Source organism: Peromyscus maniculatus, chromosome X (genome assembly GCF_049852395.1).
Source record: "Peromyscus maniculatus bairdii isolate BWxNUB_F1_BW_parent chromosome X, HU_Pman_BW_mat_3.1, whole genome shotgun sequence".
Classification (NCBI taxonomy): domain Eukaryota; kingdom Metazoa; phylum Chordata; class Mammalia; order Rodentia; family Cricetidae; genus Peromyscus; species Peromyscus maniculatus.
The window spans coordinates 78,860,617-79,004,795 of NC_134875.1; the positions used below are offsets into that span (position 1 = coordinate 78,860,617).

The 144,179-nt window shown below is 37.1% G+C and overlaps 2 protein-coding genes across 15 annotated transcripts; both read right to left on the bottom strand.

Moving 5' to 3' along the window:
* Nucleotides 1–16,983: 16,983 nt before the first annotated feature.
* LOC102906763 (putative P2Y purinoceptor 10) lies at nucleotides 16,984–103,488 on the bottom strand. 12 transcript variants are annotated; one of them, XM_076562707.1, is made up of 6 exons: nucleotides 34,758–36,379; nucleotides 32,403–32,445; nucleotides 31,020–31,074; nucleotides 30,642–30,738; nucleotides 28,670–28,785; nucleotides 16,984–19,549 (listed from the first exon to the last, which is right to left on the bottom strand). In XM_076562707.1, the coding sequence occupies exon 6, from the start codon at nucleotides 19,498–19,500 to the stop codon at nucleotides 18,514–18,516; it is 987 nt and encodes a 328-aa protein (XP_076418822.1). In that variant the 5' UTR covers nucleotides 19,501–19,549; nucleotides 28,670–28,785; nucleotides 30,642–30,738; nucleotides 31,020–31,074; nucleotides 32,403–32,445; nucleotides 34,758–36,379; the 3' UTR covers nucleotides 16,984–18,513. The 12 variants fall into 12 exon arrangements, 11 of the variants coding, with proteins under 11 accessions (XP_076418822.1, XP_076418821.1, XP_076418819.1 ...); XM_076562706.1 differs by lacking the exons at nucleotides 28,670–28,785; nucleotides 34,758–36,379 and adding an exon at nucleotides 102,578–103,488; XM_076562704.1 differs by lacking the exons at nucleotides 28,670–28,785; nucleotides 34,758–36,379 and adding an exon at nucleotides 57,204–57,693.
* A 25,274-nt stretch (nucleotides 103,489–128,762) lies between these two features.
* Nucleotides 128,763–142,271, bottom strand: LOC102906458 (lysophosphatidic acid receptor 4). 3 transcript variants are annotated; one of them, XM_015986262.3, is made up of 3 exons: nucleotides 141,718–142,271; nucleotides 138,536–138,633; nucleotides 128,763–132,529 (listed from the first exon to the last, which is right to left on the bottom strand). In XM_015986262.3, exon 3 carries the CDS (start codon nucleotides 132,447–132,449, stop codon nucleotides 131,337–131,339), a length of 1,113 nt encoding a protein of 370 aa, XP_015841748.1. In that variant the 5' UTR covers nucleotides 132,450–132,529; nucleotides 138,536–138,633; nucleotides 141,718–142,271; the 3' UTR covers nucleotides 128,763–131,336. The 3 variants fall into 3 exon arrangements, with proteins under 3 accessions (XP_015841748.1, XP_076419106.1, XP_042125262.1); XM_076562991.1 differs by lacking the exon at nucleotides 141,718–142,271 and adding an exon at nucleotides 140,569–141,661; XM_042269328.2 differs by lacking the exon at nucleotides 141,718–142,271 and adding an exon at nucleotides 141,567–141,647.
* Nucleotides 142,272–144,179: the final 1,908 nt, after the last annotated feature.

Here is a 144,179-nt window from a genome sequence, read left to right on the forward strand (position 1 = left end):
TTCCCCAATGTATATGCCATATTTTATTTAGCATAATTCATCTATGTTATCACAAATGTCAAAATTTCCTCATTTTCTAAAGGTGAACTGCATTCCTCAATAATATGTATACATTAAATTTTCTTTTTATATTCATCCCCCACTGGAGATTTCTGTAACTTCTGTGTCTTGGCTCTTTTAAACAATATGACAATGGACATGGGATTAGGGTATTTGATCATGATTTGAATATATTTAGATATAGAGCCCCCAAATGAGATTGCTACGTCACACGGAAGATTTAATTTTAATCTACAGAGAAACCTCCATGGTCTTTTAAAAATATTTTCATTAGAAATTTGTTGTCAGAGGCCACACTGAACAGAGAAGCAGATAGGCTAACAGTAGATCTTCACCTTTCCTTCCTCTCCTCCAATTCCAAATCCCCAGTCTCACCTCCAGCTCTATAGGAGACCACCTGCTGCAAACTACCATCCCGTCCTGCTCCAATTTCCAATAGATTACACAGTTCTTCTCCTCCAACCTCCTTTCCCCAATGTATCCCTTTATCCAAGCCTCCAACTCCAGCAGGTATTTCCTGAGAACACTCCAGCCAAACCTGTGCAAGAAGCAAGTGGGCAAGTGAAGCGGCTAGGCAAGAAATCTTCACTCCTCCCTCCTCTCTCCTCCAAGCACAATCCCCCCAGTCACATATCCAGCTCTGGAGCAGACTGCCTGCTGCTGCCTCTCCTCACTCTCTGCCCCCATTCCTGGGGGACTAAGCAGATCCTGGTGGAACATCCTGCTTCCTCCCTTTTGTGAACAACCTCAGCACCCCCTTCTCCCCCATCCCCATTCCGAAGTGTCAGCTCTCAATACCTAGACGTATTCTACTAGAATTCTCACACCAGTGGCCACACCTGGCAGGATACCAGAATGATTTCCTACCAGACAACACACAGCCACAACAAACTCCCAAGAATCAGAGAGGGCAACAGAAACCAAGGAACAAAACACCCACCCAAAAAAGACAAGACCAGATTGCAACACCTAGAATTAAAATTATCCCAAACCCAGATTTCTAGACACCAGTATAAAAACACAACCAATAACATCCAGGACAATATATCTCCACAACAGCCCAGCAACCCTACTACAGCATGCTCTGAGTGTTGCAACATAGTTGAAGCACAAGACAATAACCTTAAAATATCTTTTCTGAATTAGATATAAGTCCTGAAAAGGAAATGATTAAGTCCCTTATGGAAATCTATGAAAACGCAAACATGCAGTGGAAGGAAATGACTAAAACAATTCAAGACCTGAAAGTGGAAATGGAATATATATATATATATATATATATATATATATATATATATATATATATATATATACATACTGAGGGAAATCTGTAAATGAAAAATTAGGGAATTGAAACAGGAACATTAGAGGCAAGCCTCACCAACAGAGTATAAGAAGATGGAAGAAAGATCTCAGACATTGAAGACAAAATAGAAGAAATGGAAACCTCTGTCAAAGAAATGCTAAATATAAAAAAAACCTCCAGACACAAAACATCTAGGAAATCTGGGACACTATAAAAAAACCAAATCTATGAATATGAATAGATGAAGAAGAAATTTAGATCAAAGGCACAGAAAGTGTTTTCAACAAAATCATTGAAGCAAATTTTCCTAACAAAGAGATGGAGATGCCCATAAAGGTATATGAAGCATACAGAACACCAAATAGAACAGACCAAAAAAGAAAGACACCTCATCACATAATAATCAATACAATAAACATACAGAATAAAGAAAGAATATTAAAAGCTGCAAGGAAAAAGAATAAGTAACATGATTGCCAGAGGATGCACCAGTGCTTGGCTGTGGATCTCTACATTTGTTTCCATCAGTTACTGGATGGTGGCCCTCTGATGACAATTAGGGTAGTCATCAATCTGGTTCAACCTCCAGGAGTCCTATTGAAGAGAGGGAGGAAGAATTATATGAGCCAGTGGGGTCAAGGACATCACAAGAGAACCCACAGAAACAACTAACCTGGGCTCATAAGAGCTCACAGACTCTGGACTGACAGCTAGGGAGTCTGCATGAGACCAACTTAGGCCCTCTGCATATGTGCGACGGTTTTGTAGCTTGGTCTATTTGCGGGAATCTGAGCAGTGGGATTAGGGCCTGTCCCTACCACTTGAGCTGGCTTTTGGGAACCTATTCCTCATACTGGGTTGCCTCGCCTAGCCTTAATACAAAGGGAGGAGCTTAGTCCTACTTCAACTTAATATGCCATGCTTTGTTGACACCCATGGTGGGCCTACCCATTTCTGAACAGAAACAAAGGAGGAGTGGATGGGGGGGGACACAGAGGGAAGGCACAGGGAGGAGAAGAGGGAGGGAAATATAAAATAAATGAAAATTTTCATTAATAAAAAAGGGTGCATCTAAGTTACTTGGAGGAAGACACCAGATAGGAATTGTTTTCTTTTCTCCACCCTCTCTTTGTGTGTTTACTTGCTTGCATGCTTTATTTCTAGCTCATTTTTTCATTTGTATATGAAGGCCAGCTTTAAATTGAAAGTAAATAACTTTTGTTATTAGAAAGTAGTTATTTTCAAGTAGAGAAAAGCAGTTTTAGTAGAGAAAATAGATTAAACGAAAATGAGAAGTAATGCTAATGAAAGATTATATTGAAGAACATACTTGAAATTTCTTAATCACTTTTCCCTTTCTTATGTTTAAAAGCTGTTCACCAGGAGTATCCTGCTTGCCAGTCTAATAAGAGGAACTTAGCAACAGAAATCTTTCAAGATGATCCTTTGTATCCTCTTCACACACAAGCACTTTATAATTAGTAGTTTGTTTCATTTTACCAACATCTGCATAATCTAATGTAATTTACAATGTGTCTTCATTTTTTGTTCTTGACAACTATTAAGAATAGAACAAATTTGCTTTATGTCTACATTCAACAGTGATTAAATTAAATAACATCCATAAGTTTAATATAAAGCATATTTGATATAAAGTCTTTCTTCCTCCATCTCTATTGAATATGAAAGCTTTTGTTCACCTTCAGGTATTAAGCAAATCCTAAAGGATGCTGTCTTTTATATGTTACTATTTCCATATCCAAAAATTATAGAATGAGATTTTTCAGATATATTTCTGTTATCAGATGCTGGATAGTTTGACAATATCTTAAATGTCTGAAAACTGAACAGCTAGGGAAACCAGTGTCTGTCTGTTTAGTCCAAGAAGCTGGAGTCTTGAAAAAGAAAAAAGTAGATGTGGTGGTGGGTAAGGGGGGATCGCTGATGTTGCAACTGTAGTCGAAACCTGAAAGTCTATTTAAAAAAACCCTGGAGCCTGTGCATATGTGGACTGCAATAATTAGACTCAGTGTGCTAAAAATATAATGATAAAAGGAAGAGATGAAATCGGGATGGTGATATGATATAAGTCCTGGGGACAATTGGAGAGGAGGAGTGAAAGGTAAATAGAACCAAAATGCATTGTATAAGTGTATGCAATTTTCAAAGGTTAAAAATATAAAAGAATTCTGGATTACTTCTTGTGTGAGTCTATGGTCAAAGGTAAAGCAGATAGAATCTGATGTCTATAAGCAATGGTAGCAGCAGAAACATTGCACCTGTCATAAAGGCTCAATCTTGAACACAGTGGCAAACTTTGGCTTTCTGTGTGTTGTTACATATGGTCTGGGGGTTTTCCTTTTTTTTCTGACAGTGCCTCTCACATTCAAAATTCATTTCCTTTATTCAGTTTACTAATCTATATTACAAATGTCTCTGGAAACACCTTCACAGACACAAACAGAATTGTGAAATTTTATTGTAACTATGTGAAGGTGTGTTACATTTGTTTATGCTGCAGAATATTACTTTAACTGTGTAAAGGTGTGTTACATTTTTATGCTGCATTTGTTTAATTATGTAAAGATGTGTTACATTTGTTTTTGTTGCGTTTGTTTCGCCTTGCCTGTCAAAGGCACCTGATTGGTCTAATAAAAAGCTAAATGACCAGTACCTAGACAGGAGAGGGATAGGTGGCTGGCCAGTAAAGAGAATAGTAGGAGGAATCTAAGCTCAAGAGAGAAGAGAATGAAGGAGAAAAAGAGGGAAAAGCCCAGGACCAGAAGCCAGGCAGCCGCCAGCTAGCCATGGCAACTGCAGAAAAGTAAGATATACAGAAAGAAAGTAAGGTTAAAAAGCCCCAGGGAAAATGTAGACGAAGGGAAACAGATTAAAATAAGAACTAAGATAAGGCCAAACATTCATAACTAATAAGAAGGGTCCATGTCTTCATTTGGGAGCTGGTTGGTGGACCTAAGAGAAAAAGCCTGCTACACAGAAATGTGTTCTTAGCATTTTTCTAGCTGTTTCTTAATGTAGCCCAGTTGACATGGAAAATTAATCATCACAATAGGAAAAGAAACAAACCGGTATCTATGGAATGCATCACTGTATCCACTTGATCATTAAAATTCTTCTCTATTGAAATTCCTTTTGGGAGTTTTTTATGATATACAAATACTTTCATTGTTTTTATTTGTTCAAAGCAGATATAACTCTTTATATACTTCTTTCTCATTGATTTTGCCAACAATTTTCCAACTATGTTCCTTCCAAGACCTTGAGCATTTGCTCAAACTAATTGGTTTACAAATCATGTGTGACTATTTTTAAACTATTAATCCAATTCTACTGTCTGTACCTCCTAGGTGCTGGGATTGCAAGCATGCACCACCACAGCTGAATATGTGTCTATATACACATACACAGGGGTATTACACAAATGTTTTAAAGATTTCCATTCATTATCATACTTCAGTCACAGTACTTCAGCTGTCAAGTTTTTAAAAATACTGTATGTGATACTCACAGCCATGTGTGTTTTGACAAAATCCAACCCCTATTCTCAGCTTTTCAATTCCTTCCTGATCCTCCCCACTGCATTTTCCTACCAACTTCATGTGGTCTCACTTTTTAAATATACTCACTGAGCCCATTTAGTCTGTATACGCCTGCAGTTGCATGGATGTGTGACCATCCACTAGAGTATGGGTAGCTTTTCCGGGCCCAAATCCTTGAAGGAAAATTTACTCACCTCCCGTCAGCCATCAGTTACCCATAGCTCCTCTTCTAGGTGTGGAACTTAATGAGCTCTCCCATCTATGCTGGGATTTGGGTTGGCTTGATCTTATGCAGGTCTTGTACATGTTGTCACAGCAGCTGTGAATTTATGTGTAAAGCATACTGTCATGTCTGGCAAATAGTGTTTTACTGTAGTCATTCACTACCTCTGGCTCTTAAAATATTTTGTCCCTTCTTCTTTTTTTTTTTTTTTTTTTTTTTTTTTTTGGTTTTTCGAGACAGGGTTTCTCTGTGTAGCTTTGCGCCTTTCCTGGGACTCACTTGGTAGTCCAGGCTGGCCTCGAACTCACAGAGATCCACCTGGCTCTGCCTCCCGAGTGCTGGGATTAAAGGCGTGCGCCACCACCGCCCGGCCCCTTCTTCTTATAGGGCCTCTGAGCCTCGGTATGTGTATGTGTGTGTGAGTGTGTGTGTGTGTGTGTGTGTGTGTGTGTGTGTGTGTGTGTGTGTGACATCGATGTCCTATTTATTCCATAGCACTCCACAGTCTTTTTGTTCTTTGTACATTGAGTGGTTGAGGGTCTTTGCATTAATTGCCATCTATTGCTAAAAGAAGCATCTCTGTTGAGGGTTGAGAGGCAGTATTCTATAGCTATGAAGATAAGCACTTAAGGGCAGTTTATTACTACATCCATTAAAAAGAATAATACTACTAAGTTCCTTGTTAGGGTCAATATCCTAGCCAGACATGGGATTTTTGAGTGATATCTGCATATCATGTAGAAAAACATATAAATCATGTCTGAGTGTTCTCTTTTTATGAAAAATGATGGTAAGAAACCCACAATGATTGAAATTCCAGAGAAAACAAAGATGGTAGAGACCACTGGCACCTGCCACAAAGCTCTGAGGAGTTTGAGAAACCCACGGAGGCTCTGACAGTGACTAGTGATGAGGAGATAGAAAAGGAGTCTGCAGGGCCTGGAGTAACTCTAGAACAACTTTTTTTTTAAAGGGTAGTCTTTATTTTATTTTATTTTACAATACCATTCAGTTCTACATAACAGCCACAGATTCCCTTGTTCTCCCCCTTCCTGTCCCCCTCCCCTTCCTCCCAGCCCACCCCCCATTGACCTGGAGGAGGTGGGAAGGGTAGTCTTATGGGAAGATGCTTTTAAAAAGTGTACTCACAAAATTGGAAAGAAAGATGGCAGAACAGAATTGTCCACCGTGGAGATGATTCTATAACCTTCCCAGATGCATCTCATCTAGCAGGATACAAGCACAAAGGTCACTCCTGTTCAGAAAGGAGAAGGCCTCCCCTGGGTATCAACAAAGCAGGGCACATCAAGTTGAGGTAGGACTAAGCTCCTCCCCTTGTATAAAGGCTGGGGAAAGCAACCCATTATGAGGGAAAGGTTCCCAAAAGCCAGTCAAAGCATTAGGGACAGGCCCTGATTCCACTGCTAGGATTTCCACAAATATACCAAGCTACACAACTGTCATACACATGCAGAGGGTCTAGGTCAGTCCCACGCAGGCTGCCTAGCTGTCGGTCCAGAGTCTGTGTGCTCCTAGGAGATCAGGTCAGCTGTCTCTGTGAGTTTCCCCCACCATGACCTTGACCCTCCCCCCTTCCAGCTCATACAATCTTTCCTCTCTCTCTTCAGCAGGATTTCTGCAACTTGGCCCAATGTTTGGCTGTGGATCTCAGCATCTGCTTCCACTAGTTGCGGGACAGATACATTCTTTTTTAAAATCACTCTTTAAAACTGGTCTTTCATTTTTTTTGTCATTTCACAAACTTCAATGTATTTAGATTAAGTTATTGAAGAATTATGGAATTATCAACTTTTGAATGAATCATGATTTCCTACAGTATTATATTTCTTTACTCACTATGCTGAGGTTTGTACCTCTGTTGAGATCTGTATCTGTTACATGATTTTTTTTCCTTGAAATACAAAAGCAAACATCTATTCATCCCATTAGGATACTGATGACAGACCAAAGAGACTATTCCTTCCAAGTCTAGTTTAGTGAATTAGTGAGCCTATTGGGATTATTTCCATGAAAATGGGTGAAGGGTTTTATAGCCTTGCTCCTTTTCTCTGTTCCTTTTGCTTCCTGTGATCAGTCAGCTTCCTGCTCTTGTCACCTGCCACCATAACTCCCCCACCATTATGGACTCTAGCTCTCTGGAGACAGAAGCTACAATACAATTTCTTCTATAAGTTGCTTTCGACCATGCTACTGTATTACAACAATGAAAAAGTAATTAAATACAGGTGGATATCGTACAATTTACTTAAATACCCTTCCTCCACTACTGACCATTCATTCTATTTGCAATTATTTTCTGATAAAGTGAACTCTCATTTTTACCTTTTATTTATATATTGTGTGTGAGTGTACATGTACACGGGCTATGGTGCATGTGTACAGATCAGAAGACAACTTGCAGGAGCCAGTTCTCTCCTTCTATCATGTGGATGATGGGGCTTGAACTTAAGCCGTCAGGCTTAGTGGCAAATGTATTTACCCACTGAGCGATTTCAACGGCTCCGAAATGAACTTCTGTCATAGCACTTTTTCAACTTTAATTTACTAAGAATCCTCAAAATATCATTGCTAATTCAAAATGTATGAATATTTTCAAGTATTGATAACATTTTGCCAAATTACTTTTAATAAAATGAGTCATATTTTTACATTTCAAGAAAGCATTAGCAAGACTGGTCTCCCACACGTTGTCAGTACACAAAACCACTTCCACATGTGATCTACAGAAAGCTGAACTTCAGGAGGGTGGAGCACTTGAAATTCCTTCTATTAGTCATCCCCCTGTTTGCCATATAATCTTCTAGAGCTCTGTTTTAAATGTTCATATGTCCTGATGGATAATCTATAGTGCTCCCATGAGGCAAAAACACATCATCATAGGTTGGCTTATTAATTTGAAAAACTTGAAAGAGAGCACTGTGGTAACATGACATAAATCAGATTAGATTGTGAAATGTGTGTGTACATGAAATGATGTAAAGTAGATGTGCCCAGATTTTAGTGAAAAACTTCAAATACAGAGATTGTCTTATTTCTCTGGATACCCTAAAAATTTGGAAAAATTTCTTCCATTGTAGTATGAGCAGTAATGAAAACTATTACTATAACAATTTATGGAGCCCATTTACTGTTATTATTTAATCTTCACATTACTATTAGCATGCAACTATTGGTAGTCAATTTCTTTTAGAAAACTGGGGCTTGGAAATTCTCATTTAAATGAGGTAAAATGACTTACCTATGATCAAACAATCAGTAAGTAGAAGGAACAGGACTTAAAAACCAGTCTATTCTACCCCAAATCCACACTTCCCTAATTCGTCTTTCTAATTATCTGAAAGAGTGGACAGAAGAACAAGAGGACACAGAGTGTTGACAGAGGAGAAGCCAGTATGGCAGTTTCGGCAAAACCTGATTAGGGAATTGAAACAAAGATATAGAAGCCAGGGGAAAGCAGCACGTTGAAAGCTAAACCTAATTTCTCCCCACACTTTGCTGTTCCCTCTTCTCTAACATCATGTTTAAAATTAGCATTATTCTGGTGTGCTTCTGCTATGGTTTGTATATGTGTTAGTCATTACAAAGGGTACATGGGCATCCTGCTTCAGTCCGTGGTTGGAAGGAATCTGTGTCTATGGCATCTTTAGATACATATCAAAAATCCAAATGTAGCCACACTGTGTATCAGGAACTGGTGATTCAGTGTTGTGGCTTGCAGACTACATAGAATGAAGTTCAGTAATTCTTGGTTAAAGTTTGATTTTCCAAAGAAAAACAAAGACTAAATTCCTCTCTCTCTCAGACACTTCATGTTTCTTGAATAGCTAGGAAAAAAACATTTTTTTAAATGCAATAAAATGAGAGCTTGTCTTTCTTTATGCCCTACTCATTGTATTATGAAAATCTTTATAGTTATTCTCCCAGAAAATACAGTTCTTCATTAAAAAATTTTTGCAGATGCCCCCAAACGCAATTTGGCTCATTTTTAAATGTCTTACCTATATTTTGCCTGTACATAATTTTCTTGCCTTTGGACAGATACTGTCCATAGAGATGGTTAGCAAACATTTCTTCTTTCTCAAGCATAGGTAAGACAGACCATATGCTTTCTAAACTGTGTTCTATTGTTAATGAGTCAAACAAGTGCCTAGAAATATTCTAAACTTCAGGTTACTCTAGAACTTAAATAGTCAAACTCACGAGCAAATTTCTGTTTTGAACAAATGTTAATAATCAAATGGCTTACATGTGCTATTTAATAGCTGTCAATTAGACAGCTTTACTGATCCATTCCTCACAGACTGAAGGCAATTTTTAAACTCAATTTCACTTTTGGGGATGGGGGGAGAAAAGGAAGAGCAAATTGATTTGTTAGGTTTATTTGTAATAGAATGGATTTTGTTTTTTGTTTTTTGTTTTGTTTTTTTGTTTTTGGGGGTTTTTTTTTTTTTTTTTTGGTTTTTCGAGACAGGGTTTCTCTGTGTAGCTTTGCGCCTTTCCTGGAACTCACTTGATAGCCCAGGCTGGCCTCGAACTCACAGAGATCCTCCTGCCTCTGCCTCCCAAGTGCTGGGATTAAAGGCGTGCGCCACCACCGCCCAGCTTTGAGTGGATTTTTATTGAGCTTTTTATAGTCTGAACAGTATGCTAATATTATAGTCAAATAAGCTTTGTCCTAAGATTCTACCTAAATGTAATAATATTCAGATTTTAATGTATTGAATTGTATTTATCAATATTTTATCTAGAATTTTTACTATATTTTCTGTAGAGAACTGTGATTTATTTTTGGGACACCTCTGCTTCTGCACTTAAGGAACCACACAAAAAATTAAAAATAAAATTAAGAGGTGGAGCTCAGGGAATACCTCGGAAGAGAGAGGAAGGATTATAGGAGCCAGAGGGGTCAAGGACACCCAGAGAACACAGTCCACAGAATCAACTAAGCAGGGCTCATGGAGGTTCACAGAGACTGAAGCAGCAATAACAGAGCCTCTATGGATCTGCATTAGGTCTTTCACATTCTTGCTGTGGTTGTTTAGCTTGGGGTTTTTATGGGACTCATACAGTGGGAGTGGAGGTGTCTCTGACACTTTTGCCTCCTCCTGGGTTGCCTCGTCCAGCCTTGATATGAGGTTTTGTGTCTAGTCTTATTGCATCTTGTTATGCTGACTTCAGCTGATATCAATTGAGAGACCTGCTCTTTTCTGAAAGGAAACAGAGGAGTAGTCGATCCAGGGAAGAGGGGAGGGGAAGCAGACTGGGAGAAGTGAAGGGAGGGGAGGTTGAAGTCAGGGTGTATTGTATGGGAGAAGAATAAAAAAAGTTTAAGTGAGCAGAAAATGAGAAAAAGTTTTGTAAATTATAAAAAATATTAACAGTATGGGCTAATTGGAAATTTAAGAAAATACATCAGGTATAGCCAGTTGCCCTTGGTGGGAATGTACTAAATATTCATAATTTTATGTAATTAATTTTAATCTATTCTTGATTCAGCTTGGTAGGGTTTTTTTTGGGGGGGGGTCGTTGAGACAGGGTTTCTCTGTGTGTAGTCCTAGCTGTCCTGGAACTCACTTTATAGACTAGGCTGGCCTCAAACTCACAGAGATCTCCTGCCTCTGCCTCCCAAGAGCTGGGATTAAAGGCATGTGCCACCACTGCCCGGTTTCATTTTGGTAATTTTTCCATATAACGTCTGTACCAATAAGATTTTCAGCAGTGTATGACTATAAGAAAGCAGTGGTCTGTAGATACAGCAGGGCAGTTGTACATGTATGACAGCAGTTATGACAGATTACACAAGACCTTCACAAGATCAAGGGCAACAAAATTCCAGCCTGGAGACTGGAGTTTGTTATGAAATCCCAGCACTAGCCATGGAGCTCTTGACAATTAGTAGCTTCTAGGAGAGGGAGAGTTAGTTTTCCTTGAGGGTGTAGCCCTTAGTGGATTGGCCACACTGCAATGAAAGCCACAAGCCAAAGAGAATATGATCATCACAAACTGTATTTGACGGGTTAAAAAAAAAGAGGACATAAGTTGGGTGGGCAAGGAATGGCGGATGCATTTGGGAGGAGTACAGGAGATGACAATGTGATTAAAATACATTGTACAACATTCTCAAAAAAAACTAATGAAAAGTGAGAAAAGATTTTTCATATTTTTGCATTGGATATATAATTATGAATCTGGTTTCTTTGTTTTGTTTTTCAGCAGCAGGGAATTAAATTGTACCCAGCATCATTCACATATTCCAAAACTACTCTACCACTAAGCTATTACACAACATTGTTTTCTACATTTATTTTTGAGGCAGAGTATCAAATATTCTTACCTAGGATAGCCTCAAACTCACTGCATAGCCCAGGTTGGCCTTGAGTCTGTGATTTCTTGCCAAAATCTCCTGAGTAGCCAGGATTGAAGCAGTATGCTAACCTAAATGACTTACCAGAGCATTTTAAACCTACTTTCATTATTCTGTCATTTTTTTTCTATTTATGTTCTTGATAATTCTAATTTTAGTCACACAATATCAAATGAATAATTGCTACAGTTTGGGTTTGGTGTTTTCTTTATAATCTAGTGCATAATAGACTATTAACAACAGTCCATAGAAACTTCAAAACTCACAATCACATTTTATGTAATTTAACGTTCACCAATCTGGTTTGAACTTTATAGTGCTTCACTCTGCTCCTAAACATTGTGCTTTAAAACACTTGTTTTTCCCTTTATGTACGTAATTTCCCATATTAATTACTATTTTCTACCAACATGGCACAGTCCCCCTAAGGGTTCAATAATAGCACACGCACATACCTTGGTGTTAATCAGAAGGGCTCTAACTGGATGTAAGACCCACTCAACAAGAAAGAAACCATGCCTGGTCCTGGAAACCTGGTCAACTACACAAGGCTAGTGACGTCATGGATCTTAGAGGAGAATCTACACCTATCCTTTTAGTTAACCAGAATAATCCCTAACTACATTCTAAATATTTGTCCTTATACACAGAGATAAGTGTAGTTTTAACCCCTCATTCAGAAAACTCTTTGCAACAGACAGAGATCACTACAGAAAAATACAACTATTCAAAATGCAGAGTTATTGAGCACAGTCCCAAGGGATACATCTATAATACAACTCTTGAACCAAAGGTTCAGAGATCATTGTAGAAGAAGCAGCAGAAAGATTGTAAGAGCCAGAAGAACAGAGTTTGTTGGGAGATTATGTCTCCTAGGTATGTCTAAAGCTACACCCTTACAGTCTCACCAAACTGACTGCCAAACGTAAGCTGCATAATGACAACAATAGACATACTAATGTGGACTTGGGGAGGTGGGGGGCCTCACCCTTACACAAAGAACTACAGACACCTAAGGAACACTAAGAGAGGAAGAAATAGTCTTCCCCAGGAAAGAAAATACCAATTGATTATCCAGTACCAAATTATCAGCAATGAAAACACATAGGAGTAACATTATACAGACTGAACAGGTTAAATTTGTTTATTTAAGAGAATACACATATACAAAATAAAATACTTGTAATAATATGTAATCTCAGCAATGGGAATACTAAATGCAGGAGGATCTTGAGTTTGAAGTCAGTCTGTGCTGCACAGTAAAATCCTGATCAAAAATAAATAAATATAATATTTTCATTAAATAAATTCTGAAAATTTTGGAAACATTATATCAAAAATAATTATAATTATAAACAGATCCTCCCAATAAGTAACATGTCAATATTTGAGAATGGCAGCCCACAAAATGAGAAATGATTTTTATCAACTACATATCCAATAGAGGGCTAAGACCCAATATATATATATAAAGAACTCAAAAACTAGATATCAAGAAACCAAATTAACCCAATTAAATGACTCAATTAAAAACTGAGTACAGACCTAAATAGGGAATTCTTAAAAGAGGAAACTCAAATGGCTGAAAACACTTAAAGAAATTTCAACACTCTTAGTCATCAGGGAAATGCAAGTCAAAACTGCTTTGAGATTTCATCTTTTACCCACCAGAATGGCTAATATCAATAAAACAAATGATGGCTCATTCTAACAAGGATGTGGTATAAGGGGACCACTTATCCATTGCTGGTGGAAGTGGAAACTTGTACAGCCACTATAGAAATCAGTGTGGCAATCAGTGTGATGGTTCCTCAGGAAGATGGAAATTGATTTGCCTCAATATCCAGCCATACCACTCTTGGTCATATACCCAAAGGATGCTTCATGCAACCATAAATAATGTTTTCTCCATCATGTTCATAGCTACTCTATTCATAATATTCATAAACTGGAAACAACGTAGATGTCCCTCAACAGATGAATGAATAAAGAAAATGTGGTACATTTACATAATGGAATATTTTTTAGCCATTTAAAAAATGAAATCACAAAATTTGCAAGTAAATGGATAGAACTCAGAGTCAAAAACGTAAATACGGTATGTATCTGCTTATATGTGGAGATTAGCTGTTAAGTCAAGGATAACCAAACTACAATCTATAGAACCATAGAGATTAAGTACAGAGTAAGGGATTGAGATGGCAGATAGATCTACCTGGGAAGAGGACATAGAATAGATAGTTATGGATGGATGGAGATGGCCATTTGAGGTGTAATATGAAAGCCTTATACAGTAGAGACTTCCTAAAATAAATGATGGTGACCTAAATGAAATCACCAAATAGCAGGGAAGACAGATCCCCAACTGGCCATCTCTTGTCACCAGACAAAGCTTCCAGTACTGGGATTGGGTTACATGTAATTGAGTTGTTGGCCAAAAGGGTCCCATGGGAACTCCCAAGTAACCCAAACTATTACCAAGACTGTAAATTGCTCTTCACAAACTGGCAGCAAGGTCTAGTTGCTGAAGACAACATCTATACAAATCATTGAGCATGGAGAAGCTGAACTGGCACCTTTATAGGGCCTTCACCCTTACATGCTATGATTTGGTACAGGAAAATACTCTTCATGCTACCAAAGGAGAAATATGAACTTCAGCCCAGCCGTAAACCTTTTGATCTACAATGGTGTCCTGCCTGCAAGATGTACTAGTGCGAGGGTGGCACAAAGCTTGTCATAGTAATCAACCAATATCTGATTTGGCTGAAGGCCTACTCCATGAGATCAAACCCATACCTGACACTGTTTAGATGACCAAGAATCTAAAACTAGATAGCCCAGAGACCTAAGATAAAACCAAATACTACTGTTCTAAAAAAATATTATTAATTGCATCACAATAGAATGATTCCAATGACATTTTCGTGTACTTATAGATCAGTGCCTTGCCCAGTCATCATCAGAAAGCTTCCTCCTGCAGCAGATGGAAACAAACATTGAGACCCACAGCCAGACATTAGGCAGAGAGAGAGATCTTGGAACACTTTGCCCTAAGTAGGACATCTCTGTCAATTACCTCCCCTCAGAGCTCAGGAAACCCTACAGAGGAGGAGGCAGAAATAGTGTAAGATCCAGAAGGGAAGGAGATCACCATGAAAACAAGGTCCTCTAAATAAACGTGATCATGCACAAATGAACTCACAGAGACCAAGGCAGCATGCACTGGGCCTGTGCAGGTCTTCATAAGATGGGGTCTTAGAGCTTAAAGAAGTGGACACATGCCTCTCTAACCTAGGAGCAATCTCCAATTGATAACCACTTGCAAACGAAAACTTTGTTTCCTCCAAGGGAGTCTCCCAGGGGATGCAAACTACTCTTAAGGGTAGGCTGCATGCCCAGCAATAGATGGCCAACAGAAAATGAACTCAACAGTATCCTTGAAAGTTCCTTGTCCCATAATGCCATGTCAGCGATTTTTCCTTTTATTTCTAATTTTATTTTATTTTTATTTTTGTTTAATTTAATTTATAGTTTTTACTCTCTTTTTGTCCTACAGGTCCTTTGCTCATATGCTGTGGCTTCAAGTTTTGTGTTTTATGGTATTTCTGAGTGTTTGGAGGGAGTCTACTGGAAGATCCACCTCAACTCCCCTCCCCATCTCTTTCCCTAAACCCGCCCCTTCAAAACCTGCCAAACACAGCTCCTCCCCCAGAGAGCCTCAAGACCCCTCCCACAGGGTATATAAGGGGCATCCTGAAAACAGATAAGTGGTTCTTCAGGTCTCTCATCCCCATCTCCTCTCTAAGGCCAGGAATCGCCGGGGAATGTTTTAACCATTAAACCTGGGCTTTATAATTCAATCTGATTTGGTTTGTTGCGAATGCAGAGAAGCCTTCAGGATGCAGAAAACTTATGATCGAGTGAGCTAACAAGTGGGTCTCTGCTTCTATAACTGTTTCTTGTGCCTTTTGAGGGGCTTTTTCCCTTCCATTCATTTGTTTTTTTTTTTCCTATTTCAATGTGTTAGTTTTTGTTGTACCTTACTTTATTCTATTATTATCCCATAGAAGCCTGTTTGTTTTCTAATGAAAGACAGAATGAAGAAGAACTTTAATGATTTTGTAAAGAAGCTGCAACAAAAGTATAACATTCTAATTGTGTGGCTTTTCGAATAAAATCAAAATTACTTTTAAAATATGAACACTTGCCAGGTGTGGTGGTTCCAATCATTTTTCATACTTCCACAGTTCTAATTATCAACCTTGTGTCGCTCTATCACTTAAAATTCCAAATCCTATGCCTAGCATTTGAGGCCTCCTTATTCTAAATCTTTAATTTTAAAACTTATTAATTACTCCTTTTATAATTTCTAACCAAACTATAATATTCTGTGTTAGTTACTTTTTTCAACATTGGAATAGGAGGACACTGACAAAAATGTTGTTCTTGCATACTGAAGTGAAAAATATTATACCTGTATGCTTTTGTTGCATTTACTATTCCATAAAGAAAATAAAAGTAAACAATGCTCCAAACAAATAAAATCCCTTTCTCCTGAAAAAGTAAACAGTATACCTAATTGTATATAAACTGCGTTTAAATATATATAAATTGTTATGAGTTATAATTTTGTTTTATTTTTTCAAAAACTATCAGAAGTAGTCAGTATTATAGGATTCAGTGTGGTTTGTAAGTGGATTTTAAGTTATCTTACAGAGATTTGGGGGTACTGTAAGGCAGTTACAGCTAGAATTGAGCTTTTGGAGGGCCAATTCCAGGCTGTATGACTTGCTGTGCCCTTCTTCTGGCCTCACATCTCTCTGAAAAACATAATTGTAACTATCATAGTTACTATACACTCTGAGGCCTTAAAATAACCTTGCTAATTGCTTTTTATTTGAACTTGGAAAGGTGAATAGGATTCCTAACTATAAGCATCTTGTTTTGGGTTTCAGGCTCCTCAGGTAAAACAGTCTCGTCATTACAATCACCATCACCTTCCTCCTTGACATTATGTGAGGTTGCCCAGCCTTTGAAATTTAAAACCAACCATCACTTGCTTAGACATCCTCATTTTTTCTCTATGACCACATTAGAGATTCACAACTGAAAAAAAAAGTCCAAAAATTCCTTTTCAATGAAGGCCAAAATGGAAGCTATGTAGTTTAACTTATATGCTATTCAACTAACTGTGCAGAAAGCACTACTGTTCTCCCAAACACTTGCAAGGAGACATACAAAATGCAAACTATGAAGAGCTGATGTTTCATTTCTCCACAAGACTATAGTAGGATATGTGGTTCCAAGTGAATTTCTTGAAAAGTCATCTCTTCAAACTGAGATGGTGGATGCAGTGATTGTGATGATGCTACCATTAATCCCAAACACACTGAAAACCCTCTTTGTAAGCAGTGTCTACAGACTCTTGTTAATAAAACACACGTAGTTACAAATTAAAAAAAAACACTTTATTACTTTATAATTACAGAACTATCACATGCCCAAGAAACCAAGAAATGTTCTTTTTAATTCCTCCTTTTGGTGGTCCCTTCCTCTTCCTTAGTTAGTCTACACAAAAGCATGTTATAAGAACTACCACTTCCTTCTTTTGCATGTACACCAACTGTATATGTAAATTTCAAACCTAAAATATCAGTGAAATGTCAATCTGAGAAGCTGAGGAGTCCCATACATTTAAATTCTCTACAAGAATACTTAAACTAATATCATAACATTCAGAAAAAATAAAAGAAATTCACATATTCCTGTCATATTTATTCACAATGTGATGATATTTCTCTCTTTCTAATGCAATTCTGTGAGTTATGATATCTGAAAACACCTTGAGATTTTGTTTGGCAACGTGTAGTAATATTTAAGAATTAAAAAATGGGTGAATTTTTTAAAAGGCACCTACATTTCCTAAAATGTGGCTCAGTTTTTATAGTTTTCTACTTATGGGATTTGCATGGCTTGCATTAAGCAATAAAATTGGCTTTGAAATAATGAACTGTTGAACTTCTTCTCATCAAGATTATGCAGATCCTTACAGTATTAGGACAATATATTTTTCATAGAAGACTCTGTAGTCAGAATCATGCTAATTTCAAACCTATGGCTTTTTCCATGAGTCTAAGAAAATTGTGTTCAAATGATCTTTATCTCCTGTTCTTATCTTCAGTTTGTATCTCCAGCATTCAACTCAAACTTAATATTGACCTAATACATATAAAAATATAAGCAGAGGGAATAAATAAAATAGTCACATGCCATGTACACTTAACTGTTAATCCTGAGGCAAGTTAATTAACCTCTCTGATATTACATTTAGGTCTTTGTATTTGCATTTCCACATTTTTGTCACTTCTATTAAAAAGTAAGATGATATATGTAAAAATACATAGGAAAGTACCAGCTCAGAAAATGATAGACATCTATAAATGTTCAAGGAGTAGCTTTTCATGCCCTAATTCAGTAGCAGGCTTCCAGTGTTGACTGAATGCTTTGATTTTTGTGTCACTTCGTCTGTGTTTTATGTCTTAGAAAGACTTGAAATTTTTACTCCACACAGAAATAAAATTATTCCATGGAAGACATTTACTTTTCTGTAAAGATTAATCTGTATCTTGCATCTCAATACTTTTCTATTTACAGAAGACAATTTTAAATACACACATTCAATTTCTGGTTGGAAACATCTGTAAAAACTTGAGCTGGGACTTTTAACTAATAAAATGCCATGAATTTTAAATTAGAAGCAGATGGATCCCCTTTTCATTTCTTTTCCCACATTTTTTCATGTTGTACCTCCATCATCTGTGGAGGCACAATACTGAGACTACAACTATCACACAATAAAATTTATTTCTGCTATTTCCAATGTTCAATTAAAGAATTTTTTGCCTGGCAATTCCTACCTTTGGAGCAGTTCAAACAGCAAAGGTAAAGAAAATAATAACTGAAGAATTATTTCATTTTAACTAACCATGGATGAGCCACTCTCCCTGCTCATGAGACGAGAACGGGTAACGGAGCTGCTATGGCGTGATAGCTGGTCACGAAACTCTGAAGCCATGAAATAATAAAGAATTGGGTCCAAAAGGCAGCAGAAACTTGCAAGGCACAAGCAAAAAGGATGGAAATACTGTGTACTTTTGACAATGGGACAACTAGTAATGATGTTTTCCTTTGCCATGGTGTAAAAAATGAAGTTAATGTGATAAGGAGTGAAGCAAATAATAAAGACAGCAGCACACATGAAAACCATCCGCAGTGCTTTCTTCTTCTCACTAATCCCTTGAAAAGCAATTGGTGGCTGTTTCAAGGATATAGTTGTTTTCCAGGTACAACATGCGATGGTGATCACTGGAATCACAAATCCAGCCAGCTCCGCAATTGTAACCATGGTGACCATAACCACTGCATTCATCTGTTTGTACCCAAGATCAGCAAAGCAGGATTCACTGTTGTTGGCTATGCCAGCGCTTCTCATGATGGGAAATGGCAAACAGGCAGTCCCCACGATGACCCAGATGGCAGCACTGATGCCCACGTCGTACCTACGTTTCCAGTTTCTGGCTCTGAATGGCTTCAGGAGAAAAAAGCACCGCTGAAGACTGATGCACGTCAAGAAGAAAATGCTGGCATACATGTTGAGATATTTCAGATAGAAGCAGAGCAGGCAAAGGGCCCTCTGGAATGGCCAGTGATGGTTGATGTAATAGTAAATCCGGAGAGGTAAGGACAGGACATGAGCGAGATCCGCCACTGAGAGGTTGATCATGAAAATGATGGCCTTATTCTTCTTGCTGATGAAGCGGCACAGAACCCACAGGGCTGCACTGTTAGCCAGGAGACCAGGGATGAATATTAAGATATAGGTGGTTGCATACAGAGAGTGCTGAAATGGCGGATGTGTATCATTGCAATTACTCTCAGCAGTGCTGGTACTATTGCTGCCCATCTTGAATATCTCAGTATGTTCATCAAGGTAAATTGTGGAATTATGGTTCCTGTCAAAAGAAAAATTAAAAAGCACAGTGGATTAAGTAATATTTTTAGTGCATATTTAGGGCTCTCTTTTACACTGAGATATAGAATATTCCAATTAGAGACAACTCACAGATATGTAAGTGGAGGCTCAAAGATGATGCATCACTGACCCTACATCGAACAGTAAATCAGTTAAGAAGTAATGGAAAAGTGCCTTGATATGTTTATTATATTGTTCTTACCATAGCAGAGACATTGTGGCAATCAATATATTCCTTAAATTGGTTCTTTAGCACTAAAAAAATGGCCTTGCATCCTTGAATTTGCATTGCCACTGATATGGCTGACTTTGGAGAATCTGGGAATATAAAGTTCTCATTATTTTATCACCTTGCTACTCTGGGGTCCTGATGAAGTTGGTCTCTCTCTGGGCTTGTATTCCATTCTCAGTTTACATGAAACACTTCAATACCATTTGATTTTAGATATTAAATTATGATTACTTCCTAGTAACCTTGGAAATATAATGTTCAAGTCTCCCTCTCTGAAGAATCCTGTACCATTATACTTGTAAGCTGTATACATATACATATATACTTTCAATGAAATGTTCCTATCCAGGTTGAAAATACTACCCCCAAGAGCCATAGCCTTTCTAGCAAAACTCCAATGCCAGGCATGAGAAGCCTCTTTTGAGGTTGTTGGTCGGGGTTGTCCAATAGACTTCCAAAACATAGAGTATTGCTGTTGTCCTTGCTTAACAGAGGGGGAAGGTAAGTCCACATTACTGAAGGCACCATGCACTCTGGACACAGGACCTAGAAAACACGAGCTGTATTTGATCTGAATTCCTTCTCCTTCAGGACTAGCTTTCATGGTACCAAAAGGCACCATGCAAACTTCTAAAGGAAGAGAGCAACTGATTGCTATGATGACTATGAATCCCAGCAACAACCAGCATGACATGACAATCCCAAGGGTACAATACTGGCATGCACACCTTGCCAGTAACCAACAGCTCTCTAACTTGGACTTAAGGCCCATTCAACAAGAGGGAAATCTTACCTGGTACTGGAAACCTAGTCAACTAACCCCAGGCTAGTAAAGTCACAAATCTAAGAGGAGAACCTATAGCTGACATTTCACTAAACCAGCATAATCCCTAACTGCATTTTAAATATTCATTCCACCTACAGAATCAAGGAAACATCTCTTTGCAATAGACAGAGCCTGTAAAAAGCACAACCAACAAAAATATAGAGTTGTGGACCCAATTCTAAGGGATACATCTACAATACAACTCCTGCTCCTAAAGCTCAGAGATTATTGATAAACAGGATGAAAAGATTATAAGAGCCATAGGAACAGGAAGTGTGCTGTGAGATTGTATCTCTTAGAAACGTCAGAGAATCTATATATACCCATGAAGTATCATCAACATGACTACCTAAATATGAGCTGAAAAAATACACCACCAATAGACATGCTAATGTGGATGGGGACAAACTCATAAGGCCTTGATACCAGACAAAGAACTATAGGCAACTAAGGAATTCTGAGAGTGGGAGAAATAGTCCTCTTTCAGGGAAGAACAATACTAATTGATTATCCAATGCCAAATGGTTAGTCCTGAAAACATACACACACACACACACACACACACACACACACACACACACACACACACACACACACAAGTATCGTTACATGGACTGAAAAGGTTAAATTTGTATATTTAGGAGTACACACACACACACACACACACACCGAACAACAGAAAGATCATGAATTTGAGAGAAAGTAAGGTGGGTATATAGGAGGGGTTGAAGGAAAGAAAGGTAAAGGGGGAAATGATATAATCATATTATAATCTCAATTTTTTTAATTTAAAAGACTCCTATACTAGCACAACATCAGCAGTGGACATATTATCCAACAGTTTCAGTGAACATTGCCCTAGCAACAGTAAAACAGGCCATCCGAACTACCTTTGGAAAAGAACTTAAAATTAAATTTTGTATTCATTAAAGTAATTATCATAAGAAAGAAGGAAATCAAGTAAGCATGCCCCGGGCTTGTTTTTGACATAATGTAGCTTGCTACATTTTTATTTTTATTCTGTTGTGTGTTGAGTATATTTACTACAATGGAATGATGTAGTTTTAAGTTCTCTTTATTTGTGAAGGAATAACATCTGATACCATTTTCAGTCCCATTGCAATACACAGAGATGGAATAAAACAACAGAACCCGAAGTGATGATTTCACAGACAGAAAATAATTCAAGTACTTTCACTTTGCTACCTCTTCTCTTTCACATATAAATCTAAGTGGTTTATCATCTGTGATGTGTCATAAAGACTAATGTAGTCATCCTGTGTGTGAATGGATGATTTAGAGTAGAAAGGAATTCAAGCGTGAAAGGGAAGAAGTCATATTTCAACCATCAAAGATGTACATCAAAATCAGCAAAAAAGTAGCCATATGTTTGATCTAATTTACTTGTATAAACTACTGTTATTGATTATTATTATTATTATTATTATTATTATAAAATTAGTAGTAGTACAGATGGGGAGACTGATGTTTAGAGTGATTTAGTGAATTTAGAGGTTTTGTTAGTGTTCTATTTCTGTGAAGCGACACCATTATTAAGGCAACTCTTGTAAAAGAAATCATTTAATTGGAGAATTGGAGGCTTGCTTACAGTTTTAGAGGCTTAGTAAATGGTCATCATAATGGGAAATAGACAGGCATAGAACTGGAGCAGTAGCTGTTGCTGGAGGGCTTCTCTCCAGGTTCCCCAAGCCCCGCAGTCCCACAATCCACTTATAAAATAATCACTCAGACGCTTATATCACTTATAAACTGTATGGCTGTGGCAGGCTTCTTGCTAACTGTTCTTTTATCTTAAATTAACCCATTTTTATAAATCTATACCTTGCCACGTGGCTGGTGGCTTACCAGAGTCTTTACATGCTGCTTGTCCTGGCGGTGGCTGCAGTGTCTCTCCCTCCTTCTTCCTGTTTCCCCAATTCTCCTCTCTCTTTGTCCCGCCTATACTTCCTGCCTGGTCACTGGCCATCAGTGTTTTATTTATATAGAGTGATATCCACAGCAGTAGCTGAGAGTCTTACATCCTGATCCACAAGTAACCAGTTGGGGTGGGGAGGGGAGGAGGGAGAGAGAGGGAAATTGGGTCTGGTATAGGCTTTTGAAATCTTAATGCTCACTTCCAGTGACACACCACCTCCAACAAGGTCACACCTACTCCAACAACTCCTTCCCAAACACTTCCACACTTTGTGACTAAATGGAGGTGGCCATTCTCATTCAAACCACCACAGAGGTAACAAAGCTAATCATACCATTTTACAGGGTTATTCTAAGTCTTAAGGTACTTTCAATTTTTTACTTGCCTCCCTGTAACTAGGTGTGACTTTAAAATGTAGCTAGCTTATCCACCATTTCACAGATTCAATAGGAAATGCTCCTGATTGGTTCTTAGCTGGTGGTGCTCCAGAAATTTTAGGAGGTGAGGCCTAACTTAACGATGTGGTGGTTCACTAGTGATGAGCTGTGTCTCTTTTCCATCCACCATGGTAAAAGCCCTCTGCCATGGTGAAATAAGTAAAAATAAATCCTTCCCAATAACCACTCTGACTTCAACGTTGGCATTGCTTCTGTTACCACCAGGTACCCATGCAGAGGCTGTCAGAGAGCAAAGGAAGTTACCAGCACACAATTTCAAGAACTCAGAACAGCTCACGCCCAGTCGAGTGCCACTTCTGCTTTTGCAAGAAACAAACGTGGCTCTTTGTTTTTGCTTCACTGGTGCAGTTGGTCGCACTTCCTAACAACAAGTTCTCCCCACACCTCTGAGTTAAACAACAGAGCTCACAGGTTTCTGTGCCTCCGAATCTGGCACGATTAGTCACAAATTTAGTCAATCTCATGACCCGGTTACCGAACTTCTTCTCTTCTCCAAACAGAGGAGTAAATAGGAAGAGTTTTCCCTCAATCTCAGTGAAAATTAAGTGTAAAATCTCCATGCTGGGAGACATGGGGAACTCATTTTTGGGTTCAAAAGAAATATAATACCTTGGAACAGGAACACTTAGCTTGTTCTGAAGAATTTGTTTCACTCTGAAATTTAAGAAATAAAAGCAATCTAAAAATCTACTAAGATGAAAATGTTGAGTGTTCGAATGTGTTCCCTCCTTGGCTGTCTTGACTACTCTTCTCTATCACGGCAGTTTCCCTAGCTTTTTCTGTGCCTCTCTAGCCCTGGGTCTCTCATTGTCTTTTGCTCTCTCTATTTCTGGGTAGTTTTTCTTACTTAAGTTGCCAACATTGACCTAGATATATTTTTGGTTCCTGTCTCATGAAGAGATGTGAAATGCATGATTCATTCCTGAATGTGTGCTTCCCTTTTTGCATCTGTTGCTCCTCCTGTAGAATGCCCTGCCCCCCCCTCCCCCCCCCCCCGTCTTTATACATCTAGCTGGTCTTGGTTTGCAAGTTAGCAAAGCTTTCACCAGTTGATCTTTCAAGGTAATCCTATTTACCATTACATGTTCTTTATTCTTAATCTTTGTAGCATCAACACAGGAAATGTAAAGGCTCACTTAATCATTTATTCACCACATAGTTCACTGTTATTAACTTCATTTGTACCATAAAAAAAAGATGTTTTGTTCATCGCTATGTAGCTACTAAGCATTCAAAAAATTTGTATGTGAATCGTTCAAAGCTCCCATCTCCGTGCATTTTGCAAAAATGAAAACCTTGAGGTATCAACTAGTACACTTTTGTTACCTATTGCTTCCCTAAAACCCGTCTTCTCATTTGGATTATTAGACTGTCCAGTATGTACCCTTTACTGCTCAGGAATGTCATGGTTGTAGAGGCTTAGAAGAGGAGGAAACAAAACAATTTAGAAATCACAGGTGATCACACACATCCTTTAGTAAAAGTTAGTATATCCCAAGGTCTCAGACTATTCACTGTCAGCAAGATCTCAAGAAAAAGACAGTCCTTGTAAAATGCTTCTCACGGTGTCTTATACTTTTATTTTATTAATTGTCATTGAACATTATAAAGGTATCATAGATAAGTATATCTACCTCATTTTATTAGCAAATGGCTTCTTCTCTGCACTTAGACTCTGAATGGCAGTGAGGAGACTGGATCTGCAGATCCTGAAGCTCTTGACACTTAGAAAGTATAAAAGGGAAATGATCTTATGTATTTAACTTTTCCCCCAATGGACTTTTGAGGACTATGGCAGAATCCAATCCTATGAATCCTGTGATACATTTGTGTAAAATACAGAAACTTCACAAATTTTATTCCGATAAAGCTCATTAGAGGACTCTTTTAAAGAAATCATGAAAAAAACGAATCTATCTAAACTATCAATAAAATCAGTGTATCACAGGACTCAGTGAAGTGCATGGTGACAAGGACTCTTTTTTCCTATCAGGTAAGTACCATAGTTTTAGCTGATGTATAAAAAAAAAAAAAAAAACTAGTGCCTTGTTCAAGGTCATAAGGTTATTTTATGCTAGAACTAGAATCAGAAATCAGGTATATAGGCCTCTTACTGATCTGTGTGCCATGTTACCCTGGTTCTATGAAAATTCTGTAATACACAGTATCTTAACTTAGGGAAGATGGTACTTGTACCAAGATGTTTACACTCTCATATTGGTCTCTATAAGGACAGGGTTGGGGAGAAAAATTGAGGTTGTAACTGCAGAAAGTTAAACTTAGTTTGCCTGAATTGTTGACTATTCTATTTATATTGTGGCAACCTTTCAAAACTGAGGTTCTATTTCTATCTTTTCAACAAAGACTTCCATAAGCATGCTGGTATGCACTAATTATTATTAATGACATTCATCTGGGAATTAATTTGCAATTTAATCTAGCAAGCATATATTTCTTTATGTGTATATTGTTTTTATATAAGCTAATTACTGAGGATATAGGAGTTTAATAATAAATTCTGGAGAAGAATTTACTTGGCTGATATCCTCAAGAAGTTTGCATCATTGGACTGGAGAGAAGGCTCAATGGTTAAGAGCACTTGCTCTTGCAGAGATCCTGAGTTTGATGCCCAGTACCCACATGGAGGCTAACAATCATACATTACTTCCATTCCAGGGGATCTAATGTTCTTCTTCTGATCTCCACATGTACCAGGAATGCATATGATACACAGACATGCATGTGCAAAAAAACAATAAATAAATCTTTAAAAAAAAAGAAGTTTGTAGTCATGTGGGAGAGAACATAGAGTAATTCACCATAATAAATTTTAAAAACATGCCATGAAAGATGTACTGAAGGTATTTCTGTATAAAGAGACGAAAGCCTGGATAGAAGAGATCTATAATGGAAACATAAAAATGAGGCAATTTCAACAATCAGTTTTGAAAGTAAGCATGATGTAAGAGAAGAGAGGACTTGAAGGGGATTTAGTGAGAATGAATAATATTCATAATTCCCAAGGTATGAAAATGAGATAATAGCCATTCTACCCAAGCTGGTGGATGGGATAAGATTGTGAAAAGTATGGAATAGGAGAAGCTAGTTTAAGGGAAAGATGATTGAGGCAGATGGTACCATACCATGAAAAGTTTTGAAGGCATTTGAGGGGAAGATAGAATCCTTGAAATATTCTGGTAAGAATTTTGATATAATTTTACTTGAAGTTCAGAGTGATCCCTCTAGCAACAGTGTGGAAATTAGTTTGGAAAGATGGTCCACAGGAAGTCCAAGTCATTTTGGTGTAAGTAGGTTGATCAACAGTTCAGGCTTGCCAGCAATGTATGGAATGTTCTATATTCAGTACTCAAACCACAAAAGACCAAGTCAACAACAGAACTGTTCCTCCTGACTACTACAGCAGTTGAGGTGATAAAGAAAAAGCTCTAAACTTGGTAAGAAATGAAATTTATAATTTCAAGTCAAAGCCAGATAAGATATTGGTTAGGTCCTGAAAGTCAAAGACAATTTTTATTATAAAATGTTACAAAATTTACCTTTCTTATACTGGTTAATCAATTCCTCTTTTCCAGGGACTTTTCTCTCCAACACAAACACTAAACTCCACTTTAAAATGTGCCATGCTAACTTGTGCAAGATATATCAAAAATATATACTCCCCATGATTAAAACCTTTCTTTAGATCTCATCTTGGAGGTCAATCGTTTCCTCTGTCTCAGGGGACTACTTCAACCCTCATTTTTTCTGACACCTGTACTTTGGCTTTCTTCTTCTTCAAACTCTTACTATATTTACAGATTTAACTAAGAAAATGCATTTTCTGTATGGGAAGATTCTGTATCTTAGGCCTTTATATACAATTTAGTCTATTTAGCAAAGGTCTAGACAAGCAGTAGGAATTTATACAGGCAGAGTATGTAGTGTAGGCATATGTTAGCAAACACTTAAGTGACTTCTTGCTTCTATCCCAGGAGCTACTTTCCCAGTCAACAGCCATAGTTTGCCCTCTGCTCCTGAGATAAATGAGGTCAGACTTTCAGAAATCAGGACACTTAAGAAATTCAAAGTCTATAATTCCAGCTTCCTATTTCCAACCAGAATCTCACATGCTTAAGTAGAATTTGATCATCTAGCATTGTATTTTGGTAGAAATAAGTCTTGTTTCAAAATACATATTTGTATCAGGCTTTTGAGTCTGATTCACTAATGTTGAGTCCAAGATTTTAATAGGTACCAAAAAAGCAGCTTCCCTTCCTAACAAACTACATTAATGTCCAGTTTTCACAAAGAGACAACTTATGCGTGCCTATATAATGATTCAGGTTTTGTCCTTAACTCAAAGTAAAATACTAAATCCAATTCCCTATGTTTTCTATCAGTTACTCAATGCTATTCTTATGCATATCAATCTATCTTGTAGGAATTTAGAGGTTTTTTTTATCATAACTTTCACCGATCGGGAAATTAACTCTCAGCAGGATTAAGTTTCTTTCCAAAAGTCCAAGAGGTATTGCAATTTTATTTGTAATAAGATTCTTTATAAAACTAGAGAAAGATGAAACTCTCCATTTCCAAACAAGTTCTTGCATGGAAGAAAAATATTTTAAGATGGTATTTATATGGAATATACTCTCCTTAAAGATAAAGACACTGCCATTCTTGGATCTAGTTCTAGCACTTTTATCTATATGCACTATGGCTATATGGCAAATGACTTCCCACCAGGTGTCAGAGTAGTCCCTCCAGGTGTCAGGGTAGTGTCGTATCAGAATCAAGGATCTTTATGAAGTTTGACTTTTGGACTCAAATCATAGTAGATTGCAGATAGAAAATCTGGGACATTTTAATTTCAGTTTTGATAACAGAAGTGCTGAGTTGAGCAAGACTTGTAGGTTAGGGAAGACTCAAAACAGTAGACCATATTTTTAAAAATACTAGATTTGGATCAAAGAGACATGGATTCTACTAGTCAAATAACAACTCTTTATGTTGCTGAAATAAGACCCTTCCTTTCTGCCACTTTCGTTTTCTTTGTTATTAAAATAAGACAATTGAACTCAATGATCCTTACCTCTTTTCTAGCTCTAGCTTAGTTTGTCTGTATGGGCACTACCCCTAACACTAGTCCTCCCTGCCTGGAGGGAGGCACTTATCAGCCACTACCCCTGAATATACTTAGAGCATTTTGTGTGTGTGTGTGTGTGTGTGTGTGTGTGTGTGTGTGTGTGTGTGTGTGTGTGTGAAAAATCATTATTGAATGATATATTACAAATGATTGTATCATAGAATATAATTTAACTGAAAGTTGGAGATATTAGCACTCAAATAAGTAATTCCATTTCCCTGAAGTTTAAGCTCTGGACTCAAGAGTATGGAAATTCAGTTCTAGGATTAAGATGACAGTTCGTTCCCTAAGTCCCAGCTCTATGAGTCTCCACCATCTCAGTTCTCCTTCTCTTTTTAAGCTCTTTTCATTAAGTAACCAGCACAATTGAAGAGACATGCTTATCAAAATTATTTCTATTTTCCTTGATAGTGCGGGTAGTCTGTAGGCTTGTCGTCTTGGAGGAAGAGAATTTTAAAAAGAAAAAGAACTAGATACAGGTGAAGAAACAAAATCACTGTACCTCTAATAAAACTGCTATAAGTACATCTCTCCACATTCTTCTTGGTGACTGCATACACAATAGTTGGAAAGTACCAGTGCAATGAGGTAGATTGATCTGGGTCTAAGATTTGGTTCCTATAATCAACAGCAACCCTACATTAAATTTTTTTAATGTTTCATGAAGGAAACAATGGCTTTAAAATTCTAATCTGAACCATAAGTAAACTTTTTGAATTATTTAATTAAAATAAAATGTAGAGGGGCTGGAGAGATGACTTAGTGAGTAAGAGAAGAGCACTGACTGCTCTTCCAGAGGACCCAGGTTCAATTCCCAGCACCTACATGGCAGCTCACTAGTGTCTGTGACTTCCGTTCCAGGGGATCCAACACCCTCACACAGATATATGTGCAAGCAAAGCAACAATTTACAGAAAAAATAAAAATAAGTAAATAATTTAAAAATAAAATAAAATGTAGAACTCTCCACCCAACCATTGCCCTGATGATGAAAAATTGTCCATAGCGTGGTTTCACAGCAAACATTTCTATGTTCTGTTTTAGAACCATGACACAGGGCTTCATGGGATGCCAACTCACTTATCTCAAACACAAAGAGCCACCAAGCACCACCCAAAACTTCTCAAAAAAAATGTGCTCAGTCACTTGGAGTTCTTTGCTTCTCCACTACTAGGATTTAGTAGTCCATATTATTTGAACTAAATAACTTATCAGTTAGGCCCTAAAAAGAACTGTGTTTGACCAAAGAAGGGACTGTATTCAATAGGAACCATTACAAAAAGCAACTGTCTTAAATCTATGACTTGATTATCAGTATAGTTTAGACAATCAGCATTCTAGGTATATCTGCATATCACCTAGCTGTGTACCATATTTTAGTTGCAGAAATTCCCTAATAGAAATAACAATGACTCTCTGCATCTATTTATACAAGGAAAATAACAATATCCTCATTTGAGAATTCAAAGAATTGAGACTATCACGTCCCAAAGAAACCAGTGCAAAGTCATTATCATTGTACCTAGACTACTTCTGGAATCAGCTAAGCACACAATCTGTCTTGAAGGACTCCCCAGATAGGTTGCTTTTGACTCACTAGTGCCAGCTCCACTCCTAAGAGTGATCACTGAAAAGATAAATGTCCTGCATTTGGACTCTGCTGTCTAGAAGGACTGAAGTTAGGACAATAATTTCCTCTTACAGAATCAAGGAATACCTCTGAATAAACTCAAAAATCATCTTCTGATATATTATTTTTCCAATATGAAACTCAAAAGGGCCATAGGTAGATTTATAGTATTTCTGAAAGTCACAGTCTTCTGGAGGGAAATAACATGAGTTTTAAGGCTGAGTCCCTAGCTGTAGTTCTGCCACTAATTATCTGAATGGTCTTAAGTGATTTCATCTCACTGACTCTCGGATAATCCGACTATATTATGAGTGACTTATATTTAGACAGGCTTCTTAGTTCTGAAACATGTCATTTGTCATTCTTCTTTTATCCTAGAAGAATATACTACTTGTCTCAGTATCTATCCAAGCTAAGCTTACCATTAGGAGCCTTAAATATATATATCCTATGTAACTAGATAAATTATATACAGCAGAAGTTCATATCCTCTTTTTTGGTTAAATATGTTGAATTGTTCTAAATGAGACAAAATACAACACTGTACTTACCTTTTATGTCCTTGCCCACTCTACAGAAAGCCCCTTTAGCAAGCAGTGAGTTATAACATATACGACAATACTGCTGTTGTAACAGTAGAGGCTGACAGCATTCAACTTGACTTTGAACTCTGGCTAGACTCAAAGGCAATCACATTTGTTTCTCCGGTAAGAATCCTGAGGAGAAACCAGTGACCATTTCATTCAAAACACTGGCTTCACATCCGTCCCTGTCCTGATCTTCCTGTCTCCACCAATCCCCCCAAGTGGAAAAACAAACTTACAGGTGCTGGACTAAAACTTACCCTGATGCTGAGCCGGGATAAGCACTCTTGTATCTTTGCAAGGAGATGAGAGTAGAAAAGCACAACTCTGGGCAGCACGCACATATCCTGCTGATAACTGAAAAAATTAGTGTTGAAAGAGGAAGTTGAGCACATTGATGTCTCACCACAGAAACCTTACTTGCACAGAACGAAGGTAAGTCCCTTTAGCAGATGACGCTAGTCAAGTTTGATTTCTTCTTTCTGTCATTGGTGCTGAACAAACAACAAATACATCCTTGCCTTCTTAACTGTTACCCACCTTATTTCCTTCCACCACAACCCAGATGTTTTTCTTACTATATTCCAGTAGGTTTTGTGTCAAGATAAGATTTCTAAGCCAAATATGAAGAAGTTTACCTAAGAACTGGAAAGCTGCTGCTCTTTCAATTCCAGGAGGCACAGACCGAGGAAACTTCAAAAAACATGTGAAAAATAACAACAGGACAATCTTTGTTTAAACTTTCCACTAAATCTAGATTCTCCTCATCTCGATCCATCAGTTCACACTTTAATATGTAGTTTGCTTTGTGTATTTATTGCACCTTTACTATACTGAAAGCTGTACTATACTGAGAGCAAAGTCTAGATTCAGATTATTTCTGTGTTCCAAACAAAGCATTTTCAAGAATGTTGTTTGAATGAAAACTGAGGAAAGGGGTAAATAAATGAATGCCCAAAGGATGCACAAGTAAATCAATGAAAAGCACTATTGATTGCAGAGTCTGCAATGAATCTGTGTATGAGTGTAATGAGTGTAATGAGTCTGATGATTCTGCACAGTGTCTATGGGATCTTCAGAAATATGCAAGTAAATACCACACACTTAGAAACAAAACTTTCAGCTAAGTTTCAGAATAATTCTGAAAAACAAGGCTTACAAAGTAGTTCAAACCTCTACAGGCATGTAAAAGAGCCACACTCAGAATTTGCAGCCCAGAGCTGCAAAGAACTTTCTGGGTAATAACCATAGTAAAGAAGAAAAACAATAATACTTGTGGGCTAGGTCAAAGTGTAGCGTTTTGATTCACAGATAAGACTGATTAAAGAAGGAAATTGAAGACCATATTTTTGTAGGAGGGCAACCTGGATCTGCAGCAGCTCATTTTGCAACGAACACATCTTATAAAACCAAAACCGTTAGAGACTTAGGTGGAACTAGGCCCAGCACTCAGGGATGTCCAATAAAAATCACAGGGGCATCAAGCTATGGAAAAGCAATGGATTTAACTTTGGAAACTAAGAGCCTGGCCTGATTGATGATAGGACCATGACTTGTGAGGACTGGCAAAGGGATGGAGTATTCTTCCTGGCTGAACTATGTAAATGAAACAAGCTTGACCTTACAGTCCTCTTCTTAATTCTGATTTCATAGATTTATCCAGCTCCAATCTGTTGTTAATTTAGTTTTTTGACTTGGCATCCCTACTGAAAAGAGACTAAGCTGACAGGCCAACACACATCTCAGTCCATTTGGCAGTTCTCTTCTTTACTATAAATTATTAAATTGGCGTCATGATACAAATTTGTCCCTTGTGAATTTGAGCAGTGTGAGCCAGTTTTCTAGGTTATTATCCTTCTCTGAAAAAAAAACATAGTTCCAGACCTGTTGAACTTAGAAGCTGAAGCCTGGGCTAGAGGGAGAAAGAAACCCTTTCCTGACAAGTGACCAGTGTCCCCACATACTACATTCATTTCCCATACAACTTCTACATGTTGCTAGAAGAAATCCTGGCTACTTACCTCAGGTCTCTCTTGTATTCAGTAGCCTCACCTGTCATTGGCTCTAACAAGGGGAAGAACAGATCAGAAGTTAGTGACCCAATTCAGGTAAAAACAATTTAATTCCAGTAAATCTGTAGGCCATCTAGAAGGAACAAAGCTGTGGAGAAACAAAAAGAGCTTGATAACTTAACAATCTTTTCTACCTAAGATTCATATTGAAGTTTTCTAGTTGCTGAGTGCAGTTGGTGGTTGGGATGTTGATATCTCAACCATAATAGCCTAAATTTAGTGTAGTTGTTTCATCTTATCCATCAATATGTATGCTTCTTTTTTTCTTGCTTAGCATTTCATCTATTTCCTAGGCTGGAGAAAGTTTACAATATAGTGTTTCAAAAAAAGTAGCAATTAGATGAGTAATAATAGCTATGATTGAGGATATAATCATTAACTTCTTATTTATTTTCTAGGAGAATCTACCTGAAATTAGGATTAGGAAAACTCCATTTGTCTTAAGCAACCAGCATGATTGAATTATTAAGGATATATATATTCTTTTTTTTTTCATAGTTTACTGAAAAAGGTGGGGCCAGTTTTAACTCTATTGGTAGTGAATGGAAGAAATCTTTTTACAATGTGTCATTTTAAATTAATGATTTTTGTGACTCAATTTTTTATGTCTTTGCCTAACCTTCTAGTTATTTTACATTTATTTGTAGTTTGTAGTAACATACCATAGTACACATCCTAAACCTAACATCAATATTTTCTCAACTAATAAGCAAAAATTACAACACAAGGTGAACTGTGACTTCAAATATTTTTGTATTAGAACCAGTCAACACAAACTGTTTTGGATAAGTCATTTTAAGCCCTCTGATTTCTATCTCTATATCCATAGAATATCACTGTGAACTATTTTAAAATTAATTAACCAACAAATACTTAATGAACTATAATAATGATCAGCTTTTTGCAGTTCTGAGTGAAGGTGATGGGATTCAGAAGCATAAAATATAACTTTGGTTATCCAGGAGTCAGGTTATGACAGGTTAATCATTCATAAAATAACTAAAAAGCATAGCATAGTATATAATTTGCTATTAAGTTGTGTGGGAGATAAGATTATTAATTGACAATAGCATGAATGTGTTTGGGAAAGTATGTAAGTCCTGGATGCTCAATAGACCAATTTACACTAAGTTGTGTTTTCCAAAGAGTAGAACATGTATTTCTAGAAGATTTTAAATGTAACAAAATAAATTAGTGAATACATGAGAACTATTTCTTTACATAAAGTTATGGTAGGTAGCTAAGTTGTTTTCTGTTTAACTTGAAATTTTATTATTATTTTTAAATTAATATATGAACACATAATTTGCCCCTTTCCCTTTTCTCTCTCTAACCCCTTCCACGTGACAACCCTTGCTCTCTCTCTCAAATTCATGGCCTCAGAACTCTATTTCTTTAATTGTTCATATATATACACATGCATGGGAAGATTTGGAGGGAGGAAAGAGAAAGAGAAAATTATACAATTATATTATAATCTCAAAAAACAATGTTTGAAAACTGTGATTATATAAACATACTGAAATACAAACACAAATGTATTGAGTGTAAGCAGATATAGCAAAACTTCAGCATTGCTGAAGTGTAGCAAATTTAATAAGAAGGAAATGGGCAAGTAATTCTAGGAAAGAAAAATTATTATCAAGTACACAAGTGGAAAGTAGACTTACCTGTATTTGAGGGATATTGAGTATAAAACTTTTCTGAAGCACAGTCCATGTTGAAAAACAGGGTGATATTTTTCAGTAGATGCATGCAAACAAACTCTTAGAGCAGGCAAGCAATTAGATTTAGGAAGCTATGACATGGGTTTTAAACAGAAGCAAGGCAGAGGAATAAAAATTATTTATGAATACTTTTTGTGTACTGTCAATATTGTAGACAATTTGTACTCAAAATCTCATTGAATCCTTCCTGTCTCGTCCAATGCTGAATTGAAGCAGAAAAGTAATTAACTTCTTAAGATGGAAAAGCAAGTGAATAGGAGAGGCAAGATTCTCATCCAACAATATTTGCCTATACACCTCCCTAAAAGATTACTTAGAAGGCAAAACTGGATGATGAAAACCCTTTTGGAGGATATATTAGTAACTTAAGTATGAAGTAATAAGAATGTGGATTAGGGCAACAACAGTATAAATGAAGATGGAAGAGTAATTTCAAAAGAATTATATCTCTCTAAAGGGCTCTTAAAGCTGTAATCAGTAAAATGAAAGAGGAAATGAACCTTCATGAATAGGAATAAATCAGTCTTTGAAGGGAGCCAATTTTGCATATTTTCCATTAAAAGTTTTTGAATTGTACCTTGAAGTATCTTCTTTCAGGAAGAAAAACATAATTTATAGCTAGAAGAGAGATTCATTTTCCTGAATCCCAGAGGCTTAGTTTGAAGACATTTATCAGCCCAGGGCCACTTCTTGAGACCCTCTATGAGGAACCTCCTGTCATAAGAAGTGAAGTAGTTTCACTGGATATGAAATCTTAAAAAATCTATTTCATTAAGACAAACAACTGACCAGTTCAGTATATGCTTTATAAATCACCCAGAATGATGCAGTTTCACTAGATTCTTGATGATATCTTTGGTTTCCAATCATCCAATGTCATGGACAATGACTAAAATGCCAAGGGATAAGGAAAATAAGACTATATTTTGTCCCACTTTCTTATTTTATAGAAAAGCATTTGTTTGGCAATAAAACTGATAGTTGGGAAGATTACAATAAAGACTGTATTTGTTCATCACCTTCAATTATGAATAGTTTGGTTTAGTTTCCTTTTAGATGATTCGACGTTTTTCCCCTTTGTTCCTGTTATTTTAAAAGAATATTATTTTACATGCAAAGACAGAGAGCATGCTTTGCCTTTTTTGTGACATCTATATTTTTAAAATGCTTTGTTATTTCATAAGAACAAACCACATGTATGAAAATGTGAAATTCATTATTTTGGGGTAATTAATATATGGTATTAGAATAATAAAAATATAAATGGCCTCAGTAGATCTTTCATACTAAAAGAAGGAGTTTTAGAAATGGCATCAACATCACATGGGTGTAGATTCCAAGTGTCCAGAATTTCAGTTACCTAGAAGTGGCAGAAAATTCCTCAAATCAGCATTTCTTGATTTATTTATGCCAGTAAACTTTTTTGAATTTACATTATTTTGTACTCTTAAAAATTATTTAGGATCCAAGGCTGGGTGGTGCCACCGACCTTTAATCCCAGCATGTGGGAGGCAGAGGCAAATAGATATCTGTGAGTCTGAGGCCAGCCTGGTCTACATAGTAAGTTTCAGCACAGCTAGGGTTACAAATAGAGACCCCCATTTCAAAACAAACAAAAATATTTGGGATCTAAATAAGTCATTCAGTTGTTTGTATTCTATCTTTTGGTATTTATAATATTCAGCATTAAAACAGTCATTAATCCACTCAAAATAATAAATACATCATGCTAATAACATATTTTTTGAAATGAGATATGGCCAATATTTCTTAAGTTTACAGCAAAAACAGCAGGCTGAAGGCAAAAACATGATAATCTGTCTTCTGTTAAGTGAGACATTAGAGAGGCTTACAAAGATGTGAAAGAATATTCCTTATTATTCTGTAAAGGAATTTCATTTCATGAGCTCTCTTTGTAACAGAAAAGTAATTAATCTGCTACTCCCTTTTTCTGTGAAATGTAAAGATTCTGACACATGAAATTTTGGAGGACACAATGTATACTTTCTTAAGCAATAATTTCCTGTAGATAAATTCAGTTTATTAATGTGCCACTAAGAGATCCATCCACAGAACAAGATACAACAATAAATGTTAAAAATTGTATATAAAATAGAAAAGGCTCTGTGGTATTTTTTCAGAATCCACGTCATAATTGCCCTATAAAGATACATTAAAGTTCAAAAGTAGATGAATAAAATCATTTTATATAATAATTGTAAGAAGTGTCCTAAAAATACCAGAGGAACATTTCTACTGTGTTTCTTTAAAATCCACTGGTGTAGCTCTTCTTTGAATGACTCTCTAGTGACACATTAATAATATGAATTAGTCTCCAGAAGATTATTGGCTAAAGAAGTGGATAAATTGTATCCTCCAAAAGTTCATCTGTCAGGACCTGAATTTTCTTTCCCATGAGGCAGTGTGTGTGTGAAGTGCAGCTTAGTGTAAGGTGCTTTTTTCATGAGGGCAGAGCCCTCATTATTGGACCAATGCCTTTTTAATTAAATAACTTATAGCCTCCCTCTTTTTTCTTCCAAGCATTGTGTTTGTTTTTCTTCTTTCTTCCACAAGTTGAAGCAGCACATAGCTCTCACTGGAAGTTGAACAGATGTTCTTGTACTTTCAAGCAAATCATGAACCAAAGTTTACTTCTTTTCTTTATAAATTACCAGCCTCATATATTTTGTTATGCTAAGAGAAGGCAGATTAAGAAACTGAGTTAAGGGCACCCTGCGACTTGATGAGGACTCAGGGTCCCCCTAGTTCTTCCTAATGGCCCCTTTCAGCCTTTCCAAGCTTCTGTATGAGGCTAGGATTCAGGTAGGGGACGTTTTTTCTCCCTTCCTTTCCTTCATTCCTGTCTCTCCAGACTTAACTACCTGCAGTAAGCTTTCCTTCCATCTCACACCCATGCCCTAGAGACTAAGCCTTTTGGTGTGGGCCCAGGGTCGCCTAGTTCTTCCTGGAGGCACCTTTCAGTCTTTCCTTCTGGCCTATACCCATTTCTTTGTGGCTCTCTGATGCATTTATTTAATTATTCTTTATCCATAAAAAATCAGCAGTCAGATATGCAGTAAGTACTGGAATGATCAGAGAAGCAGCCAAGTCACAAATGATCTTCTATCTCTTCTGTTCCTCCATCCAAAAGGACTTAGATCCTCTCTAAACTCTGCCTTACTACTCCCTATCTGTCCTCAGTCCTCCAAAGCCTCTATGGTTAATTTTGGTCAGGTAGTGGTTAGCCCTGCCCTCTGATTCAAAGCAAGCTTTATTGTCAGAATGTGATCAAAATATCACACATTTCTCCCTTTTTGCCTAACTAGAAAAGGAAAGTTTTAACTATGACATATTAAAACTATGTACACTAAGAACAATTATCAGGTAAGAATTACATTCACTATGTCCAATCCATTTTCCTTTGGCAAATTCAGAGAAAATACTCCATTATCTATCCTATCTTGGTGACTCCAAAGTTTTGTACCTAATTCACTTTTTATTGTAACTTGTATTACCAATCCAAAACTATCCTTTTTGGTCTCTCCACCTTATACACTTTAGACCTCTTTTGTGAGTTTCATTTTTAACAAGAAAAACTGTAACTATAACTATCTAGTCTTCAACTTCATCAGAGACCTGAGATAGATACAATATTACCTGAGTAAACAGAAAATGCAGAGCAAACAACTTCTAAAACAAAGAAATGAGAGAAACTGCTGGCTGCCTGGACTCAAGGTTCCTCTGCAACATTGGGACATTCCTTTTTGGCCTACAGGCCTAGAATATTTGACGGACTTTTCTGTGAAGGAGGAATTTTGAAGGACTGTCCTAACTTGTCTTGGCAAAGTTTGGCAGTCACCTTCTTTTGTGTCCTATTTGTTCAATTTGGGCAGCGTACTATCAGCAGTTGAGGCAAGGGCAGTTTCTTGCCCAATGGCTAAATTTGCCACAATGAAAGCAAACTCCATATGGAGTTTCTTCAATGTCCGTCATCTTTTTTTGAAGTAGATTGGTGCTGCCAAGAGCAGACATATCTCACTGTCATGAAAAGCCTTATGTTATATAACATCTTAAATTGCATATTCTATAGATACCTGAAGTATTTGAAGACAACCTGTCTACATAAAATATATCTATTTAACCTTTAAAACATACCTCACATGACTACATATTTGATTATTATGCATAAATAACTACTAACCTGTGTTTCTTAATTATACATTACATTTTTAAATGAGCTTCATAGGTACAATACATTAAACCAGAGTAGAAACATATATACAATATGTTGCAGTAAAAATAACCTTAAATTTATACCAATATACAAAAATCTATACCAATGTAAAATATTTGAGATTAATTTGTGCTCTTTAAATTAAAGTAGATTCAATAATCTACCCTTTTATCCTATCATTCCTATATATCCACTTTTTCTGTTCAGAAAGAGATCCTTAAATCCAACCACACTTGCTTAGTTACCTCCCTTACCATGACCAGTAACAACTTGCAACCAAAACCAACTCCCCTAAACAATGATAAACATCCATAACTCACTGAACAACAAAAAGCAATCCACCCCACCTCTTGGGAATGTAGGTATCAAGTCAGTAGAGCATGAGACTCTTAATCTCAAGGTTGTTTGCTTGAGCCCCATGTTGGCATTTATCTAATTATTCTTTATCAATAAAAAATTGGGAGTCAGATATCGGGATAAGAACCTAAATGATCAGAGAAGTGATGGAGAACACACAAGTGACCTTCTATCACTTCCATTTTCTCGATCCAAAAGGACTAAGATCCTCTCTAAGCCACACCCTACTACTTCCTGTCTCTCTCTCTCTCTGTTCTCAGTCCTCTAAAACCTCCATGGTTAATTTTGGCCAGCTAGTGGCTAGCTTTACCCTCTGATTTAAAGAAAAATTTATTGTCAGAACGTGATCAAAATATGACACAATAGTGCCCCACTGACAAGCAAAATAACTCTCATCAGGAGCTCCACAACCACCAGGACCCAGAGTAGGCAAGAGCCACCAAATAATAAAGTACTTTACCAAGACAAGACCAAATATTTACACCTAGAAACACCTCAAATATCATAACTCCAAATGTCTAGACACCAGTACAAAAACACAGAAAATAGGCAAAATAGTGCAAAAAAAATTAAGACAATAGGCCTCCTCCAGAAGCCAGCAACCCCACTGTTAGGCCCTGAGAAAAGCAATTTAGTCAAAGCACAAGATAAGAACTTCAAAACAGAAATTATGAATATGTTTAAAAAAAACCTTAAAGAGGATATTAATAAATGCCTTAATCAAAACACAAATGGTTGAATGAAATAATGAAAATAATTCAAATATGAAAGTAAAAATTAACAGAGAAATAGAATCAATAAAGAAAATACAAACTGATATAAGAACTGGAAATGAAAAACTTAGGATATCAAACAAATACCTCAGAAGTAAGCCTCATCAAAAGATTAAAAGACACAGAAGAGAAAGTTTCAGGTCTTGAAGACAAGGAATCCACAAGGATGACCCCACCTTAGACTTCTAGCAATAGTGGAGAGGGTGCCTGAACTGACTTACACTAGTAATGAGATCGGTGAATACCCTGTCATCATAGAGCCTTTATCCAGTAACTGATGGAAGCAGATGCAGAGATACACAGTCAAACACCAGGCTGAGCTCCAGGAGTCCAGTAGAAGAGAGAGAAGAGGGATTCTATGACCAAAGGGCATCAAGATCATTATGGGGAAACCTATAAAGACAACCAAACCAAACTAGTGAGAACTCATGAAATTTAGACAACACCTGTGGAGCCTCTACAGGACTGGACTAGGCCCTCTGCATAAGTGAAACAGTTGTGTAGCTTGATTTGCTTAAGAGGCCCCCAGTCAGTAAGATCAGAATTCATCCTGGTGCATGAGTGGGCTTTTTGGAGCCCACTACCTATGGTGGGATGCATCCTAGAGCCTTGAGGCAGGGAGAGGGGCTTAGACATGCCTTTACTGAATGTACCAGGCTCTGCTGACTCCCCATAGGAGGCCTTGCCTTTTTGTAGGAGGGAAGAGGGGAATCTGTGATTGGTATGTAAAATGAATAAAAAATTTCTTAATAAAAAAAAGAAAAAATAGATAACTCTATCAAGTAAAATTTTAAATTAAAAAAAAAATCCAGACACAAAACATCCATGAAATATGGACACTATGAAAAGACCAAACCTATAAATAATGTATTTAGAGGAAGAAGAAGTAGAAAACCATGTCAAAGACATGGAAAATATTTTTTAAAAATTATAGAAGAAAATTTTCTCAATCTAAAAAAAGAAATCCTATCAAGGTACAAGAGATACAATAAATGCCAAGTAAACTCGACCAGAAAAGGAATTATCCATGACAGGTAATGATCAAAACAAAATAAACAGAACAAACAAAGGGTATTAAAAGTTAGATGTGTAAAACACTATGACACATACAAGGGCAGGCCAGTTAGAATAACACCAGAAATTTCTATGAAACTCTGAAAGTCAGAAGTGCCTGGATAGGTGTTCTTCTACACAAGCTCTAAGAGATTATAGCTGCCAGTGCAAACTACTATACCCAGCAAAACTATCAATCACAATTGACAGAAAAAGAAAAGCATTTCATGGTAAAACAAATTTAAACAATTTCTATTCACCAATTCAGCTTTATAGAAGGCACTAACTAGAAGGAAATTTTCAATCTGAAGGGCAGGTTAACTACATCAAAGAGTAATCTCAGATCAGTTACTCAAAAGAAGTGAAATACACAGTACAACAAAATAATGTAAATTAATAAATGCTGCTCATTAATATCCCTCAATATTACTGGTCTCAATTCCCCAATAAAATTAGAAAACAAATCCATCTCACTGTTGCATCTAAGAAATACACATCATCATCTAAGAGTACAAGGATGGAAAGGGTATGAGGATGGAATATCAGTGGGGCCTTTTGTGAAATCTTTGTCATTGCTTCATTTCTGTCAATGAATTTCAGCCAATGACTACCAAGAACATATTTTTCATTTGCCAGTTCAGATTTGGTACTAGGTTCTGAGAAGGAAAACACCTATTTTGGGAGTATCATAAACATTTCACTAAACAGCTGTTAGAAGAGATACATGATATTTAAGGTTCTGTTAGAAGGTCTAATGAAAAATTTAAGGAAATACCTTTGCTCTAGATTGAATGATGTTGAAAAGTAAAACATTCATTGCTTCTATTATTGGGTGTCTGAATTTGTTTAATTTTGTGGATTTTGAAAAAGTTTAACCCACTTTTTTTCCAGGTATTAATGTATTTGAAGTACATATTTATTTTTAAATGACATATAATATAATAATATATAATATATTCATTCACACATAAAGTACATCATTTTAATGATATAATGGAATTATTTTGAGTCCTCACACCTAAGACAAGAAGTAATTCATGACAAGTCTATGCTTTTAATTGTTATTTTGGCTCCAATAAATAAAGATAAAAGCAACATGAAAATGTGGAGATATTGTTCTCACTCCCGTGATCAATAATCATTATTAAAGAATGACTGAAAGATCCTTATTCTTACATAAAATAATTTTAATAAAACACATTACATGAGAAGCCCATGGCAGTGCAGAGGAGGAAATTGTTATATCATACATTAGAAGAGCTTCTTTTTGTTGTTTGTGTGTGCTATGTATTTCTTTTGAGAGTTTGTTTTTTGTTTTAATTTGTTTTGTTTTTGAGGTTAAGGTTGATGGTTGTTGGTTGTTTTCACTCTTTACTCTTTTGACTCTTACTCTATTGGGGGCCCCTAATCCAGCTCCCAAATAAATACACACACTGACTCTTACTCTTTCTTATGAATGCCCTGCCTTAGCTTGTCTTATTTCTAATCAGCTTTTCTTAAATTATCCCATTTATCTTTTGCCTCTGGGCTTTTATCTTTACCTTATGTAACTTTCTTCTTACTCCATGGCTTGCTGTGCAGCTGGGTGGCTGGCCCCTGGAGTCCTCTACCTTCTCTTGCTCCTAGACTTTTTTCTCCCATAGTTCTCCTCCTATTTATTCTCTCTGCCTGCCAGCCCCACTTATCCTTTCTCCTACCCAGCCATTGGCCATTCAGCACATTATTAGACCAATCAGGTATTTTAGACAAGCAAAGTAACACAGCTTCACAGAGTTAAACAAATGCTGCTGTGGAATAATCCTTCTGTATACTGTATAAATATATGTTGCTATGACTGGTTTAATAAACAAGCTGACTGGCCAGTACCTGAACAGGATGAAGTTAGGCAGGAAAGCCAAACTGAGAATGATGGGATAAGGAAGGGCAGAGTCAGGGGAGATACCAACCAGACGGAGAACGAGTCAGATACACAAAATGGGATAGTGGTAAAAGCCAAGAGCCTCGGGACAGCACACAGATGAACAGAAATAGTTTAAGTTGTAAGTTAGTTAGGAATAAGTCTGAGCTATCGGTCAAGCATTTATAGTTTATATTAAGTGATTATATGAGAGTAGCTATGGGACAGGAAACAACACCTATAAAATGCAACATAAAAGAATGCAACACATCTTTGCATCATTAAGCAAATGTTCCACAGCATAAACAAATGTAACACATCTTAAAATAATATTCTATAACAGTGGATGTTTGAGGCTTTGGTGGGGATTTTGTACATTTAAGACATTTTAAATATTTATTGTTATTTATTTATTTTATGTTCATGGGTGTTTTGCCAGCATGCATGTCTGTGTACTGTATATGTGTCTAGTGTCTATGGAGATACCAGAAGAGGGCATTGGATTTCCTGAAACTAGAGCTACAAATTGTTGTCATCTACCATGTAGATCATAAGAACTGAATCCTGGTACTCTGCAAGAATAGCCAGAACTCAACCACTGAACCATCTCTCCAGAACAGTTTTTAGATACTTTGATCAAAATTTTTATTTGGGACATTTCTTTCAATTCACATGTAAGAACAAGTACTACAAAGATACTTATGTCATACCTTATTATCCAAATGGAAGCATCTTTTAAATATGTAAACCATTACAAACACGATATTTATATCATCAAGGTACAGAATGTTTCCACCTATAAAGATTTTTGTTTTGACCTTTTATAGACACAAATCTTTCCCACTATGCACTCTCTATTAAACAATTGTCCCCTTAATATATTAACCATATTTGTAATTTGGTCATTGTAAAAATATCATACAAATAGAGCTACATATTATGTAGTCTTTGGAGTTTAGGTTTTTCATTCAGAATATTTTCCCAGAAGTTTGTGAGGAGCTGTATATGTCAATAGGTCATTTATTTTATTTTCAAACAATAGTCTACTCTATAACATATTATATATAGTAAGACTGAAGGATCTCTGGTTTCATTTTAAGTTCTACAGAGGTGTAAAAAATAAATAAAAATTTTACATTTGAGAGATACAATGTCACAGTTTAATGTCTATTTACATTTTAAAATAATAATCTCGCTTATTATACAGCTATGACATCTCATAGTCACCATTCTTGTGAGAAAGATACATATATATGAATTATTATAATCTAATTTGAAATTAAAAAATAGTTTTGTACTTGTTTTGTACTAAGGATCAAATAGAGGGCTTTCCACATGCTAAATATGAGTACTATCACTTCATTGTACTCATAGTCTATAATAAATTAATATTAGTACAGTTATGATGTTGTACATTACATTTCAAGGATATAGTCATCTTATAACTGAATTGGTACTCTTCTATGACTATCTTTTTACTTTCTCTATCCTCAGCTTCTGCCCATCATCATTCTATGTGAAGGGTTCACAACACGCCCCCCCCACCGGTCGCATTTACCAGGCGGACACTTCCGCCTAGCCAATTCCGGTCAGGCCGGACACCTCCGTCTAGCAAGTTCCAGCCAAGGCATCTCGCGTGACCAGAATCCGTGACGTTACATGGCTACGTAAGCGCGCAACGTGACCATGTGATCTACGCACACACATGGAGTAGTGACGTGACCTGGCCACGCCCCCAGCCGGTTTTTAAAGCGGAGCGCCATATTCCTGGTTCTCTCTCTCTCTCTCTTCTCTCTCACTCTTCTCCATGCACGTGTCTCTCCCACAGGCCTGCACACTCTGTCCCTTTAACTCTAATAAACTCTTATTAGCGGATTCTGTCGTGTTTTGTGACACTTCCTTGCAGGGTAAGAACACAACGCAGCTAAATAACTAACACTATGCCCTGGTTTCTGAGTCTGATTTTTAGATGCTGTACTTAAGTGAGACAATGAAACACTTGTCTTTGGCTTATTTCACCTAGCATAATATCCTCCATGTTAATCCATTTTGTTGCAAAACTACATCCTAAGCCTTATTGAGGAAACTCTGAATCATTTTCCAGCACAGTTGGGAGAAAAGTGATGCAATGATTTGTGCCTGTTGTAGAAGATCATTTATTTTAAAGGATAAATAATATTTCATTATATACACAAACATACCAATTACATTTTCTCCATCCATGTAGGGCCTTGGTCTCCTCCCATATTGAGTAAAGCCGTTGCCTGCTTGCCGACCTTGACCAGATGTCCTCCCTATGATAATTCCCTGCCAGTATCCACCCTTCTGAATGCTTAAGGGAAGTTCCTTGTTTGTGTATCCTGCATATTGGGCGTTAACAGCTTAGATGCAAGAATGTTCGGTAGCGAACTTCTGCCCTCCGGGGATCCTCCATTTGTGCCGTAAGCCTGTATTTAAGGTTTCCTCCCTCTTTCAATAAATGGCATTTGGCATTCGGCATTTAGCCGTGGCAAATGACCCGCTGTCTCTTGTCTCTTATTTTTTAATCCGCAGCCCCTCACTCGGACATGGTGAACAGGTATCTGTAACGCGGGCATTACCGCAACACATCCATTCTTCTGTCAACAGATACTTAGGTTGTTTTCACACCATGGTTGTGTTTAATTAATTTGAACCACTCCAGAAATTATTCTATTTTTATTTTCCTGATTTAGTTTGAACTCAGGACTTCTTGGCTGAAAAGTAAAGTGGCCTTTCCATTCTATGTTGAAAATGAAGAGAAAATTACAGTAGTGTCTGGATTCACACAGCTCAGATAACCCAAAGTGTTTTATTGGGAGTGTATGTGTGATATTTCAAAATTAATTCTCTAGATGCATCACTCTGCAGACCACAAAAAGTTTGAAATTTAAATGTAAGGAGTAAACTCAGCCCTCAAACTAGTAGTCAGTGAAAAATTACTGGTTGTATCAGTTACATAAAGAAGATTCTGTACTACCTGGTCAGCAAGGTTTTGTTTGTTTGTTTGTTTGTTTATTCTTTTTATTTTTATTTTTATTTTGAGACAAGATTTCTCCATTTAGCTTTGCGCCTTTCCTGAAACTCACTCTGTAGTCCTCAAACTCACAGAGATCCACCTGCCTCTGCCCACCCTGCCCCCACCCCCAGTGCTGGGATTAAAGGCATGCACCACCGCCTGGCCAGAAAATGTTTTTATAAAGAGACAGAGAGCAAGGTAGGGTTTTAGTTTATTTTATTGTTTATTTTGTTGGTATTGTTGTTGTTGTTGTTTGGTTTTTTGTTTGGTTTTTACTTTATGGGTCACAGTCTCTGTTGCAACTCATCAGCTGTTCAATTATAGCAGCAAAATAGAGATAGACATCACTCAAGAATATTCAGTAAATTTTTATTTTGTGCCATTTTCACATCACAGTTCAAGTACTGCAATAGTATCTCCATTAATCACATGGGTACATTTCCTAAATGTAGCTATCAGCTTCATCTGCTTAATGGTCTGCTCTAATCATGTCGATTATCTTGCTTGAAATTTTCAGTAACCCATGATAATGCACTATTTCTGTGGTACACCCTTACATGGATCTCAAAGCCCTACAAATTTCATTTTCATTTTCTCCTAGTTTTCTATTTTCTTCTCTGCCCTCAACTAGTACACAGTGCTTCAAGCAAACTACTTACATCAATCTCCAAACACAGTAGACTTTCTTATCTCCAAGCCTTTGTATGGATTTATTTATCTCTATGGTCTCTAGTTCTACCTTCTGCCAGTTAAATTTTTACCCAGATTTCTGTCAACGTTTTGTTCAAATTTCACATCTTTCTTACTATGTTGGAGAAGATCTTTATACTTTTTGAACATCCAAGAATGTGTAATCATTTACATTTTATTTGGGATTTTAGTTCTGTGTCTACTTGTCTCTTCTAGTATGTCCCTTCAACCTCTAGATTGCAAGTACAAGTCATATGTATGTATTCATGTATTTATGTGTGTATATATGTGTAAGATATAATATATATATATTGTGTAAGAGAGAGAGAGAAATGCTCAGTCATTTTATTGAAATAAACTAAGCTCAGTTGAATTGAATCTTGTGATCAAGTTAGGAACCACATAAACATAAATATTCTTGATCTCATTAAATCATCTTAGAAATCAAAAACTAGTATGTATATATATATATATATATTATACATCTTTATCTCTAATAAGGATATTTTACTTGTCAAATTAAATACTCACATATGTTGCTACAATCAGTCCAATTTATTGGAAAATTTTGGTATGAATTGAACACAACTGGTATCATTGAAATGTCCAAGTTCTCAAAATCATCTTTAAAAATTCTGTGATTCTTTTCTACTTTTTAGTCAAATTATCTTAAGCTTGTTTTTACATTCTTAAAGTAATTGTCATACCTCTCTATTCATGAGAGATTTCCTCTATCTGTCAAGAGGAAAGAACAAGAGATAAATAAGCTGGCCTTCAGTTCCGGCTCTGCTGTAAAATGTAGATAAAAATCCTTGCCTCAGAGAATTTTTGCAAGAACTAAGGGCAAGAATACATGTGAAGTAAATGCTTTTGAAATAGAGAAAAATAAGACAATGAAGTCAGGTATTGTTACATGCTTAACTGATCTTTAATGAAAATATTAGATCAGCACAATGCATTAAAAACATAACTAGATTAAGTCGTATGAAAGTCTTACTTTTTTTCCTTGGTTGAAGAAAAATGTATAGATCCCAGAACAGTTGATTTGATCAAGTCATCTTAGCAACCAAAAATAAACAAGGCTAAACAATTCAATTGCTAAGTGAATAACCTTCCAAAAATCAGCCTGGCTTGTCAAATCTGGATTCAGATTTATTCCAAGTGTTTTCCCTTGCTCTTTGCATTTCAGTCTAATGATATTTTAGAGTATACAGAAACAGGAAGCCAGTAATGCTTTTGCTGAAGTCATCCTTGGTCCTTTTCCTTGATCAGATCTCTTGCAGCTGTGTGGTAACTTATACCAGATTCTCATGGGGGAAAATGTGCGTGCTGATTCAAGAAGTTACCATAGAATCTGGCAACATCTTAGTGTTTTTCTCTAATTCAATCATTTATCTCATCACCCTTATAAGAGAAGTTTTGTGTACAAAATATGGAGCATTCCACATTTATCCAGAACCTTTGAAAGTAACGGGGAGGGTAAGGACATTTTGTGAGGGTTTGAAAGTGACATTCAACAGAGAAGCACTTTTTCTAACCCTATGTAGGTTTCAGAACACAAGCATTATCTAGTCACATTTTTAACAGAGTCATCATAATCTCCTGTCTGTTGTGGAACAATTTTTTTGTACACTGTGAAGGTGTGTTGCTCTCATTGATTTAATAAGAGCTAAATGGCCAATAGCTAGGCATCAAGAGGCTAGGTAGGACTTTCAGATGGGGAGAGAGCTTGCTGGGATGAAGAAGGGCAGAGTCACCAGCCAGACACAGCCAAAGCAGGACATGTATAAGATGAGGTAACAAGCCATGAGTCAAGTGGCAGGAAGTAAATTAATAGAAATGGGTTAATTTAAATTATAAGAGCTAGTTAGAAACAAGCCTAAGCTTGGCCAAGCATTTATAATTAGTAATAAGTCTCTGTGTGGTTATGTGGGAGCTGGCTGGTGGGACAGAATATTCTGCCTACAGCTGTCTTCCTAGAAAAGTTGTTGTATTTTGTGAAGCAGAAAACAACTTATAAAATGAACAAAGATTCTACCACTAATATTTAATATTCACAAGGAATATAGGGAATCATCTATACTCAATGTTTTAAAGAATAATTAGACAATGTCTAGAAACAATTTAAACCCATACAGCCACTGACACAGCAATTCAAATTTTGTAAAATTCTCATGGAAGTGTTCATAAGCACAGCAATGAGCAGATAATGAGATGGTGTCCCATTATTTTGAACTTATTCTGAGACAACTGCAGTAACGTTAAATCACACAGTATATAAGTAGTGGGAATCCAATTTATTGAAACTACTAGTACAGCACAGCAAGAGTTTTACACACTTTACAACTATTAATATATTTAAATCTAGCAACTACCTAATTATACAGGAAGAGGAATTAGGAAAGGAAAAGATAGCTTCCTGGAGCTGGAGAGATGTCTCAGCATTTAGGAGCATGGGTTGCTCTTCCAGACAACGCAGATTTGATTCCAGGACCCACATGGCAGCTAAAAACCATCTGTAACTCCAGTTCCAGGGAACCCTACACCCTCTTCTTGCCTCCAAAGCACTGTATGCACATAATACCCAGACATACATGCAGGCAAAACACTTGTATAAATAAAATAAAAAAAAATCTCAAAAGAGAAAACATTTCCTTTTTTCTGTTTGATGAAAAAAACAGATAATCAGAGTTCTGATTTCTCCATTATAACACAGAACATTTCATGAAAGATCTAGTTCCCTTTTTACTCCACCATACATAACACTATTTTTGACTATGTAAACTGGTCCTATTTGAGTATCTCAAATATGATCAAATATGTTCAGGAAACTGGACATGCCAAGAACCCTGAAATTGTTGTAATAAGAAAGATTCATTACAGGGTAAGTGCTCTTAAATTTGTATCTCCAGAAAAGAATATTTTTCTAATACCAAAACTGTTATTCCACAGTCTCGCTGACTGTCTTCTTTATTGTTTCAGACACACACTCAAATGCCATATATCTGAAATTGAAGTTAACAGCTTCCCCTTAAACACTCTTCCTTCTCTTGTGTTTAAAGACACTTCTGTATCAGGAATTTAAATGTCACTATTCCTCTCCTAATTTTAGTCCAATATTTAATCTATTTCTAATAATTTCTGTGTGTATGTGTATGCATGTACATGTGAGTAAGTGAGTGTGTGTGTGTGTGTGTGTGTGTGTGTGTGTGTGTGTGTGTGTGTGTGTGTGTTGTATTCATGTGAGGTCACAGAAGAACACTGAATATCTTCTATCACTATACTTTCTTTCTCTTCCTCCCTCCCTCCCTCTCTCCTCCCCTCCCTCCACTACTGCTTTGTAACAGGGTCTCTCACTGAATCATAAGTTCACTATCAGAACACTGGTGTTGGGGCTTCAGGAGTCAGCAGCTATGTCTGGCTTTGTACATGGTTGCTAGGGCTTCAACCTCAGGTTCTTGTGGTTGTAGAACAAGCACTCTTACCCACTGAGCCATCTCCCTAGTCCCTCCCTTGACTATTTTATCTCTGAACATTCTCTTTAATTTACTGATTATTCTCTGTGTTCACTAATATCAATCTACTTTGGATCATCATTCAGGCTGTATGATAACATTTTGGCTATCACCAGAGTGAATCCAAGCAAATTCATGAGTGACACTTCATTGGTTACCATTTTGTATAAATTAAGCCTATGTTTATTAGCATTGCTTAAAATTTAGACCTACATTGCCTGTTCAGTTTTAACTCCTACCTTAGTGTTTCATCTCCGGCTACAATGAGGACCTATATTGTAGTATATATGGCCATATCAAACAACAAATATCCTCCCCTAAACTTTGGTATTGATCTAGCAGTCTTGAGCCATGGGTACACTGTGTGAGGAGAGAAAAACTGATTTTAACATGCATTTCATAGAAACTCAAAAGAAGCCATTAATTTGATTAATTTGGATTGACCAATTGGCACACTTATTCCACATGAATCCAAACTGCCTACTCCTTCCCAGTGATTCAGCTTAGACAATCATGCTTTTCTTTCTGAATTGGTTGAAACTTAGGAGACACTTGTTTCCTAGAATAAAACCATATGTCTCTTCTCAGGGTAACCCATTATTTTCAGAACAGCCACCATAATTTTTGATTGAGATAAGGCTTTACGGAGCTTTAAATGCAAATTACTTTTGGCCAAGAGCTGAGAGTTTTTTATATAAGCATTTAAGGCGATATATTTTCATTAGTCTTGATGGATATGGACCAACTGATCCTAAAAGTCATTTATGCATTGATATTTGTTTCCTCTTGGATTTTATAATGAGAAGCTTTATATGTACTGCCATTTCACACACAAAATAATGTATTAGCTAATAGCAATCCCTGTTGTTTTAGGCAGATTACTTAACTTCATTGAGGCTATTTTCTTTTTATATGATATGGAGATTAAGAATAAACATTTAATTTAGAAGACTGAAAATAGAGCCAACACACTAGGCTGGGAGTCAGATCAGTGCATCACTCAACCCACAGCAGAGAAGCTTCTTCTTGTAGCAGATGATAATTAACATAGAGACCCACCACTGCACAATGTAGAGTGAGAGACTTTGAAGCATTTAGCTCTAAATGGGATGTCTTTATCAGTCCCCTCCAAATGAGGCTCAGAGATCTATGCAGAAAGAATATAAGAGCCAGAGGTGGTAGATGACTCCAAAGAGACTGTATTCCAGACACAACGGGACTGATAAACACATAAACTCACAGACACTATGACAGTACACAAGACCTGTTGGTTCAAACCAGAAAAAAATCCCAGAACTGAGAAGGAGAAGTAGACATGGATTCCCACCACTAGCCAAAAGCTATCTGCCATTAATATTGACTGGCAAAGGAAAATCAGTTTTTTCTAATAGAGAGTCCATTGGTATATCAACAACACTCCAGGGTAGACCCCCCCCCATGTCCAGGGGTAGTTAGCCAATACAAAATAGACTCAGTGTTATTTTGTTTGCTTGCTCACTTGCTTTTTGTTTTGTTTTGGGCATCTTTTGTTTTATTGGGTTTTTTGTTTCTTTGTTTCTTTGGGGGGCATGATGTTGGATGGGAGAAAGGGAAAGAATATGGTCAAAATATATTGTATGAAAAACAATTTTTAAATAAGGAAAAATTGTGAAAATTAAATAAAGCAAAGAAATAAAATAAAATGAAACACAGTAGGTAACCAATAGAGAATCATACCATTATCACTCCCCTTCCACTCTGAATGTATGTATGTGTAAAATCAGAACTTTAGAATTGTACTTTAATGATGTTATCTTCTTCACCCACCAAATCAAAACAACCTCTTACATTTTGGTGACTCTGATTTTAAAATGTCTCTCACATTCATCTTTTCTTCTACTCTAACTGTTATATTTTCACTTTTTCTTTATTTTTCCATAGCTTCCTTAATATTTGTGTCCCCTCCAATGCTAAAAAATAAAGCTACTCTTCTCATTAGAAATACTTTAGTAGTTTGCCTTTTGATTTTTTCTCAGATATAAGTTCTCTAAGCTGACTTTGAATTTTCTTACTATTCTAACTTTGTCCTTACTTTCCAGTTTAATTCTTGCCTTTCCCCAATTATGCCAAAGAACTCAGTTTTCAAGCATGCCTTTGGATGGGATTTTAAAGGGCTTACACTATGAGCTCAATAATTAAGATAAAGAGAAGATATTCTGAAGGATATGAATTTTATTTCAGTAATTAAGACTGTTTTTCAGCCGGGCGGTGGTGGCACACGCCTTTAATCCCAGCACTCGGGAGGCAGAGCCAGGCGGATCTCTGTGAGTTCGAGGCCAGCCTGGGCTACCAAGTGAGTCCCAGGAAAGGTGCAAAGTTACACAGAGAAACCCTGTCTCGAAAAAAAAAAAAAAAAGACTGTTTTTCATTTTATTTACTTTGAGCTTTTGGAAATCTCATATTTAAAAAAGAAGGGATGCTTAGCCTTACTGCAACACCATGTTTTATTGATACTCATGGGAGACCTGCCCTTTCCTGAACAGAAACAGAGGGGGAATGGATTTGGGGGTGGGAACAGAGGGGAGTGAGGGAGGGACTAGGAGGAATGGAGGGAGGGGAAACTTCAGCCAGGATGTATGTAAAATAAATAAATAAATAAATAAATAAATAAATAAATAAATAAATAAATAAATAAATAAATAAATAAATTCATTGTTAAAAAAGAAAAGGGAAAATTCAACTTTTTCTAGGTAAATTTATTAATAAATCTAAAAGACTTAGAACACCACGGGTTTGTGCAAGTACACTTTGCATTTAAGCTTTGTGTATATTGAATCTTAAATCATGTGGAATACACATAAAAATTTGATTTGATCTATGTGCACTAGTTGTAGAAGCAAACTTCTTTACCCACATGAATGCATGACTAACAGGTATATGAATGAATTAATGAATGCAATAACTCTTGTTGCTTGGAAATCTGGGGATGGAGAAGTATTTGTGCAGGGCATTTTCAGGGATACCAGTCAGAGGACCCCAGTGCTGTAGCATCTTTGGAAAGACAAAAGAAAACATCAATATCTGTGCATAAAATTTACCTCAGAGTTTCCTGTTAACCCCACCAGATGCCATATTGTTACATGATTTCTGGTATGGTTTCATAATGATACTTGGATTCACAAGTGTATGGTATCCCCAAGAAAAGAGCCCATAGTTTTTGAAGTCTATATTGAACTATCATGTTTTTTATGGGGGGTGGGGAGGTTGGGTTTTTTTTGTTGTTGTTTTTGTTGTTGTTGTTTTGTATTTTCTCTGTGTCTATCAAATACTTACCAATTCCAAACAGGCTCTGAAGAGTCAGATTAAGAAAACAAAATTTAATGGTAAAAGATTTATAGAATCATGGGAGAAAAAGTGGTCATCCCTGAAATCATATATACACAAGCAACACAAAACAGACTCATCAGGCTAAATATGTATATTTATGTACATACATGTGTGCACGTGTGTATTTCTGTATGTGTAACAATAATAATCAATGAAAAAAGAGGCCATCAATTTGAAAGGAAGTGGGGGTCATGGGAGGATCTGTAGTAGGAGGGGTTGGGAAGTGATGTAATTATATTTTAATTAAAATTATAAAGCCAGAAAACAAAAGTTCCTAAGCATTTGTTTCTTTCCTTTTTGGACTAGAATCACTAAATATCCTTTCTTTGTGGAACTAGTTGCAAGTTGTACTAGCTGCCAGACTTAGAGAATTTACAAGTTGAAAGTCAAGCAATTCTGTACTGCTATGAATCAGTGGCTAGGAATCAGAGAAGTAGTTCACTGGAAAATGAAGAAGCAGTTCACAGATTTTCCTTTTAATACTGAGCTCTAAGAAGATCATCTCCCAGAGTTAAGTCTTTGGGTGCTTTCCAAAGTATAAACAAAGTTCATGCCAATGTGGGGGAGTTCCACAGCATGGTCTCCAGACAGAAATGGCTGCCTAATGAGGGTCAGGTGCTGGGACAGGCAGCTAGTAGAATCAATGCTCCAAAAGGATCAAAGCCAAGTGGCCAGTCCAATGTTAACATGAAGAGTTTGGGTGAAAGTCAGAAGGAGGTCATCAGTCTCCTATCAAAAGCCACAGTAGGCCAGGAAAAGAAATGTTAGGGCAGAGTATTGCTTGGTCAGCACTTACCAAAATAAGCTTATAAACTGTACTTTGATTTCATGCTGGGGTCTTTTATTTTAAATCTCTTCAGAATAGAAAAAGCAATGAGGTCTGTCCCTTCAGGATGACCTCTTTAATCATAAAATATTGTCCCTTAATCTGAGCAACCACAGTGAACTAGCTACCATAGACCATAAATTGAAAGAGGTTTTAGTGGCTTTAAACCAGCCTTACTGTTTCAGACACCATTTTTCACTTCCTTTATTAGACACACTAGGATTTTATTCACTGAAGTGACAGAAAAGTCCTGTGTTTGGAATATTTGTCTTATAGATAATTCTTTTTCAAAAAAAACTAATACTTCTGAAGCTCCCATCCACCCAATCATTGAATAATAGACTTGTTCTTCATATTCTCCACTACTGGGCTAACGTTTGTATTCAGCATGACACTGAGATCCTATGAAATTCTCTTCTACTGCAACTTATTTACATATGGGATAAAAGGGGTGAGTAATAGCCATCCCTTAAATGAAATTTGGTCTATGAAACTCTAGCACAAAATGACGATGAATTGATTCACCTTTAGGGTTAGGGCTGCCTGCTACTGTGTTCTCAAGGGCATAGTTATCGGTACCACTTAGTCGAAGAATATGGTGGAGGATCCCATGCTAGTTGTCATAAAGGAAAGATAGAAAGAGAGTGGAAGGGAGAGAAACCGTTTTACAAATATAATAATGAAGAGAAGAGGAGAAAGTAAAGAAGGGAACAACGAAAGGATAGACTCGGTAACTCTGCCTACCTGTGTCTTGCTTGACTAGTTTCTTCAGACCACTTCTAGGTAAGGGAGTTAGATGGCTCAGAACTCACATGCACTACAACACGGATACCTAAGCATATATCACTGGACCATAACCATAACCATGGGCAGCTGTCCAGGGTTTTCACTGTGATAGTGGAAAGTCTTCCAGTGTCCCTCAAATTAACCTTCTTTAGAGCTAAGAGCTGGGTACTATTTTATCTCAGATCTATAGAAAAGTCCTCAGGGCTTTTGCCAGATATCATCTAAGAGACCAAAGCCTCATAAACTGGCAAGGTGGTTTCTGACCTTGCCTTAACTATAAAAGAAGAATATGAAGACCCCCCCCCAAACAATTCTCCAGTGCTCTGTTAACATGAATGTATTGTAATGGTTAATCTTGACAGTCAATCTTACTGGATTAAGAGATGCTTAGGTGATTAGAAAAATGTTCTTCTGCATGTTTCTGTGAGGGTGGTTTCTGAAGGGACTGACATATAGGAAAGCCCTAAAGGCAGCTGGCAATATCCAATACACTGGGGTATGCCAAATAAAGACATACCTTTTCCCCAGCCTGTTTTTGTCACTTCTCACTGCTTCCTGACAGCCATGAGGTGAGAAAATTTGCAGAGGAAAGAGCAATGGAGCAAGCCAATCATGTACTAAAATGTCTGAAATTGGGAGTCATTTTTTTTCTCTACAGTATTAGTCACAGTACTGAAAAATTTGACTGACTAATATGTATACTGTAAGACAGAAAGCACCTTCAGTGAATATTAACTGTTAAAATTACCAAGAAAGAAGTGGAATCCCCCTTCTTTGAATAATTTGACTGTGTAAGGGCTCTGGTTATTACAATAACAAAATTGAATTGAACTATATCGTTAGAGAATTCTTTAATTTTTAGTATGGCTGACAAAATCACTTTATTTGCACTAGGACGAATTTCTAGTTCAAGTTTTTATAACACTTCATTTTGTAGGAAAGAAATTAGTGGAGTTTGTGGCATGTACTGTCCAAGAGAAGTATTGCTCTAAGAAAGAAACGAAGTAACACAGAGACCTGTTACTAAGTGTCTCTGTACACATGGTCTTTTCAAAGCTATAGCTCATGCTTCCAAGAACTACAATAATATAGCCAATAAATAGTAACTGGAATACTTGGGTCCATAACAGAGTCATCTGTCCAGAGGAAAGGATGTAAATCATCTCATGAATTTCTGAAGAGCAATAATAAGCCAAATGCAAGCTAGAAATAACTTCCATCTGCCTTCTGCGAGGTAAGTTGTAGTCTTCAACTCACTAGACCTCTTCTCATTTTAAATATCCAGTTCTTTGCTATTCTTTGTCACATAAGATTTTACTGAGGATCTGTCATCTTCCCCACTCTGTATATCATAGGGAAAGAGCATAAACTTGTGAACTTGTAGCCTTCCTTTATCTCAGAATTACTCCATTAGCTAAAGAATTCTAGATAATTGGCTGAGTCCTTTCTCCATACACTGTATGCCAATCATCTACCTCAAAGGCCTACAGGGACCTAACGTCCAGACAGTAAAATTGAAAGATAATAGTAACAAGGGATTTTATCTCAGGTGTAATGACAGAAATCTTTATCTAACCACATGTAATACATATTAGCAAGCAATTGACTACATTAACTGAAATAATGATACTTAAACCAGTAAATTAGAAAAATGGAACTAACATAGACTAATTCCTCTGTTTTAATCACACCAAAAAATGTACAAAGAGAGCATAACAAAGTGAAGTCTAACTGATATTTAGACTATGTTTCATTTTGTATCATGCTATCTCTTTTCCCATCAACAGGAACTGAATAAGATCAGCCAAAATATTTTATATACCCTCCCTTCTTTGAGGCAAGCGTCATCCTGAGATCCTTTATGGAAAATGCTTTGAATACAACTCTTCTTGTACCAACATGCTCTCCAAAAAAGACTTAAGGATCATTGAGATGGTTCAGTTAGTAAAAGTATTTGTTTTGAAACCTGATGGTCTGAGTTCAATACTTGGTTTCCACATAGTAGAAGAAAAAGAAATAACTCTCCTAGGTTGTCCCCTGACGTCCACACATCTGCTGTGATGTGCACACACACACACACACACACACACACACACACACACACACACACACAATCACTCACTCACTCACTCACAAGCACATACAAATGCATAGAAAATTTAACAAATTAATTTAAATAATTTTAAAGCAATTATACATGCACAATATGCATACATAATGCTGAAATTTGTATATAGTGAATTATGAAACACTGCTCAGTATCCATAACTGTTAGAAATATGCAAATGAAAATTACAATGTGATGGAGTGAGGCAAGGTGATGAGTAAGATCCCACAGACACAGGAAGTTAGTTGAACAGCTAGTTCACACACGAAAATACTAACACAAGATGTAAAGAAATCAAATGAGAGACCCTAGTATCTGCTTTTAGTATAGCAAAATGAAAAGACAAATTGAACGAGACAGAAAAGAAAAAAAAAACACATACCTCTTCTCCCCTAGTTTCAAATATCCCAGCATGGAGAGAGGTGCCTCCCACTTCGGGGATCGTGAGAGAATTAAGTTCATGCTTGATGCCTAATACCAAGTCAGCCATGTGAAACCCTGTTCTAATCAGAGTCATAGGGTCCCAGCCACCAAGCCAATACCTGGGAACTGATCAGAAAAGTAGCATTAGGCCAGATGGCTAACTGCTTCCACCATCCCTTCTCCAACTTCAGGCAGTGCAGAAGGAAACAGGAAGCAAGACACTGGCTGCTAGAGAGAAGGCCATAAAAGCTAGCAGAAGGAACTTAAATTCAGTCTAGTTACAGGCATGCTGTATAAAGACCAAGAACATGGAAAAAACGGAAGCCCCGGTATGAAAACCAGGTGTGGGGCAATCTTTAGATCAACACTATTATCAGATGAGAACTGTGTGCCTGTAAGATAGCCCTTTAGGCCACACCTATTCCAGCCTTGGAGTGGGCCTGGAGAACACTTGCATTCCTCCAGAGATCGAGCTCATCATACCTTCAAAGTACAGGGCCATCCACCAGAGCATGCTTGACCTTTAAAAAAAAGTGTCTCTCTACCCAGAATCCACTAACTATCAATAGTTTCATTTGAGAGGTGGGGTCTTGAGGCCCTTTGTTTCCATGTTAGAATATTAATTAGCTTAATCTTGTACAGCCACAGCTGCTATGATTTCATGAGTGCAGCTGCTATGTCCAGAAGACACTATTTTGCTCCTATCCTCTTGGGCCTCTGGCTATTAACAATCTTTCCACCCCTTCTTCCGTAATAGTCCCTGAGCCAGGGCAGTGAGGCAGGATACAGATGTCCCATTAAGGATGAGCACTCCACTGACATTCTCTTTACTTGGATCACTTGAGAGTTTCTGAATTAACCGTCATCCACAGTGCTATATTTTTGACAGTATTTTGACTATCTTGTTGAGTTTTCTCCTCCTTTTTTATTTTTTCCTTTGCACTGCTTCATTTTTAAAAACCTTATTATTTTTATTCTCCTTCATACATTTACCTAATTTTGTTTCCAGACTTCTAATTATTGGGAAATATATTTTGCTTTTTCTTCCTCTTTTTTTTTCTTTTTTTATCTTTTCTAAGCTCTTGATCTTTTCTCTTTCTGTCCATAACAAATCATTTCCACTTTTTTCTTTTGCTTTTAGTTTATTTAATCTTGTCTCTATTTTTCTTTTACCCTTCTTTCTATCCTTTATATCATTGATTTATTGTTTCTTCATTTATCCTAAATCATTTTTAACATTCTATATTAGTTTTCATATTTGCTAGCTTATGGTCAATTGGTGATATGTTAATGGCTCTATTTAAGTTTATTTCTGTATCTGTATAGTTTGATGATTGTGCTGTTACTGCAGTTTGTTTTGAATTCTTTGAATGGACAGCAAAGGCTACACAGAGAAACCTTGTCTTGAAAAACCACACACGCACATACCTACACACACACACACACACACACACACACACACATGCGAGTGAATGCATGTGCACAAAATAGACATTTATCAAGCAAATATCAGCAATGGAGGGCAAGGTGAAGAATCTACCCCATGCAAACACAAATAAGGAAAGCAACTGATCATGACCACAAATAATTCTAGCAGTTAAACACACACAGAAAAAAAAATCAATCAATCAATGTGATTATGAATTGAATAGTTAGTTCTCAAAGGAAGAAATGCAAATGGCCAATGATATTTGAAAAAATGTCCAATATCTTTAACTAAATTTAGAATCCACCATGAAATAGAATTTGCTTTACTCAAAATCCACTTTCATAGAAATATCCAGAATAACATTCACTAAATATCTGATTACTGAAGCCTAGCCAAATTGCTACCTAAAAGGAACCATCATAACTGGATAAATACTTAAGACATCAGATGGAGTTTTTAAGAATGATAGTGAAAAATTCAGCCATACTCCAAGTAACAACCCACACTGAATAGTAATATGATCTCAAGTCAGATTACTTACCTACTATCAATTCACCTTCTTGCAAATGGAAAACCTCAATGTCCCTATTAGCTTGGGTATATAATCAGTACACACAAAACCTGATGTTAAAATGGAGTATTCTCAACATTTTTAAGCTTTGAAAGGAGAATTATTGTTCTGAAGAAAGAATTGGCTTTCAAGCTGTTTAACCATCTAGGCAAGTAGAAACTTATCAGAGTGTGCTGTGCCTTCTTTCCAAAGGAGGATCTAATCCTGTCACCAGCCTTCAATGAACTGCATTCCTCTTGGGTGACAGACTTAGAGAAAAGCTAATATAAGGCTCAAAGAGAGAGTATTGAAGAAGAGAAAGTCAAGCTATGTAGTTTTTTTCCTGTGGGTGCAGACTGTGATCTGTTAGGACAGTGATTCTCAACCTTCCTAATGCTGCAACCCTTTAATATATACAGTTCCTTAGGTTGTGGTGACCCCCCCAACTATAAAATTATTTTGTTGCTACATAAGAACTGTAATTTTGCTGCTGGTATGAATCGTAATGTAAAATAGCTGATATGCAGGATATCTGATAATGTGATCCCAAAGGGGTCGTGACCCACAGGTTAGAGGTCCACTGTTTTGGGAACTCATTGACTGAATCTGATATTTGTACAGCCAAGTAAACTTTTAAAAAATGAATCTTTGTTCATTTTTACAACTATCATGTTACTAGCAATAAAAATCTCTGCTTTATTGCTAATGGGGCAATTTGTAAGGATCCTTGCACTAGAAATGTATGTAAAAACTGCAGATCATCAACCTCATTTTAGCCCAATTTGCAGAAAGTCCGTAGTGAAGTGGATTGCTACTTTCCAATGGCTCTCACTGATTGTTCTATTCCCTGAAGTTTCATCATTTGGCTTTGTTGTTGGGGATTAAAGTACTGTTTGTTTTTGCAAGGTGTCTGAATACTAAAATATCCCTACCAATGTATGACCCTCCTTTCTCTGGTACCTTCCATCTTTCTTCCTATGCTTTTTGTTTTAAACAGTTTTATGGTCCCATTGTCTAATATATAGTTATCTAACAACAATTCTCTGCTGGAATTTTTAATCAGTTTCTCACTTCTTCTCCCAGTAAAATTCATTCAATAGGATTCACAATTCACAAACATTTTGCTATCTAATCATCACTTTCCTTTCTCATTTCCCACAATCTGACATTTTCTCCACAATTCCACCCCAATTTCTAACCTATTCTCGTCAAAGTTTCTAATATCTCTTTACCAGAGCCTATCCAGTCCTTTTTTGTTTTCTTTTTAACATTATTCATTGGTAGATAAGCATTAAGAATTCTCTTCCCTTCTGAAAAAAGGATACAAAATCAATTCACTCTGATAAAATTGGGCTCTTCTTGACTAGAATCGGTGCCCAAGGAAAGCAAGACAGTATTCAAGAAAGGAAAATTACACCTTGGGTAGAAAGGCAGTCTGGACAATCTAAGTTACTATCAAGTTGTCACTGCACTTTGTTTCCACAGCCACGTTTGTCAGCAAAAATTTGTTCTATAAACTGGTTGCTCTGTATTGCTTCTTGGTAGCTGCACCTCTGTGTCCTTTATATGCACTAGGTGGCAGTGCAATGATAAAAGAAGAGAAAATAAAACTCAGAATCTAAGGTCTGTACAGAGAACACACCTTTCAGCCTCTTTATTGGGGAGGTGACCTTTCCAAAGTCAGAAGCTGTTTAATGCAATTGCCTGTCCAGCTATCTGTCCATGCACTTCAGCTTCCTATTCTCCTACTTCTCAGCTGTTCTAATTTTACATACTTGGACTTTTATTTCCTTTCCTGGCCATCCCAAGCCTTCTTTTTACCAATACCCCTTCACCCTTCTCCCTTCATTCTTCTGCTCACAAACCATCTGCGCTCACAGAAACTCCCTAAATCACTGGACTGTATCAGAGTACTTACAGTATCTAAAAGTACAAAAAATGCCTTTGAAACCGTATAGTCTCCAGATTTACCTAGAAAGTCAGTGCCAAATGGGGTTCTTCACTGTTTTTCTTCTTCATTCGGATGGGAGTCAGTAAAGACATCCTACATCCCAAGGAGTCTTCTTTCTATAGAAAATCTGACGTATTTCATGGATAAAAGACATTCTATCATGAAGGAATGTTTTACCATCAAAACTCTTCTGGTAAGCTGTGGCTGAATCTGCAGACATTTTCTTTTTATTCATCTCTTGATTGTTGAGATAATATTATTGATCATTTCCTTCCTAGAGCTCCATTTTCTAGTGTGTAGTGCAGTCACACTATACCTTATTTAGTAAGACTTAGGAGTTTGAAGCACTAACATCCAAAGATCCTTTCACAATACTTAAATAAATGATTTCTTCATAAGGATGTGCCTTACTTGAGTACAACTACTGTTATGAAGAAACAAGAACTGAGATTCATACCCAGTTGAAAACAAGAGTTAGTTTTAATGTTCCTTAGCTTCGATGTGTATGCATGGGATGTCTCCGGTGTGATATGTATTACAGGCCTGGAGACAGAGTGAGTAGATTTGGAACAAAGAAAACTGCATGTGATCCTAAACCTTTAGAACCAAAATCAGAGGGAGCTATCATTTTTGTGTTAATTCTTGTTACTATTTCTATTACTCAGACGAGAAAACAAGGCCTCAATAAGTGATCTTCCTAAGATCAAATAAGCAGGAAATGACAGGTACACAATTCCAATTCATGTATGTTTGAACTCTAAGCTGCACTATCTGGGCTAAGAGCTCTTTTTCCCCAATTTTCCATATTCAATGGGCATTCAATGGCACCTTCTCTATGGCATTTCTAGCCTTGGCCATACTATTCCCTAGAGGTGCATACTGTTGTTCTGATGACCTTATTTTTGCTTCCCCCATCTTCATTTACCTTGTTTTGGATAAGTCTCTGCTAAAAAGCCTAGCTGCCTGGGACATCCTTACTCATACATCCACTTTAGCTATAAAGAGTTGCTTAGCCAAACCATTAATTTTCAAGGGTAAGAAACAAACCCCATTCACAATGTGGATCATTGATGACCTCAGCTAGCCACACTGGCCACACATGAAAATCACTGGTTTGTACCACACTGTCACAGAAAATGAAATGGCACCCACAGAGTGCTAGACTTCCCCTGTTAAGTGACCAAATGTATTCTCACAGCACAGAGAACGAAGGTTTCATTCCTCGTCCACATTCAGCTATTTTACATAAAAAATATAAAAAGGAGTCTTGAGCATCTGGCAGAACCATTGAAAATGCCTGGGAATGTTATGTTTTGTGTTCAAAACTAGAAACAAAACCCAGATGGCTTTCACTACAAACAGTTCTCTCATCTTCACTTCTCCAGGCCATAATTAGGCTCATGGTTGTCAGAGATACTACCTCTGACTGACAAAGCAGAGGCGTTTGGATAATTTCTCTGGCTGGTCTTTTGCTGGCTGTTCTTGTCATGGGCTTTATGGCTGATGTAAGACAGAGAGTCACCTCCACAAGTCATGGTGACCTCTGCTGATTATGATCATGCTACCTTCATCTCTCAAAAATTCTGTTTCCTAAAAGTCAGTTAAGCTCTTTTCCTGGCTTTGAGAATGAGCAGTTAAATGCACAGACAATCATGCTGAGTCTTGCCTTGAAAGTTATATTGGTAGAATGATTGGAGGGTTGACGGTAGCTGTTAATGTATAGACTATACCCAGGAAACAAATTGTTTCATGTGGTAAATGGCCCTTTTGACCTTGTCCTCATTAACTCCATACTTTAAATTCTGGCCCACAAGAACCAGAATGCCTTCGAAAGTAGTAAAGAAACTCCTAATCTCTAAAAAATGCAGCAGATTATCCCTATCATTTGTGTGCATTTTGTCACCATGGAAAACTGATATACAGCGACGCCAAGCCAAGCCAGATTCTATCACTGATCCATCTCACTAGAATCCTGGAATGCTAAATTGGAAAGGAGATGGAAGGAATAGCTTGTTCAAACCCCTTATTTTATAGTTGAGGGATTAAGGCCACAAAAAGGAAGTAGTTTATCCAAATTATACATCTAGTTAGTGGCAGCATCAGGAACAGACTCGTGTCTAAGTTCATACTTGAACACATCTACTACATTGCATTTCAGTACAATATTCCATTATGAGATGAGGACACAGAGTGAGTTAGAAGCATGTAGTCTATCTAAATGTCCTTGGAAAAGAAGTATTAATAGGGGCCAGTGAGGATCTTGGAGTGAGCAGGCTGTCTCAAGCATCCTGAGATATTTATATTTCATTGTTCTGTAACTCATTTATAAGTAACTTCATAAGACTTAGGGACAAAAGTCTGGGGCTAACTGCAAGTTTAGAATTGTTTTAAAAGAGAAAGTAAACAAGATTAAGAGGAGAAGCAAAAGTTATTAAAAAACAGAATGTAACCAATGTCATAACTTTCCCTAGAAGTGGCCAAAGCTATGAGCACTGCCCATGTGCTCTTTCTCTCAGATGCCATCAAACAATAATGGCAGCCTTATTTAGCATTTTTAAAAATTCCTTCATCTGGTCTGTTGTTATAGATTGATAAATATAAACAACATAAGGCTATCTATTGCACATTCACTCCCAATAAATTAAGAGAGGTTTAAACAACAAAAGAAATGCATTTTATTTCATAGTTATATCCTATCTGAATCCACTGGTGTTCCCTCTTAGTGTAGCACTAATTAGTTACCCAATGTTATTGCTGTTTTCTATAGCTAGTTGTTGGATGTTTTTATAATGGAAAAAATAAAAATTGAATGGCAGACAATGGGAAAGATGTATAACCCCACTATAAGTACCTTGAAGGATAAGGCTTTTTCAATTTTGTTCAGAGCTATATCACCTAAATCACCATGTGGCACACAGAAAATGTTCAATTAATATTTATTAAAGACTAATTCATGAAAGAAGAATGGTCTATATAAACCACAGTATTAATTAACATAATTTTGAGAGCATGGAATGCAGTTACTCTTGAAACCACTGTAACTTGAAAAGGGGTGTCGGTAAAGAGCCAACCACATAATGTTAAGTAAAGTTTAAGCTTTATGAATATACAAAATCATGATACTGGTTGTATCCTCAATGCTTAGCACAAAGCCTGCTACATAGTAGATGTTGACTGAATCCCTACCAAGTGTTTACTGTCTGACCAAATCTCTAAGAATTGAGAAGCACGATACGTTAGAGAATTGTTTCAAACTTTGAGTTTTAATGAAAACAAATACCATCGTCCAAACCATAGAAATCATGAGAAGGGAATCAGAAGCATGGAAAAAGTAACTAGTCCCTCTTTCAAAATGTTGATCTGCGAGTGCAGTAGTGTCTTCAGAGTTCCTGGTGGTTGTTTCAATGATACTTGAGATAGTCTTTCCAGCAGTGATTGTTGCTGACTTTATAAAGGATAAGACACATACATTTGAGGATTCTTCACATGGTACTCAAACTGTGAAAGTTTATTTGCATGCAAATATAATGAGAAAATAGTTTTCAAACTAGACCCAAAAAAATAGAAGAAGAATCTATACAAAAGATTAAGAAAGGGCAATAATATAAATATATATAAACAGATTTCCAGAACAGGTCATGGAAACATGGTCAGAAACTGATTTCTAAAGTTTCAGGAAGAGACAAAGAAAAACTAAATAGTCCTTGATGGATTTCAGTGGAAGATCACTGATCTCAAAGGTGGTCATGGGAGATGGGGTAGCATGGTGGTAAATGGACCCAACTCTGGAAACAGTGCCTACATTTGAATCCAGCCTTTACTGTTGACTGCCTATATGACCTTGGACAAGGTTCCTGACCTTCATGGCTGTTTCTTCATTCTAAAATCATGGTAACAATAAACAGTGCTTACTCCATGAGGTTATTCTAAGAATTCATAGAGTTAAATTATATAAGGTACTCAGTAAACATTAGCTAAGATTACTGCATAGGCTGTGAGGAAATGGAATCAATAAGACAGAGTGAAGAAAACAAACGAGCAAAGGAAAATAAAACTTTTGCAAGCAATGAATATATTTCTTACCTTGATAAGAAAGTGTTATAATTACTATCCAAATTTACCCAATTATATGCATTAACTATGTGCAATTTATTTGCATATTAGTCACACCTCAATAAATCTGCAAAATATAATGAATCTATCAAGAGAGGAGACAGAAGTAAGAAAAGCAAAAACAAGTTTAGAAGGTAGAATAACTAAACACACATGGAGACTAGAGGCCAAGAAAATTGCATCTAGGTGAGCAATAGGGTTAAATAGCAGATGAGATTTAAAATGTACAGCAGATGATCCTTGAAGAAAAGGAGCTGTATAGAAAGGAAAGAGAAATTTTTAGGGTTATTTTCAAAGCCAGTTTCCATCCAAAGGGCAGCCAATGAAGACGCTCATAGCAGATGGCTTCGGTTTTCCCAGAGAAAAACATAGTCAAATATCAAAGGAAAGCAGCTAGAACTGGATGCCCAGAGGCTCAGAATCAGTCTCCAGTCACAGAAAAGCAGGTGTACATAAGAGAAGTAAAGGACATTATTGGTGCCCCATCTTAAAATAAGCAGATGCTCGCCCACTCATTTTTTTGGCTTAAGTGGAGCACTGGGTTTGCATGCCCAGAAAAAAAAAAAAAGACTATCCAACTTCTGGGAATTCATATGAAAGGACACTCTTTATAATGTTTCTCAGTATAGTAATTCATTGCATATGTCAAAGAGAATCGCAAGTCAGTCCAAGAAGACTCAATTAGAACCATATGGCTCAGGCAGTAAGGAACACTTGGCACATTTTCTAAGTGAAATGCAGGTGTGTTAATTACCCTTCTTGGATCTTTGCCATTGTGGGCAATTCCTGGAGGAATACTTCGGAGGACATTTCAAAAGCTCACTGTTTAAAAGGAGGTCTACTTTATTTTTTTTTTAAGTTTCCTGATTGCTAGCTGATTGTTGCTATTCTCCCCTGTTTCCTAAATCAGATTTTTCCACCTGGGTCATCTCCTTCCACTCAACCCTTGACAAAACTACACAACAAATATGCATTTCTACGGCAACGATTTTATGGAAATCAATATGATATGCTTGGGTGAGTGTGGGAATACATTGCAAATATTTCTTCCAGGGAAAGGTTTTCATTCAACCGCACTAACATGTAATGGCAGGATGAGATTATGGCTTGTGTATACTCCAAGGTCCGCTTTATAAAGCACAGAATTGTTCCTCATGCAGTTGAATTTCTCATTATGAATGTAATTTCTCTAGTCAATGTCACTCTTCTGCTCAAAACTATTCAGTGTCCTTGTGCATCATTGTCTTAAGTCTTGAAACTGAGTACCTTCACAATCTTCTCCCACATCTTGCCTCCTGCTGCATCTTCCAATCTTGTACACAAACAGAAATATAAAATGTGTTCTACGGCTCAGTGGTAGTGGTACATGTCTTTAATCCCAGCACTTGGGAGGCAGAGGCAGATGGATCTCTGTGAGATGGAGGCCAGCCTAGTCTACAGAGTGAGATCCAGGACAGGTACCAAAACTACACAGAGAAACCCTGTCTTGAAAACAAACAAAAAAAAAGTTCTACACATTCTCCAAAGTTATTCCACTATTTTTTAAATTAGGCTGTTCCCTCTGTCCAAAATCTCAACTACCCTTCCAGCTCCGTTTCTGTGCATGCAGATTCTGTGCTTATTGATGTCAAACGAGCTCTGCTGTCATCATCTACATAACATCTTCTCAAGTTCTGTTTTCATACATCCTATATAAGCTAGATGTGAAATGAGATCCCCCCTTTTCTCCTTCTGTTGCTTTCCTCCTTCCCTCAGGGACTCCCCCAGTAAGGTATCTATTTTTGACTTATATACATGTTATCCTTTCCCTTGTATTACATGATTCTTCATGTACATGCCTTATGAAAGCTTCTCTAGGGTGAAACTGGAAAGAATTCTTCTCCACAGTATAATCTGTCACAGTTGTTGACATGAGGAACTTTAGAAACTACTGCTGAAATGAGTGATGACCATGATCCAAAATTAAATGGCTGAATCCAGTAATTTTCAAACTTGATGCTAACAGAAAACTGATTTTAAAAAAAATATATTACGTGCAAATCAGGTGTATATAACTGATATATACCCCGGCTGCAGCTGTAGCAAATGCAGAGTCTCATCCACTTACTTCTTACTGATCTACATAGCAGCCTTGAGGTACCTGGGTAGCATCCCCAGTGCTCCTCAAAGCACAATTTGATAAACAATGACTTGAGTCAGAAGCTTCATTGAACATTTCCAACCTTATAGGTCTCACTGCATATGATATGAGTGGTACTTGAATCTTCTCTTTGAGCATAATCAACCATAAAATGAGAAAAAGGACTCCATCAACTGACCTCCTTTCCTACCTAAAATTCTAACTCTCAAATACCTTCATTAAACTCCCATAAAAACACAAATGTCTCCATAAGCTAGTTCATCTAACTAGCTTAGCTGCATCACAATTTACTCAATTGCTCCAGGTATAAACTTTAACTCTTCCACCTCTTTCACCTCTGTATGAAATCTATCAATAAATACCTTAGATATTGCCTTCTAGATGCCTCCCAAATCTCTCTTCTTGCCTACAATAATCACATCACCCTAGTTCAAGTAACTTCCAGCCCAGTTAATCTGCATCCATGAATTTCATGCAATCCACTCTACATAATATTAAAAAGGGAATTTCCATAAACCTACTGTCATTTCTTTGGTGCCTGTTGGGAAGTGGTGGGTGAAACACAGACTTTCTCACTGTGCTCCTGTACTTCTTGATTCAGCTCATTCTGCCATATTTGCAGAGGCCCTTATTTGTCCTCAAAGTTTTCAAAAGCAGTTTTTGATACACATTAGCATGTTATGTAAATACACTGCAGCCTACCCACAAGACTCAGAGCAATGACAGTGAAAATACTGATGTCCTCTGAAGAGGAGCAGGACACAGGCCACTACCAGACTACAGATAATTCTAGTCAGTACCAAGCCATAGAGAATTTCTTAGTCCAATGAACCAACATAAGCTATTTTTTCACAAAGGGCAGTCAAAGAATCCTCAGGTGTTTTTATGCAATAGGAAACTATGAGCAAGATAAGTAGCCTGAATTGATACATTGTGGTATGGAGTGAAGAATAGCATCCAAAATCAGAGTATCATTCATCTGTGGCTGTTGGATCGAATTTGGTTCCATATGAATGGAAATATTTAATGTTTAGAAAAACATGCTAAGTTTATGGAAACATTAAGCTCATAGTAACAATGACTATACTAAAGATTTGGGATCATATCTTGCCTTTATTTTTCCTTTGTGGATGTTTACTGACATTCAGAGAAACTGGATAGAAAACTGTCAATAGATTTAAGCACCTTAAGCAAAGCAAATAGGATAATTGTCCATTGTTAGATTAGCAACTTCTCAAAATAATTAACAAATAATTACATGTCTCAACAGTTAACAGAACCTTCAGTTTGCTGATCTGGTAGAAGTAGGAATAGGACTAAGTTCTGAATTGTTTGAGGTGATGCTTACTATCTATTCATCTCTCTACCCTTGGTGCATGCATAATAATGTCACAGTACCAGCTCAAAAAACATATAGTAATTGTGAATGAATGAGTAAATGACAAACTTGTCTGTGCCTTTATTATCAGTCAGAGCCAGTCCTTACACAGAAACAAAAAATGGACATCTATAAATTTTGGTCTAAAGAGCTCTGTATAGGTTGCCTATCCTAAAATATCAAATGTCTTTATCAAAGCAATCAACATCACAGTTGTTGTGATGTTGTGTGATAATATTCTAGACAGTTTTACCTAGAAATAACTTAAATTTTCTGGCATCTCAGCCAGGCGGCTGTGGTGGTGCCGGTGGTAGTGGTGGTGGTGGTGGTGGTGGTGGTGGTGGTGGTGGTGGTGGTGCACTCCTTTAATCCCAGCACTAGGGAGACAGAGGCAGGAGGATCTCTGTGAGTTCAAGGCCAGCCTGGGCTACAGAGTGAGTTCCAGGAAAGGCACTAAAACTACACAGAGAAACCCTGCCTCGAAAAAACAAAAAACAAAAAACAAATTCTGGCATCTCACATTAAAATGCAGATTTTTTTAGCATTTGTCCATAAATTCATGCCATAAAACAAGAATAACTAGAGTATGTAAATATGCAGGTCCTAGGTCATATTCACACATATTTTTACTCCTACCCATCTCCATTTAGAAAGAAAATTAAAACCCAAAGAAGAAAAGTAGCTTATCTAAAGGCATGTGGATAAAAGACTGTATATTCTGAAACAGTATAAAAATAATTTAATTATAACAGTTATTACTACTACCACCAGGTTTTTACTGCTGTGAATAAATCTAGAATAAAAAACCAAGGTCTTTTGAAATGCAGCTCAGTCTTCCAACCAATACACTAGGTGGATGCTATTCTCAAATAAATAGACAAGACTCTTGAAAGTATGGAGACTAAAATGATGCTAAACACTGGCCTTATAAATCATAAACACAATGATCTCTACTCCTAAACAAATTATGGACTTATTGACCAATAGGCCATGGCGTGATCTTCTTAGGTAGACTACATCCATTCACCCACAAACAGCTGGCCATCAATCCTGTGAAGAAGTTGGAGAGCTTTTCTGTTGTTGTTGTTTTTTTAATTTTTTTTTAATTAAAAAAGTTACTCATTTTACATACCAATCACAAATCCCCCTCTCATCCCTCCTCCTGCTCCCTGCCAGGTTTTCCCCAGACCCATCACTCATCCCTTCTTCCAAAAGGGTAAATCCTCCCAATGGGGAGTCAACAGAGCCTGGTACATTCAGTTGAGGCAGGTCCAAGCCCCTCCTCTGCATCAAGGCTGTGCAAGGCGTCCCACCATAGGTAGTGGGCTCCAAAAAGCCTGGTCATGCACCACAGACAGATCCTGATGAGCTGCTTTGTTTTTACAGGTGAAGCATGATCAGAAACATTTCCATCACTGCAGCCTGAGGATCTCTGAATTTACGCTTCTGTCAGATATGGAAGCAGAATGGTGGCCTCAATGTGTTGCTATGAGGTGATTTCACTAGAAAAAGACACCATTTATCCATCCCAACACACCTTGCTGCTACTTTTCCTCTGGGTAGTCAGGGTATGAAATCCTGCAGACTGCTGATGGGCCAATACAGAGAGATCTGTCACTGCTCATGTGAAAGGTCCCATGGTTATTTTAGAGAAGTTAGCTGTCACTCTTAAAGAAAATAAGCCTTGTAACAACTCCACCTCTAGAATGACCTTCTGGGTCGCTCAACTCAGACTTAGCCATCTAATCCAGTTATGCAGAAATATATAGTTTCTAGGACGCTGTAGTAGTCCATACTTTTCACACACACACCCCTTCTCAAAGACCCTGATTTAGATAAATAAGTACAAAGCTTTAAATCAGTTAACTAGCTTCTCACCATCCCACGGGAGGCCTCCTCCCTTCTATTGTATTTTTAATCTGGTTGTTTTGAAAAAAAAAATCTATAGGTTTCTAAGTTCACGATGTGAAAAAAAGAAAGGAAGAAAGTGTGAAAAGCAGGAACAACTTAAGGGAGTTGACTGGGGCCCACTCCCAGGCAGAACTGCTTCTGGTGACACTCTAAACTAAAAATAGCTTCTCTCAAGCTGCTCCATTGTTGTTGTTGTTTTCACTTCACTTTGTCACACGGTCAGAAAGTCTACCAAATGGAAATTCACATGATCTAACAAAGCACTCCCTTACAGTTACCTCTGGGAAGGTCCAGGCACCAGCCAGCCATCATTTACTTGCAATTCTGAATGCATTAACTCACACTGCTTTCCTCCAAAACTACCTCCTCACTGAGACCTGCCTCCTGAGGGCAGAAAGTAAAGGAAGTGCAAGAGAAATCCTGAAAGTAAGAAGGGCAGGAGGAATTCCTGACTATATAAACTTCAGGTGTGGACAGAGGGCCTCTATTTTCCTTCTACCCCTACACGTCACTCTATGGAGAGTTCTAAGCAGTTTAAAAATACTAGGTTCCTCCATGCTGAGGCTGGGAGAGAAGAGAAAGGACAGAAAGCTAGAGAATAGCAAAGGTCAGTTTCACATGCTATGAAAGTTTACCCAAGTCTAGCCTTTACATCAGAACACAATACTGTGAAAGTTTACCCAGCCTCTTCACATCAAAATACAATGGAGAACTATTCCCTCACCTTCTTGTGCATCCTCGGGTAAACTTAGGGTATTTTTGCTCAGGAGACATCCACCTTTCTTGTTGAGAAAGGATCTCTCACTGGCCTGGAACTCACTGACTAGCCTAGGATGACTAGTCATCAAGCCCCAAGGAGCGCCCTTTCTCTACGTCCTGCATATCCTACCATACCCAGATCTTTTACACTGGATGCCAGGAGTCAAAATCAATTCCTCAGGTTTGCACAGCAAGCACTAAGCTAGCTCCCCAGCCTCCTTGTCTTCTTAAAAGGAACCTTCTTCCACTCACATCCAGATAAGCAACACTAACCATAAAGTAAGGTGGAGATTAAGACCCATTACAGGCCAAGATGAAGAGAGTAAGGGAATGCATAATATTCAACCCTAAAAGCACCCTCTCAAAGCTCCAGGATCATTGAGGATGATAGGGAGAAAGAGTGTAAGAACCAGAGGCAGTAAACACCCATGAGAAAACATTATCTTTGGGACACAACAAGGCAGCTGCACAGATTAACTCGCAGCAGTTGGAACAGCATGCACAAAACCTGTGCAAGCCCAAGGCAGACCAAGTCCTAGCCCTGAGAGGGGAGCTAGGCACACAATCCCACCTGTAGCCATGACATTATTGGCAATTGTTAGCTGCTGAGAGAAGGACATACAGTTTTCTTAAGAGTGTAGCCCAGTGGTTCTCAACCTTCCTAATGCCTCAACCCTTTAATATAGTTCTTCATGGTGTGCTGACCCCCAACCATAACATCATTTTGCTGCTACTTTATAACTGTAATTTTGCCACTATTATGAATCATAATGTAAGTATTCAGGATATTTGATATAATGACTCCAGAAGTTGAGAATCACCAGTGTAGCCTCCGCTAAGGTGACCACTCTCCAGTGGAAGAGCACATATTCAAGAATATTTGGGCAGCATAACTTGGTCATGAAGGATTAATTTTTAAAAACAGAACACAAATTTTGGGTGGGTAGGGAAAGGGGAGTGACTCGGGGAAGAGTAGGGGATGGGTGGATATGTTCAAAATATGTACAAAATTTTCAAAGAACAAATTAAATTTTTTAAAAGAGAAATATTTGTATACATTTGACAGTGGATTTAAAATTGGAACTGAGATGTCAGTTCTTTTCTGTCTTTTCTTTATCTTAAACCCTGTTTGTGTTATTTTCTTTTCAATAAAGATGAATGAAATGTGACTAAGTATTTTCTGAATGTAACTTTTTCGTGTTTTTTTTAATCTTTTTGAATAAACAACAATAAAGCTATCTCATCATAGTGCTCTATTTTCCTCATCTATTAGCAGATAGTTCAGTAAGAAAGGCAGTGATGTGAGAACTTGATAAGCCCTTATTATAGTGCTAATTGTTTAAACCAAAGAATGTATCCTCAGGAAGATGTCTTATATATCTGGACCTCAGCTGCAGCATAACCACCTGTAGATGAATTGCTGAACAGTCTTATTAATAAAAAAACTCGGAGCCAGAAATTGGAGTTAAAGCTGAGAGAGATCAGAAGAATACAAAAAGCCACAGCTAACCTCACCTCACTAACTCCACAGCTTCCAAAGCGAGCTACTTCCTGTCTGCCCACACCTATATGCCTTTCTGTTCTGTTCTCTCATTTGCTCTCTCGGCCCAGCTACATCACTTCCTCTTCCTGCCCAGCTCTGTCACTTCCTGTCTGTCTGTACAGATCTTCAGACCTCTATGATTAGTGCTGGGATTAAAGGTGTGTATCACCATGCCTGGCTCTGTTCCCAGTGTGGCCTTGAACTCACAGAGATCCAGACAGATCTCTGCCTCCCCAGTGATAGGATTAAAGGAGTGTGCTATCATTGCATGACTTCTATGTTAATGTAGTGGCTGGCTTTTTCCTCTAATCCTCAGGTAAATTTTATTTGAGACACAGTATACTGGGAATACAATACATCACCACAACTACCTCTGTCACATCTTCTTCTCAAGCGGGATGGGTTGGCCAAAAGACAATTTCTCAAAGAGAAGGCAGTAGAAAACAAGGAAAATGACACCTATGTATAAAAATGCCATAATGAAACATGGTACCTTGGTTATTAACTTAAAAATAATTACTAATTAATGGGTCACTATTTTAAATCAAAATGAAACACAAAGAGTGTTATTAATATAAGGTAAGATCACCATAAGCAGTCCCACTTCTGAACTGGTTTTCTTTTCTTTTTCTAAAATTATTTATTATGTATATAGTGTTCTGACTGCATGTGTGTCTGCATGCCCCTTCTGTGAGTCACCATGTGGTTGCTGGGAATTGAACTCAGGACCTCTGAAATAGCTGCCAGTGCACTTAACCTCTGAGCCATCTCTCCAGCCCCTGAACTGGTTTTCTTAAGAGTGTAGCCCAGTGGTGCTCAATCTTCCTAATGTCTCGATCCTTTAATACAGTACCTCATGTGGTGGTGACCCCCAACCACAAAATTATTTCACTGCTACTTCATAACTGTAATTTTACCACCATTATGAATCACAATGTAAATATCTGATATTCAGGACATCTAATATGTGACCCCGAAACGAGTCAAGAAACAACAGAAGTTTGTTACTCTATTTAAAGATACACAGTTATCATTAAAATGGATGAAAGAGAAGTTCGTGCCTTGACTATCTCCACAGGAATGTTATAGCGATAAAATGAGATAACAAGTATGAAAGTGCTTAGTAAACGTTAAAGTATTATTGAAAACCTGAGCGATTACTTATGTTTTGCATGGCTTTTAGTTTGTCTTTTATTTTAGTTCCAGAGATAGAGTCTAGGGGTGAGAACCAAAGTATTTAAGCTGGTTGTTTGGTTTCGGGAGCATTGCTACATAGGTAATAGGTTCTCAGAGCCCTGTTACTGGAATCCTAAGTCAGCCCTTCAACTCGCTGCACTTCTCTGTATCTTCTTAGTGGGTGATCTCATCACACACACAGCTTCGGCTACCACCTAGATGCTGAGGATTAGCAAATATTTATCTGCAGCCCCATCTCCCGGTTGAGCTTCAAGCCCTTGTTTCTGTCTATTGGTGCTCTCCACCTGGATGTCCTACAGGCAATTACAATTAGCAAGTCGAAAACTGAACTCTTGCTTTCCTTCTTCTAGTCTCTTGCACTTCTAAATTCAAACTCCACCACACCATAGAAATACTCTGGGGTTTCTCAATGCAGTGAATTACTACTTGAATTTCTCCATATTTGTCACTGTTACTGTCTAGTAAGTCACCACAAAATTCATAGCTTCATTCTCTGTAACATGTCATCTCCAGCTCCCCTTTTCATCTAGTTCAGGATCTCACCACTTTATCTTGCTGCCAGTATTATCCTCACAGCCAACTCCCCTCTTAGACACCTTCAATCATTTCCCATCTAAAAAGGCTTAAAGTATTTTCACCTTAAAAATGATTGTCATACCTTTCCCAGGCTTACTCTTGTCCACCTCACAACCTCATGTGACTTTAGTCTTCCAAATGCATCACATTGTTCAATATAGCCATTTCCTATATTTATGCTTTGTATGAGGTGATCTGTCTTGTAATGCCTTTTTCTACTTACCTACCTAAAGAAATTCTATCCATCCTCCCTGACTTAGTTTCAACATTGTCTATTCTTTTTATTGATAAAAATCATTTTAACATAAATATTTGTGAGTAAAAACATCATCTATTCTATAAAACTTTCTTTTTAAAAATATATTTTATTAGTTCTTTGAGAACTTTTTGATGTATTTTGGGTATATTCACTATTCAACTCTTAATATTAACTAATTAATTAATCTCAACTCTTAATTAACTCATAATCCTCTATTTGACTCTCCCAAGATCCACCCTCCACCTCCCTACCCACTTCTACCTTCATGTATAACCTACAGGTTCCAATTTGTGTTGTTCATATTCTCATGAATGTGAGACCATTCCTGGAGCATGGTCAGTTTACCAAGAGGCCACACCTTTAAATAAAAGTAACTCTCTCTTCCGCAGAATCTATTAAGTGTCCTCACCTAGGGGTGGAGGCTCGTGACCCCCTCCCTACTCCATGCTAGAATATGAACTAGCTTGATCTTGTTCAAGTCTTGTACAAAGAACTATAGCTGCTGAGAGTTCATGAGTGCAGTGGTCCTGTCATGTCCAGAAGACAATATTTCACTCCAGTTTTCCCAAACCAATGACTCTTATAATCTACTCCCTATTCCACTATGGTCTATGAGCCATGGGAGAAGGGAATGTGATATAGATAAATAGAAATATGTCCTATTTGTGGCTGAGCTCACCCCAGACACTAATTCTCTGAACTTGACCAGTTGTCCTTTTCTGGGTTAACTGCTGTCTATGGCACAAAGAAACTTTTCTGATGAGTCTGAAAACTGCACTAATATATGAGTTTAGAAAGCTTAACACTCTATTTTCAGTAGTGCCACAGAACATAGAAAGTCTTATTTGTAATTTCATCTCCTATGGAACTGTAAACTTGATAAAAGATTTTCATGCTTATCACTCATTCTCATTACAGTATTTTAAAGAGTGTGTATGCAATACATGTTAAATTCACTAATTTTCAATTAAATCAATAATATTCAACATTATTTCAATCAAAAACATCTTATAAATTCTAATGTACAAAGTCAAAACCCTGTCTTCATCCAAGTGTTGTCATAATTTACTCGAGTAGTCTTCCACACCTAAACATAATATTACTTTGCTAAAATTAAGAAAGTAAGTGACAATAAATCCTTGGAAGGATATGGGGAAGAGGAAACACTCATGCACTGTTGGTGAGAGTGTAAATGGTAGGTACCACCAATATAGAAATCAGTGTTGTGGTTCCTCAGAAAAAATTAGAAATAGATCGGTCTTATGATGCAGCTATACTGCTCCTGTGCATATAACCAAATATATATAAAATTATGTGTGTGTGTGTGTGTGTGTGTGTGTGTGTGTGTGTGTGTGTGTACATGCAGTGTATTTTTCTGGGAAGGACAAAGGATCTTGAGTATTCAATGTAATCATGCACATAAAGGACAATTCTGAAGTCATCACACTGTTTTATTTTATATCACAAAATCGTATTAATGAAGATAGCATGATATCATCATAAAAATAAATGGAACAGGGTAGAGAATCCAGAAATAGACCTATACCTACAGCCAAATGATTCTTAACAAAAACAAATATTTCATAAAAGAAAAATTCTTTAATAAATGGTCTTAGGAAAATTATGGATTGATATTTAAAAGACTGAAATTGCACTTTTCTCACTTTAAAAAAAAACAAAAACAAACAAACAAAAAAAAAACCTCAAGATATATCAAGAACCAAAATGTAAGAGCCAAAACTGCTGTGGGATGGTCTGTATGTCAAATTGTTCTGATTGGTCAATAAATAAAACACTGGAAGGGGGAGAACAAGGGAATCTGTGGCTGTTATGTAGAACTGAATAGTATTGTAAAATAAAATAATAAAAAAAAAGAAAAAAAAGAATGGGTCTTCTTACATCAATTAACCTAATTAAGTTAATGCTCACACAAGCCATGAGATTTGCCTCTCATGTGGATTGAAGTCATATGAAGTTGACAGTCTCTATCAACCTTCACAACATCAATATGAGCAAGCTCTTCTTTGGATGAGACCTCCTAAAGCATGGGCTGAAAATAGAAAAATTGAACTATAGCCAAATAAAAACTTCTGTATTGCAAAGAAAACAAGTGAAGAGATAAACTATAAAATAGGAGAAATTTTCACAAAGCATTTACCCAGAAAAGAATATCTAGATTACCTTTTCATTATCACTCATCAGTTGATAGCCATGAAAAGATGATTATATGTACACAATGGAATTTTATCCACCTATCAAGAAAAATGATGTAAATGGATGAAGGTGGATATAATGATTCGAAGTAAAGATAACCCAGACTCAGAAAGATAAATGCCAAATGTTTTCTCTCATATATGGATGCTATCTTTGAATCATTAGATATATACAAAGTGCTGAGTCTGCTTACTGATGCTTGTATATATATATATATATGGTTTCAGAGCTGGCCATTTGGTATTGGATAATCAATAGGAGTCTCATCCCTGAAGAACACTAATTTTCCATCTCTCAGCCACTATTGTTAATTGCCTATAGTTCTTTATCTAGGAGTGAGGCCCAAAGAGATTTCCCTACTTCTGGAGAAGATATAGAAAGAAGAAAACTACCATCCACTGTTGGGATATAAATTAATATAGACAGTCTAAACAACAATATAGTGATTTCTTAAAATCAAAGAGGCACCTACATTCATGTTCTTATGGCATAATAATATACAATAACCAAAATTTGGAGTTAGCATCGGTGTCCATTAATGGAATAAAGAAAGTGTAGAGGATATACACACTAGACTGTTATTCAATTACAAAGAAAATGAATTTTGTCAGTTGAGTAAAAAACAACGAACCTTGCAGAAGTTTGGATAATTGAAGTCATCTACACACACACACACACACACACACACACACACACACACACACGTAATCTGTTAACCTATCTACACATAGACACAGTACTATATGTTTTATCTCATAAATAGAATCTAATAAAACTCCACCTAAATGTAGAAAAATTAATTCTATACTTTGGGAAGAACAGTGATAGAGTAGAAAGATCAATGGTTCTCAACCTTCCTAATGTTGAGACCCTTAAATTCAGTTCCTCATTTTGTGCTGACCCCAACCATAAATTATTTTCATTGCTACTTCATAACTATAATTTTGCTACTGTTATTAATTGTAATGTAAATATTTGTATTTTCTGATGGCATTAGGCAACCCCTTAAAAAGTCATTCAACTCCCCGAAAGGAGTCAAAATCCACAAGTTGAGAACCACTAAGGTACAGGAAGTTTAGTAATAGGCAATAAACATTGTTTTAAAAGGAATAATTTCTAGTATTGTAAAGCACAATAGATCGATTAAAGTATTTTATTAAGAGATAGAAGAAAAGAGCTTTAAGTGTCCAAACATTAAGAAATGATAAGATGGGAATGCTAACTGCCTTAAATTATTCATCCATTATATGCTCTACACATGTATTAAAATATAATATTGTACCCAATGCCCATACATCTGTTATTCTCCGATCATTTTTTGAATTTAAATATTGTGCAGGGAATAAAATTCAATATTAGTGCTTACCTAGCATGGACATTGTTTTGGGATTGATGCAACACAACCCAAGTCTTCTCAACCAAAATTACCACAACTATAAGGATATATTCTAATCTCTCAATCACATTTCTGAAAATGTTCATGTTGGTCATTTTTGCTTCTGGTAGTATTGCTTCTGTTGAGAAAATGCTTTCTGGTGATTCTTACTTCACTATTTCAGCTGATATCATTTAATTAACATTTATTGAGACCTTGCTTCTGTTAATTTTCTTATTGATGAAGGGCTAATTTTTGCTTTTTTCTATCATAACTTTTGAACTTTGGACAAAAGATATAGAGGAATAGTAGTGTTGAAGTTAAGAGTATTTGCACACAGAAGTATGTCTACTTGTTTTCTAGTAGACCATAACTAATCTGGCCTTAAGTTTTGCTGCAGCTCTTGTTACTTTCAGTGTGTTATAAGTTTATGCCAATGAGGAAGATGAAGAGTCTTTCCATCATTTTGTCCCTCTATAGCTGTGCACTACAGTTGCTTGGTTCTATTCTTATTGTGGTCTCAGTAAGAGGTTCCATTCTCCTTGTCCAATCTAATTCGCAGACAGGACTTTTGTCTATACTACTAAAATTAATTTACAGAATTAATTCAGTATCCATCAAAAGTTCCAAATAATCTTTCATAGATTTAGAAAAAAACAGTACAGTAATTCATATGGAACCACAAAAGACCACGAATAACCAAAAGAATTCTGAGTTGTAAGAACAATGCTAGAAATATTACAATACTCAACCTCAAATACTTTATACTTTAGAGTTGAAGTGATAAAGACAGCCTAATACAAGCATAAAAATATACAGGTAAACCAATGAAATAGAAGGCCTGGAAATAAAAATGGCAAAGCCATGCCCATTTAATTTTTAACAAAGAAGGCAAAAATACACTTTGGAAAAAAGATAGCCTATTCAACAAATGGTGCTGGAAAAACTGGATTTTTACCTGCAGAAGAATGAACTTAGATTCATAACTTTAATTTTGTACAAAAATAAATTAAAAATGGATCAAAGCCTTTAACTTAAAACCTGAAATACTGGATCTTCTACATAAAAACATAGTAAATACCCTTCAAGATATTAGAGTAGTGTAGCATGTCTTTCTCTGTACCACCAGCCAGCTCCCAAATAACTACACAGAGACTTATTATTAATTATGAAAGCTAGGCTTTAGTTAGGCTTGTCCCACTAGCTCTTATAACTTAAATTAACCCATTTATTTTAATATATGTTCTGTCACGTGGCTTGTTACTTCATGTCTCCATACTACCCATGTTACTTCCTCTGCATCTGGCTGGCAACTCTGTTTTTCTTCCTAGAGTTCTCTCTCTGCATGGAAGTCCTACCTATACCTCCTGCCTATCTATTGGCCATTCAGCTTTTTATTACACCAATCACAGCAATATATTTTCACACAGTGTACAAATATCCCACAACAGGGTAGGCAAGACATTTTGAGTAAAATACCAATAGAATAGATTTAACACCAAGTATCAATAGATGGGACTAATGAAAACAAAACATTTCTGTATAGTAAAGAAAATAACCCTCAGAGCAGACAACCCACAGAACTGGAGAAAATTGTTATCTGCTAGACATAAGAATTTAAAAAGACTTGTAGAAATTAAATACCAAGAGAATAAAAATACCAGTAAGGAAACAAACAAATGAACTGAATAGACAGTTTTCAAACCAGAAATACAAATGGACAATAGCTATTTTTAAAAATATTCAATATCCCTAGCCATCAGGAAAGTGAAAATTGAAAATGCTTTGAGATACCTCTTCATCCCTGCCAGAATAGTTGTCATCAATAAATCTGACAAAAATGGGAGAAGATATGGAGATAAATTAACCCTTATTCACTGTTGATGGGGGTTCAAATTGATATAGCCATTGTGAAAATCAGTATGGAGATTTCTCAAAAAATTAAAATAGAACTATTATATGAACCAGCTATTTTACTCTTGGGCATATACACAGAGGACTCCATACTCTACCATAGAGATATTTGTACCAATCTTTATTGCCACCTTATTCACAATAGCAAAGAATTGAAATCAACCTAGTTGTCCACTAACAGAAGGATGGCTAGTGAAATTTTTTCATATATATATATATGAATATTATTCAGCTCTAAATAATAATGAAATTGAAAATTTGCATGAAAATGGATGGACTTACAATACAAATTAAAGTTACTACACTCTCAGAAAGAAAAAAATGTATGTTTTTCTCATCTATGGACACTAACCAATAATATAGTGTATATATATGCATAAATGTATATGTGGGTATGATATTATTTAAATGAATAGAAAAGGCTAAATATTAGGGAAGGAATGAAAGTAAGGTGATGGATATGAGTTATGAAAGCTAATTGTTTTTCTAGTTCTAATTCTGTAATGGTTTTTTTTTATTTTGGTGGGAGATAATATATAAAATATATTTGATAGTGAAAGTGTACATTTTCATGTTGCAGCTCCACAGCCTCTGTTCTGAATGTCTATTTTGATTGCATAGAAACTCATTGAATTATATAGTTTATGTCTAATTAACTTTGGTGTATGATATTTTCATTTATTTACAAGCTTTCTGAATAATAAAATTTATGAATTTTTAAAATGATTATTATTTTTATTATCATCATATGTATCATTACATTTTTTATTCATGTCCTTGAAATAAAATGTGACCAGGAGCTTAGGATATGTTTCTCAAACACACCAGAGATGAGAAACATTTCTCACTGGTTTTTCATTCATTTACCACATTGCCTGATCATATTGTGCTGAACAGAAATGCCATGTCAGCGTAAGAGACAATACCAACACTTCTATGCCTTTACTCTCATCAAAATATGTCATAAAATAAAAAGGAAGGTCACTGTTTCATCCTTTTTTAATTAAGAAATTTTTTATTCATTTAACATACCAACCACAAATCTCCCTCTCTTCCCTCTCCCCACCCTCCTTTCATCCTTACCCCATCCAACCTCGCCCCCCCCCCCCACTCCCATTCTTTTCTCTGAAAAGGTAAGGCCTCTCATGGGGAATCAGCAGAGCCTGGTACATTCAGTTGAGGCAGGTTCAAGCCCTTCCTCCTGCATCAAGGCTGTGCAAAGTGTCCCACCATAGGTAGTGGGCTCTAAAAAGCCAGTTCATGTACCAGGGGTGGATCCTGATCCTACTGTTTCATTCTTAAAGGTATGGTGTAAAGCCGACTGTGGGGCTGTATATCTATGTGAGGGAGGACAAGACACTGGTTTCAGTGCCAAACAATTCTCAAAATTGATTAGCCAGAAACTTATTGCAAATGAAGCTGTTAGTATTTCCCTGTCATTGACTACATTATTTAATGTATCTCTACATAAAAACAGCCTAGCATGAATCAATACTATTGAAGAAAATTCAGCATTCAATGTGGTTCTCCCCATGTATCAGACATCAAATTCATTGCCCCTCAGTGTTTGCCCCTTACATGTTTATATGAAAGGTCTACTCTGTCACTCATATCTATATTAATTCTCACAGACATACAAAAACTAAACCTGCAGGATAACGTAGAGAAATGTTCAAACTCTGCACTGAATTTTGCATGATGGAAACTATTTGTCTTTGTCACTTGCACGCCCTCTGTGCAAAGTAGATGATGGAGAGGCAGAGAGCTACTATTTGCCCACAAACTTGTCTTTAAGCGTCTTTCCACTTTTCACCTTTACATCTGTGCTTTTAAGAAGCAATTATATATCCCACTACATGGATAAATATGATGTGCCTTTATTCATATCTGATTATCCTGTCATCCACTTGCTTGAAGTATTTTAGCCTTAGGAAAAAATTTTTGTAGACACGCAGGTTCTTTTATGAACTGGGTTCTGTCTACCTGTTCAGATACATCTCTCATCACTCCCCACCTCACAGTCTATGCTCTCGTCATGCACAGCTTCTTGTGGTTCCTAGAATGCAACATGTTCTTTCACGCCTTCCGATGTTCATGCCTTTGCCTGGAATGCTATTCTCTCTGTCTTTTTGCTGTTATTGACTGACTGGCAAAGTGTGTTGCAATAAGGATTAAATGAGATAACTTATGTTAACCACAAGATTTAGTATCTGATCATCATCCATTTGCTCATTTACCCATTCAACAAATATATTAAATCTATATCATATGCACATATTCTTCTGGATGGGTACCCTACAAAAATAGTATTTTGGATCCTACCTTCAAGGTACTTAGAGTCCTAAAAAATAAAAAAGAATAAGGTGAATAAATAAATGAAACATAGCAAGGTATAAAGAAAGGAATCTGGGAGCAGAGAGAAGTCCCTACCTTCTCACAATAAGAGGGAAACTAAGTTAGGGAGGGTTTTAATTAAGATTGTCCTGAGCTGGCCCTTGCAAGGTGATTGATTAAGAGGTAATCAAAGAAACATTTTAGGACATGGGTTTGCAGCTAGGGTTAAGGACGTTGCTCTAGGAAACTGACTCATAGAAGAGTGTGTGTGTGTGATGAACTGATAATAAAGGAGAAAGAGAGTCAGGAAACTATAATAGCATACATTCTTCTCTCTCTCCTTCCTTTCCTCCCTCTCTTTCTTCCTTAGATTTCCTTCTACTCCCTGACAACTTTGTTTCATTAAAAATCCACAGTAGTTCCCTAGTCTGCCTTTGTGCCTACTTATTAGGATCCTTTGTGATCTGACCTCTCCTTCCCGATTTAGTGTTTCCTCAGTTACTCCTCCATACAGTCTTTGGTCTCATTGTTCCCTTCTAGTGGTGTCTAAGCACTTCCACACCTGTCCTGTATATGTTCTTACACTATTTAGTATAATTTAGCATTTTTCCCATTAGGGAAGGCAAAATCAAACAACTATAACAGCCATGCTGGTAACACAAATGAGTGAAAGTGCTTATGTGTGATGCAATAGGGCTTGTAGTTCATTTGCCTTCCCATATTTAAATTATAAATACAAAATAAACTTAACAGGGCTTTCTTGAAGACAGATAAAATGAAATTATGAAAATATAGTGATTAAGTACAATAGTATGCACGCACTCATTATGCAGTAGTATTTATTTTTGTTGAGATTTTCTATTTTTTCACTTGTTTCTAGATAAATTATAATTTTTGAAGTATTTTTATTACAACCACTTAAATACTATTGTCAATGAAATTCAGCATCTATCTTGGTGTTAATGTTAGTGATGTTAGTATTTTTCTTTTCAAGTTCAAGTTGTGATCTTCTTGGACTTTGGCATGACATGATTTATTTATCTTAGACACTTCGTCTATTGTTTTAACAAACTCTGAATCCTGCTAAATTCTTTTATTTCTTTTATTTTTAGTATTTCTTACTTTTTTTTCATGCCAGTCCCCTCATTCAGCTCATAAGATGAGCCAGTCTCTTTGGTAAAAAATAGATGATCATACCCAATAGGGAGAGAAATTTGCCAGACAATGATAATATTATGACTGTGCCTCTCCCAAGAGTTTTGCTTACATGTCTTGTGTCTCTAGATTCAGGAACTGAGTCTCCCAGTTGGGCCACAAAACTTCTTCCTGCTCAGAGGCACCCCCTGTAGCTGGTCTCCAATCTTCCGGATGTCTTTGTTTGCCATTGTCATTCTCTTTCTATAGGGGAAGAAAGTCTCCAGCAGAGCAGAAATGGCATATCAAGTAGTAGACCAGACAAAATGAAGGGCCAGTAGAGACATTTCTGCTGAGCATGTTAAGGCAGAAAGTCAGGTTTGAAATAGAAAAACACTGAGCCCATCAAGGCTTTCTTCTGTTTCTGTGGTAAGTAGGACAGATCTGGGCTAAGATCACACTTTGTTATTAAACAGTAGTATCTGAAACTAATTTTGGTCTTTTAAAACATCTTTTAGAGTCATCTTCTGATTGTCTTTGGGGAAAATGTCAAGGTATTCAAATACTGTTTTGTGAAGATAGGAAGAAAATGGCTTTAAATGATCTCATCCTAACAGGAAGTCTTCACTATTATTTTCAATAAAAATATTTTTTTTAGAAAAAAAAGGTACTATGGACAAGTTGACAGTATAAGCAATAATATTTTATTTAAGTACATTATTCCTGGAGTAATGCGCTAATGGACTAGCAAGACTTCAGAATCTTGAGCTTGGTTAGCAGGTGTATGACTTCTAAGTGTGGTACAATGGGCAGGTGACTTCACTTCTGTTAGCTTCATTTCCCTAGACTTAAAATCATTCCACTAACATAGTCATTTTATGGACTTAGGAGAGTTAAATGACATCATGTATATGGTATATTTAGAGTAATATCTGCTCAGTGTTTTATAAATGGTAGTTACAAAGTCTTTTATAACATGGTTCTTCTAGAAACCCACTATTTTCTATGTCAAAGCAATACCTTGACCACAAAAATCACTCTCCTAATACTTTCTCCATTCTTGAGAGAAGATTTAAGCTGCTTCTCTCTGAGAGTGACCAACTTCCAGTTGATGGCTTGGGTCTGGCAAAGGCTCTGCAAGCTGCACTGTCCACATCTGTCCAAGTGCTTAAGTTGTTTCTTTTCCTCCTTTGTCTGTTAAAAGCAGGGCTCCCCCCTTCAGAGTGCCAGCAGATGTTTCTTTATTTAAACTATATTCACTGAGAGGAAGGAAAGAGAAGCAGACACACATAAGGAGGAAAGAGGTCTGGGTCATAGCACCACATTTATTCAGAGGCCACCATGCCAGGAAAATTGTGCACAGCAATTGTAATTTGTTTTTTCCGTTTCATTTGATTTTTTTTTTCAAACAGGAATTTCTTGTTTCCTTAGATACTAATTAAATCTCAGTTACTGAGAACCATCCAGTGGAGTTTCAATGCTGCAGTATTTGGTTAAATACTGTACTTATTTAGCTCTTTAGCAGGAAATTTAGCTTTCAATGAAGTGGCTGGTTTTGTCTTTATATGTGTGCTTGTTTTGTATACTATGGACTCAGAAATGCACACTATAGGAAGGATTAGTTTAGGGTAGTCATTTAATTTTAAGTTGTAGAGTTTCTTTCAGAAGCTTCACACATACCATGTTGATGCATGTATTAATTGGGTTTAGAGAATTGTTTCAATTTTGAACATATCCTTACTCCATCTAATGAAATATCTAATGGACAATCTTAACCTGGAGTCTTTATTTAGGTTCAAATTTTTCTGAGTCATAACTTTTAACACCAGCTATGTTAGCATAAAGCCAGAGGAAATGGCGGGGGGCGAGGGGGGAGTTGACTGGGATGAAAAAAAGAAAAAAAAATCTTTCAGAACTGTCTGGATTAAGTGTGGCTTTTATAACTAAATGCAATCACTAAGGTTGGGAAGAATTCATTGTAAAATCTGAATAGAAGACTGTATTGAGGAAAACTTCTGGAGCACTAGAAAGGTAACTTTAGACTAGTGCTGGATTCAAGATCCAGGTTTTTTTTATTGTTTAACAGCTTCATATATTTATACAATGAATTTTAGTCATTTTCACCCCCATTTTTCTTCTCTCATCCCCCTCCCTCCCTCACTGAAACCTTTCCTCTTGACAAGTCCTGCTCTTGATTTCATGTCTTCTTTTTCTATTTAATTCAAGCTTCTTGACTGAGCTTGGGTAGGAGGTTATTTCCTGAAGCAGGAGTGACATGCATCTCTCCAACAACCATTAACTGCCAGTACTCCCTCGTGGATGATGGGACTTCCTGGGTCCCCTCCCTCATCCATAATGACATGTTAATGGGCCCAATCATGTATACATCTTGTACAGACAAGCAGAGACAGTGAGTTTGTGAGAACAAAGGCTATATCATGTCCAGAAGATGTCTTTTTGTTGTACATTCCCCCATCCTCTGGCTCTTATATTCTTTCCACCTTTGAGAACCATTCTTTTGGAATAGGTGGACTTTGAATGAGACTAGAAATAAAATGGTCCACCCTGATTAGCAGGAACAACTTGACGACTTGAACTTGAATTTAGATGAGGAATTATAGAAATATTCACTAACCAGGAAACCAAGTACTTAATTGTCCCTCACAATTACGATGATTTTTAAAAGAGCTATGGCATGATAGAAAGAGCCTTTGAAGGTAGGCAGAACTGATGTTGAATTATATTTATTATGCATACAATTTTGAGGTGGTTACATAATCTTAGTTTGTTCATCTGAAAATGGAACTAATCAAATAGATATGAACTCAACTGATAGACAAAATACTAAAATCTCCAAGAAAAATGAATAATTTACAGAAGAACAAAATATAAATTACTGAAATGCATGAAAAATTTACACTCTCACTAACAATAGATAAATATGTTGGCATTTTATATCAACCAAGTGAGCAAAACTGGCAAAAATTACTGTGTGGCATCATCATGGGTATGGTAAAATGAGCATTTATGTATAATGCTAGGATGTAAATTGACATAACTTTTCTGGCTGGTAGCTGCAAAACAAATTAAAAGTTTTCAAACAGTTCAGAACCTTTGAAACAAGAATTTCCCTTCTAAGCAGTTAACCAAAAAGAATAGTCAGAAACAACAAATGTCAGCTCACAAAGCCACTTACTGCAACACTGGATATAACAGCACTTTTGGAAACCTGAAGGACCAACAATTTGAAAAAGTTCAAATAAATTGTGATTTGTTCTTCTAGTGGCATATTTTAGATGATATGTAATTATATGAGGATACATTTATAATGTGAAATCAAGCAAGAATAAACAGTGTTAAATATCTTCCCAATTTACAACTGCACATACATTCTATTGATATACATGTATATATTTGTGTGTATGTATTGATATTTATATGTAATAGGTAAGGTATATTTAGTATATAGTATATTTGAAAAAATAAATAAATGAAATAGATCAAGTTATTTATGAAACAAATGTAAGAAAACAAGCATTTTAAATGGATAATTATAACGAAATTACAAATCATCTCTTCTGGTTGTTTTTGTTGTATGTTTCTGTGGCTTTCTAAACTCTTATAATTAACATATTCTCACAACTGGAACAATGCACCATAGTAGCAGGATGGTTGTAAGAGTTAAATGAACTGCGGGCTGGAGATATGGCTCAGAGGTTAAGAGCACCGGCTGCTCCTCCAGAGGTCCTGAGTTCAATTCCCAGCACCCACATGGTGGCTCACAACCATCTGTAATGAGATCTGGCGCCCTTTTCTGTATACATAATAAATAAATCTTAAAAATATTTAAAAAAAAAAGAGTTAAATGAACTGTATTTCCTGAGTCACTTAAAGAAAATATGTGTGAAATTTCTCCATTCTAAAATTTTAGTTTATCATATTTATTTATAAATTCAGCCAGAATCTGTCTATCATCCCACTCCCTCAATTCCAGTTCCAATCCTGTGCATTGTTCTTATTCTGCTCAGAAATGAACAACTACTAGACTCAGTTTATTGTCCTGTGTTCTTTACCTGTCTCTGTCTCTCCTTTCCTCTCCTCTCTCGATAGATGATAGATAGATAGATAGATAGATAGATAGATAGATAGATAGATAGATAGATAGATAGATAGATAGATAGATAGATAGAATATAGATATATAAATGGATAGATACTTCAATATCACTAAGAATCTAGGAAATGCAAATTAAAACTAGATTGGAATACCAAGCATATCTATCAAAAGAACTAAAATGTGAAATAATAATGTTGCAATACCAAATGCTGGCAAGGATTCAGAAACAGTGGATTGTTCATACATTCTTGGTGAGAGTATAAAGTTGCACAGTCACTCTGGAAAAGACTTTGGCCACTTCTTATAAAAGTAAACATGCAATTACTGTGTTGCACAATTGTTATCTGGGGCATTTGCTCCAAATGAATCAAGACATTCACAGAAAAATATCTGCACATGAGTATTCATAGCAAGTTTTTACACTATTCAAATACTGGAAATAGTTCAGAATTCCTTCAACAGGTGAATAATTAAAAAAAAACAGCACATCCATGAAATTCTACTAAGAAATTTAAGACAAAATGAACTATTGATATATGCACCAACTTAATGTCCAGGAAATTAGGCTAAGTGAAAAAGCCCCTAACAATCCCTACCAGCCATGGCAAAATTTTGAGAACTAGTTAGTTGTTACTAGGGCCTGTGGATTTGAATGTGGAGACAGGTGGTGTATGTGGCTATAAAGTGGTAGCTAAATATTAGTAAATATTTAACAGAATAGATGTTTGATTCTGGCTGCTTACCCATCAACCAAAAATGGTAATGAAACTGTAGAGAATTCAATATATATGCATGCACCAATGAATTCAAATAAAACTGAGTCATTCTAAGGTTGATAGATTGCATCAATGTCATTTTTCTGATTATTCTATTATGAAATAGTTCTGCAAAATGTTTACCATTGTAAGAAATTAGGGAATATATACAAGGAATGTCTGCGTTATTACAACTGTATTTGTGTATACAGTCAGCTCAATATAAATTTCAGCTAAAAAATCAATAGATGCCCTAGTACTTACTTGTGTATATTCTGTGCCTGTGTAGACATTCTCCCCTGATCATCACAACTCAATGTGTATGTATAGACAATGTATTCTGCTTTCAAATTACCAGAAAGCCTAACACAGAGTCAAGCCCATCAATCTTGGTCTATTGAACAGGAAATCCCTAAATGTTCAGCTATAATACTTCAATTATTATTATAAGAGGAGTTTGAGTACCTATGTTCTGAAAACTATAAGACTATAGAAAAGACCATTAGATATTTCCAGTTTCTAGGTATTTTTGAAAATGCTGTATCATACAATTAAAGGGGACCAAAGAGGGGTGGAGATTTAGCTTGGTGGCACAGTACATGTCTAGCATGATCAAGTCCTTGTGTTTTATCCACATTACTCTTCCCAGAAAAGCAGTCTCATAGACCTGAGTGAAAACCCTACCTTTGCACTACTTGAGGCTTTATAAGTTATTTAATACCAAGTTATTTACCAGCCATGGCAAAATTTTGAGAACTAGTTAGTTGTTACTAGGGCCTGTGGATTTGAATGTGGAGACAGGTGGTGTCTTTTCTTTCTTTCTTTCTTTCTTTCTTTCTTTCTTTCTTTCTTTCTTTCTTTCTTTCTTTCTTTCTTTCTTCCTTCCTTCCTTCCTTCCTCCCTTCCTTCCTTTCTCTCTTTTTTCCTTTCTTTTTTGAGACAGGGTCTCCCTCTGTAGTCCTGTCTAACCTGGAACTCACTACATAGACCAGGCTGAGCTCAAACTCACAGATACCTACCTGCGTCTGCTTCCCAAATGCTGGGATTAGTGTATTCCACCACACCTGGCCCTATTTTTTATTCCATAGAATGAACATGATAATATGTACAACATCTTGTAACACGAACCTTAAAGGTTTTATTAATAAAAAAAAAACCTCAGAGCCGGGTATTGGGGTGAATTCTGAAAAGTCAGAGAAGCAGAACAAGCCACAGCTAACCTCACCTCGCTAACTTCTCAGCTGATCCTGTTTCCTCAGACTGGAAGCCTTTGTGTCCTCATCCGGAATGGATCTCAGCTGAACTGCTGCTAAAAGCCTAAAAGCTAAAAAGCCTATAGTTCCTGGTTCTCACACCTTATATACTTTTCTGCTTCCTGCCATCACTTCCTGGGATTAAAGGCATGTGTCTTTCCCAAGCAAGACATGAGATCTCAAGTGCTGGGATTAAAGGTGTGTGTCTCCATGCCTGGCTGTTTCCTTTGTGGCCTTGAATTCACAGAGATCTGGATGGATCTCTGCCTCCGAAATGCTAGGATTAAAGGTGTGTGCTACCACTGCCTAACCTCTATGTTTATTATAGTGGCTATTCTGTTCTCTGACCCCGAGATAAGTTTATTGGGGTGCATAATATATCAACAACACCATAGGACTCTTATGAAATTAAATTCAAATAAAATTCATTAGGACGGTATTTCCAACAGAATAAATACTCAGTAATATTACTTATTTTTCCTATTTTTTAATATTCTTCTTCCAGTGCCCAATGCAGGTGCCTAGTTGAGTGCTAAACCACATGATAGAGTCAAGATATATGCTAAGGCATTAGTTTCTTAAGACTGCTATAATAAAGAATCACAAATCTGACATCTTAAAATGACAGAAAGTGATTCCTTATGAGTTCTAGAGAGTGAAAGTCTAGAATCAAGAACAAGATTGCTTTCTAGGTGCTCCAAAAGAAGGACTGTTTCATGTTTCTCTCCTTGTTTTTGAAAGTTGGCAGCAATCCTTGATACTACTTGATTTGTAAATTCATCTTTCCTATTTTTGTCTCCACCTTCAAAAATTCTCTCTGTATGCATTTGATTCTGAGACCATATTTTCCTCTCATATGATGATATTAACCCCACTAGACAAATACCCCATCCTACTTCACTATAACATCTTAAATTGATTACAACTGCCAATACAGGTAAATATCCACTCACAATTTACTATTGATGGAATGTCAACTTTTGTATAGAACAGATCTTGCTACTTAGCTCACCCTGACCCAAACTTGTGATCTTCCTCTCTTAGTATACTAATTACAAATTACAAGTGGGATTACAAATGTGTGCCATCAACATGGTTGGCAACAACAACATCTTCTAGAAAGACACAATGTAATGCACACTAGAAACTATACTGAAAATAGTGACTGACTAGCACCATTCCTTTTAGAGGACATGACCCTAAATGTCTTGATTTGAGCATGTAATTAAGAGAGCAGGGAGAGGAAAAATAATGATAAAGTACATATGGATATTTTGAAATAATTCATGATAAATTCACTTATTCAGTTTTCTCTTCATCTCTTTCTGTGAGACTCACATCATGAGGTTTGTGTTAACCTACATACTTTATTCTAAGTTGGGAGCTATTAGCAGGTGGAGATATTTACTTGCCTGTCTGTTTTTCCTGCATCACCATCCTGAGAGCATTGCATAAAACACACATCCAGTAAGGGTTTTATAAACTGAACTTGTTTGGCAATTGAAGCAGTGTTGTACCTAATCCAAATGACCTTGTCATCTGCATAAGGGCTTCCCCAAAATAAACAAATCTGTTTCAAGGATTGGATTCATATACCTTTAAAGCAAGAGATCTAAGAAGCTGAAGCTCTACCAGATGACAAGTCCTCTCTACCATAGATGACTGCCAAAGTTCTTGGGGATTTCTTAAAACATGGCTATAGACGAAATTCTAAACAGTCTTATTAAATAAGAAACACAGAACCAAATACAGAGTTAAAGCCAAGAGATCAGAGCAAGAGCCACTACTACCTTATCTGACCACCTCGCCGCTATCGCTTCCCCCAGAGAGAGAGACCTTCTTCCTGTGTGACCGTCTTTTTATTGCCTTTCTGTTCTGCCTTCTCATTGGCTCTAAACCCAACCACATGACTTCCTCGTCACTGTCTGTCTATATAGACCTCCAGGTCTCTATGGTTGGTACTGGGATTAGAAGTTCAGGTCACCTTATTTGGCTGTGTCCTTGACCATAAAGAGACTCTGCCTGCCATGTGATTGGTAAGGGTGTGTGCTACCACTGCTTGACTTCTGCTTAATGGCTATGACCTCTGATCTCCAGGCAACTTTATTAACATACAAACAAAATCACATTTCAGCACAAATAAAATATCACCATACATGGCCAACTTAGTGCTTCCCACAAAAGATTTTGTTGTTATTGTTTATTAGTTTTGCCTACATTCTTACTTAGTTAAATATTGAGGTCAAAAGTCTGATTCTGTTATTAAGATTCACTGGCCATTGGTCCTGCTTTTTGGGAATACACAAATTAAGTACTATTACAAAACCACAGGCCAATAACTAAATTCAGTGCTGAAAGCCAAAAATGGCAGTGATATGACTAATATTCTCCCACATAATTTCCCTTTATAGCTGGTGACTGGACACAAGCTTAAAACCACCCTGTCCTTATAGCTCCTATGAATTCCTTTTGTTAAATATAGGCCACAGAAATGCACTTTCACACCTATGATGGTTAATTAGTCAGTGGTCTAGCATTAAAGAATTCCTCCTTTTCTGCTCCTCTCTCACACAGGGATTCAGCACATTGAAGCAGGAAGCAGGTTTTAGTTCCTTCTTGGTTCTTATATCATGTCTTTCCAAAGGAAACCAAGCACTTATATACAACCTTTCACTGTTGTGGCTCCATATCGACATGAAGAAATTTAGGCACAAATGAATTGAAGAGCTGAAGTCATAAAGCTAGAACGGTACAATCTTTCCTAGAATCTATAGCTCTCTGCCAGTGGGTACTATGAACCAAAGAACAGACAGAAATTCTATACTAGAAAAGAAATTAAATAGACATTTCTACAGTGAACCAGCCATTATCAACAAATTATTGCTGACAGGAAACATACATTAATCTTATAGTTTGTCATAGAAAAATTGTCAAAATTTGCAAATGTATAGTTTTTTATTTTATTAATGTTTTCTTTATTTTACATACCAACAACAGTTTCCTCTCCCTCCTCTCCTCCCATCGCTTCCCCCCTCATCAACTTTCATCTATCCCCCTCCCCATCAGGCCTGTACCTTTCTGAAAGAATATTTTTTTTAGATCCAATGAACTGAAAAATAATAGAATCACAAAGTAACATTAGAGAGATCAATCTGTGATGATATTGTGTTCCCCGATATATTGTGCACTCTAATAAACTTATCTGGGGTCAAAGAACAGAACAGTCACTAGATACAGAGGCCAGAAAATGGTGGCACACACACCTTTAATCCTAGCATTCAGGAGGCAGAGATCCATCTGCATCTCTGTGAGTTCAAGGCCACACTGGAAACAGCCAGGCATGGTGACTCACGCCTTTAATCCCAGAAAGTGAGTCTTTAATCCCAGGGAGTGATGGCAGAAAGATATATAAGGTGTGAAAAACCAGGAACTAGAGTCTGTTAAGGTTTTAGGCTTTTGAGCAGCAGTTCAGCTGAGATCCATTCAGATGAGGACACAGAGGTTTCCAATTTGAGGAAACAGGATCAGCTGAGGAATTGGTGAAGTGAGGTTAGCTGTGGCTGGTTCTGTTTCTCCGATCTTTCAGCATTCACCCCAATACCTGGCTACAGGTTTGTTTTTATTAATAAGACCTTCTAACAATCCAGGCTACATCAATCCTACTTAACTTTTCCCAGACATAGCTCTTGATAAAACCCACAGGCTGTCCCCTCAGAAGCCTTGAACTCTGTTGTACATCTAACCTTAGCTTGACAGTTCACCTTTTCATTTCCTTAAACAAGTATTATGCCATGAAGGAATTAAAAGCCTCTTGGTTAATTGCATTTCACTGTCAAAGTGGTCAATTAGGTCTCATTTTAGTAGTCTACCTACTATTCAGTCTACCTCGGTTTTTCCATTTTGAAATAAATAAAAGTATGATAACACATAACTGTGTTGTTTCCATGACAATATAAAGCTATGACTGTAGCTAAAGACAAAATAAAGCAGTCAAATGTTTGGTGAACTTTTATAAATTTAATTATTGCCTGGATATCAAATGAAATAGATGAATTGAAATAGGATAACCAAAGAAAGATATACATTTTGCATTTAAAACAAGAACAATGCTACATATTTGAAAAGAGCTAACATCGATCAATCATTTTTCACTTAACCTCTATGTTAAGGGGCTTCAAGCAAAGAGAAAGGGTGCAATCTCATCAGGACTATCTGGGAATCCTGCTCTTGACTCAACACACTTGACTGGTAGCCTATACAGACTCTCACATACTTATGCTCCATATTCTTGTTTGAGATTTGTATGCTTCCATCTCAGAATTGTCTGGCTGTTATGGTCTCACCCAGCTATAAGGCCAGATAAGAATCTGTTGTTATGGAGCACATCTGTCTCCAAAAACACTAGAAAGATGAGAGAGCTGCTTCATACTATAGGCAGAAAACCCCACCCTCCACCTGGAGAACAGGGCTTCCTGGGCCAGGCACAGAACTGATCAGGTGAATATGCTACATGTCAAGGTCATTCGGTTATCAGGCACACTCCTTACACCACCAGGAATCTGCCTTGGGCTTCATGAAGCTCAATTCATTTGAAGGAATACCAATTGTTTTAAGACATATTTAAGGTGTCCTTTCAAACAAGTGGTTTTCCAGACAACCAAAACAGTTTGACAGTTTTCTTTAGATTTAAATTGTGGGAATCCTCCAAGTAACTGAGCAATGTTGGGCCTAATGGAAAAATCATTTTGCCTTGTCAGGGGCATAATTCTATCTGTGCATATACTTTAGTATTGCTTAGATTCATAATGTAGCATTGCTGGATTTTGTGGCCAATTTCAAGAAGCATGTTGAGGTGGACTGGCCAGGGATAAAGAAATAATTTTCCAGACTCTGGAACACATGCAGCTGGAATCATGGTTTAGTAAGTAACAAAAGCTACTCTAGACATAAACCTACCACCACATCCATATCCATGCTCTTCCATTTTTCTTCCTAACCAAACCAACACCAGAAGCTATGGTCTTGCCAGACATGTTCAGGAAGGAGAGCCTGTATAAGTAATAATGAGCAGTGCAAGATTTGTAGTTCAACTGCTTGAGTTCAAATATTTACCCTCTAGTGTGGCTGATCATCTCTGCACATGTTCCCATCATGATCTTGATGTCCCCCACATGCAGAATCGCTCCTCTCTCTAGGCTCGGTGTGCCAGGCTCTGCTGACTCCCCATGGGAGACCTTGATTTGCAGGATGTGGGGATGTGGGGTGGCTTGGGAGGGGGGGCTGGAGGGTGGGAGAAGGGAGGAGGTGGGATCCATGGGTGGTATGTAGAGTGAGTAGAAAATTTCTTAATAAATATCTTATAGTTACAAAAAAATTTACCCTCACATTCCTAAGCTTTATAAACTTCTCTCCTCAACTCTTCTCTCCTCTCCTCTCCCCTGCCCTCCTTTCCCCTCCCCTCCCCTGTAGCTGGAGAGCTTCTTTCCAGGTTCCACCAAGCCCCCGCAGTCCCACAATCCACATATAAAATAATCACTCAGATGCTTATATTACTTATAAACTGTATAGCCATGGCAGGCTTCTTATTAACTGTCCTTATATCTTAAATTAACCCATTTCTATTAAGTTGCCATGTGGCTCGTGGCTTACCGGTACCTTACACCTTGCTTGTCATGGTGGTGGTGGCTGGCAGGTCTCTCTGCCTCAACCTTCCGCTTCCCAGAATTCTCCTCTCTCCTTGTCCCGCCTATACTTCCTGCCTGGCCACTGGCCATCAGTGTTTTACTTATACAGAATGATATCCACAGCACTCCCCTCCCCTCCTCTGCCCTCCTTTCCCCTCCCTCCCCCCTCCCTCCCCTCCTTTCCCCTCCCCTTCCTCTCTCTCTATCTATCTATCTCTATCTATCTATCTATCTATCTATCTATCTATCTTTCTTTCTTTCTCCTTCTCTCCCTCCCTCCCCTCCCCCTTTTGGTGAGTCATCATAAAAGGCTGGTTAAACAATTGTATGATAAAGTGCTTTACTGTGAACAATAAATCCACAATCTAAGTAAGAGATTAAAAAAGAAGAAACAAACAAACACAGAAAAAACAAAACCTAAAATACACACAGCCCAGCTTTCAAGACAGTGGGCACATGATCTACCCCACCTCCTTGCCACCATTTTCAAAGCAGGATGTAGCCACTAACAATGTACTCCACTTCATATTCCTATTGAATGACTCCATGAACTTGAAGGCCACTGAAAGCTTCACCATGTGTTCGGTCTTTTAAAACACACACTCTCTGGAGTTAATCTTACTTCTGTTTCTCTGATATAAAAAAACCATATTGGGTTCGTTTATTGATATGGCACATAACTTACACACACACACACACACACACACACACACACACACCAAGACAGTCTCAATTTGACTTCCTCTTCTCCTTCTCCTCCTCATCGTCATTATCCTTCTCGTCCTCCTTTTCTCTTTTTTACATCTTGCTTTCTTGCTCCCACCACCACCACCCCATTTCCCCTTTAGTCCGAGGTTTTGTCTGGAAGCATGTGGAACACTTAAGCTGAGACAATTGCATCCAACTAATGCAATCATATTTTTGGCACACAGCGCAAAGTGTGGCAACTGTGGGGAAAGCCATCCAGGATCCCCTTTCTCTGGGCTACTCTACAAGCATGCTTGTTCAGTGACTTTCTTGGCAAGTGAAAACTTGATTTTAATTGCACCATCATCCTGACTCCCAGGGTATAGATCTTTGCCAAGAGGGTTTGATTGTTTTCCAAAGCCAAAGCATAAGCATTTTAAAAGCTGCTTGAGCACACTTTCCAACAAGCGACATTCTGAGAAAAATGAATATAAATTATTCAGGCAATGAATAATAGCAATCCTTCTGTTTTCCAGAGAGTCCAGATACATCAAGCTTTATTCTGCTCTCACTTAGATAGATAGATAGATAGATAGATAGATAGATAGATAGATAGATAGATAGATAGATAGATAGATAGATAAACTGAGCCCCAAGGAATAGATCAGTTAGTAAAGTACTTGGCTTATAAACACAAGGCCCTGAGTTCAATCCCAGAACCCATATATAAATGCTGGTCATGGCAAGGCATGCTATTTATATCAGCAGTGAAGAATCAGGGACAGGCAGATCACCAGAGCTCTTGACCAGCCAGTCTAGCATACTTAGGGAGTTCCATGCCAATTTGACACTTTTTCTGAAAAAATGAAAAGGGTGGATGGTGCCTGAGGAATGTCACCTGGGGCTGTCCTCTGAACTCCACATGCACACAGCACATGTAAATGTGTACCTGAATATACACGTGCAAACACAAACATGCATATCCACATATGCATATATACCCACACAAAGAAAGGTGTACCTGTACCGTTTTTTGTATCTGACATTAATTGATCAAGGTGGCCTCACTGTATATCATCCCCAATGAACAGAGAGCCCTTCTGTGCTCTTCCTCTCATTGTTGAGTTTATTTCCTTCAGTAATAGAACTGATTAATCAATCCTATGTGTTCAATGGGGAGGAACAACCTCCGCAGCCCTCAGGCATTACAGAAATATATCACACTTGCTAGCTTCACGAAGCCATGTGGTGCTACAAAAGAGACAAACAGACCACAAAAGTGGCAAAGTTCAGATAAACTGTACCTTTAAGTTTGGCAGACCAAGCACCGACAACAGACACTTGTCTTTGCTGATTAACAAGCTAACTCCTCTGTCCAATGAAGAGCTTACTCCTGAATTCCAAATCTTCATGAAACTGTCTCCTTGACATTCTCATTACTTGTCCTATGATATCTTAACCAGTCAATACAAGCAAAGTTGAAATCAGCATCTCCTATTCCTGTCCCAAATTAACCCTCTTTTAGACTTTAAGTCAACATACATCATCTATAAACTAAAGCCAGAAAGCGACATTCAGTAAGCCATTCAACAAGTTCTATTTTTTGTTGTTTTAGTACAAGCTTTAAAACAGTTTTAATAATCTCCATTTGCTATGTGATAAGGTCCAGCAAATACCACTACAATAAGGTGTCATGTGGAACTGAGTGCTTACTGTTCCTGCAGACAACCCAGGTTTGGTTCCCAGTACTCACATGGCTACTCACAATTCCCTATATTTCCAGTTCAATGCTCTCTCTCTGTCTTCTTGTGGGAATACAAGCGCCCATATATACACATAAATTTTAAATACTAAATTAAGCATGTATCTAGATATATTTTGGCATAAGTAGTACAACTGTGAATGTGTTAGCATAACTAAAACATGAACATTGTCATCACCCTCATAGTAAAGATGTGAGGAGGATAGAGAGGTGTTTCAGCAATTAAGAACACTGGCTGCTCTTTCACAGGACTGAGGTTCAATTCCTAGCACCTACATGGAGGCTAACAATCATCTGTAATATCATTTCTGGGAGATCTGACACCCTCTTCTGGCCTCCATGGACAGTGCATGCATATTGTGCACAGACATGCCTGCAGGCAAAACACCCGTAGACATGAAATAGGGAAAAAATACTTTATTTGTGTTACTTTTCTCTGACTCCTACCCTCATGGCAAATTTCCACCATTAATTCATTTTCTATAATAACATCTTAGTATCATGAGTGTGTTTGCCTACCCCAAATTCATATACTGAATTCCTAAAGCTAACTACATCAGGAAGAGGCCTACTTGAAAGTATGCTATTTACAGAAGTAATCAAGATTAGGGTTGGCCCTAATCCATTATGATTGATGTTCTCATTAAAAAGGAAAATTTTAACACAAACACACACAGGGAAAAATGCCTTATAAAAATTAAGTGGGAGATCAACGTGATTCTTCTTTACTCCCAAGGAATTCCAGAGATTGCAGGCAAATCATCAGAAACTAGGAAAAAAGGAGGAAACCAATGTTTTATCACAGCTTCCAGGAGGAACCAAGCCTGTGAACATAGAAATGTCAGGTTTATAGCCTCCAGAACTGTGAGATAAGACGTGTTTGTTTTTGTTCAGCTTATAATATCTGTTATGGCAAAATTGCAAATAGATATTTGGTTTGCATTTGTAGCCTTTTATAATAATGAGATTACATAAATATGTGCTGACTTTCCAGTTTCTGTCATAGCACAATTATTTTGAGATCCATCCATATTTGAAAATATCAATAGTTCTTTCTGTTTAATGCTGAATAATTTTCCTTTGTGTGGAAATAATACAAGTAGATTGTCCATTCACTTGTTGAAGGGAATTTGGGTTATTTCCAGTGTAGAATCACTAAAAGTAAAGATTATGTGAGGATATGTATATAAGTCTTTATAATCAACATATGCTTTTATTTATTGCATAAATGCCAAAAATGTGGAATGATTGGGTAATAGAGTATGTGTGTATTTGGATTTTTAAAACGCTACTAAATTACTTTCCAAAATATTTTCCAACGAATCAATTTACATTCCTACTAGCAGTGTATGGGGCTGTCAGTTCAAATACAGTCGCCAATATTTAGTATGGTCAGGATTTTTTATTTTAGCCATTGTAAATAGGTATACAGTGGTATTTCTTGCAACTTCTGTTAGAGAAATCCCTAATAAACATTAACTTCTAATTTTTTTCAAGTGTCCATTAGTGTATATTACTGGTATCTCTTATACCTTGCATTTCCATAATGATAATTGACCTTGAAGTTTCCTCATGTGCATATTTGGTATTGTGCATATTCTTTTGTGATGCATCCATTACAGGGATTCCCCTTTGGTTTGATTTCATTATTTTCATATCACTAGTTTTTATAATTACTTAGAAAGGATGGGTACAATTCCATAATTCACTGTTTCATTTACAAATATTTTATTTGAATCTGCAGCTTGTATTTTCATTTTCTTGGTAATATCTTTTGAAGAACACAATTTTTAAACTTTGATACAATTCTGTTTATCAATTTAATTTTATAAGCTATGCTTCTCATATCACACAGAGGAAATAAGATCTACACCTACATCATAAAATTTTTTCTCCAGCCAGGCAGTGGTGGTGCACACCTTTAATCCAGCACTCGGGAGGCAGAGGCAGGCAGATCTCTGTGAGTTCGAGGCCAGACTGGGCTACATAGTGAGTTCCAGGAAAGGTGCAAAGCTACACAGAGAAACCCTGTCTCAAAAAAAAATTAAATTTTTTTCTCCTATATTTTATTTCAGAAATGTTTGTTTTTCAGTTTTATGTTAGATTTATGATCCATTTTGAGATAATTTATATACCAGGCTGTGCATGGAGCTGAGCTCATTTCTGCATTTGTTAGTATTTAATAATTTCAGGGTTATTTGTTTTAAAGATATATTTCACAGTCAAAATGCCTTAACCTTTGCAGATAATCAATTGCCTGTTAAATGCCATATGTGAATCTCTTTCTGATTTTTCATTCTATCCAGATAAATAATTAGCTATCTTTATACCAAAATTACATTATTTTGATTTTTGCAGCCTTATAATGAATAGAAATATAATGTTAGTCATTATGGTTGTATATTTTTCATATTCAAATTTTGAGGTTATTCATATTCCCTTAAAATTTCACATAAAAAATAGAAATTACTCATAAATGTTTTTATAGAAAAACATTTGAAGTTCACAGGGAAAAAACTGATAAAGAAATTTGAAGTTTGCTTGAAATAATTAAAAGTGGGGAGACAACATATAAAAAGCAATTGGAAAGCAAAAAATACATTATGAAGAGGGAAATATACAGCATTCTACATGAATATTTAAAAAGTAAAAAATTCCTCAAATAAACAACCATATGGCATCTGGGGGAACTAGAAAAATAAGAACAAACAAAGCCCCAGATTAGTAGAAGGGAAGAAATGATAAAGATCAGAACAGAAGTAAATAGAACATGGACTAATGAAATACAAACAGCAGTGAAACAGAGATGCTTCTTCAGAAAGATATCCAAAAGAGATAAACCATTACCTATGTTAGTTAAGAAAAAGAGGGAGACAATTCAAGTAAATTATTAGAAATAAGATTCAAACACTGTAACTCACACAACAGAGATTGAAAAATCACTAGAGAACATTAAAAAACAATGTGTGTGTGTGTGTGTGTGTGTGAGAGAGAGAGAGAGAGAGAGAGAGAGAGAGAGAGAGAGAGAGAGAGAGAGAGAGTTTCCTGGATTTTTGGTATTGGTGTTTGATTTGTTCGTTTATTGTTTGTTTGCTTGGATTTTTTTTTATTCAGTTTTTGCAATATCTTTAATATTACATAAATGTTTCCAGGTTGTACAAAATATACGATAAAAGAAATACTGTTTTATTTATTTTTATTTATTTTTTTAAGTAAATTTATTTTACAACATCATTTAGTTCAACATAATAGCCACAGATTCCCCTGTTCTCCCACTCTCGCCCCCCTCCCCCTCCCCCCACCCCAACCCCCCATTCCCACCTCCTCCAGATCAAGGTCGCTTGGATGTTTTTTAAAGAAAGAGGGGGGGAGAATGGAATTGGGTGGGTAGGGAGGAGGGAAGAATCTGGGAGAAGTTTGGGATGGGGGAAGCATGATCAGAATATATTATATGAAAATAGTGTTTCAATTAAGAATAAAACAATCATATGCCAACAAATGTAAAATCTGGTTTCCATGCTGCTTTTGCCAGGTAAATGTAGGTATCATCCTAATCAAAAATTTTCTCTTTACAGCATATGGAAGTTATAAAGCCAGAACTAGACACATGCAAAGGTCAGTGGATCACGGCATGCCTAGCACCAATGGATACATCTATATAGCTCAGGAAACATTGAGGAAGAGTGGGCAGAAAGATTGTGAGAGTCAGAGGACAAAGGAAGTCTTCTGTGAGACTGTGTCTCCTAGAAATGCCTAAATAAACAAGGCCAGAATGACGATAATATCAAAAGACATATTAACACAGAAATGGGGAGGCCTGATGGGGTCCCACCCCTAGGCAAAGAACTTCGGGCAACTAAGGACTGCTGAGAGAGAGAGAATAACCTCTCCCAGGGATGAGCATCCTAACTGGTCACCCAAAGCAAAATGCTCAGCCCCGAAAACATGCACAGAAACAACAATAGATTTAACTGATTGTATTTTATATCTGTGCGTATGTACCACTAACAATAAAAGAAAAAGAGGGTATCAATTTGAAAGGGGGGTTGAGGAAGAGTTGGATGGAGGAAGTGATGTGATTATATTTTAATTAAAAATGTATTAAACGTGTAAAACCTAAAACTATGAAAACCCTAGAAAACATAGAGTAAGCCGCATTAGCTCATTGGAATGGCATGGGATTTTTTTTTTTTCAACGAGACCTTCAAAGCATAAGATTAATTTTATAAAAGAAGACATGAGTTGTTATTCCATTTGGTGAAAATTGAAGTCTATCCTGGCTGGCATCATTATTTTTACCTTCTGATAGGGCCTCTTTACTTCTAGTGTTGTTCTTCTCTAATTCAATCTCTAAATATATAAAAATATGTAAAAAACCAATCTTAATATACTCATAATTAAGCCTTTTAATTCTCTATTCCATATGCCCTACATCTCTTTGACACAGTACTTAATCATTTCACACCTTGGTCCTTGTCTCTTCCAAATTAATCTCTACTCTTGTTCTTTGCCTAACATTATAAATTCTAGCAACCTCAAATTTAAGGTTACTATAAAATTAATAATTTCCCCAAAATAACATTCAATATCAGTAGTACAACACATATTTTTATTTAATTAAAATCTATTCCTTTAGCTAGGTTGAGTTCGAACAGCTGTTTTTTCTATCAGGTGTTCCCAGTTCCCACACATAATGTTACACTCTTTCCTTTCAACTTCTCCAAGACAATTGATTTATGGCTTTTCTCTAGAATTTACTGTGTCACATTGTTAATACCTGTTTACATTTTCCCGACATGGTAAACTGAGTATCTCAAGGGCCAGGATGAATTATGTTTTTATTTGAACCTATAAACTCAGGCACCTGTGCTTAACACATTGGACATCTGCACAGTAAATACATGGTGAGTGAATAAGGAATAGCCAAGTATATGTTATCTAAGTTCCTTTTCTAGCTATGTAAATATTTCTCAAAATTAATTAGTTCCCCATCTGCCTCCTAATTTTGTAATATTAACATGCCATATATATTATTAACATTTTTCTTTGAGCCAACACAATGTTTTAATTTCAATATCTACTGTCCTAAGCAAGAGTACCTGTGCATTCAAAAAATATATTCTATTTATGGCTTTTATAATATTGATTAAATTGAGTACATCTCAAATTAGCATTTAGTTTTAAAATGCTCCTCTATCGTCAACATTCAGCTTACACAACAGCCAATGATATGCATTGCCCACATTAGGAGCTACTGAGCCACAGAAAAGCATTTATAGCTCCTGTTTGTAATCATGCAAAACTAGTGGAAAATGAATACCATAGTCCAGGTCTTCCAGCCTACAGCCAAGAATGTGCCTATCTAGACTAGATTGTGCTTCCATGGGTATCTTTCCAAGAGAAATGGATGGATGAAAATGCGCTAAAGACCCAGAGGGAGAACAAGAGGAAGCCTAGCTTAGTAGAAAGTAGTGAATGTATTATTACCAGGTCAGCATGAATATATGAAGGATGCAGAAAATATTAAGTGAGCATCAGTTGAGTAAGGTGATTCATACCCTCTTTCAGAAGTTCTGAGTAGAAGATGACTGAGAAAATCATGGTAGCTTCCAAGGTAGTTTCAAGAACTCCTCAGTAGTTTATCCGTGGATCTTGCCATTTAGGAAATCTCATGCCTGGTGATTCAGCCTAAGGCTGGTATCTGCTTGTCACACCCCATATGCAGAACTGTTCATCACCAATGAACTCCTCAAACACTGAACTTCTGAGTTATCCTTTTCTCTTAGGAAATGCAGAGAATTTTTTTTCAAAGTGAGAGAATATAATAAACTATGGAAAGTATATTAAGGTACTGAGTACAAATTTGGGAGTTAAAGTTTCTGAATCCTCACCTTTGTTCTCCCACTGATTCAGATTTAGAAAAACAAGCCTCTTCAGGAAGTTTCCAGAATAAACATTTACCTTGGTTTAATTCAGGGCTAGTCTCACCATTAAGGACTATTTTTACATGAAAAAAAGTGAATATGTTGGCATTCATACAAAATGGACACCGTTTAATGAGCCCTTTCAATGGATCAGCTCAGCAGAAACAGTGGTTCTGGACGGATTCTTTTCCGGGACCTACCCTGCTGAAGTCCTTCTTCTTAGCTAAGTGACTGCATATTTATGACCTAGTTTTAATAGGTGTTGTTGACTTGGCCAAAACTGTGATGTCCCAAGTAGAATCACACCAGTGTAAATTATGGAGTGCAAAACTGGACTCTACTGAGGAAATTCCACTATAGCAGTCAAGGATGCAGCTTAGTAAATCTTTCCTTGCTATAGCTATCAGGAAAAGGATAACAAAAATCTGTTTTTTACTTTGGGATCTTCGGAAAAGTCAGGATTAAGGCCTGACTAACCCGCTGAATCACAGTACATCTCTATCACTCCCATCACACATATGCTTGTACATTTCCTTCCTAAATTTGATAACCATTTTTTTAGGGAAGTGATAGCTATTTCAAAAGCTTGCATGTAGGACATACCAGCTATCTTTGAGCACAACCTGAATATGGCTAGGCTCATCAGATAATGCTGGTGACCACGTATTTCTTAATCTTTCAGTTTTTCAACATGGTTGATGAACAGTGATAGGTAGTTTGTAGCTTTGTTTTAAAGTTACATGAAGTAGATGAGTGTTCCTCAGTGTGTAGTCTCTGGACCAACAGCATCAGAAGCATTTAGCAATTAACTACAAATGTAGTTAATTTGCTTGGCCTATCCAGAGTTACTATTAAATTAGAAACTCTGAAAATACAGGCTAATGGTCTATATTTTAACAATCATTGTAGACATTTGCTTTCATCACATGTCACCCAGTAGATAGCAGTATCTCACTGTGATATGAGAACACTACTACCTTAGTCCTGTGGTTCCCATGAGGTTGGTCTCACCATAGTTCTATGCATATCCTTGGCCTATATTTTCAAGTAGTTCATACCCTCTATTTGCGTCTCAGTTTACCGTCACTTCTACATCTATCCAACTCCTATCCAGAGTTAAGATCTACTCTTCATTCCCCAGGAAGTCTTCCCTTACAAATTTACATTGATCTCTTCCTTAGCATCAATCTAACTCCTCTTATAGTAGTCAGGACATAGTAGAACTCTGAATTTTACTCCCTTTTTAAAATAGCCCCTGTGTCTGTCTCATTTTTTTAGTTTGATTCAAGGAATGGAATCAATATATTATTTTTCTCATGTCATGGGAGGCTATAAGGAAAGAATTTATTTATTCCTTTTTAACTGCTTTCCCAACAACCTAATGATTTCTGAAAAAGGTAAAACGATCAATTAATTATTTTCTTGGTTTGGTGTTCCTTCAATTAAGATGAGGAAATCCACTAATGAGGAGGATTGCATAACATTACATCCAACCCATGTTGTTGTTATTTTTTTTCACTCTTTACTCTTTGGCTTTTTTTTTTTTTTTTTTTTACTCTTTAGAGGCCCGCCACATAGCTCCCAAATAAATACACATGGAGACTTACTACTTATAAATGCCCGGCCTTAATTTGGCTTATTTCTACCTAGCTTTTTTTTAACTTAAATTATCCTATCTACCTTTTGTCTCTGGGCTTTTATCATTCTCTATTTCTGTATACCTTTCTTTACTTCTTTCTCCGTGGATTGCTGTGTAGCTGGGTGGCTGGCCCCTGATGTCCTCCTCCTTCTCCTTCCCCTTTCACTCCTCCTTCTCTTGTTCCTTGATATTTCTTCCCAGATTTCTCCTTGTATTTATTCTCTCTGCCTGTCAGCCCTGCCTATCCTTTCTCTTGCCTTGCTATTGGCCCTTCAGTTCTTTGTTAGGCCAATCAGGTATTTTAGAAAGGCAAAGTAGCACAGCTTCACGGAGTTAAACAAATGCAACATAAAGGAATGCAACACATCTTTGCATCATTAAGCAAATATTCCACCGCATAAATGAATGTAACACATCTTAAAATAATATTCCACAACAAACCCATGTAGATAATTTTCCCTCATGGTTACAAAATGTTTAATATTTCCAACCAGTGTAGATATTTTTTCCTCGTTTGTTACAAAAATGTCTGATATAATGAAGGGAAGAGGAATGGTTTTCAACTCTTGGTCATAGAGGTTGTGAGACAGATTACCATGATGGAGAGCAAATGGTAGAACAGTGGTTCTCAACCTTCCTAATGCTGTGACCCTTTAATACATGTCCTTATGTTATGGTGACCCCCCTAAATATAAAATTATTTTCTTTTCTACTTCATAACTGTAATTTTGCTACTGCTACAAACTGTAATGTAAATGTCTGATATGCAACCACCAAAGGGGTCACAACCCACAGGCTGAGAACCAATGTGAGGAAAGATGTTCATCCCATGGTGGGAAAATAGTAGAGAGACAGGGAAAGGAAAGGGACAAGATACATCCTTTAAAAGCGTGCCCAGAATGACTTACTTCCTCTGACCAGGCCCAATCTCTTAAGTCAGTAGGCCATTAATTTACTAATGGATCCAGTTAGTGCTTTAATGATCTGATTGCCTTCTGTACATGAGCCTTTTACTTTATTCAAACCACCAAACCATCTTTCAGTACTAAACAAATTTAAGATGGATTCAAAGAAGCAGTAGCAGAAATCAGAGGACAAATGAGACAGGCTTATCTATGTACCTGACTAAAAGAAACTGATTGTGACTTATTTCAAGGTATCCCTCTTTAACACTTTAAAGGTAATTCCGAATGTCACTAGTTCACAACAACTTTTAACTAATGTGTCTGGAAAGGTGTGAAATGGAAATAAACACTCAGTTTCACACCTATTGAAGTCTTTTTCCACTCAAGGGGAAAATGTGAGGTTATATGGATCGTGTTTGCTATGAGAAATCAGCTCTAAGAAGCAGTAGTAATAAAGTTAATAAAACTTTACTCAGCAGACGGTGGAGCAAACTTAAAAATCACCAAAATGAAAGGTAAATACATGCTGACTTTTAAGATTTCCTCTCAAGAGTCTCATGTTGTCTCACTAGGTGTGTAGCTCAGATCACAAGCCAATGTTGGCAAAAATCTGGGAGGTTCTACACACTCAATTTAGAAGAAGATATTTGTTTTTGTATGAAAAGGGGAATTTACTTACTTTCTGCAATCCCTAGGAACTCTGTGAGACCTTAGATGATATCAGACATACAGAACTCTGATTTCCGTAGAATTAAATAAAGTACTTACTTTTTTTTTCTTTTTTACAGGGACATATGGCGATGAATATCTCATAAGGGTAATAAGTTATTGCCTGAGAATAAATGAAAATTGTGGGGGTCAACTTTCCATTCTGGAAATCTATCTGGATGACAAGTGAAAAAAGCTAACAGAATTAGAGCATTATATATTAGTTTTCTGATGTTTTAATTGACCTGATATTATATATGAAATTACCAATTTATCTAGTTGTTTGCATTATTAAGCCAGGTACTTCATTGAATTAATCATTTAACAAAAGTATGGTTGATTCTATTTAATATTATCAACAGAAGACAAGAATAATATCATTCATGTTTAAGATGATCCAAATTTAAGGACAAAAGATTTTTAAGGAAAAAGCACTCATTGGTAAATAGTATCCATGATTTCATAAAATTATCAATGCAAAACATAAATGAAATAAAAATGTTTCCCCCAAGCTCTTTACATTTTAGTTACCTATAGAAATAGGTCTTTGGATCTGGTTTCTTTTTAGTTGGTATTTATTATTACTTCTTCACTCACTAATATTTATTGTGTCTGATGATTCACTCATTTGTTACTCATAACAACCCTGAGAAATGTAAATCAGTATCCCCATTTTACAAATGAGGAAATTGAGGGCAAAAGAGTTTAAATGATTTACCTATTCACATAACTCATAAGGGCTGAATGAGGAATCCTAATCCAGTCACTCTAATTCCAGAGTCCGTCCATACTGCTTAACTCTTATTCTGTATTGATTTGCCTTATGACACCTTCCTTCTAACAAAATCTATGTATACATACTGAGAAAACAAGACAGCCAGGACTGACCTACTCTGGTGAAGGGATGGCCAAACACCCTAATGGTTGTGCCAGAAACCCCATCCAAGGACTGAGGAATCTGGATGCAGAGATCCACGGCTAGGCCCCGAGTGGAGCGCCGGGAGTCTAATTATCGAGAAAGAGGAGGGTTTATATGAGCAAGAATTGTTGAAACCAAGGTTGGATAAAGCACAGGGACAAATAGCCAAACGAATGGAAACACATGAACTATGAACCAAAGGCTGAGGGGCCCCCAACTGGATCAGGCCCTCTGAATAGGTGAGACAGTTGATTGGCTTGATCTGTTTGGGAGGCATCTAGGCAGTGGTACCAGGTCCTGGGCTCATTGCATGAGTTAGCTGTTTGAAACCTGGGACTTACGCAGGGACGCTTGGCACAGCCTGGGAGGAGGGGACTGGACCTGACTGGACTGAGTCTACCAGGTTGATCTCAGTCCTCGGGGGGGGGGGGGGGAGGCCTTGCTCTGGAGGAGGTGGGAATGGCGGGTGGCCTGGGGGGAAGAGGAGGGGGGCAGGAAGGGGGAGAACAAGGGAATCCGTGGCTATTATGTAGTAGAACTGAATGGTATTGTGAAATAAAATAAAATAAAATAAAATAAAATAAAAACTGTAGGTTTGAGAGATTAAAAAGACAGACTGGTTTTAGAGACAGACCCAGATATTTCTTTGTTTGTTTGTTTTGTTTATTTGTGGTGCGTGCGTGGGGGGGGGGGGACTTGCATGTGTGGCTATCAGAGGACGACTTTGCTGAGTCAGTCTCCCTTGCTTTTGCCACTGTGTACTGTGTACTACAGTTTAGCTGATTCTCCTGTCTTTGCCTCCCATGTCTAAGGAGGAGCTACAATGCAAAGCCCTCCTTTTGCACACACCTGAAAGGTACAAATACAGAACATTAAAAGTCTAATCAGCTAATAGAATAAAAGACCATCTCAGATCTCTATGACTGCAACCATTAGTCAGTCCTAAGTTAACTGCTTCTCTTGAAGCCTAGCAAAGAGTGATCAGGCTCCCCCATGTTTCTCACAGCCCTAGGTTTCTCACACACTTATTTTTCTTGCTCACATTGCCAATTCCAAACTCCCCTTTTCATGCTTTTTTTTTCCTTTGAAGATGCATCCCATCTAGTTATGTGAATATTCCCTTCACTCTGATGCTGGATGTTGACCACTTCTTTCATGAGGACTATATATATTCTAAGGATTTTACTGGTTCACATCTGTGCACCATCTAAAAGGCTTTAATGTTTCGGTGAATAAGGCACTTCCTATTTTCAACTTAAGGTATCCAGATTTTTTTTAAATACAGCAAATAATTTTCCAAACTGCTTCAGCCACATACCCCTCTGGCCACATCTGAGCATCACCATGAGGCAAAATTGCTTTAGTTATGAAACATGAATTTAGAAATCTCACTAATGGATCCTTCTAAAACAGCACACCTCTAACTCTTCCTTTCTGTGAGTATGCTTATTCTCTGACCTGCAGTCATTCACATTGTCCCTTTATCTCAGGGTACAACTTTTCTCTTGTTTTACTTCCTTCTCCAGTCAGAACAATATGGGACTCACTTCAATTATGCTTTTCCCTGGACTCTCGACAACCATTTGCTTTCATCCTTGAAACCTATGTCCCCTACTGACATCTGACACTTTCTGTGCTGCTGCACCCAGGAGTTGGAGTGCTAAGGCTGGGGGCAGGAGATGTTGCTTCACAACCATGCAGAGTAACCCCTGCAAAGCCCTAGCGAACAGGGTTCAGTGTAGCGCAGAAATTCTGGACAACACCTCCTCTTATTATTCTTAGGAGCAAGTCCAAATACTTTTTTTAAACCCTCACCACCACCTCTCTCTTTGAACAGATGACATCATCTCCTACTCACCAGAGAAAAACCAAGGTCACTAGGCAGAAACTTCCACGACTTCCTGCCTTCCAGCTCTACAAATTTATCTCCATCTGTAGCTGTTCTTAAATCTTTTTCCCCTCACAGCTCAGTGGGAAAAGGTATTCCTCCCCCTACCCAACACTTGAATTCCTTGACAACCTTGCTCCCACTGTCTTTTTCCCTTTAACATATGAATTAAAGTATTTTCAGTCTAAAGAAAACCACAACAATAGGATCAAAACCCCTCAAGCCCTATTTTTTTCTCTAATTTGCTCTGCCTTTGCTCTCTTTCACAGACAATCCTATGACAAACAATAGGCTGCCTCCACATCCTCAAACCCATTCAGCCTTCAGTATCCTTTAATTGAACTTCTGTTCTAAACGCTGCTACCACAAAGGCTCAGTCCTTAGTTTCCAAATTCACTGGACTATTTTAATCAGAAGACTCCTTTATCCATTCCAATCCTTTATCCACTCACAATCAATCAAAACATTTCCTTCTCCTTGTGACACTCTCCCTGTCCACGTAGCAAGCAAGTAAAGCCCTTCATGGGCTCCTTCCAGTATTATTTTTCATTCAGAACATCCTCATTTGATCTGTATCCTATCCAAATTTTGTTTTCTGAGCTCCAAATACACTAGTCCAAAATGTACAACAACCACCTACATCTTTAAGTTTGGTAGCAGGCAATTCTCTCACTGTCTCTACCTCATATTCACTCTTTCTCTTCGAATATATCTCTTTTTGTATTAGCACAATCATGTACCCAATCACCCAAATTTAAAAAAATCGTAGTATTATCCTGGTCATCTTTCCCCTTCCCTTCTTCTAATTATTTATGAACATATCTAATTTGTTTCTTCCTCTGCCTTCTTAGCATATAAGTCAAGACCTGAACATTTGTCATCTTGCCTACTAAAAGCCCCATAAATATTCTGCTCACTTCCTTTTCTCTTTCGTAAACCATTCCCTATAGAGCATTCAAAATAATCTCCCTAAAGGCCAAAAATGGTTGTTATTTAACAGCTTCAACCCCTCAGTATCTGTGGTAATGTACAGAACAACTTCAAATCCCTTCAAAGAGGAATGCAAAGTTTGTGTACTAGTGTTTTTCATCTGTTTCCCATAACTTGCAGCCATTTATAGGCACTCAGGAAATTCTTTCAGAGTTGTATTTGAAAAGGGACATGTAATCACTTTACCAAGTGAATTCCTTGCAAAGAACCTTAATACTGTGAAAACACTAGTTTTCTAGGAGAGTATGTGGTCCAGCTCATCATTCATGGCTCATAAAGTCATCTGAATTTTTAGCAACTGAATGAATACAACCAAGGAGCAAAGCTCTAGATTTTTAAAGTTATGGGTAGAAATGAGATACATGTCATGCTTCTTTAATTATCCTTGGAGATACTTGTATCCTTGGAGATCATAGTGACATGACTGGCACTTTTCTTCTCTGAGAGCTATGAGAGGTCAGATTAAAAAAGCTGAGCTTAGCTTTGATGTAAATTATCTCAAGAAAGTTTTGACTAATTTTAAATGCACTGAATTTTGAAATGTGAATACCATTAAATGCTATTCATTTTTGAATCATAATAGAAAAAGAATGAGTATTATTGTCACACACACTTGTATTTGAATATTGAGATTTGTCCACTAGCTATGTGGTTTGAGCTTAATTATTTAACATCTGTGAATTTCAATTTTCTACAAAATAGATACATTAATACTCATATCACTTTTATCATATGCACCTTATGATGATAAACAGACACAAATACTTATGTAAGGAACTGTCTAGTATATAATAGAGGATCAAAACAGTCTCCATATCTTTGCTACTATATAATCATATACTGCACTACTATGTAAGATAACTTAATAAAATTTTTCTGAAAAAAGAAAACAAAGAAATAAAAAACTCATGGGAAAACAGCAGATTATTGCACAGAAAAAAAATTAAATTTGTTCTAAATCTCCTTCCTTTCCTCCCATCCCTTCCCCCAACCTCCCTTCTGCACCTCCCTTCAAACCACCCCTCCTCTATATTCGCTCAAAAAGTGGCAGGCCTCCCATGGGCATCAGCAAAACGTGGCATATCAAGCTATCTTAAGACCAAGCACCTCCCCCTGTATTCAGACTGGGTAAGGCAATCCAGCATGAGGAATGGGTTCCCAGGAGCCAGCCAAAGAGTTAGAGACAGCCCCTGCTCCTATTGCCAAAAGTCCAACAAACAGACCAAGCTACACAACTGTCACATATATGCAGAGGGCCTAGATTGGTCAAACTCTTACACATCTTTTCAGTATGGAAACAAAGAACATCAGAAGAGTTAAAGAAAGCTTACTTAATCAGCTCTAGATTATTAGACCATTGGTAGTCAGAGTGCCAGATTTTATCATCGAAATGTCCTATTCTCAACTCCTGATCTCTGACTATACCTCTAAACTCCAGTATTAGCTCAGTCCACATTGTTATTTAGAGCACAAACCATGCCACTTCTAACATCTATGCTTCTCCAGTGCTGATGTGACATAGGCCAAAGACTGTGAATATGGCAACGAAAGGGGGTTATGTTGTCCTTCTAAATTTATTTTGTCCTACTTTTACTCTATGCTCATGATTTTTATTACTGCTATCAAACAGGAACTGGAACACATTACAAAATATGCTTGAAAGGTAAGTAGACAGACAGATAGATAGATAGGTAGATAGATAGATAGATAGATAGATAGATAGATAGATAGATAGATAGATAGATAGATAGATAGACAGATAGATAGACAGATAGACAGACAGATAGACAGATAGATAGATAATGAAATCCATGAATGTATCTGAAAAAAGTTTGCTCCTTGGGATAAAGAGATGTCTTAGTGGTTAAAAGTATATACTGCTTTTACAGGGGGCCCAGCTTTGGTTCCTTCATGGTGGACTCACAACCATCTATAACTCCCATTCCAAAGGATCTGAAACTTCCTTCTAGTCTCTCCAGGAACCTGGCATGCATGTGGGACACATACACACATGCAAATACTGATACACATTAAATAAAGATAAGAAAAACAACTTTTTAAAAATTTGCTACCTAAGACTTTGATGTACAAGATTGTATAAGGCAGTTCTGGAGCAGCACTTGATATATCATAGGACTACTTCAGTCAGGTGGGCAATGTTGGGCATTCTAGGAAGGCACACATCCTGTGAGTGTCATAGTTAAAGAGATGGAGGACTTGTGAAATTTTGACATTAAAGTTCCCATTTCCACTTTCCGTTTCTTTGCCAGGCCACACACAAGCTGCAAACAACCAGTCTAGTCATGAAGTTCTCTACACCAGAGGCACTAGAAAAAGGAAGCTTGTTCTATTTTAGATCTGTTTGGTCCCTGTAATCAGTGGGTGATGGTGGGCTTAGGAAAATATGAAAGCTCCTTGGGGTGGTGAGAGGAAAGAAGGGAGGGAATCACAAATCAGCAAACAGAGTGGCTTATCCAAACAGCACAGTTACCTTTCACCTCCAATTTGTCCTTCTGTGTGACCATGAAATGTCTATTTCTAAGAGGCAAGCTTTTGTGTTCAGAAAACATAAATTGGAAAATGAAAAGCAACAAATAAAGCTAATTTTTCTTGCTTGGAAGATCAAGACATTATTGTCCTACCTTCATTCAGAAGGATGCTAGTAGAAGAGAGATTTTTTTAAAAAAAAAAAAAAAATAACATACTGGGTGATCCTTAGACTTAGCAAGTGAAATGAGGCACCAACTCAAATCTGGGTCAAGGGAAGTTAGAGTTGAAGGAAATGTATTCCCATTAAGGTGTTCTGGAGGCTGGTTCTCTTTTATGTAGATTGGGTCGACATTGATGATGGATATTTTCATTTGTTTTTCTCTCACAATATACGTAGTATCTGTTTTATTGGTAATTTTCCTGACTCCTATGAGGTACTTCTTTAAAGAAGAAGGAGGAACATGATCAATTCACATTACACACAATGACATTTCTTTTAAAAAAAATCAGCCTGAAATTTCTTTTCCTAATCCCATTATTATGGTGGTTCTTAGCCTTCCAAATGCTGTGATCCTTTAATACAGTTCCTCATGTTGTGGTGACCCCCAACCATGGAATTATTTTGTTGCTACTTCACAACTGTAATTTTGCTACTGTTAGGAATCATAATATAAATAGCTGATATTGCAACCTCAAGGGGTTGCAACCCACATGTTGAGTACCACTGCACTATTACAAGTCCTATTCTAGGCTTCAATTACTTGGTGTGAAACAGATCATATTGTGGTCTCTCCACTTCTGTCTCCCTTGTTAGCCAATGTCTAACATAACAAGGAACTGAATAGTAAATTAGTAAGTAAAACCAATCCCCCTGAAGGTAGGGGAAAAAATAAAAGGAATTTTTCCTGAACAAAGTAGCTTTCATTCTCACATAGGCGTTGTGTAGTATGAATGATTTATCCATTTGTATGCCCTACTCAGTTATGTGCTTTGACTATTTCATGGCTAGTCATGGCTGGCTCCTCTCCTAACTCACAGAAAAAAAAGTGACATGTAGTTGACAGAGTGTATTTGTATGATCTCGTTCTATTTCACTGGGTGGTTTGGAATTTAAGCTTAGGTTTTCTAGTGGCATGGTTGGAATGTTAAAGATGATGAGCAATAAGAGAATCAAAGGGTAATTGCTAGGTGAAGGCAAAACAAAATACAATAGTTGGGAAAGGCTCTGCATCCATTTCTTGCCATTCTTTCAACACCATATCTTTATATATTTAAGTGATACACACTAATCACACATATCAGCATCATAGTTAAATTCATGTGCATAACCTGTAGCGATCATATCAGAGTAATTGGTATATCTATCACCTCAAACATTTCACATTTCTTTTGGTAAGACCATTCAAAAATCTTAGGCCTTTATAATTTATTTGTTTTATTTGCTTGTATCAATGCCTTCTTTCATATTTTTTATAAAGACAATGTGGATGATGTACCTTGTCCATACTTACCCCTTCTTCTCCTTCCACTAGTATTCTTCCTTCTGCTAATGTACACACACACACACACACACACACAATGTATATGCACACACATGGTTTTATGTTTCTATATAAAATCTAGGATTCACAAATGAGAGTAGGTGTGTGATATTTGTTTTTCTGAGTAAAGACTATTTCACTTGCCAGAGATAGTGATGCACATCTCTAATATCTTTAACCCCAGTACTCTGACCAGAGTTAGGCAGGTCTCTCTAAATTCAAAGCCAGCCTGGTCTACATAGTGAATTCCAAGAGAGCCAGAGCTACAAAGTGAGACCATATTTCAAAAATTTAAAAAAAGGAAATAAAGAAAGAAAAAATAATGACAGAGTATTTCACTTAATATAATAATTTGAGGGGCCGGAGTGATGGCTCAGAGGTTAAGAACACTGGCTGTTCTTCCAGAGGTCCTGAGTTCAATTCCCATCAACCACATGGTAGCTCACAACTATCTATTGTGAGATCTAGTGCATTCTTCTGGTGTGCAGGGTGTACATGCAGACAGAACACTGTATACACAAATAAATCTTAAAAAAAAATAATAATTTGCAGTTCCATCATTCTCCAACGAAAGAACAAAAGACATGATGTTGTTTTTTATGGGTGAATAAAACTCCATTGTGTATATGCATTATACAGCATTTTCCTCATCTATTTGTGTGTTGATGGATAAATAGGGTGATTTGATAACATGAATATTGTATGTAGTGTTGCAACTAACATGGAGGTGCAAGTATCTCTGTGAAATTGTTAAGTTATTGTCCTTCATACATATGGCCAAGAATAGTTTTATATTTAAATCTCAGTTGTTTCTGACAGTGTTTTTCAGGGCTTATGATAAAATAATGTAGTGTACAATCAGAACTATCAATGACAGATTTAAAAGCTCTGGCACAAAAATTAGGGAGAGTGGATAAAATTCTTGTAAATAAATGAATGAATGTAATTTGGGGGTTTCTGGATAGAAAGACAAAAATGGAAATTTGATAGTTATATTAAACTTACCCAACAGTTGAAAGCAGAAGAATTTTTCAAGAAATAGACCAAATGCCTTATGAAAGGGACTGTCCATTTTGTGATTTGCACATGCAGCAGGGACTTAATAAATATTTACTGTATGATTGATTAAAGTTTTAATGAATTTCTTGGCTGTGAAGACTATAACTTGATTCTTCTTGTAGCCTAAGCACTAATCAATGAAATACAGTAGTTACTCAATTGCTGTGGAATATTCCTTTACACTGTGTGAATATATGTCACTGTGATTGTTTTAATAAAGAAGCTGACTGGCCAATAGTTGAACAGAATAAGGTTAGGTAGGAGAACAAGACTAGGAGAATGCTGGAAGGAAGAAGGACAGAGTTTGGAGTAACCAGCCAGACACAGAGGGAGCAGAAGATGAACATACCATGTTAATAAGGTACTGCCACATGGCAGAGCATAAATAAGGAATATAGGTTAACTTAAAATGTAAGAGCTAGTTAGTAATAAGCCTGAGCTATTGGCTGAGCATTTATCATTAATATAAACTTCAGTGTGTTTATTTGAGAGCAGCTGTGGGACAGGAAAACTCAGCCTACATTCAGTGATAATCTTCACAATACATAAAAGAGAAAAATACATTTTAGGTATCAATATCTAATAAGTTAATATTTTTCTACATAAAGTGATGTATTTTCACTTTTAATGAAGAGCTTGTATTCCAGAAAAGTCAGGTTATTTACCAAAACCCATTTAAGTACTGTGTGAAAAAAGTTAAAGCTTGAACCTGCATCTATTTGAGGCCAAGATAAATTCTCTTCCTACAGTTTCGTTGTCCCTCACATGCTAGTGAATTACACAGTGCGACTGTCTAGTGAATAGTTTTTCAAGGCAAGTAATTTCCTCTGGCTGTATCCAGAGTGAAAGTGATTGTCTCTATCTCCAACCAGAAGAAACACCCTGTGAGCTGAATGCTTCTTTTCAGCAGATCAATAAAGCCCCTTCTCATAAACCGTAGCCTGGGCCTTGGAAACCCTTCTCATAGAATGTATTTCTCACCACAAAGGCATTCCTCACCAAGGGATCTGTTAAATACATGAACAATACCTAGAGTTCGTATTTTCTTAAAGGACAAATTCTAGGCATACAAAGACCACAGGCTAAAAGCAACATTTTCAGGAGACTTTTTGGAAACATTTGATAATAATGTTATTTACAGAACCAAGGCAAGGGACTTGAGAGGAATCGAGACTCTTCGTGTTTTTATTTCTTTCACAGGCCTTTTCTCTTGTTCCTGGACTCGTGTATGGCTAGGCCTTTTCTGACCACTCGAGAAGTAACACCTTTCCACAATTAGCACTACACAGAACCTCGCTGCTTGTGAAGGACAGATTTGAGCTATTTTCATTTGTGGACAAATATGAGGCAGGAGGGCAGTGTTTACACAGGGGAGGAATTTAGGAGCAGACTAGAGTGAAAACTGCTGTTGTTTTCCTCAGGCCTTGTCCATTCGAATTCTGAAAACAACCTCCAGGGAAACGTAGAAAGAGCAGATGAATGTATAACTAGTAGCCATTAATCTCCTCTCTAAGACTCTTGCTTCACTACCCCTCCCCCACACAAGAACATTTAGAAGTGGCCTTTAAGTCCCACCAGATTGGATACACCCTCTGCCACTTGGGATTACTTGCTAAGGTAGCAGCCCAACCTGAAGCTACAGGATCTTGGGAGCACTCTTTACCTTCTTTGGGGTGTAGCCCAGTCAGCTCCAGGATCAGAGCAAAGGCAAGTTTATATTCCATAGCTCTTGCAATCTTAATGACAAACACCCAGAAACCTTAATGGTGGCCTTGTTCCTGGCCGCTGTAGAGACCTGCTTCACTTCTAGGACAAAGAGAATAGAGTCTACCATGAAGAAGGCAACCAGAGACCCCATTACATTAGAAGCAGAAGAGAAAAGTACAGATTCAAAATATAGCCAAATAGGCCTAAGGTTCAGAAGCAGACATGTAAATACCTGCACTAAATGTTTGCTCTATCGTGAACTCACTATATGACTTTGACAAGATCCTGAACTTTTTAAAAGGTTTTACAACAGAGTCACACACTGTAGCTAAGATTAGGATAAATTCACTATATAGCTCAGGTTTGCCTCAAACTCTGTGGCTATGGCAATCAAATACATTAGATATACTAAGACAAACTCAATTTCAGGTACTACATCTTAGTTCTCTGTGAGTTGTTTTAAAATTCCTGCTATACTATTTTGCCTTTCAGAATACATCAACATGGGGCTGGAGAGATGCTTCAATGGTTAATAACACATATTGCTATTGCAGAGGACCTGAGTTCAGTTTCCATTACTATGCTAAGTGGCTGACAACCACCTGTAACTCAAGTGCCAGAGAATCCAACACCTTCTTCTAGCTTCCATAAGAACCTACATACATGTGCACATACACACACTCAGGGATAGATACATTTATACATAATGAAAAGTAAAATAAAATCTTTTTTAAAAAGCACATTGACAATCACCACTCACACAAAGAAGTATGATAAAAGTCACTTGATAGACCATAGACCTGAGAGTTGATTCAGAAATTATAGTCAATGTCCCATGACTTCCTAGCAGTACATATCTCACAGCATGATACTTCTCTCTCATTCTTTGACACAACAAGTACTTATTGAACACCTGTTATTTGCCAGATGAATTATGTTAAAAGGGAACATGTTCAATAGGAGAGGCAGAGAAACAAATCATAATACAGTTATAGACAAGGTCCTATGCTAACTAAGAGTATAGAACAACCAGGTAATTACGCCTGAGGATAATGACAAGTGCTTAACATCTGAACACGGATTTGAATGATAATTATAAATGAGTTTGGTTGGATTTAAGGCCCACTCCCTGAGAGGGAAACCATGCCTGACACTTCTCAGGTGGCCATGAACCTGAGACTGGATAGGCCATGAGCCTTGGCGAATATTAAACATTACTGATCTTCTAAAGGAACACAGCAATAAAACGACTCCTAACAACATTCTGCTGTATTCAGTGCTTCATTCAGCCGCCACCAGGGAAGCTTCTCCTTGCAGTAGATGCCAAGTAACCCAGAAACCCACAACTAGACAGTATGAAGAGAATGAGAGACTTTGGACCACTCAATCCCAAATGTCATATGTCTATCAAACCTCTCCCCTTGGGGCTCAGGGAACTATGGAGATAAGCAAGGTGGAAAGATTGTCAGAGCCAAAAGGGATGGATGACACCAAGGAAACCGTGTACTCCAGACACAACAGGACTGATTCACAGATGAACTCACAGAGACTCTGGCAGCATGCATAAGATCTATACAAGTTCAAGCCAGATGGGGTCCCAGTGCTGAGATGGGGAAGTATTCACAAGCTCCCATTCCTAAGCAAAAAGCTATCGACAATTAATATCCATTTGAAAAGGAAAAATCAGTTTTCTCCAAAGGAGTTTCACTTAATATATAAAACACACTTAAGGGTAGGCCCTACGCTCAGCAGTAGATGGCTAACACAAAATGAACTCAATGGTATTTAAGGAGACTCTTTGTCTCACGTTACTTTAGACTTTTTTTTTTTTAAATGTCACTGGTCCTTTGCTTGTATATAATGGCTTCTGATTTCATGGTTTTGTGGGTTTTATTTGTGTGTGTGTGTGTGTCTTGTGCTTTTTCTTTGCATTTTTAAAATTCTTCTTTTGTATTTTTTGCTTGTTTGTTTGTTTGTTTGTTTGTTTGTTTGTTTGTTTTTCTAAAGAGAGACAGAAAGAAGGCAAGGACGTAAATGGATGGAGAGATGGAGAGGATCTGAGAGAAGATGGGGGAGGGAAAACTGTGATTAGAACATACTGTATGAAAAAAAACTTTATTTTCAGTAAAAAATACTTTAAAGACAAAATAAACAACATGTAAACAGTAAATGTTCATAACTTTGTTAAATAGATACTGCTATGAATTTGACAGAACACATCAGTGTATTTTCTGTTTGCATCTTGGAAAACTTGAGACTAGGTATTTATATAGAAAAGAGGATTATCTAGTTTACAGTTTTGGAGGCTGAAATTCCAAACAGCACAGTGTTGATTCTGATAAGGAACCCACATTACATATTGCTTGTGGCAGATAGCATATGGTGGAAAAATATATGAAAGTAGCAATTACCTGACAATTTAGAAAGCCAGAAGTAGGTTGGATGGCATGAGGAGCAGGCCTGTTCTGTTAATAACAGCCCTTACATGATGGCTGACTCAGAAGAGCTGGCTTAATATTTTTTTTAATGGCACCACCGTACTGACCTTCAATTAGTCTTCTCCCTTTAAAGATAATACAGTCTCAACACAGCCACTCTGAAGACCAGACTTCCAATGGCTAGGCCCTTGGGGGATACAATCAAAGCACAGTTGTGCTTATTCTCGTCTGTTATTGATTTCCATTTTTGCAGTATATATATTTCATCTAGTATTTTGATTTTATAGGAGGCACAAAAAATTCCTCTTTATAAAATAAGAAATCAATCCTTGTACCATTATTTCATAAAAAGTATTCCTTACAATCATTTAATGACTAATATAGCATTTCTACACATTCATAAAAATGACTTAAAAAGGTATGTTGTACACATACCACGCATAGACATGTTCTAGATAACAGTCAAATATGATTTATAAGTCTATGACTGTGGTGTATACTAAACACCTACATATGCACAAGCACACATATATGATGACTACCAAACATGCTTGAGCACAGTGCATAATTTGGAGCACAATAAACACTGAAGTTGATTGTTAAATTCTGGTTTGAACGTTCTGAAAGTCAACAAAAAAGTTTTAGAAAAAAGTTCTGATGCTTTTGTACTTTATAATTTCATTTCAAGAAGAATTGATTTAATTTCTTCTTAATTTACTGTCTAGTAATTCGGTAAAGATGGCTATTTTCATTAACATTAATTATGTGCCCTGTTTTTCAACTGAGTAAAGGGTTTTTTTTATGCCTTTACCACTCACTATACCTCAGCCCCAGCTTGCCGCTTAGCAGACACATGCCATTTGTCACAGAGGGCTGAGAAAGGCAGAGTGAACAGCTCATAGAAACCCATCTCGGTTTTTGAGAACAGCTAATCCCCAGGCATGCTTTGCTTTAGGGGGAGGTGTGTCAGGCCTTCCCTACACTGAAACTTCAACATAAAGCCAGAAGTGGCCCAGAGCAAGCCGAAGCTGCGGAAAACGTAACTGTATTCCTGTTCAACAAAAACCAGTGAATTACCAGTGGAATAAAACATCTCCATGGCAAATCAGACAGCACTATATCGATTTGCGGATTTTCATTTTTCTCTTCTTAAGATTAATCTGGATGCAGAACGGTCAGAAAATAAGCAATTTCTGGTTAGTATGCAAGCACTAAGCACTTTCTTTAGTCAAGAGACAGCCTATAGAGAAGGAAGACTCCAAGAACACATTCATCTCTGTTTAACCATGATAGAATTTGTTTGTCCTTCGAGCTCTGGCCAGCTCACAATTCACGTTTGTTCGAAAACAGGCAGCTATACATTTTCCATATAAATTCCAGCTAACCACTGTTCATTTGCATCCCCTCCCTCATCACCAGCCATCCCAGTTCCTCTGAGGTTAGCTGACCAGCAGCTGCGAAGAGACCTTTTCTTCATGAATGCATAATTGGTCATTGATGAATGAACAGGCACTCACTCAGTCTACCTGACCTAGGGGGGAAAAAATCCCTGACCATCATCCCAGATGTCCATGTTGGTCAACACAATCTCCATATAATTTATAAGGTATTAAATATCAAAAATAATGGATCTTTTCAGTTAGCATCTTGGCAGATGATGATAGCAGTGCATTTTATTTGAGAAGCCAGCACAGACTTCTCCCAGTAAAACTGCAAACAGAAAACTGTGAGCATTGGCCCCAGATCCTCCTAGAAAAAGGCTGCCATTATACTCCATTACAGTTGAGGCTATGTATGTGCCTCCTGGATGGCATCCAATTACATAGCACTTTCGCCTCCCTTCTTGCTCGCTTTTACTTTTTTTCTTCCCTTTTAGTAAAAACATGTTCTCTGAATGGCTAGACAGTGGTTTATAGTAAAGAAATAGCTTGCAAATCAACTAGAGGAATGTGTGCTAAAAGGAATAGGAGCTTTTCAGAATTACCAGTAACAAGATACTTCTTTGTAGTTAACTTTATGTGCTATGTGACATGCCATATGGACTGAAGGTTTTAGTCTAATATATAACTCCAAGTGCCAGCAAGTGCCAGGGAAGACAAATTAAATGAGGGGAAACTGTGAAGGAAAGGTGGAGTTATTTACTTGGGATCTGAATACAGCTTAAGAGTTTTAAATATATTCAAGAAGTGTCTTGCATTGAGCTCTTCCTTTAACATTTTATTGAGAACCCCTGTATTCTGCAGAAAAACACTAAGAAAGATAGAGTGATGAAAGCAATTTATCTAGGAAATTAAGTTGTCAACTGGATTGTAAAACAAAGATTTTGCTCTTCACCATTAAGGTTCTCAGGCATAAAGGAGTTGGAAACGATGTTGCACTCAGAAGGAAAAACTTCTTTTTCCTTCTATTTATTCAGTGGAGTGTGTAGCAAGGGCTCTAACATCAAACAGACCTGACTTCTTCTAGACTTTCCACTTTTATTCATGTCAAAAGTATGACTTGAGCATCTATTTGTACTGGATACTGTTCTAAAAAGGGAAAAGTTGGTTTCCCTCATGGAGCTTGCATTTTATTGGAAAATTGCACAGGCAATCAATAAAAAAGCCTATCAGAGAGAAAAAAAGACTATCAGAGAACAATATAAAGAAAATGAACCCACATGGCAGCTCACAACTGTCTGTAATTCCAGCTCCAGGCAGTCTGACACCCATGTTGAAACACCAGTGCACATTAAAAATAAATTTAAAAAAAGAAAATGAAAATAGTGTAACATTTTAGTTAAAGTGTGTCTACTGTAGCTTGAATGACCAGAAAGGCATATCTGAAAAGGTGGCATCTGAGCCTGAATGATAGGAATCATCCACTTTATATAGACCTGCTGGAAAAGTATTCTAAGCAAAGGCAAAAGCAAACACAAAGGGACTAAACCAAATTTTTTTATGTGCTGAGATTTGCTTTGTGACCAAGTATGTGTTCAGTTTTAGAGAAGGTTCCATGAGGTGCTGAGAAGAAGGTATATTCTTTTGTGTTTGGGTGAAATGTTCTATAGATGTTTGTTAAGTCCATTTGAGTCATAACATCTGTTAGTTCCCTTATTTCTCTGTTATGTTTCTGTCTGGCAGACCTGTCTGTTGGTGAGAGTGGGGTGTTGAGGTCTCCCACTATTAGTGTGTGGGGTTTGTTGTGCAATTTAAGCTTTAGTAATGTTTCTTTTACAAATGTGAGTGCCCTTGTATTTGGGGCATAAATGTTCAGGATTGAGACTTCATCTTGATGGGTTTTCCTTTGATGGTTATGAACTGCCCTTCTCCATCTCTTGATTAATTTTTAGTTTGAAATCTATTTTGTTAGATATTAGGATAGCTACACCAGCTTGCTTCTTAGGTCCACTTTATTGGAAAATCTCTTCTGAACCCTTTACTCTGTCTTTGAAGCTGGGGTGTGTTTCTTATATACAGCAAAAGGATGGATCCTGTTTTCTTATCCATTCTGTTAGCCTATGTCTTTTTGTAGGAGAATTGAGACCATTGATATTAAGGTATTAATATTAAGAATTAATGACCAATGATTGTTAATTCCTGTTATTTTTGTTGTTGTTGTTTTTGGTGGTGGTGGGCGGGCCGTGTGCAGGAGCAGTTTAGGGGCAAGACTGAGGGCTAGGGAGAAACCTGGTACCAGTGAAACTCTCAGGAATCCACAAGGATGATCCCAGCTAAGACCCCTAGCAATAGTGGAGAGGGTACCTGAACTGGCCACCTACTGTAATAAGATTGGTGACTGCCCTAAATGTCATCATAGAACCTTTATCCAGTAACTGATGGAAGTAGATGCAGAGATCCACAGCTAAGCACTGGGCCGAGCTCCCAGAGTCCTCCTGAAGAAAGGGAAGAGCGATTGTATAAGCCAAGAGGGTCAAGGGCATGATGGAGGAACCCACAGAGACAGCTGACCTGAGCTCATGGGAGCTCATGGACTCTGGACCAACAGTTAGGGAGCCTGCATGGGACTGACCTATCTAGGCCCTCTGCATGTGTGTGACAGTTGTGTAGCTTGGTCTGTTTGTAAGGCTCCTAGCTTCGAGATCAGGACCTATCCCTGCTGCTTAGCTGGCTTTTAGGAACCTGTTTCCCATGCTGGATTTCCTTGCCCACCCTATACAGGGGGAGGATCTGGGTCCTACCACAACTTGATGTTCAAGCCCATGGGAGCCTGCCCCTTCCTGAATGGAGACAGAGGAGGAGTGGGTGGATGGGGAGGAGGTAGATGCGAGTGGGAAGAGGGAATGGGAAGAGAGGATGGAGGGGAAACTGTGGTGAGTATGTAAAATGAAGGGGAAAATGTCAATTTAAAAAAAGAGAAAAATAATGCAAAGACCCTAAAAAAAAAAGGACTAGACGAAGGATGAGCTTCAATTTAATGAACAGAACAGCAAGACAACTAGTGAATGTGGGCTTCAAGGTGAAGACAGTAGTGGTAAGACATGAGGTTGAACTAAAGGTAAATCCCTGACAGTGGGGCTCTTCTGTTTTGTTAGCTGAAAAATTTGGACAAGTTCCTTAACTCCCAGTGTTTTCTGTTCCTCACTTAATAGAGAGAATAAAACTACCAACTTCATAATGCTGTAGGAAAGATTAAAGCAGATAATGTATTTCAAACAAATCCTAATAAATGTGTGCATCCAGTAAATCTTAACTATTGTTAGTTTCTATTAGAGAAAGGCTCTCTACATGCCTCACTCAGGTTTAGTATCGACTAAGGTCCTGTTCCTGCAATTTATTAACTGTACTATAAGGCAAGTTTCTTCGGCTCCCTGAGCCATAATTTTTCATAAATAGCAATAACAGTATCATTGAATATATTCAAAATTCTGTATATGCTACTTTCAGGCATATGTGGACACTTTAAACATATGAATATTGTTGTTATTATCATTCAAACTCATTTTGGTCTCACATATAAGAAGGAATAAGCATTCATTTTGTGAAATGTTTTCAAAATTAGTTGGAGAGATCTTTTGTCCATCTTCTTACTGGCTACAATTCCACCATTAAATACTTATTTCTGTTGAACATGGTGGCACATACCTATAATCCTAGCACTTGGAAGGCTAATGCAAAAAGACTGTTGAGTTTGAGACCAGCATGGAATATATAGTAAAACCCTGTCTTAAAAAACATGTTCCTTAAAATCCATAGCTATGGATGGATGCTTAGCTGATACACAAAACTGTAATCAAATCAGACTCTGCCTTACTAGCCCAGTGCTTAATTTAAGATCTTTCAATGTTTTGAGTCTCAATTTTCTCAACTACAGAGTGGCCTTTCTCATGGGTCTGACAGGAAGTTATAAAGTGCTTAATATAATATCTAACATGTAGTGAATACCACCATCCACGTACCGAAGTTAGTTCTGACTCAGCATGCATAAGCTTAGAGTTTCAGTATTAGAACCATTAGGGACTCAGCCTGACCCTTTTACTAATAGAGGAACTCAGACACAAAGTCAGGGAGAGCTTTGCCTAAGTGAATGGGAGAGTTGAATACAGAAATAAAAAATTTGGGCTTTTAGCTCAAGTCTCTTTATTATAGCACTGATATTGCTAGCATTCAGATCCTTCTCTGAAAGCATGCTTCACTGAAAAGGAATGGGGGCAAAATAGTCAACGTGTAAAGACTCAGATGTCCAGAGCTTCATAAGCAATGTCAAAACAAGCATTTATTGTGAACAGTGCCACAATCAATCTGGATGCATAGGTATTTCTGATGTATACTGACTTGTATTCTTTCAGTTATGCACTCATGGGTGATAAAGCTGGATTATGTGGCAGCTCTATATTTCTCTGCCAAGTGATCAGACTATAAAATCAAAACGCTCTGTTCCTGTCTTTGATAGTACTTAGTCAGAAATATAAAAACGCTTCCCTTGAAAACTTCTAGACTTTGAGAGTTTTGACATGCCTAAAGAGTACTCCAGATTGCACTTACTTTCCCTGAATGGAGTGCCTCTCATGATTCTCAGTGAAAGAGAAGTACTTGAAAAGCCACTGTAGTTGGGTATGTGTGTACCTATGAGTATGTTTTGTCTACCATAGGAATCTACCTGGTTGCACTCTCCGTCAATCATTCTAACAAGTCTGGATGTTGAATTACCACCTTTTTATTACAGCACAGCTACTCAAATTTCACAGTTCTTTACAGTCCATGCTTATACTAATGATCATTTCTTTGTTTAATGGAAACGGAGAGATGAAAAGAAAAAAGGGTGCACCGTTGAGGCTCAAACAAGGGAGGCTGAGGCTCGACAAATGGGTTGCTTTTTACTGTGAGTAATTTCTCTCCATCACAACCTCATTGGCACAATCTTTATAGTAGTTTGAATTGGTCAGATGCCCTTTCTCATATGCAACATGAACAGAAAGAATAGAACCAATAGGAGACAAGGAAGGGACAATCATTCCCAAACCACTGTCACTGTATTAACAGAGTTTCATGGATGATTCTGTAACCAGGCAGAAGCAGTATTTCTCTAGGTGAAATATTGGAGGGCATAAAAGCCACAGGAAGAACAAGTAATTGCATGAAACTTGAGCAAACATACTGACACAAGGTGTAGGGGCTTAGGAGCAGAGAAAGAAAAAAAAACAGATGTAAAACAAATAGCTTCTGTCACCATGGTTTCTGAGGACTTGGCCTAGGAGATCATTAAAAGAAAGTTTTTTTTCCACTTTGAATGTTGCCTAGGTTTGATCTTGCTGGTCATGATGCCAAAAAGACAGTGTTTGCTATCATTTCATGGAACCAATGTTTAATGAGGACTTGTAGTGATGATACTGTTTTCCATGAATTTAAGAGGAAAGAACACGAACACCAGAAATTCCCTGTGCTACCATCCTAGAACTACCACCGCTCTAGCTATCAATCCATCTCTACTCTCAGTTCTCAGGCGGCTATTTTGCCTTTCCCTTCACCAGGATTGACAGTCCTTAGATATCTCACCAAACCTTAGAGATCAGATTCAAACTACAACTTGGAGGCTGGAGACCAGGCTTAGCGTTTAAGAGCACTTGGTGCTCTTCCAGAGGATCCAAGTTCAGCTCCCAACACACACACCGAGCAGCTCACAACTATCTGGATGCCCAGCTCCAAGAGATCTGATGATGTCTCCTGGCTTATGTGGGGATTCCCCTACACGTGACATATACACATACCACTGACACATAAATAATTTATTTTTTAAAGTCAGCTTGGCTTGAAACCACAAATATAGTCAGATATTCTTTGGTATCCTTTGGGGCGAGGGGGATTGGTTACAGAATGCTACAAGGATACTAAAATCCAAGTATATTCAAGTCCTTATTTTTTGTTTGACCCACAAATCCTACAGCATATTTAAAATCATGTCTGGCTGAGACTTAGAGACCAGCCCCAAGCTCCCATCCCGCCCCGGAGCTCCCATCTGGACAAGAGGTGAGTGCCTGGGCTCATACCCAGAGAGGCTTGCCCCTAGGTCCCATCCCTGGGCACCAGCCATTCTGGGGAAGACCTGCCCAACTTGGCCCCAGGTTCTGGCCATCGGGCAGGATCCCCTCCACCCCCGCCGGGAAGGTTCCCCTTCTCCAAGACCCCCGGCAGACCCTGCAATCTCCGCGCCCTGCCCCCATGCCCATCCGCCCGAGACCCCAGCCACTTCATGACTTAGAGACCAGCCCCCAGCTCCCATCCCCGCCCAGGAGCTCCCATCTGGACAAGAGGTGAGTGCCTGGGCTCATACCCAGAGAGGACTGCCCCTAGATCCCATCCCTGGGCACCAGCCATTCCGGGGAAGACCTGCCCAATTTAAAATCATGTCTGTCCAAAGACAGTGTGTATGCTACATAATCTTCATACTGTATTGTTACAAAACAGTGATAAAAAACGTCTCTACATTTTCAGTACAGATACAATTACTTTCCAATTGTATTTTATCTAACATGAGTTGAATGTATGAGTGTGGAACCATGGATAGAAGACCAATTGTAAATTGAGGCCCGGTCAGAAAAGTCAAAGGAAGGAGTAAATACTTTACATCCTTATGACTGAAAAGTCATCCAGGAATTTTTCATTTGCCTGTTCTGCATTAGTCTTCAGACAGCCTAAAAAATAAATTTCTAAAGTAACTTGATAGGAAACATTTTAATAGGTTCTTTCTTAAAAGATGGAAAGATAAAGGATAGATACTTTTTGAGTGCCCTTAAAACAGAAAATTGAATAAATACATAATTAACCAAAGTATAATGGCTTAATAATCCAAATGTTTTATTATATTTAATAAACATTTAAATGCAGGTTGTAATTACAGCTGAAGGATTACCTGTATTTGTAAATGTAAAATAAATTCCATTTTACATTCAGGTACACATTACAATTTGTTGGTTACATTATTCACATCACCATTTTTATGACTAGCAAGTTATATTAAATATAAAATGGAAATTAACCAAATAAAGTGAAATATTAAAGAGTAATCAACATTAAACATGAAAATTATACTAAAGAAAAATGATTTTAAAATGTATTTATGTCAATTCAGCTAACATCCAATTCAATGATTTGATACTATAATCCTAAAATTCTAGAATTTTAACAGCTAAGAATACAAAGAGTTCACATATAGTTCAATATTACAAAAAAAGAAAGAAGAAAAGAAAATACTGAAAGAAACAAATTTTCATCCTTTGATTACTATTTTTACCTTACAACATTAACCTAACAACTGAACTTCATCTAACCTAACCTACTTTTGTCTAACTGAGCCTACAGCCTTATGTATTTCAACTACTACCTTTCTTTGCAAAACAATACAATGAATAGTTATTTTTAGGAATTTAAAACATGAATTCATTTATACTATTGTTCTATTGTTTTAGCAACTTTTTTTTCAGCTAGTTCCTAACCCAAGCTCAAATTCAACAGTCTTTAAAGTTTCATTGTGCTCACTGATTTTTACTTTAATTTTTTTATTATTTTTTTAAGCCTATATATCACCAGATAGAAAAACAGATTAAGGAATTTCAAGAATTTGCTCATTGCTTTAGAATTTTTACCATTTCATCATTGTTCTGTGATTTTTTAATTTAACCACTCTCTGGCACAAGTTCAGCAATATATAAGATAGGTTATTCCTGGAAGTTTACTTTAAAATTCTGAGCATGTTTTAATTGCCACATTTTCTACATTTTTTAAGAACAGACTGATGCATATTTAAGGTAAATCTGCTATACATCAGAAAAAACTAAAATTGTAAAGATTTTTGTTTCTGTTATTTGCATTACAAAAAGGATTCTTCTCCTTTCATAAATTTTAAATGATGCTTTGATTCATTCCCTCTCAAACTTGGTGCAGTTTAGCTGTTTCCTAGTTGTATCACCTGACAATTGGAGCACTTATTAAATGTTATAGATGCGCAAAGCGCACACCCTACATTTGGAAGTGCTCCTTTTATTTGTTTTGTAAGGGTTTGTTTTAGAAGGTATGTATTTTTATCTAATTCAATCCTGTCCCAGACACAATTTTAGCAGGTTTTTAATTGAATTATGCTAAAATGTTTATTAAAATGGCATAGTGTTTTTAAATTTATGGAACTTCAAAAACAGTAAAACAGTGATGCAAGTGTTAGGAACTATTTTGTTATTTGTTATTTTTTTTTTCCTTTTCTAGTTTTGTAAATTTTTTATTGATAATTTTCCTTTTTGTTCCTTTTATTATATACATTTTTTTTCAATATGCTCCCGACCTGAGCACACATTCAGTAGCACCTTGGCTACAATGTGCTCCATAATCTAACAGTAAAGAGTATATATTTCAAAGTTACAGCTATCTAACCCCTACCTAAAAAATTAATACAAGCTATAAAAGATCTTGCTGCTATTATTTTGTTCACTTCTCTTTTCAACTTGCTCCCGACCTGGGCACAAATACTGTAGCTCTGTGGCCGTACTGTGTCCCAACATTTAATATGAAGAATAAATATTTTCTACAAGCGAGTCTCCACCCCCACAAAGGATAAGTGGAAGTTTTAAGAAATAATGTAGTGTTGCTTAAAGTTTTTTAAATTGACACTGTAATTTTATGATTTTTTTTTCCATTTTTCACCTGCCAGGAACATATGTAGCAGCTTTCAAGATCAGCAATTTCATAGGAAAATTCTAGTATTGTTTTAAAAAGAAAGTTTTAAAGCTGACACTAATTGTGGTTATATATGTGTAAATGTTGTCTATTTTCCAAATTTTCCCACCCATATTCATTCAAACACTTTATTTCTGTTTTCATAATCTAGATAAAATTTGCCAATCCTTTTAAATTCAACACATTTCTCTTTCTCAACATGTCCTATTAACATTAGGGAAAAATAAGTTCTTTTAGTAAAATAAATTCCGTGATAATTCAAAAAAGGAAAAAAAATACCAGTATATATCAGTAGTAACACAAACATTTTTAAATAATCCCTGAATTTGTTCTATATTTATAGGCCCAACCCAATTACCAAAATCACTGGAATGTCTTTTTTTTTTTAAATTTTAAAGTAGCCCCCACATCATCAAAAGTCAAAAACAATCACTGGTCATTTATATAATGAAATTTCAACTCAACAAAAGAATCTGATGATCTGTTTTAGTTGCTGTAATTAGACTTGACCTATAATTACTGAACAAAACAGAATATGTACAATAAGTGTTCAAACAAATGTATCTGACTGTATTTGGTACATTAATCTATTTTCGGCATCATTAGCTTCAATTTTTTCCTCTTATTTATAGCATAGGAAAAATCATAGGAAACACCATAGCTGAACCTGAAAGACAATTCTCATACCTAGAAGGTGGATTCCAGCATTAATTCACCACCATTATTTGTTGTTTGATCACTAACTTCCTCTTGAATAGCTGGAAGGGAAGGCTTTGGGGTCAGGGGTGTCTCAGTCTTAAACAGGGACTCCATCCTTATATGTGTATTGATATAGAAGGATTTCTGAAAGGATTCAAGGGTGAAGTAATAGATAAAAGGATCAAAGCAACAGTTCAGAGTTGCAAGGCACAAGGTAATTGGGTACATTATCTTTGCAAACCTTTCCAATAAGCAATTAGTAATGGCTTGTGAGCGTACCAAGGCATATAAAAAGAGAACAGAGTTGTATGGCACAAAGCATACCACAAAAACTGCCATATGTACTGTGATCATCTTCAACACTTTTTTCTTATTGGTCCCGATTTGAGACAATGTTGCAGGCTTGCGGAGGGTTCTCAGCACCACAGAAGAGCAAGAAACATTCAATATCAGAGGAATGATGAACCCGACAACTTCAATGAATATGGTGATCTTGGACAGGTATGTCTTCCACACACGTTTGGAGAAGCCCTCAAAGCAGGTGGTGGTCGCATTGTTGACATTAGTGGTGGAGAACAAAGAGGCTGAAATACCACCACTGAGGACTAGGATCCAGACTCCAGCACACACAATGGCAGAATTCCTCCTGGTCCTAATGGTACGAGATCGGAAGGGATAGACAATGGCTAGGAAACGATCCACACTAATGCAGGTGAGGAAAAGCATGCTCCCGTAGATGTTGGTGAGGAAGGCGGTCCCTGAGATCTTACAAAGGGTGTCACCAAAAGGCCAGTGGCGATTAAAGTTGTAAAATATTTTGAAAGGTAGGGTACAGACAAAAAGCAAATCAGAGAGGGCCAGATTGGTGATGAAAATAGCAGTCTCACTTCTCATTTTCATGCGGAAGCAGAAGACAAACAGAGAGGCACTGTTGGTTATTAGACCCAGAATGAACACAACACTATAGACAGCACCATTCAGATTATACTTGAAGGAATCATCAACAATGCAAGTATTATTGGCAGTTGCATTGCCCAACCTGGGTCTGAGACTTGAATTTAAATCTTGGAACTGAAAGTCAATAAATCTTCTGTCACCCATGGATTTTTTTTCCCAGAAAGCCTGCTAGATGCAGGGGTTCACCACTCTGAGATTAAGGACCAGTAGAGAATGCTTTCTTCCTATAGGAGACAAGATAGAATGAGTCACTAAACCTGCCTTCCCTCCGAGATTTCTGTGTAATAAAATATATACTGCTCATCCAGACAAGAAAATATACACATTCTATTAGACTTGACAAATACTTTTTGATCATATACCACAGGTAAATAATACTACAAAGGACATATTGCAGAAGAGATCACACAATACAATAAACATAGCATTGCAATGAACATGATTAAGGAATATTACTCAAGAGAAAATAAAATCAAAGAATCCCTGATAGCTAAGATGCTACTAATGTGGAATTTGTAGGCCCACTTTCAACTTTCAAAATACATATTTTATTTGATTCTTATAAGAACACCATAAGGTAAACAAGGGAATTATCATTTTACAGTATTAAATGTGAGTCTTAACCCACAGCAGTTACAGAATGTCAGAATTGGAAGAGAATGTGAATAATGTATTCAAAACCAGAAATCACTTATTTGATTCCTAAATCATTAACTTTTCAAGTTACTCAACTTTGTACTGTTTATTTTCCAATACTACTAAAATACCTTGTCTGATTATTAACTCTATTGTATGAGACAGCAGGTAGACGTGAAGCCTCCAGTACACACTCTAAAAACTTGTCAATAAACTATTAAAAAGGATGTATTGGTTCACCTTTTAATTCTAAAACAGAAGTTCAGAAGACATGATCTCCCAGTGGATTAAATCTGTTAGCTAAGTTTTTCAATACATTACCAATACAAAATGGACTCCATGTTTTTTAAGAGAAAAAGAATATGAAGTTGAATGGTTAGGGATGGGAACTGGGGAGGAATTGGGGGAGGGAAAAGGACATAATCAGAATATAATGTATGAAAAAATTTCAAGATTAAACCCATCGTTTTCTCTCTACACTACAGCTCCCTTTCCATCCATATCCTAAGCCTAGCACATACATGCTCCTTTTCTTCACCCATTCCATGTCCTGTCCGATATATCCATGCATTCATCTGCTAAAATGGCCCTGGTCAGCGTCAACTTTTCTCATCAAACACAAATGGCAGTTGGGTGTGCTGGATCATGCCTATAACCCCAAGCACTTGGAGAGGCCTAGGCAGGAGAATTCCTGTAAGTTTGAGGCCAGCCTGGGCTACAGAGTAAGTTCTAGGTCAGATTAGTCTGTATATTCTGACCATTCTCAATATCAGACCCTGTCTCAAAAATTCCAGATGGGATGTGAAAGTTGAGGACCTCCAGAACAGCTGCCCCATACCTCATTCTGCAAAATCTGATCCTGCCATTTAGAGGCTTTTTTTTCCAATAGTTTTCATGAGCAGTAGCCATTAACTCAGTTGTCTAATTAAATATTTAGACCAACGGGGCTAGAAGATACATGTAGAAATTTTACCAACTTTCTCCTAGGTTAATAGCTACCATTGGCTAGTCTTGTCTTTCAAATGTGCCCCATAATACACTGTGGATAAGTAACTGTTGAATGGTTCTTTTGAGTGGGAATATGAAATGAAAGTGGCCTTTGTTCCCTGACATAGCCAGTAATGGGTTTTCACATGATTAAGTTGTAAAATACAAGCAGCTGTTTTCTGAAGTGATTTCCTTTTCACTCTTCCTTCAAGACACCAAGGAAACAAGTCGACAGACCTCTGTATGTCTTAGGGAAGGGAATAGAGGATAAATCTGCTAGAAATACAGAAGACTGAAGTCATCTCAATGAGTGTTTGATTTGAGTAAAAAATACTTAGCTTGAGAAAAATCACTCACTGCAGTGCCCAAAGGGAGTGATGACTTCCATAATATGGGGTAAAACACGCAGGTTTATCACTTTAATAGTGTCTCAGTTCCAATCGGGACTTGTGATCCTGATTTGTCATTCAGTAAGTCTTTATGGAGTCATTTACCTAAAATCATATTCTTTTTTGGCCATTTCATCTCACAAGTCTAGTTCAACTTTTCCCCCAAAGCAATCTTGATAAACAAAAGCAAAGTATAGTAGGGACCTTGACCAAGAAAAGTCCAACAGGGACAGTCCAGGTAAGGAATAAATGAAAATAGGCAGGAGAGTCAAAAAGGAGATGAGAAAAAAATGTCAGAGAAAGACATAGAGAGGTATGGAAAGAAGAGAGGAAGAGAAGGTAAGGAAAATGGGACTTTTCCGGGCCATCTACTTTGTATTAAGAATATTGAGAGGGGTTCCTCTGATCCCATCCTCACTACTTTATTTTATCCCTTCCAGGTTTCCCAGATGGGAGAATAATTTTCAATTGCTGTATTTAAGGACACTGAAGACAATCAGCTGAAACAGACAGAACCTCAAAAATCTCAATTGATGGTGTTCATGGCTACAGACGCAGGTTTTTGTTGTTCCTGTTTTTATTTGCACCCATGTTCTTCAATGCACCAGAAGAAAACTGTGAATGCCAAACTTCTCAATCTCGAGTCATTTCATTTACTATTTTAATACCATTATTATCTATTATTCCAGAAGACTCAGTTACAATAACACTATTTACAATTTTTAAAGTTCATTGCTGGAAGAAACCAAGAAGACACTGAAAGAAATAATTTCTTATTAACACAGTCATATACATTTCAGAATTTATGAGGCTATAAACCACATTAAAACCAGACTTCATTCATAATCTCTTGCATCTGCCTTATGCAATAAGCACTGCCAGCAAGTTTATTTTAGTTTGTAAAGGATTTCACATTAGAAGGCTTCTCACCTCTTCCCAGAGCCCCTCCAGTTTCACCTTCTGGTTATATCTACACACAGAGTGCTGCTCCTCCCTGCCTATGTCTTGTTTTGTACTTTCCTCAACCAGTACTCTGAATAGTTGAGTTTTGTATTCTACTTTCACATTCAGTTTTGTCATGAATACAATCATTTTATTTCTTAATTCACGTTATTCTAGATTTAAAAATCATAAATGGTAACTGCATTATATTTATGGAGTACAACGTGATTTATAAATGAATCAATACATATTTAATATCATTACAATATATGGTGATTAAATCAAGTTGATTTATACATCCATCACTGTACTTCAGCTTTTTATCCCCCCAGAACATACACACTATACCTACAGCAGTCGGTCTGTAAATGCACGACATTTCTACTCTGTTGCTTTGGGTATGCAAAACCTGTGGGAGAGAAAGGACTACAGACAAGAAAGCAGTTCAGTCTCCCTCCTAAAGAGAGGGCATGGGGAAACTGCCACCATGGCCCTATTCATAGCTCTCCCTTGCTTGAACACACACCACCTTTGCTGTCTAGCAGGGAGGGTGTGGCACTGGAAGCAGAGAAGTCTATTTCTGACTCAGACACCAGTTCACTCTGTAACTTGGCTATACTGTTTTCTCTTTCCTGTATAAACATTACCCCTGAGCCTCACAGCTGAGGCTAGGAAGATTCAACAGTGTTAAGAGTAGTTTGCTGAACTTGTCGGTATCCAGCGTTACCACAAAGAAGCATTATAGAAGTCTGTTCCTCTCGAGCATGACTAGAAATTTCTAACTGGATTTTTTGGGTATCTTTAACTTTGTATTAGAAATGTATCCTTCTGCTAATTACTTGTACCTCAAAACGTTCCCCCTTGGGTTTGAAACCTTAACTGCACAATTTACTCAACAGAGAAATCCTTTGTTTGCAAAACTGAGAACAGTATTTGCCTCTTGAGGTGACTGTGAAGAAGAATAAAAAAATATTCAAGAAACAAGGCCTGTTTTCTTTTTTCCTGAATGTCTAACATACTTTCCACTAAATGTACAGGTCAACACTTGAGTATTCAAGGAGGTAAACAAAGAAAAATAGCCTACATGGTTAATGGTATCTTTAACTGTGAGCAGCATCAGACTATTGTCTTATGAAGATGTTTATGACCAATTATTCCAACATAATGGACTAAAAGAGAGATCATTGTTAGATAAACATATTTTCATTGATAGTGGTCAGAAAGGAGGTCAGCTGGAGGTTGATTAAGAAGAAACTGAAAGGGGCAGCAAGATGGCTTAGCAAATAAAGGCACTTACCATCAACCTTGACAACCTGAGTTCAATCCCTGGGGCGCCATATGATGGAAGGAACTGACTCTTGCAAGCAATCCTGACTTTCACATTCACCATGGCATTCAGATGTGCACACGTGCATACACACACACACACACACACACACACACACACACACACACAAGCAGAATAGAGTGTAAAAATTAAAAAAAAAAAGAAATCTGAGAGTAAGGGCCAACATGAAGAACTATAAGAGAAGGTAATAGAGGTGAACATGATCAAAATGTTTTATATATTCATGAAAAAGAGAAATTATTTTGTACAATTAATAGATAATGAAATATTTTATAAAATTTAAAAACCAAAAATGTATCCATCAATTATTTTTTTAACTTTTGACTACCAGAACCCATTCAGAGTGTTCATAATAATTTCTACACTTTTCCTTTTTGTTTTTAAGTTTTTGATGCCTAATAATAATGGCATATACCATATTTGGCATTTGGGGGAACACTAAAGGAAGGAAAGTCACCTTTTTGGCCCCTCTAAGGATTATTAAATACATGGATCACTTCATAACCTGCTAAAATTCCAGAAATTCTATTGAAACAAAATTTAAAATTCTGACATAAATCTAATACTCTAGAAAGCCCTGTCATACTTTGTTCTCAGCCAAAAACAGTCCAGAGTCCAGTAAACTAAAGCCCTGAAGGCAGAGTATACTCAAATTGTCTTACTTTGCTCCATTTTTAATGAGGTTAGTTCAAGTCAGAATGCTTGTAATCCCTAAAGTATTTGATTTTTCTGCTCTGGTCAAAGCTTATGAAAGCTGATAGAGGGTAAGGTAAAGCCTATTGTGTCCTTGACTATAGACATGTAGCAGTGGATCAAAGTTAAAACTATACAAATAGAAAAATAGAAACTACATCTGTTCTTGTCCTCCTCAAATAAGTGGTTATTAACATATAAAATTCCTGATAGCAACAGTGTTGGCCAAGTTACAGGCATAGGTCACACTTGGTTCCAATTGATGTTCCTATGCACTGATTGATTTGGAGCCATATCAATCTTGTGTGTTTGATAAATTAATCTCTCTTTTTGAATGGCTTGTCTATATAGAGCCTCATTTTCACTAATATTAAGGCTCTTCTGTATCCCAGACCAACTCATCTGAAGACATCAAGAAATGGCAGAATCCAATCCAATCAGTAACTAAATTCACATATTTTTTTTTTCACCAAAAGAACTAATGTTTCCTACTAACCCTTCACCTGATGGCACAGGCCAACCCTTAGGTAATATTGTGGTCACTAGCTCAATATGATGGGACCAAAGATTGCATCAGAAATACTAAAGCAGAATTTTCCCTAGTACCTAGTTATAGAGTAAGAAAACTTCAGAGACTGACTTGAACTAACCTCATTGCACAATCTAATATGATGAAATTGTCTAGAGTCTTAAGACTTGATATTTCATCTCAGTAGAAGCCCCAGACATTTACAGAATGCTATTGGGTGTTCCTAAAAGATATCATTTCCAAATTCTGCAAGACTCATAAATGCCAGCAGGAGTCATCTGGCAACACACAACTCATTAATCAGTTTGAACACAAATTCATTTGTTGTGCTTGGGTATTAGTAATGATCATATGAATAAAAACATGCCTCACATCTATCTATCATCTACCATCTATCTGTTATCTATCTATTATCATCTATCTATCATCTATCTGTTATCTATCTACCATCTATCTGTTATCTATCTGCCATCTATCTATCTGTCATCTACCATCTATCTGTTAATGACAAAGAAGGATTGAGTGAAAGAATCCACATTCATCTTCAACAAAATTGCCTGGATCATAATAAACAACCACAACTCCACTACTTTATTTATTCTGGAACTTTGAATCACATGATCTGTAATAATATAGAAGCATTAGTTACAAAAAGAATTGAAGAATAAAATGAAAAAAAAAGTGAAATCTGAACAATGGTACTCACATTAGTTCAAACCAAATTCTGGCACCAAATTTTTCTGAGACTTGGATAATCAATGAGTTTTCTGAAGGCAGACGATCAAGGATTTCCTTAATTGAGAACTGTGGAATAGAATATCACAATACTGTTCCATAAAGAAAGCTTCTCAATAAACTGTATGGCAAGATTACAAGGTAGAAGAAATTATTACATAATATAAAGCAGAGTGTATAAGAACCAACTTATTTCCAGACGATATTAAATGTCTTTGATTTCATTGTAACACAATTGAAGCTAGCAGTTAATCTCCAAGCCTATCCTTGCTGCAGATATATCTTATTAGTAGTATTGACTGAAGCTGAAAATTCATAGGAGTAACTTTAAGTCATTTAAAGATAACTAGTAAAAAAGCATAAAAATAATCCCACTCCCATACATTAAAAAAAATAAATGAACAAAGATTTCTTTGGCGGCCTAAAGTTATTGGTATATTTTTGTTGTTGTTGTTGTTGTCTTTCTCCTTTTCCTTTCTTGTCCTCTAACAACAACTGCTATGATTGGACAAAAGAAAAAGGAAGGAAGGCTGGGACACCAGGTGAGGATTCTATTGCTTTATCTGTAGCCTGTCACCTCCATTAAATTTCCTTCCCTCCTGAACTGTTGAGAAAGGCTTCCACTACTAGGTATTTGCATACTTACTGAAAATCACATGTCTTCATGAAGATTCCTAAATATACCTAACATGGCATATAGGTATAGTGAAAATCACAACTCTGCACAACATGTGCATATAAAACAAGATAAGACACCATGCTGGAATTCTTACAAGTGGCACCTACATTTGGATTCTACTCGTTGTGTGTAGTACTTGTAAAGCAGAATTATCTGCTAGTCCAGACTGATACTATTCTTAGAGCCCACCCTCTTCTGAACAAAAGTAGCCTAAAACAAGGCAGACTGCTAAATGACACAGCAACTCCCTTGAAATTATTTTCTTCATATAAAAAAACAAATAAGACTGTTCAACAACTTAAAAGACACAGAGATCACCATGTTACTAAAGAGAATTGATTTTAATTGTCCTCTAGAGAGCAATATTCCTGAAATGAAATCAGTATTATTTTATTGGTTTGCCTTAAAAGAAAACAGACATGTTAGCATTTCTTCCTTTTATGGGCCTTCCTTTTTGATGTAAACTATACATAAGACTCTCATTTGGAATACAAGAAAATTGGGAGGTTAAATACCCAGAGTTTGGATAATTGCTATTGACTCAATATCCCTATCACAAGTAAACTGTGAGATAGTAAGCCGAAGTTACTTTATGGGCCTCAGTTTCTCTTCACGTTCCATATTTGGCACTGACTGAAAGAAACCTTCAGTTGGGGCTATGGTAGTGCCTGCACAGGCTGTTCCTGTCTGTCAATTCTTTTCACCTGTTTCTGCTTGTCATGACAAAACACACACACACAACACACACACACAACTAAAAGTCTGTAATAAGAGTCATTAATTTTTATTAGTCCTAATGCAATAATTGCTAGGTTTATTTGATTGTCAGAAATACATGGTATTAATTACTGCCAGAAACTTAGAATTACAGAGCAAGGTGACATTTACATCCTAAAGCCTTCCTAAGGCCTTCATCTTCCTGATCCTCAGTACTGCCTATTCAGAGGGCATATCAACTTTAACTGTGGAGGTCTCCATTATGTAGTCCTCCTACCTGATCACCTTGCCCCTTAAAATACAGGGCTAAGAGACTACTCCACAGTATAACTCCACAGAATCAATAAACTTATGCACTGTTCTTATCATTGTTTATCCACTGAATTCCGAGACTGGAATCCCAGTGCTGAGTGGGCCTTCTACAAAGTTTCCAATTTTCAGTACCAACATTGACAATTAGAGGTTTTTCTCTTCCTCCCTCCAAAAGGCCAAGAACAGAGTGTATAAGATGACAGACAGACAGAGAATAAAAGGCAGTGACCAAATCACAGCAAGGGCAGCAAAGCTCAGTGCATTCTCTCCCACAAAGGGAATTGAATAGATCAAACCTCGTCTCAGCCTGGCCTGAGTGTTGCTATGAGGCATCTTCCCAGTCTTCTCTTTAACTTAGAGAATATACATTCTGAAAGGCTGCCCTGATTGTTCCCCAAAGCCTTTCATTCACATCTCTCTCTGATTGGCAGCAGGAGGTGCTTTAGAATGTAGAAGCCATGAGGCTTATCAGCTGAACTCATCCTTTGCAAGAGTGCAACTTCTCATTTGTGACAAGGAAAAGGGATTTATAACCTATTTTGATGAGGCAAGCTGTTGGAATTTTGTTCTGAAAAATAAACATGTGACAAAGCCACTGGATAAGTTCCATTTTAAGATGTTACAAGTTTTATGTTATTTGAGGAAAAAGAAAGATGGCATAATTTCATAAAGCAGCAAAATGAATAACACCACCAAGCTTTGCTATAACTAATTACTCAGTTTCTCTGGTCTTCTTCCACACAAATCATAATAAATTACAAGGCTGTATTACTCCCAAAACAGAAATTATCTAACATACATTACTACTTAATTCAACACATCTTTTCACTAAAAATATTTAAAATATTCAGAATATGCAAAAAAAGAATTTTAAAGATGTCACATTGTGCTGCATTTATATGGCAAATAGCAATTAATTTCACATACAATAGGAAATTCTATTTATGCTAGAATTAAGTTTTCATTCAAACATGATTCTTCCTTTATGGATAAGTTCATGAATTATTCAATATAGCAAATGTTACATTCTTCATAAATCAATTAAGCATCAAAGGCATGTAGTGTATAGTTTTACTAGAAGAAACCTCATCATAATAAAAGCCATGTTAGCTCACAATCTTTTGTAAACCAAAGAAATACAACACTAGCCAAAAGACTTTCTAACTTCTTCTACCCTGTGATTTTCAATCAGCTCTTTAGGACTGTGTTTACATGAAACAACAGTCTGAAAATCCTGTCTCTCTTCCACTGAAACAATATTATTGCCAAAACAATGGAAATTCTTGTTTTTTACCATTCAACACGATGATCCTTGTTCAGTACTTCAGAGCTGAAGTCTAACTTCTTTTCCCAAACACTCAAAGCATCAATGTTTCGACTGAAGTTTGTTACACCATCCCCCACCCCCAAAACGCCAAAATCAAATCTTTCTCAAAGAGACTTACCCAAAAAAAGAGTGTTCTAGATGAGAGAATGTGCTCATGCCTGTGGATAAATAGCTAATAAACATGTAAACGGGCAACTCGCACTTTGGAAGTGCATATTTTTATCCATTAAAAAAAAAAAAAAAAAAAAAAAAACAGGGAAAGGTTAGCCCAGCCCAAAGGAGCAGAGTCTGGGCTGCCGCAGCTCCTTACTGCAAACCGCTCATTCTGAAAATGTGAGCTTATTTACATTTATCTCTTTCCCTTTGTTAAGAACTAGCCCTCTTGAATGCTGTAGCCCGCATGCCTTTAACAAACAGGACACAAGAAAAGGCCCAAAGTCCTTGCTGGAGCCGAGGGCCGCCGGGGAACTCTTGGGGGTCTCAATAGGAAATGCTTTTCATTGGATAAGGAGGCATTATTAGGAGCCGTGATCCCGCCCAATCCCCTGTGCTTCAGAGTTCCCTTAGTCACCAATCACTGGACTGAAGAAGTTTTTCCTTAAAGAGCATTGCCCAGGAAAAGCAGTTTCACAGTCAAGAATTAGTGGCTTAAGTGCCACTTGACAATATAAAAAGTGTCTTTCCTGACCAATTAATTCACAGAGAAAGCTTGTGTGCCTGTCTTTGCTGCGGGACCGCTACCCTCTTACAATTCTAATGAGGAGGAGGAGGAGGAGGAGGAGGAGGAGACAAAACTCCAAACTGGGAGGAGCAGCCCGTTTTTGCTCCTACTTGTTTAAAACAATCACAACACTATTAGTAAGAATTAAGACGAGAGGGAGGAAAAGACAATGGAAAAGGGAGATGTATGGTTATTACAGTGTGCATAATTCAATTGCTGTCACTCTCCCAAACAAAATTCAATTCAATACTGTAGTCACTTACTTAAGCCAGAAAAATGCCCCAAGACTGTCCTGGTGAAGAGGTACTGGGGTCCCAGAGCTCCAGCACTTGCCTTACATGATCCAGGGAGTGCTCTGTAACAAAAGCAGAGTCACTTCTCTTAAAGATCTGCCTGACAAGAAGTGTAACTGCCATGAAATTTCCAGAGGTTTACTAAAAGGAAAATAAATAGTACAGATGCAATTTGTTCACAGTGAGCAGTTATCTTCAATTCTATCCCACATCTCCCCTAGACTGAGCTCTGTACCTTATAGGTGAACTGCCTTGGTCAACCACACTGCTTCCCTTCACCTCACCCAGTTTTCTTTCTGTCCATCCCTCTCCCTGATGTTTGTTGTGGAAACTTATCTGTTTGTCAGGGACTGCTAGTCTTTTCCTACACCCAGCACCCGCCACCATCCTCTCTCCTCTACCTCCACACACTGCCAACATCACCACCAACAGCAACGCCCTACCCTTTCTTAGGAATGAAACCCCTTGGCAGACATAAATTCCTTCCCTTTTTCTAGGCAGAGCCATGCTCCTAGAGGAATGGGGGAACCCGTGTCTGCTTTATAACGTCAATCCACAGAGTTGAACTAAATTTCAAATAAAATATGTTCCCTGCTTGTTTATCCTCACTTTCTCTTCAGATCTGGTTTGGGGCTCCCCTTACTAACCACCTAGGCCTGTAACAAGTCATGGTGATGCTGACACTAGCCTTACTACTTGTAACTGATGCTGAAAATCACTGTTCTATAGCTTCCCCTCCCACAGTCCTGCGTTCTCTTCCTCTCTGCCTATCTCAGGTTACTTTATTTCTATCTCTTGCTGGCATTGACTAAGTCTTCACAACTTGTCTTCTTGTTTACTCTGGGATAGTTAAAAACGAAGTCACTCTCCTAGAGAACTTCACACTCTAGCTGAAAGAAAAAGGCATGTTGCCGGGCGGTAGTGGCGCACGCCTTTAATACCAGCACTCCGGAGGCAGAGGCAGGCGGATCTCTGTGAGTTCGAGGCCAGCCTGGGCTACCAAGTGAGTCCCAGGAAAGGCGCAAAGCTACACAGAAAAACCCTGTCTCAAAAAATCAAAAAAAAAAAAAAAAGAAAGAAAGAAAGAAAGAAAGAAAGAAAGAAAGAAAGAAAGAAAGAAAGAAAGAAAGAAAGAAAGAAAGAAAGAAAAAGAAAAGAAAAAGGCATGCAAAGTAGTGAGACACCAAAGAGATTTAAAAAACAAAACTCTTTAAGTAGTTAGAGGGCAGGTGAGTTCTGCTTTAGGTCAGAGACGGAAAACAAAACTCCAGAGTTAGGGCCAAAGAGCTTCCCAGATAATGTGAGGTTTGAATAGGATCTCATGGATGACCAGAGCTTAAGTAACACAAGAAACAAAAAGGGATAACTTTCCAGGCTGTTTGTGAGAAATGATCAAATGCAGAAAACAAGGAATGACAGGAGATAAGGAGCCTTGTTGTGAAGAAAAAAGAAAGGTAAGGGAAATGTGCTATTGTAGCACTGAGTGATCTAAGCTTTAATCTATTGTGATTCTCCCTGTCTCTCTGGAAGACCAGCTCAGTACCATTCCTCCCTTGGGATAAATAT

Bases quoted from the DNA above. Each gene is read 5' to 3' on its own strand.
- LOC102906763 (XM_076562702.1), bottom strand. From the start codon at position 19,500: ATGGGCAGCAATAGTACCAGCACTGCTGAGAGTAATTGCAATGATACA.
- LOC102906458 (XM_015986262.3), bottom strand. From the start codon at position 132,449: ATGGGTGACAGAAGATTTATTGACTTTCAGTTCCAAGATTTAAATTCA.